This window comes from the organism of the source record quoted next, unplaced genomic scaffold, assembly GCF_019419815.1.
Source record: "Pyrus x bretschneideri cultivar Hongxiangsu unplaced genomic scaffold, Pyrus_bretschneideri_v1 Contig19, whole genome shotgun sequence".
Taxonomy (NCBI): domain Eukaryota; kingdom Viridiplantae; phylum Streptophyta; class Magnoliopsida; order Rosales; family Rosaceae; genus Pyrus; species Pyrus x bretschneideri.
Genome location: NW_025999490.1, coordinates 5,141,430 through 5,283,821, shown reverse-complemented (window position 1 = coordinate 5,283,821; position 142,392 = coordinate 5,141,430). Strand labels below are relative to the sequence as shown.

Sequence of the window (142,392 nt, the reverse complement as noted above, 5' to 3'; positions counted from 1 at the left end):
TTCTCTTCCGCTTCTTTACGTAATGACTGAAAGCCCCTCGCTTTTAACCGCGGGGACGAGAAAATTACCTGGAAGCCCCCTGGTCGGTTATTTTGTGACGTTGCTTCGTCTCCGGGTCCGTATTTCTACGTGTTCAAATTTAGTGGTTGGGATTTTATAAATTTTTTTGTTGCTTTCAAAACCCAAAAAAAATAAAAATAGAGAATTAAATTTTTATTGTGCCCACCACGTTGGGTTGGGGGATGGTTGGTATGAAAATTTTATATTTTGAATGGTTATTCCTTTTTAGTGTAAATACGTATCGGATTTTAGTGTTTGGAGTTTAGGAATAAAAAATTTTGGACTCTTAATTTGTGTAAAAAAGAGATTGAAGTTTCCTACTTGACAACTAGTTAGATTCCTAAAAAACCAGTTTCTTTAGTCCTTTTGGAGGGTCATTGTATTGAAGATAAATTATTCAATCGAGACATGTTACTTATATTTTTTTGTGTCAATCTTCGTTAATCCAATTCTATAATAGTTGTATTTTATAGATTTAGTTCACTAAAAACTCAAAAAAGGTATCTGATTCGCTTTTTGAGATTTTAGGCAGCGGTTTATATTTATGAGATTTTCATAATTATTTATTTTGCATTGTCTCTAAAAAAACTCAAAAAGTTAGATATACAAGAAGTAGCTGGTATTTCAGTTTCACTTTCTATTTCAAATGTTGAAATACGTCGTGTATTTGGATCTCTTGTTGCGTAATGTTTGATAAATTATTTGCTAAGTAAATTTGGAATCAAGGTTGTTAATGGCATGAGATTTAAAAATTCTAACTATTCACAAGGCAGTGCATGTGAGTTTAATAATTCGATATTAAAGATATGAAACTGATGTTTTAATTTTCACTCATTTCAATTCAACTACCATGGATTGGACCCCAATGTGATGAGAAAAGCTTTGGTTTTAGCATGATTGTCACAAAAAATTTTGAAGTCATTTAGAAGGAACCAACCACCCACAAAAACTAACCAATTCCTTAAATTATTACTCACATTTTTTGCAGCAAAAGGAATATTATTTATTGTATATACCAACTGCGGTTTCAGAAGCTTTTGATTGGGATGTTAATTATTAATTCCTTAGATTATTTTGGTCATAGAACCAAATTTGGTACTTCATGAAGTTGTTCTCTTGAGTCAAGAAGTGAGAAAGGTCAGTTCTTTATCTTTCCTTCTTTTTTTTGGCAAAATTCCAAGAAATATTACCCTTATTTTGGGTCTAGTAATTTCTTACGCAACACGCTAACTTGATATGAAAATAATAGCTTCCAGGTTAACTCGTTGATGAATCGGGTTGTTATTGGATCACCCGTTAGAAACCTGTTAATGAGTTGGGTCGTAAGAGTCACCAGTTAAGAACTTGTTAAGATAACGAGTATGACACATATACAACATGAACGAGGCCCATTTGCCAGGTCTAGATATTAGGCATGACAATTTATTGCATGATTCGTTAACCTGACACGAAAATAATAAATTTTAGGTCAACTCGCTAACGGATCGAGTCGTTAGCACGTTACCTATTAAGAACTTGTTAACATAATGGGTTTGACATGAAATAATCCGTTAATATAACGAGTATGACACCAAAACAATACAAACACAACCCATTTACCAGGTCTACCTTATTTGCACCAGTTTCTTATCAAAGAAAGATTTGAAGTGAATTCTTTTAGACAGAATTATACAACTAAATAACCACCTCATGTTTCAATTTGTGTCGTAAATGTAAAAAGAGCCAAGTATTTTCCAAACTAAAACAAAGAGTGGAGAGCAGCATATGTTGAATTCAAGGAGTGGCTCAACGTGTGAAGCACAGTCCCCATGTGTTTAAACTGAGATAAGCTTTTGGTCAAAGAATGATTGGGCAGTGAGTCATCCGACATGCCATACAAAGCGTCATGGCACCCAACTTTGCCACTAGATCTCCAAGAATGTTCGACTTTCTTTCCCACTTGGTTATTATATTTGTTATCTGTATATTCTGAGAACATATAGAATTGTATATTGATCATTGACCACAGAAATAACAACACTATCAGCCACACCACTAACAACCACAAATATGTATAACTAAGGATAAAGACCACATGCACCTCCTACTCCTAGTGAGTAAAAATTAACCACAAAATTAATCCCAACGTCTCACTTGTGTTCCGTAGGTAAACGCAAGGTTATAAAAGGCGCTAGTTGGACGGCTAGGCATTAAATGCTAGTCAGACGATAAACATGATTAAATTCATTACATAAGGTTAAAAATAGGTTTGTATGCTACTTAACAATTTCATTTTTTGAATTGTTCTGTCGGATCAGTGGTTCAAGACCTTTGGTCTATACCCCGACCTGATGAAAAGAAAAGAGATCACTTTTTATGAAAGAATGATTCTGGTTTAGTTCATAAGCCTCTTAAAAGTAGAAGTCACTTCAGTGTGATCCTCAAAGACAGAAAAAAATTGCAGCCAATTTGATAATGATCAAGTGACTTTACTTATTCGGCCAAACCAAGGAATCTCCCATGAAAATACTCCTTTTGGATAACTCCCTCACAGACCCAACTTGCAATTTCTGCAAGCTCACTGACTGCTTTGAAACGTTTTTGAGTTGCTGAGTTTTTTTCCTCATGTTGGCCCCTTTTTCACCTTTTGTACTCTTTTTGTATGCTTCAATGATATCGACACATTACATATTTTCTAACAACAGATGAACGTTGACGAACACCCTTTCTTTATGTTCTCCCGTTTAAGGGAAGAACTAATAAATTAGAACACAAGCACCTCCTGGTAAGTAAAATTAACCACAGAAAATAATTACATTAATTACTAATTGAACAATATTCACACACAAAATTGTTTAAAAAAATTAATAAATTGCATTAGCAGCACCTTCCCATTGATAAAAGAACACAATTGGAATACATCAAATTATGTCAAAAGAGGTCTAAAGTATGCTGCTACTGCTTCACCGTTACACAACTCCTCCAAAGTCCCTAACTTGCAACTTGGGCAAGCTCACAACCCGAGTTGGAATGTTTTCCGGTTAAGACTTTATCCTCATATAATTGATTGCTGGAGGTTGGAGGCTCTGGTTAAACAACTTGTAGGAGTTCCTGGACAATTTCAGATATTCGTGGCCGGAATTCTGGCTCCCTCTGCAAGAAAGATTGGATAGAAGGTGACATTATCGCTTAGCGAAACACTAACCAGTCCTTGAAAATATTCAGCATTGAAGTGTTGCTTATGGAAAATTATACGTTGCTTCTGATGTGAACTGGATACATAACTCTAACACGCACAAAACTTCTTGTGTTCCTGAAGCGTTATCTAGCAAGAACACAAAAAGTTTGTCGGAGGTCAAAGGGAACGAAGAAAACTCACCTGTACGCAAGAGGAAATGATATCGGCAAAACGGGATAAAGACTTCATTGTATATGCTCCATTTAGAGAGGGATCAACCATCCTCGATAATGCATCAATGTCATGAAGCTTTGGAACTGCCCATCTAACCAAATATTGCTCCCCACGAGGCCGTGACCTAGAAATTTAATAACAAGAGGAGAAAACATTGTGAATGATAGCTAAGTTCAGATGCGGCAAACATATTTAACAGCGAAAGATGCGAGAAACAAGCATATTAGTTCTTGATGTAATTGCCAACCTGTCATAGGCCTTCCTCCCTGTAAGGAGCTCTAACATTACAATCCCAAAGCTGTAGACATCACTTTGGTGAGTATAACTTCCTGAGTCAAATTCCGGGGCAGCAGAACCATACGCAGTGAGGAGGTGCCCGGACATCTGAAAGTCAATGAACACAAATCAGCATCAGATTAAGCCAACTCTATATATATCTTAAATTGAAGACTCTTATCTCCGACAGTGAGTTGGCTCCACCCAACAAGTCAGTTTATTACTTGCTAGTATAACTTCAAGGTTTCAAATCTATAGGTATGAGACTTACTGAGGGAGACAATATCAGGGGAGCTAAACTGCAGTCCGAGACATGTACTTCAAGCTCTTCATCAAGGAGAAGATTGGCAGACTTGAAATTATGGTGCACAACAGGTGGTTGACAGGCCTCATGCAAACACCTTTACAAAAAGTAAAAGAGAAGATTAATGACATAGGTGGAAGGCCAGCTCTTTGCACAATTGCACATGTCAAAAATAATAAGGAACGGAGGTTTTTGGTTTTGAGTCATTGCTTTACTTACTCGAGAGCTCTTGCAGCTCCAAGTGCAACGCGGATGCGCATGCTCCATGTGAGCTTGTGATGAATTTCATCATCAGTATGCAGTGCATCATGGAGAGTCCCATCTGTACAATACTCATACACAAGTAGTCGTTGACCATGCTCAGCAGAGTAACCCACTAGTTTCACAATATTAGCATGTTTTGCTTTAGAGATATTAGATATTAAATCAAGAAATTCCTCATCGCTCTGCTGCGTACATGCTGTACTGTCCAGTTTCTTGACCGCCAAAATCTACGAAAGAATCCAAAAGTGGAAGATTAGATGCCAGGGCAGAGACATATGAAATGAGGAAGCCGAACAAAGCTAGCAAGAAACCATCATCATCACTGCAAACGCCAAAGAACAAGCCAACGGTCTAATGTAAGGGAAAAACAAGCCAAACGACCAAATGGCCAGATGGTAGTCCCAGAAGATAAGTTAACGAATAATCAAGGGAATCATACCTTTTGGTCAGGCAGCGTAGCCCTATAAACACTGCCAAGCATGCCTGCTCCAATAAAATTTTCTTCAGAGAAGCTATTGGTATACTGCTGAAGTGATCCAACAGTAAACAATTTTACAGAGCTTAAGTCTGGAGACTTCTTGGGATGCCTGCTTGTAGTTATTCTAGCAGGCCCAGCTGAACTTGCGGTACACTTGTTGGCAAGGAAAAATGGGGGAGGGGGTGGTTGCGGCAAAAATTCATCGTCGTCTGTCATGTCAATTGAATGATCCTTCTTATACATCGAACTTTCTGCAAAACTTTTCGCCTCTATCTTTGTTTCTTTTTGTGGCTTTGGAATTACAAGCACTCTGTTGCTGTCCACTCCATAGTTATCCAGTGGCTTCATAACTGCCTCTTTTGGGACTGTAAAAGAAGTTCAACATGTTACCTTTCTGTTAGAATGTAAAAAGGAACCTATGTTTTAGTAAAATTGATCAATTAAGTTACCTTTCTCCATTTGAACACCTTCCTGAAGTGACGAATCACTGTATTTCTTATTCACTCTAGGGATCTTATATGTACTAATCTCATGCTTCTTTTCTTCCTTGCTCTGTCTCCTCCCTTTGAAACATCTCACTACAAGACACAAAACTAGTACAATAACTACTAGAATCCCCCCAACAGCAATCCAAGTCACTGTCTTAGCGGTCAAAAAATTCCTAGTTCTTGCAGTCCTTAGCATTGCTGGCGAAGAAGGTCCATTAGCCTGTTGCCAAGGATGTTCATAAGAAGTAGGTGCCCTGGCTACGAATGAAGGTGCTGGAGGTAGAGCTGATGGGATAATAGTAGTATTGAAAGGATTTCCATCTTTTCTGCACAGCAGATGTCACCATTAGTAAAAGGAGAAAGAGATGTAAACTATACTGCATTCAGTAAATTATGGGGAAGTTTGCCATAGGAATGAAGAAAAAAACCAACAACATGAACATTGAACACAAACTTACTGAGACAGAAAGTGATGACGATATAATCATGCCAAAATATGACAGTAATTAAGTAATACCATTTTACCAAGATTAAAAGAGTAACTTATTTTAGAGGCCTAAAGGACTACGCGGATATTTAAATCATAACATTTACAATTTACAACGTAATTCAATGCATAAAAAGATGAACCTCACTAAAATAATCTCATAGGTTTGTTAACAATATAAAATGACATAATCTCAGTAAAAATTTTAATCAGGACAAACGAAGGAAGCATGCTAGTGCAAACTAGCATAATTCATGCTGCAAAAAGGTGTATGCCTTGCAATAAGTCCAGCATGAATATCCGTGTGAGTGTCTGCATCAACAAAGTTAAAAGAGAAGCATCCTTGGGTTTACCTGAAATTGGGAATGCCAAGCAACTTTGGAGGTATTGGTCCAGAGAATAAATTGTTTTCAATGTTCCTACATCAGAAAATAACAACAATTTTGAGTTGCTGAAGAGAGCTGCCAATTTGTGAGCTAAAACGAATCCGCTTAAGCTAAACATGCAAATAAAAAGCCACAAGTCGAAGTAATTTACGTCATGAGGTATTTAACAACTTACAGATCCTGCAGAGGAAGATCCTGTAACACATCAAGGGTTCCAACCAGGCTATTGTTCTGTAAATGCCTGCATTCAAGACATACTTACAGTTAGCAGAGATTATGCACGGATAGTCAATATATAACCAGAAATCTAAAAAGCTTAAGTTGTCGGACACCACTATCAAAAAAGCTTAAGTTGACTTGAATGGACCAAAAATGTGTATCAAGCACTACCATAACTCACAATGTGGAAAGAGATGACAAATTCATCAGTGAGGGGCACAGTTGACCACTTAAATTATTGCCAGACAGATCCCTGCACCATGATATATCGTTATAACTGAAACCAACAATCATAAAACAAAGGAAAAGCTGATTGAATCAATGAAAAACTCGTACAATCTATTCAAAATGGTAAGCGGTTGAAAGGCATCTGGTATTTCTCCACTGAGATGGTTATTATCTAACGACCTGACAGGAACACAGAAATATAATCATATTGCAATGAGAACGACACAACATACTAAAGAACAATACAACACCAAGAGAAGCAATATGGTTGAATGAATCTTACAATTCCAACAACTGAGCTGACGATGACAAACCCCCCGGGATGCTTCCAATGAACTGATTATTGGATAGTGAACTAAAGCGGGGGAAGTAAAAGATAGAATTTTGGTAAGGGAAACGTGCACAAAAGGATATATAAACAGCTAAACAATGGAAACAAAAACGAGTTGGGGTGCAGACATACACGTTCCTGACAGTCGGGGGAAAAGATGGAATACTCCCTCCGATATGGTTATTGCCAAAATCTCTGGTCCATAAAATAGAACAAAGTTTCAGGAGATTACACAGAGATGTACTTAAATTTAAACAAGCAAATGCAAGCAGATAACGCCAGACAGTTCGTCCACCCTTTAGGTTGCTGAAAATTGAAAATGCGACTCACATTTCTATGATGGATCCGAAGAGTGCCAAGCTATCACCCAGCTGTCCTCCCAAGTTGGCTTCATTGAGCTTTCTGTTAATCCAAACAAATAGTTCAGAAAATATGGCTTATAAGATTGGTTTGCGCTATTTACGAAAGTGGGAAATCAACCTACAGAGATGTTATGTTTGAGAAGACGCAGGCAACACCTTGCCAGTTATCCCCACACGGGTCTCCTCCAACAAGAAGCCACCCCGGAAGAGGAGGGTAGCCTAATGCTACAAATAAATTATTCATGGCGATAACTGAAACACAAAAACGCACAAAATAATCATTCAGGGCATGAGGTTCGCAAAATCGATTCAAAATCACGGGTAAAGTTCACATTTTTTAAGGATGCGAATGTTAAGTTTTTGCAAGATACAATTTGCGTGCGCATTAAAGAAAATGTTACATTAAAATCCCAAGACTTGAAGAATTAGAAACACCGAAACAGCAAATTATGAGGAAAAAAGGGACTTCAAATTTGTTTACAGAATCTACTCCCAAGCACTTTGCTTTCAGTTGAGCTCAAGTTTTCCCAAGAAACAAACAGAGGACTACTATCAAAGCATATTCTCAAGCATTTTGCTTTCAGTTTACGTAGCTCAAACTCAAACTTTCCCGAGAAACAAACAGATGACTATCAAAGCAGGTAAAATCAGCTCAGAAATTGAGAATCTCGTGCTTACCATCTTGTGGGTCAGTCAGTGCAACCGAAGCTGGCACAGTGACAATCAGCATCAACGCAATCAACAACTGCATGCGGACCTCCCACCGCACACGGACCATGTTAGGCTACTCCAAGAAAAACCCAACTTTTTAATCTTTTTATTTCCTTTATTTTCTCAGGAAACAAACAGAAAACACCTTGAATACAAAAACCCAACTCATAAAAAAGCATACAAATTTCAAAACCCAGCCGAAAAGTTCAAATGTTCAGAAACTCCATCGGCTGAAAATTTGAAGAACTGAACTGGGTTCAGTCCAAATGTGGCTAAAAACTGTACTGAGAAAATAAAAAACGAAGCTTTGATGGGGGTTTGAGAGAAAAAAGAAAGTAGCAGGAGCAGCTGAGGAAGAACAAAAAAGAACTTGTGAGCTGAAAAGTTAAGCTCTGCCTTTTCGAGAAATGCGATAGGATAGGGAGTGCTCTGCATACTTCACATTCATGTATCTTTTTGAAAGAGAGAGATCCGTTTCGAATTCTTTAAAAATTTAAAAACGAAATCGGACCGTTCCTTTTTGGTTTTTGGGTATTTCGGTATTTTGCGGTTACGGACCCGCGCCTGTTCTTTTTTTGCTCAAAACTTGATCTCTAGTTAAACTTGTGCAAAACCAATGTCATTCACTTGTATCTTCGATTTTTCTACCGGAAATATTTTTTTTTCACTACCGTTAAGTGATGATGATTCTCACTACTATCACAATTACATGAGTTTAAATTTTGAGATTTGTGCAGTGGATAGACACAAATTTCAAAATTTAAACACATTTAATAATAATAGGTAAGGTGGTGAATATTATCACAATTTGAAAGTTGTGAGCAAAATGAACTATTTTCTATCATCTTACACAAGTTTGTAGGTTTATAATTTTATAGAAACAAAGAAACTACAAAGGTAAATTGAGCCTAATTCTTTTTGAAAACCTAAATTTGCCCCTGATCAAGATATATTATTTTTTATAGATACAATTCTAATTGTGAGTTTTACCCCTCTAGGCTCTTTCGTAAACTCTAGTATTTAATCTCTCTCACTCTTGTCGACCTCCATGATTTACAATCTCATACTATTTTCGTGCCACTGAAAGTATATATATTTATGTCACATAAGACCTACTACATATACGCTTTGGGTTGAATAAATAAATAAGATAAAGAAAGATGGAAAGAAAAAAACCGTCATGCTTATCCTATTTAGATAGGGCTTTTGACAATATTTGGACCCTAGTAATTCCCAATTTTGACTAATAACTTTTATCTTTTCTTAAAAATAGATTAGTTGGTTGTCTTGTTATTGCAATCTATCTTTTTAAAGACCGAAATACTTACAAAGACAATTTAGCTTTCACTAGCTACTATCATTTTTTTTACCAGTGCCAGGAATTGAATTTAAGATGTATCTTGTGAAATACATACCTAAAATTCGTTTTCAACCATTAAGTCAACCGATAATAGTTATTTAACCAGTAACTTTGTCTCAACAATTTTGGTAATAAAAACACAACACTTTGTGTGGTGGTTATTTTTAGTTTATAATTTATACACATTTGTAGTTGCAATACGAATTTTGGTAAACTTTATCTCAACCAGGCATAACTATGAATTTATGAATGTAATCTTAATCTGTGATGTTTATTTGGTGAGAGAGAACGTATTGGTTTATAATTGATTTGTTATAATATTGCACCAAATCTCAACCATTTGGATACACTCCATGCAAGGACTCATGTGATTCTCACGTCAACTTTCACATGAGATATCGATCACGACGTACGAGACCCATAATCTCCTCTCTCTACACACCAATGCGTGATAAGTGCCATCATTAGTGATCAGACTTATTCTCTAACTTTGTTTTATTTCTTGTCAATGAAACTTGACAAGTGAGGACATGTGATTTGCTACTTATCAATGGATGATGGATGTTGTCCGTGTGGATTGAGGTAATGTCTGGTTTTCATACTCTAAAGCTGACGAATCCAGCAATCTCAACTTTTTAAGAGAGAAAAAGGAGGGGGTGGTTTTGTGTGTGAAATAGGTCAGTGAGATAAAGTTAATGATAGTCTTAGTATTTAAATTGAATAGTCCGAATTTCTGAGTCTATCGGTTTCAGAGTGTAAGATCCAGAGATGATCTCATCCCGATAATGTATGCCCAATTAATTTGAGGGCATAAGAATGTGTTGAATGTGATATCAAACGAGGCAATTGTTTCACCCTCTTGTTCAATTCCTCATGCATTGCTTTAGTATCTTGCTTAGATACAAGCCTACAATGCAAAATCAGCTATTATCAATAAAGTCCAAAATTCTCATCTTTCAAATCTATAAAATTAATGTAATTCTTTTCTTGACAAGGCAATATTTTATTCTCGATATATTAAATGTACAAAAAAAAAATAATTTGAATTAGAGTCAAAGAAGTAGACATGTTGCTGGCATAACCAATGTTTGCTTAATGTAATTTTAGGAAAAAGAAAGACATGTGGGCAGGGAAACCCCTTTACGCTTCTATATGTATTGACTAATGCTTTATCAAATTTCAATCCATGATTTAAGAAACAGCAGGAAACAATCAATCACTGTAATCTTTGAATGGTTGGTGGCTTTATCTAAAAATAAAATAAATATGCATGGCACACTTCTTACTGTAACTTTGCAAACTTTGGTCCACATAATTTAAGCTTCAAGATCACGCTTTGCACACAAATGAGCCAATCATTGAATTCTTCCACATCTTCAAATGTATCTATGCACATACCAATTGTAATTAGCTTGTATGGCACTTAATCAAGTAGCTAGCACTTTGATAAGTCAGATTTCTTTCCCTTAAAGAGTTCAATTATTATCCCTGAGATGAGCAAATAAATAGACACTTACTTGTCTTGAAGCAACTTGTATTTTAGTTGATTGAAATATATAAACAAAAGCAAATAAGGATTGGTTAAGTTGGTAAGGATCGTTTGCTTCACTAGACCAATATTTACGTTTGAGTCTTGTTGCCGGAAATCTCTCTTGGTGAGATGATCTGTAAAAACCAAAAAATGGATTAAGACACTCTCTAGAAGTTCTTTAAAATGCTTGTAGGATGCCTTGGCCCTGGGATTGGGGAGCTTTCTCTCCCCCTAAACTTTTTCAACAAGAAAAGAAAAGAGATAGACAAGCAAAGATGGAGTTGCAAGTCTTAACCTAGAGCATTGTTTTATTATATTTTATATTTATTTAAAGAAGGTTCACACAAAAGATTGAAGGCTAACAATACAAGGAAAAATACGATATGGTAGCTAACAAGACAAACTTAGGGCTCTTTAAGATTGTTTATAGGCAGGCCAAAATCACTTCCAAAAATTTGAACACCCCCCTTTTCTCTCCCCAAGCCACCCACCCGGGAGAGAGAAATGGATGCCACGGACCGCGGTTAGGACAAGAGAAAGATAATACAGATATTTTATATGCATGTATGAATATAGAATCATGTGATTCGACAAACGAACTTTAGAATTTATCCTAAACAACCTTTAAATAACGAAACCACTGTAGCTAGGGACTGAAGGCAATATTGGGGCCTTGTTTATGTTTGTGTATGGTTGCACAACTACGTGATTCGCGCGACAAAATTTACCCTGATTAAACAAACCCTAAAATTGTAAAACTCATTAATCATTCCGACTAGATGTGGGTTGGTGATGTTCTTCCCTAGTTCTTGTTGATCCAAACTCACCCCTAGGCCGAACCAGCCCAATGTTATCACCCCAACAGTTGATTACTATTTGCCATGACAAGCCCAAACATACCAAACAAAAAAGCTTGCAAAGGGTTGCAGCACTTGTTGCTCTCTCTCACTCGAAATATTTCCTTCGCATGCATGGCAAAATAAGCCAGAAACCAATAAACAAAAACACAATTGTTTGCATATAGTTTTTGTCAATATATAATGTGCAATTGTTTTGTTTGGGTGTGGGAGGGACCAGGCTTCTGGTATGCATGCAAGTTGCAACTTCTGGTTCTGTGTTTAGGGTTTAGGTCTTCACTACGGAGTAGAATTATCTTCCTTTTTTTTTTTCTTCCTCTTTCTTTTTTTCTTATTTGAACGGTCACGATTAAATCACGTCAACATCTTAAATTAATTTTTTTATAAAAAAAAAGAAGATAAAATAAAAAATATAAGAGAAGATGATGAAAATGATAGAGAAAAAAAAAAAAAAAAAAACTCAGAAGAGAGAATCTTAGTTCCTTCATTATTTCTGCAGGGAGAGTCGTTGATGGACATGAAGCCACGTTTCCTAAGAATTCTTTGCTTCTTCTTTTATAACACGTTTCTGTCTGTGACTTCTGTCTGTCAATCCATTTGTTACAGTTTTGTTTTTTAACTTTTTAATGCGCCAAATTTTTATCCATCCCCACTGTTTACTGCAGATCTCACATAACTCTTTTGCCAAATGGAGGAGAGAACGATATCAGATCTTTCTATTCTCTCTTTCATGTCTTCCTCCACAGCTTAATCTCATTGGCAATGGCAATCACAGTGCCCATATATTAGTATGTCACATGTCATCTGGTTTATGTGTCATCATGTATTCCATATTGTCAACTTGATTATGTTGATAACATTAATTACATATAAAATTCGTGAATTTATACTTATTCATTGCTGATATCTCAGTAATTGATATAGCAAAAAGATGATACGAAGTGTAAGTGAGTGTACATCCCTCATCAAATAACTAAAAACATTGCTCAATGTAGTTATCAATTTTTCCTTCTTATTGCTAATTTGTTTTGCGTGAAACATTAACAATATGAACATGATGTCTACGTGTTGAATTCAACAACCCACAAACAGTTAAAAAACCATCTCAATATAAAAAATAAGGAATTGCTAGCAGTCCTACTAAACCTGATGGCTACTTGCAGCTGTTTAGAAGTCAAGCCGTCCTATATAACAGAGAGCCGTCCACAAGCACGTAAGTCGCAACACAGTAAGTACTTAGTTGGACCATGATTATTAAACACAACCGTCTAACAACTTCATTGTCCTGACTCAGCGTCCTACCTTGAATCACACACTAGGCGCTACCTGTCCACTCTACACACGTACCATGACCATATCTGGTAATCTTGTAGAGAAAGATAATGAGAGCATTTCTTCAATTTGTTCCACACATATCATAGATTTTAGCCGCTATTTACATGGTATACAGAAAGTTTATAACCCAAATAATTTTTTTTTAGAAATCTTGTATCCATAATGTTCGTGGCCCGTCCCGTCCTCTCTGCTCGTCCTCCCCTCCACTGCACCTACTGCAATTTTGATTATCATACCCGAGACACCTGCCATAAACTTCATGGCTATCCCGTTGGCCATCCCCTCCATGGCCAACCGTGGCGACCACCGCGCGTGCCACTGCTTCCAGTTCTTCCCGCAGCCATGCACCTTCCAGTCCTCCCCGGCAGCCACGGTTTTCTGCTTCCCGGCCCCATAATTTCACCCAGGCCCATCACGTGCAAGGCACCCAGGCCCCCGCCTCCTCTTCTACTCCAGCGACCCACCAAGTGCACGGGGCCCAGCCCACTTTGCATGACTTGCAGCTTGCCATGCCTGACCTCTCTGCCGAGCAGTACTCGTGTTCTAGCTGCTCTACGTGACACCACCACCTCCTCAGGCCAATGCCGTGCTCACTACTGATTTTGCCCAAGGTTTGTTACCTGTCACCTCTCGTCATGGTCAATGGATTCTTGACAGTGGTGCTACGGATCATATTACTTCTTCCGCCTCATGTTTGGTTAATCGTTCTCCTTCACATTTGCCGCCTGTTTCTTTGCCTAGTGGTGCTTCCGCTCCCATTACTTTTACCGGCACTCTTCCTTTAAATTCATCAGTTACTTTGAAGGATGTTTTATGTGTCCCTAATTTCCGAGTGGACCTTTTATCGGTTGGTAAACTTACAGATGGATTATCGTGTTCCATAACCTTCTTTCCTTCTTGGTGTGTTTTGCAGGACTTGGTTTCGAAGGCGATGATTGGTGTGGGTAAGCGACGTGGCGATCTGTATTACCTTGTGGCCCTTACCTCTCTCCCCACCCGTCAACCTCTCTAACTTCATTACCATCCCCTCCTCCCTCTGGCATAGGCGTCTTGGTCACCCCTCCTCCACTCGTTTGCAAGCTTTAGCATCTAGCTCTCTTAATTGTACTTTTGATTCTAGTCATATTTGTGATGTTTGTCCGTTGGCAAAACAAACTCGTCAACCTTTTCTTTTGAGTTCAATTTCATCAACTTTCCCTTTTGCTTTAATTCATTGTGATATTTGGGGCCCGAATCGTCAATCTTCTCTTTCTGGTGCTCATTATTTCTTAACCATTGTGGATGATTTTTCTCGCTTTACGTGGGTCTTCCTCATGAAACATAAATCCGACACTCAACAATTAATTAAGGATTTTTTTGCTTATGTCACTACCCAATTCCGCACTACCATCCAATGCATTCGTACTGACAATGGTGGTGAATTTTTATCTCTTCGTAGTTTTTTCTCTGATCATGGGGTGCTTTTACAAACTTCTTGTGTTTATACCCCCCAACAAAATGGCGTTGTTGAAAGAAAACATCGTCATCTTCTTGAAACCGCTCGCGCCCTTCGTTTTCAATCCCATCTTCCTATCAAGTTTTGGGGGGAATGTGTTCTTACCGCTACTTATCTCATCAATCGTCTCCCTACCCGTCTTCTCCATCATAAATCCCCATTTGAGGTTCTCTTTTCGAAAACCCCATCTTATGATCACTTCCGCGTCTTTTGTTGTCTGGCATATGCCACCTCTGTCACTCCCACCACCAAATTTTCCCCTCGGGCTCATCGTTGCATTTTTCTCGGTTATCCTCATGGACAAAAGGCCTATACCCTTTACGATCTCGACAATCACCGCATTTTCACTAGTCGAGACGTCATCTTTCACGAAACTACTTTCCCTTATGCCGTTTCTCACCCTCCTATCCCATCCTCTTCGCCTACCCTCCCCATCCCACCCCCTCTGGACTTTACATATAACCCACCCCTTCCTGCCCCGACGCCTCACCCTCCTCCACCTTCCTCCCCTTCCACGCCTCCCACAGATTCCCTTGCTGCCCCATTACCCGTTCCTCCCCATGCCCCTTTACCCACGGACATCCCTACCCCCCCCCACTACCTACCACTCCTCCCCTTCCCCGCACCTCTTCCCGTGCCCATAAACCTCCATCTTATTTAAAAGACTACGTTTGCTCGCAGGTGATTCTGCTATCCCACCCATCTTCGACTTCGCAACCCGGTTCTACATAAGGTACGCGATATCCACTTTGTAATTTTCTCTCTTATCACCGTTACTCTCCCAGGCATTTTTCTTACATTAACTCTGTCAGTCGGACTGTGGAGCCTTCCTCCTTTGCCGAGGCTGCCACTGACCCCAATTGGCAACGTGCTATGACTAAGGAGCTTCAAGCTTTACATGCTAATGGTACTTGGACTTTAACTTCCTTGCCCCCTGGCAAAATTCCCATTGGTTGTAAGTGGGTGTACAAACTCAAGCACAATTCCGACGGCTCTATTGACCGCTACAAAGCTCGTTTGGTTGCTAAAGGCTTCACTCAGGCTGAGGTATTGATTATCATGACACTTTTTCTCCTACTGCTAAGATGATTACGGTGCGTTGTCTTCTTGCTCTTGCTGCTAGTCAGTCTTGGTCTCTTCATCAGCTTGATGTTAATAATGCTTTCTTACATGGTGACTTACATGAAGAAATCTATATGTCTCCTCCTCCTGGTCTTCGGCGACAGGGGGAGAATTTTGTGTGTCGCCTTCACAAGTCACTTTATGGTCTTAAGCAGGCTTCTCGCCAATGGTTTGCCAAATTCACTAGTGCCATCATTTCTGCCGGTTTTCAACAATCCAAAGCTGACTATTCATTGTTCACTAAAAAGTCTGGTATTTCTTTCACAGCTTTGCTCATTTATGTGGATGATATTGTGATTACAGGCAATGATACTAGTGCCATTAATTCTCTGAAGTCTTTTCTCCGTGATCATTTTCGGATAAAAGACCTTGGTGATTTAAAATATTTTTTGGGTATTGAGGTTTCTCGTTCCAAACAAGGGATTTATATTTCTCAACGCAAGTATGCATTAGAGATTCTCAAGGACTATGGTTTTTTGGGAGCACGACCCATTGTTTTTCCTATGGATGACACAAAATTATCTGATAAAGGAGAACTTCTCAAGGATCCTGAAAAGTATCGACGATTAGTAGGTCGGTTAATATATCTCACTATCACTCGGCCGGATATCACCTATTATGTGCATGTTCTAAGCCGTTTTATGCACGAGTCAAGGATATCTCATATGGATGCTGCGCTTCGTATTGTTCGTTATTTGAAGGCTACTCCAGGTCAAGGTTTATTATTTCGTTCTGACAACCAGACCAAGTTAACTGCGTTTTGTGATTCTGATTGGGCAGGTTGCCCTATCACTCGCCGTTCGACTACTGGGTATTGTGTATTCTTGGGCGGTTCTTTGATTTCTTGGCGGACGAAACGACAGAAAACAGTTTCGCTCTCTTCAGCAGAGGCGGAATATAGGGCCATGGCAGGTGCTTGTTGCGAGATAGTTTGGCTTCGTTTTTTGTTGAAGGATTTGAACATTCCTTTGGATGGTCCTTCCATTTTATTTTGTGATAATCAAGCAGCGTTACATATAGCTGCCAATCCTGTTTTTCATGAACGAACTCGTCACATTGAGATGGATTGTCACTTTATACGAGATAAGATTGTAGATGGCACAATAGAGACCAAGCATGTGGGTACGGCACAACAGTTGGCAGACTTGTTTACCAAACCTCTTGGGAAAGAAAAGTTTTCGGGTATGTTACGCAAGTTGGGAGTTCTTGACATCCACTCTCCAACTTGAGGGGGAGTGTTAGACAAATAAGGAATATGCTAGCCGTCCTACAGCCGTCAAGCCGTCCTACCTTGTCCTACCTACACACTAGCCGTCCTACAGCCGTCCTACCTTGTCCTACCTACACACTAGGACGGCTACCTTGTCCTATCTACACACTTGTATCATGTATATATATCCTTGTAATCTTGTAGAGAAAGATAATGAGAAAAAAAGCATTCTCTTCCATTTTTTTCACATTCACGTATCAATATATTTTTAGCCTACATACCTTTTTTTACACTCAATAATAATTAATCCAAGAAATCTCATAGCAGAACACCTTACCTATATAACCTGATGGTTAATTGCCTGTTTAAAGAGCAAGAATATGTAAGTTCAGAGACCACTTCAAGCATTGTATAATAAACATGGTAATGAAGTACTAATGTGGACCATGATCTGTATATACGTTAATTCTTCTACACTTCTGTCTCATGATCTCTTTGGGTCCTAATTGAATCTTCAAAGCCGTATAATCATTTACAACTGCGCCTACCCAGTACCCACCATCTTGTTAATCCGGTCCAGCTTAAGAGAAACTTTTCAATATGCTCAAAACATAAGACGGTACGCTATATGTTATTACAAAAGTAAAGAAAAGTTTCTTTTTTAAGTTTCGATCTAATTGTATAATGATATATAACATATACACATAAAAATCTTTAGAACTATAATTGCATGTGGCAGTCTGTCTGGCCAATGGGTCTACAGTCCCCGTCTGATTGGACGTTACACATTTGTCCTTCTTTTCACATTCACATGCACTGGACGCTTGTGAATTTATATATAACAACAATTTTCATGACAGCAATCATAACATGCGGCGCCATCATCCCTTCTTAAAAACACTTTCCATATTAAAATGATTACGTTAAGAACCTGCCTACACTTGCACATTGATTTTTTATTGTTTTTTTTTTTTTTGGTCAATGAAACATTTAGTTGTTAAATCATATGACAAGGATTCAATAGCTACGATCTAGTGCCAAAAATCTCGTCGTACTAAGCAAGCAATTAGCGTGATACATGTGAAAATGTTATATCTTAAGATGTAATTTATCTTGCATGACAAATTCATATTTTATTAACATATTTTATTTTTTATTAATGACATATCATTTAGTGTGTAAATTTAATATTCCTAACATTATCATCGTTATAATGTCATCTTGATCATCGTTAAGAGCTTATTTGAAATTTCTTATGAAAACATTTCTAATAACCAAAACGCTTCTAAATGCTTTCTAATTATTAGAAATGCTTCTAGTTGTGTTTGATTGAATGACTTATGATTCTTATAAGGATTGTGCTATAGGGAATTAGATTCCATCCGGATTCTATTTGTGATGATCCTTCTATCCGTTCATCAAACACCATGTAGTTAGAAATTATTTTGAATTTTTATTCAAAATTAAACACATAAAATACCAAATGTTTTCTGGCTGTACGAGAAACAAATAAGATTTGAGGATCCCTAGGATCCTCATCAGGGACTCAACTTCTCTGCCCTCCCAGTTCCCATACACTCTCATCCCCTCCTATTTTGTGCGGTCACAGTTAAGCCACGTCAACATTTTATATTGATTTTTTTATAGAGATAATAAGACAAAAAACAATAGTGATATAAAATGTTGACGTGGCTTAACCGTGACTGCATAAATAGGAGGGGATGAAAATGTATGAGAACTAGAAGGGCAGAGAAGCCAGGTCCCTCATCAGTGCTTTCGACACATTTCTTACTAATTTATGTCATTCTATTATTTTTTAATTCATTTAATCTGACAATCACATGTAAAAAAAAAATATAAAAAGTGAATAAAAAAGTATGCAAACTACTCTTTTTATAAAAGCTAAATTTCTATCAAAATCACGAGTATCATATTAAATTATGACAGTAGTATATGAAAATGAATTAGACTAAAAAACCTCATGGATCACAAGAAATATATATATATATATATTTTTTTTTTTTTAGGTCAAAAAAAAATATTTTTATAAACAAGTGCAGACTGCAGAGCAGTGGCAGTAGCTACTACGCTAGATTTCCCTTCGTTCCACTTGTTTTCTTTTGCCATGTAAATTTTTTTTTTTTTTTTTTTTACAGTTTTGTCCTCCTCTCCTCATCTGTGTCTACTGCTGTTACAATTTTACAGAAACAGAGAGAGAAAGGCCCTACAAAAATGTCCTGCATTGCATAATAAATACATTTCTTTGACCCTCCAAAGTTCCCATCCTTTCATTATTTTCCTCAAGAAACCCCCCAGCCTTGAGCTGTCTCTCCACTCCCTCTCTCTCTCTCTCTCTCTCTCTCTCTCTCTCTGTGTCTCTCCTGCTTTATATAGCTACCAAATTAAGACCTCCACCCACCATTGTTGCATGCCATGTGACCCCAATTCCAGCAACAGAAACCCCGCAATGCCTTCTCCAATTTAGCATCTGATCACTATCTCGATTGAAAGTTTGTATTTTTTGAGATGGGTTGCTGTTTGAGTACCACAGACGCCGGAAAGTCCTCCGCTTTCGATCCTCAGAAGCACCGCCATTCGTTGGCGGGAACTGAAGAATCAAGATCTGACGCAGCCCTGGAGAGCAGAGCGCCGCCGCCAATAGACGAAGAGACAGTGAAAGAAGTACTTTCGGAGACACCGAAACCCAAACATTCACCGCAGTCTTCGCCGCCGCCGTTATTCAAACACGAGCCAGTACTAGATCGAGATCAAGGAAAAATAGCAGCTTCCGAGGAAGAAGAGCTACCAGTTTTCGTTTCTTTGAAAACTAAAATCGACCCGGAAAGATTGAGCAGAAAGTACCCATTTGCAACAACAATGACGGCGGAGAGGTCTCGGAGTTGTCGGAGATTTGCAGCCTGAGCGAGAGCATGTCGGGCACCACCGTTACCAGAGACGACGACGAAGAGGTTCATCAGAGGTTCGTCAACAGGTCGCCGGTGAAATTACGGCAAAACCGGGACTCTTCAAGTTCAATGGGTCAAAGGAGAGACCGAGTCGTGGGTAAGTCTCCGTCTCGGATAACCGAATCCTCTCCGGGTCGGAGATATGGGCCAAATGGGGCTGGGTCAGTGAGGTTGGTTCGGAGCAGAGAACCAAGCCCGAGTCAGCAGCCAATGTCCAGGCGTGGGTCGAGACCCGAGTCAAACCGTCGCGAACCAGGTGAGAGTTCGGGTCGTAGGTCAAGGTCACCGGCCACGAGGGTTACAGATGGCGGTGGGGTTAATAGGGCCAATGTGGGTCGGAGCCCGTCCGCCAGGAAATCCGGAAAGTATCCTGGTCGAACCACAATTGGCCCAATTGAGAGTTCGAGTTCGAGTTTTGGTCCGATTCGGAGAGTGGCGGAGGAGCCCAAGAACGGGGGTAACTGGCCCGCAAACGAGTCTCTCGACAACCCACATGTTTCCTTGGAGTGCTTTATTTTCTATGAAGTGCTACAAATGAAGCGATATAATGACGATGTTTCAAGTCAATTACAAAGACGGAACTTACAATAGCGGTATTGATGTTGTCAAGTTAGGAAAGGTTCTATTCGGATCCCTTCTACCATATTCATCTAATTCATCCCATCAATCAATCAAGTCCTTTAAAATTTAATTTAACACTTAAATTATTATAATTTTTAATAAAGCTTTTGTTTTTAGTTGTTGGATTAAATTTTAAGGATTTAGATTGATTAATGAGATGGATTTGATGAAGGGATTCGAGAATGATCCTTTTCCGTCAAGTTACTCACCTAAATCCGGACCTCCATCTCCTATGTTGGTTTAGAACATAGAAGCTAGAAACCCTAGTGTACTTTTCTACTTTCATGGATCTTCGGTATATGTAAATAATTGTAATGTTTGAGGGTAATATGGGAATTTGAGGGTTCGATATTGCTGTACTTCAACAATGGAAGTTCCTGGCTGAGGGCAAAAGGAGATTTGATTACCTAACGACGGTGTCACAGATTTGTATGGATACTTGGACGCGTAATCGATGGCTATTTTTAGGGTTTCAGCTGCTACATCTGCATAGTGGTCAGTGCATTATATTTTTCCTTGTACTAGTTTACGTAAGGTCTCAATTCTGCACCAATAATTCAATACGTATGGTCGTTGGGACTATTGATTGATTTCTTTCACCACAAATACTGCCAATTTTCTACGATTCACCTTCCAAGTAAGATTTTCTCCGCTCTAAGTTCTCGTATTTTTGTCTTTATTCTTATTTCAATAGTTACTAGCAGATGAGCACACATTCATAATATGTGAACAACCGTCCACATCCTTTCATGTTCTCCTCAATAACAACCACTTAAGTTCTTTCAAACTATCCAAAAAAAATCATGATTTCACTTATTGTATGAAAAAATGACGGTGTGATAATTTTTCTTAGTAAGTGCATATTTTTTAGCTTATGTAAATATTTTGATATAAAATTATTATTCTGTCATTCTTATGTAAATATTGTGTATCAAAAGTGAGGGCAAAATAAGGAAAAAAAGGAAAAAAAGTTCAAAAGATTCAAATTACTATTTGCCCTCCTCATGTCAACATTATGTATTCAAAAGTGATGGTAAAATTGGAAGAAAATGGGGCAAAAAGTTAACAAGCCATCTTCTCTTAATAGAATAGATAATTATATCACGTCAATATTTTATATTCACATTGATAAAAAAGAATGTGTGTGAGGAGTGGAGGGAAAGGGAGAAGATTTGAAAGAAAGAGAATCCTACTTCCTCTCGATCACAAGATATTGGAATGTCACCGTTGTATTTCAAGCCAATAATATAATGTATAATGTCACCTGAAAAGGTTAAAAGAACAGTTCGTATGTGTACAAAAAAGTAAGTACTTGGCTCTGTGTCCAGTGAATATGCTTGCAAACAATCAAATTTTGTATGTTTGCAAAAACTTATTTCTTCACAATTTTAAAAAGAAAAGTACTTAGATTCCTTAGACCAACTTCAATGGTGGGCTAAAAGCTAAATTACCTCTCAAAATTTCCTCCCAAACCCACTCCAACCCAAGGGGAAATTTTGGGCTAAATGCTAAATGCTAAACTAATGCCAAATTCCCGCCAAAATTTAGCCTAAAAATCGGAGTGGACTCTACCCAATATTTATCGGAATTTAAATTTTTTTAGATTAAAATGTTCATAAAATTAATTTACGATAGTCTACATATTTATTTTTTTTTAAAAATTTAATTTAACGAAAAAAATAGCCTAAGTTCATTCTTTAATAATCCTAGGCTAAAATTTTAGGTTAAAACGATTGGAGCAGAAAAGCTATTTCTGGGCTTGTTTGGGCCCAAAAATAAATTTTTAGAGCCAACAGGGCTAAAAGCTAAATTTTTCGGGCTAAAAAATTTGGCTTTTAGTCCAACCATTGGAGATAGTCATAGACGTACGAAGTTATTTTTATTTTTATTTTATTTTTATAAAAAATCACTAGTTTATAAGTGTGTATGAACTTTTTTTTTTTTATTACTTTAACGAGTTACTTTTGTGTATGTGTCAGACTATAATTTTTAATAAGCAGAAATGACTTGTTCCATTAAAAAACTAAACAACATATATTTAAATGAGCTAATCTCGAATATGAGTCAAACTGTCATTTTCAAGTTAAAATAATGGTAAAAAAACATGTGAAAATTAATCGGCAACATAAAACATGACGAACCTCTCTTATAAGTGTTATCAAGTTGGAGAAATTTTTATTATATTTGGAATACGACCCGGTATATTAAGTAGCATAATACAAGTGGTTGAATTTTTTTCTTAAAACATCTAACCAATTGTATTATGACAGACACTTAATATATGAGACTGTATTTTCAGCACACTAAAAAATCTCTCGTTAGATTGCAGTGTAATTGTGTTAAAGAGTTTTAGAATAATGGAAAGAAATGGTCAATTAGAGAATGTGGTTTCAATAATTTCAAGGAGCCTTGTAATTTGTGGTTTACTTGCTACTTGACCTTGTTAGGCTTGTTTGTACACAAACAACCAGACAAAGCATGAAAATTTGCATCTCATTCTCATTCTCATTCTTTGCCCACTTCTTTTGGGGACATCAAACCCAGTAATTAATAAAAACAATAATTTGCAGTTTATCATCATTCACAACTTTCAAAATTGTTTTTAATTTTTTTTTTTTTTTGGGAACAAAGCTTGGTTGCTTAAAAACAAGCCGGAGTTCCTGCTCTCACTCAATAATAACTCGACAAGTATCCAAGTTGATAGTTCAAATTTTCATTTTTCATTTTTTTAGACACTTGTCGAGTTGTTATTGGGTGAGAGCAAAAACTCCTCTTTGTTTTTAAGCAGCCAAGCTTTTTTTTTTTTTTTTTTTTTTTTTGCAATAGCGATAAATGCATTGTGTGTTGATTTGCAGTGCCCGTAATAGTTCTCAAATTATAAAATGAAAAATATTATAGACGATTGATCAAAAGTGAGCAATTTGGAAATTGGAACTTACTTGGACTATGAGGGAAGGAAAACTCATTTACTTTTTGTAGCCTTTGGGTTGAAGTAGGAGACAATTTGATCATAGAAAGTAGTCATATTCCTAATTGAATAATGCTTGGCTGTTGAAAGAAGAGTAGCAGATTCTCCTGAAAAACCAATTGAAAATGAACACGTGTGTTGAAGTGACGTTGGTTCAAGTTTTGAACTCTTTAATTGTTTACTTATATTTATTCTTTATTTTCTTTATTCCTTTTATTTTAGTAAAGTAAATAAATAACAAAAAGGGAGCTGTGGATTCTTGCACAATACATTTTCATGTATGTTATGGCTTAAGTAGTTTTGTTGAGACGTCTAGGTCAAAAACCTCCAGCAAAAAAACACTTGTTATTTAGTTTTAGTTATTGAAATTTAGCCACATGTCTATTTATGATCGAATACTTATTCATTTTAGCAAGACTTACTAGTTACTACTCTTCTTTCAGGCAGGCAAACACTATTTTTGGACTTTCTTATAACTTTTTTTTTCTGGTGTCCTTTGTCATGCAACTCAAATTTTTAGCCAATCATATCTGTGAAATTGGATAGTCGGACGTTTGAATTACTCGGGTTGAATTATGGTACTTGGTGGCAAGATTCATGGTGATCTTAGATGGGCCTTCAAGCGAAGAAAAATCCAGAATTTGAAAGTTTTTGGGTCAAAATTGGGCATGAAATGTGTTTAAAAGTATCACTAATGGACTATAACATCTTTTTCGGCCCAACTTGTATCCCCTTCAGAAAAAAATTTCTTCTTTTCCAATCATTCAAATTCTAGCCGCACTCAGTTTCTACTTTTACTACAAGAAGTCTGTAAAAAAAAGTTGAAACTTTATCCCAAACCAATTGACTACGGGGAAGATAGCCTAACTTCTTATAACCATATGCAATGATCATTAACTTTTCAACGTGAGACAACTCTGCACATCCTAATACAGCCGCTCATGTGTGGCGAAGCTCAATCTACAAATTATAAGTTATCAGGTGACTTGGAGCATATGTGGCATTCGGCCTTTGGAGGTGGGCTAACCTACTTTGATATCATGAGTAAAATTAAGATTCCATAACAAAATCAATTGGCAATGATGGAAATTCCTCGCAACTTATAAGCTTCTAAAACGTTCCTGACAACTCTCCAATTCTAGAGTTCAAATCTCATTGACGATAGTTGTACTTTTTGAGTGAATCTGACAAGGGTGACTGGATCTAACGGCTCTAAGTGCCGGATTACGACTCAGGTGAAGTGTAAGGAAAAATTAGTTACCATCGGTATATAACAACTGGATGAATATATCTGCTTTTACTCAATAGTCAATACCAATCATAAAATGCTTACACTTTACAGAGAAACTTATGACTTTAAATCAATCTGATGGGCATTAAAATCCATCTCCAAGGATCCAAAGTCACATTTGGAAAATGGCATATACAGAACCAGGTGCTCTTGCCTGAAGAAAAATTGGGCAATTTGGAGTTGTGGTCTTCAAATTCTTCTGCGTCAATAGAATTTGATACGAAAAAAGCCGGGCATTTCGGGTTTGGTTTTGTACTCGTCAACTTGACTTTGCGCTTATGCTCGAGGCGGAGGTTGAGGTGGGGGGTTCGGCAACGAAATGTGTTGATGTTGAGGTAAAAAAACGTGTTCTGGGAGGCGCGGCACGGGGGCTGGGTGTGCAATGAAGGTGGGGATATCGTCTCCAGGCATCAACACTGAAACTCCACTGGCATACACAGTCATCTGCATAAAATCAACAAAATTACAAACTGATGAGAAAGAACTTCGAAAGTATGAAGAAAGAAGTTGGCTGGCAGAGTCATAATTCGACAATGTATCAAACACAAAACTGGTCATTAGACGAGTTAGTCAATAACTTTGGCCCAATTTTTTGGACAGAACGACTCATTTTATAACCCCGGATCCAAAGTTTTCAGGAAGATCGCATACTCGATTATGCTTATCAAGCCTTTTACAGCAAAACAAATCAGTTCCTACATCAGAGACCAAACTCCTGAGCTTGTCTAAGAGTCTCAAGTGGAAAAGTGTTCATCACTCTATCATATAATACCTCGTGAGCAAGAACGTTGTACGCGTACTGATCCAACGCAACAACTGAAGATTAACAAATTAGGGTTAGTTTTCTACTGCTAATTAATGCTGTTATGTTCTGCACAAGCTTAAGGGGACCAATCTAATTATTTAACTTAATTATGTATAACATCATGGGGATACCGTGAACCAAGATACGGATAACCTGGGATAGTGCTATATTACTCTGGCAGCAAATACTTTACATAAATAAACATACAAAAAAACACCCAGACCTCAAACAACATTTTTGAAACCTAATCACATGACCGTGTTCGATGATGCGTTTTTCCAACTTATAAGATAATGCTGCATTGTCACCCTAACAACTAGCATATCCATTTGACCTTTGCTTTAAAAATTATGAATCGGAGGACTATAAGTTTCCGTGAATCAGACTGACTAAAACGTTACCCTTCCCCCTGGTCAGCAAACTGACCAAACAACAATGCCAACAAACTGAAGACAAGTTCAGAACACAATCGACCTATGTTCTTCTTGAAATCCTACCTATTTCGGTTTCATTGAAATATATATATCCTTGCAAATCAGCTGGCAAAATTAAGAGAACCTTATTTTTAGGGAATCCTATGTTTGAACACTGAAACTGGATCAGACAACTGTGCCTTATGCTACTTCAAAGGACACTTGCTGGTTTCTTCGTTTAGTGATGCTAGTTGGATGCACAATTAAAGCTACACACAATACATACACTCCCGTTTTTCTCGTTCTGCGCTCCGCCTCCAGTCTCTTGGGATCTGTTTGATATTTACTTGAATTTAACTTTTTAAACTAAAAAACAATTTTCAAGTTTTATGCATTAAAAACTTGTTTGGTAGGACTATTTTCAAAACCTGAACTCAAGACTAACTTAAAAATATAGTCTATTATCTAAAAACATTAAAAGTGATTTCTTAGAATTTTTAAACTTAAACTCACTTATTTCTTTTCTCTCCCTCCTCCCCTCTCACTCCAAATCTCTCTCTCCTCTTTTTTTTATTACCTTTTTTGTCTATCCTCCAATTTGCCCCCTTCATTTTTTCGATTCTTTCTCTCACTCATCTTCCTCTCTTCTTTCTCCTTACTTCAATCATTTCTTACTTTCTTTTCTACTCTCTCCTCTTTCTCCCCCTCATGTCACCATTTCTTTTTAGATCTCTTTGTCTAGTTTAAGTCGTAAGATTCAAAATTTTTAAATCGCAAACCAATCAAATTTTTGACTCTTAAAGAAAATTGTTTTCAAGAAATGTTTTAAGAAACGATAAAAAATTTCAAATAGGATACCAAACAGACATTTATTCCCCTTTATTTTTTTTTTCAATCGAAAGGTTAGAAAAACAGTGTCACACGAAAAAAATGAGACTACGAAAATTACTAGCTTGACTCCGCCGCGGGGCTCAATCCGTGCTACATCATGAAAGATTGGGAGTTACGGTCCTGAAGGCGAACGCCACGAACGGTGGTGGGACTAAAAGAACTAGTACGTATTGGACAGCCCCAAGTCGCTTTGCTTGGAACCAAACGCCAACCAACCACTCAACACACATCTACTGCGATGGACCCTTAACCACAGACCACTGTATTAAATGCAGCTGCTCTTGACATGTTTAAAAATATCATCGACAATATGGAAGAAGAATATCAAATCAAATACACTATCAGAAACACCGATTGATGGGAGAGAAACTTATCTACACAACCGGGAATGCCATTGTGACGGTATTTCCATTGCAGGTAAGTTATTATCCAATCTATGTGTGAAAACCGTGGTTAATTTGGTAACAGGATAAAAGTAATTTGATGAGTAAAGGGGAAGATAAAAGTTCGCAAATTAAGGCAGTCGATCAGGACAGTGTACCGTCATCACCTGAGTTATAAAACCAATCTCCGTAAATTATAGTACGTTTTGAGAAGCTCAAGGAAATTTTGCAGGAAAAAAAAAAAAAAACAGAGAAATTATGGATTTCTAAAGAGCTAAAACCCCTCAAACCTGTCACAAATTCTATTAGTAACTAATCCCATCAGTGACAAATGCAGAATTATGAAATATCTTAATTATGTCAGAGAGATAATCATCACGTAAACACAACAACCAAAATAACCACCCAAAACTGTCACAAAAAACAATTAGAGAAAGCAAACAAAAGCACTTTCCCTAAAAATCCAACACCATTTCCAAGTTTGCTTCTTCTGTTAAAAAACAAGTAAAAATCACAACTTTTTCCCAGAAATCACACCAAAATGCAATTCAAAACAAAACCCAGAAATCTTTTTGCAATGCGATAAATTAAACAGAAAAAGAATTTGGTTGGTGGGTTGCTTACTTTTGGTGAAGGGTGGCTGAGTTTTCCATTGATACCCATCTGGGCCTCAAGATCTCCGGGACCACGGCGGCCAGACGGCGACAAGTCAGGCGAGGTGGGTCTGAGGAACCTCTCGAAGATGGCCATGACTAAGAACATGGAGATGAGAATGGCAGTGGCTACGAACCCAAAAGACACCGCATTGACAGAGCTGTTGAAGGCAGGGGAAGGAGGAGGAGGAGGAGGACTGCACGGATGGTCTTCTCTCTGCATGTTTAGTGGAGCTCCTATTGGCGGCCATTGAAAGCTATCTTCTTTCACGACAAGCATTCTCATCTTTCACCTCTCTCCCTCTGTATATAATTTAGCTCTCAGATTTCACAGCATTTTAAGTTAGAGAGAGAAACAGAGGGGGGGAAAGAGAGAGGGAGAGAGAGAGAGAGGGGGGAGTTTGTGGCAGCAGTAAAGGGTTTTACACCATTATCAAAGCTTTGGGGAAGTAATTAAACTGGTAAACAGAAAGAGAGAGAGAGAGATGAAGGGATACCTTTACAGAGAAGTGAAAAAACAAAAGAGAAATAATTAGAATGCAATGAAATTTTGGGTGGTTGCTTCCTTCCTTGCACTCGATTTATAAATAAATAAATTAAAGATTAGAAATAAAATTGAAAAATAAAAAGGACAAATTGTCAATAGGTAGCCACTGAATGAGACTTTTCAGTTTTCTCTAACCAATAATGGGGATAAATAGATGGGGCTTTTAGATTAACTTTTGTACCATGGTTTTAAAGTTTTGTACATTTCACAAATTACTCTCTTTTACCAAAAAGGTTGAGGGAGTTTTTCCTGCTCAACCTCTTTCCTCATCATTTTATGATGCATTTTGCATTATATAGAAGTTTTTTGGGTATGACGTCTCGACGTATAGTGGATATTGTATTAATATTGTTGCAATGTACTAATAATAGGTATGTTCTTATATTTTCAAATGTGATAACACATTATTGATAGCATAGAAACAATCTCAACTTCTATTTTGTAGTCGGACGAAGACATGGTTTGAAACGTGTTTGCTTCTTGTTAGTTTCTTCTTAGTTTCAATATGTTTTGTTAGTGGCAATAATATCAACACATGATCAAACCATAGCATCTGTTTCATAATCGGAATATGAGATGGCTCGGAAATTTGCTGCATTTCATTTTTTGTCTATCAAACCAAAATTTATAGGTCCAGTTTCACAATCATGGCCACAATTTATCTCCTTTTGTTGTATATTTTAGAGGCCTCTTTTCTCCTGGAAAGATTGAAGACATACAACATGCATTAATGGAAAAATCTGAGTTCTTTAGCCACAAGATGCAGAGACAGTTTTAGACCCAAAGGAATATCTTTTCCGTGTTTGTTTATATTCAAGAAAAACAGTGATCAATGGCCTGGGCCATGCCAGCTCCAACACACATTTTCTTTCTCGTTTTATTGTTTTCCCTCTAAATACCACTGGTTTTGTGGAATTTATCAACAATGCCACTCTTCCTAATAAAGGTGCAGAGAGTGTGGTGATGCTCAAAGTTAACTTTCTGAAATAAGTGGCTCAAACAGGGGGCATATATGGCATTTGATGTGGTATAATCCAGAGTGCTATTTGAAGTTGTATGGAACCGATGAAGAGGGCAACAATCAGATAGATTATGGTTGGTTATCGATGAGCTTAGAGCTTTCTTACAGTTATTCGTTGATTATATACTTCAAACTCATATCTCATCAACGATCAGAAACTAAAATCGAAAAAGCTATGGAAATGGTTGTTGCTCTTATTGGCAACTTGATCCACACTTGGGGAAGGGAGGGATCCCTAAACAGTGAGGCAAGAGATCTCAGCTTGATTGAGCTTCAAACCCCATCTCAAACCTTCATTAACCTCCTTCACATGCACTTCGTCGAACTACGTTCCTACTATGCAATATGCATGCCTCCCCACAAAACCCTACAACCCCAAATGGTCCCCACAGCAACTCTTTCGTGGCATATTAAGCATCCATCTCACTCCTCAACACGTGGCATGAGCTGGACAACTCTCTCTCCTCTCTTCCTCTCTCTCTTCAGTTTTATCTCTCGTTTCCCCATGACAACATTGACAAGCGACCGACATATCAGCTTCCCATGTCGGGGTTTTCGGGTCCCCAACGAACATGTGGAACATCTAAAAGTCCTCGAGGATTGTTCCCCCACGTCAACGACTCAGATTCAACTTCCGGCGATATAAAATCTGGGCCGTTGATGTATCTGAGATGGTCAAAGTCGCACGGGTAAAAAACTCATCAGCTTCAGAGATTCAGATGTTGCTACAGATTAAAGCCTATCCAGTAGAGGGACTGAGGGAGTCACTGAGGTAAGAAAGCGCGGTACATTCTCTCACGCGTGCAAGCCAAAGGGGTTAGTGTGCGTACCAGCTTGCCCGTGCGGTGGCGTGTCAAAGTGTAGAAATTTGTAAAAGCTCTTCTGAATCTTTGACGGGGACTAGGAAAGATACTCGGAGTGCATAGGAGGGTCGTATGTGGGGTCCATCGTTTTGGAGGGCAGGGTCCTCAGGGTCTGAAGGCAGGGACCACAGGGCCAGGTGTCCTCGTGCATTAGGGTTTACAGGCCGAATTTGGATGCATATGAGCTGCTGCAATGGGACAGTTTCTCAAGTTAATAGCGACTTGTGATGCATATCAAGTTGGTTATGAGAATGATCTACTTACACGAGGCATGCTAATTGTAGCGGCATTTTAAATCAATTACATCGTGATATATTTTGGTGTGTCTGTACTTTTTTTAACATCATAACGGATTATTAATTTAAAATATTTTCACGTTAACATATCCGGTGCAAGTATATTTTACTGCTGTAGGAGTCTGGCCATCAAGGTTGGGGACCATTTGGAGGCAGCAAAGGACCAAAGGAGAGTGAGTGCGGCTCAGGGTGTCTCTGTATGTGGGTGGCTCGTGCAAAGATTTGGGTTTCATGGCTTCACGTGAATGATTAATCTTTTGCTTTCGCTTTCACCGGCTGTGTTTTTGTTTTCCACCTTTCTCTTCTTTTGAGGGTGCCTAAAGCAGGGCACTCCCTTGACCACTTGAAAGCTCAGAATTTTGGGCTGAAAAGGCCTACAGCCCTAACCCGTGAAAAATAATGAGTTTGTCTGACCCAGTCCATTTTTCACCTGTAGGGGAAAAGCGCGCACACACACACAAAAATTAAAATGGATGGTTAGGTGGGTCCCTTTTGAGAACTGTGTATGGCCCACCAGATTGATACAACTAAATTGGGTTCGTTCATATGGGCTTCATGCCAATCATTGCCTAGGAAAATTATTTTTTATCAATGGGTTTGGGGCATGTGGGACATTTGATAGGGCCCAATAAGGGGAGCAACATAATTTCATTTGATGAAGACCTCTCTTCTAAGAATTCCCGTCTATGTACTAACTGGTTAGCCACCGCCCTGATTGATCTCTATGTATTTGAAAAATTAAGAAATGGCGTATAGACATGCTTAGGCATCTGCCTAACTCATCTAGGCATCCGTCTAACACACAGACCCGCCTAAGCACCTGCCTACGTTACGACTCTCACCTATACAAAAATATAGATAATTTTCATTTTGCATTTTATTTTTTCAATAAAATGTAAGAAACTTGTTGAATACTTGAATAAACACTTATTATATGCTTGTCTCCGTGTTCACAATATGTTTTAATACTTTATAATTTATATATCATTTTATTTTGTAATATATGTATCTCAATACAATTATGTATTTTTTAAAGTATAAATAAGTACTTATTTATACAATATATAACAAATTTACTTAAATCTGCCTAGTCCGCATAGGTCTCCACCTAGCCGTCTAGGCCCTCGACCCTTGCCTGTCACCCGACTAATGCTTAGTGTCTTTTAAAACCTTGATGTAGACTTTAATGATAACGCGGTACTCGAATCATATGTGAGTTAGATCAGTTTATATGTCAAATGTATTTATCATATTATATCACAGTAAAGTATCATTCTTTATAGACTATAGTTTAGAATGCCGGATTGTCTTCGAAACTGGTATTTGGATATTGAGGTTTGAGGATGATAATTATATTTTATGAAGAAAGTGGAAGAAATAAAGTTACCTCTTTGTAGATGAAGAGAATAGCTATGGAGACTAATGATTTACTTCTACGTAAAAGTGATCAACCTATATATGTAATGATTCAGGTCACGTTCATTTCTTTTTTCATTTTGGACAAGCGAGAAATGTTAAAGAGACTTTCTCAAAAGTAAGAACTCTTCATTATCTTTTAGGTATAATTTTTTTACCAATATTATAAAATGTTATGCTAAAAAATAATGTAGCGGAAAGTCTATAAAGAATCTCGCTTTAAGAAAGTCTTCTTAACATTTCTCTTAGACATGCACCATCCGATTAGAAACAAGAATTCCCCATACCCTATAACTTATAGGTAGGTTGGTTTTGTTCATTTGTTTTGTCACAACAGCCTTATAATATTTCTCCTTTTTGGCGGCAAACACAATGGTCCTTCCTAGTTCCTAGTAGAAGACATTTCGAGCGAGCATTTCGAAGCTTGTGGATAACAAACCAAATTCCCATGGGATGCCATATTTTGTAAACAATATAGCGTTATTGTTAATAATTAAATTATTATTTAAATGTTAATTAACGTATTTATTTTTTATTGGTAACATATTGCAAGATTTAACCAAATTATATGACTAGAATTATAGGAAACATTTGTATAATTCGTAAACCAGTAATAACTAGTATAGGAAACAGATTTTACAAAGATTTTTCTTCTTCTTATTTTGTCACAAGGTATGCAAAATCATCAGGAGTGCTCTATAAAGTCCACAGCTATGGAGAAAACTTATAGATCAGTCAGCAAAACCTTATACAATAATATTAATAATATAATTTGATCATAATAATAGCATTACTTACTAATAAATTAACTAAGTAATTAAGCAGGTACCAAATATGTTCTTTTTCTTCTTTCTTTCTCTGCAAGTAAAGGGCAACCTTCATGAGAGTTGAACAACACAGCAATGCCCACAGAGCTCTTTCTCTCCGTCTTCCTCCATCGGCTCCATGCTCGTCCATGCGTCGTTGGTTGCAGAAGTATCGAATTTATGAACGATCGACATTGTTCTTGATAATTCCCTCTCCATCCCATACCCTGCCAAGAAGTATAAATCCACTCCAATGGGTGCCATCGTTAGGTAACGCCTTTGGCTCAGTGCCCAGTTTTGATCGTGAGGGCCCAATGCAGTGGGGCATTGCCGGTGGGACCCTTCAACCTCATTCCATATGTTGAGCATGCCGTCGTAGGATTCTATGTGGCCTTTCCATTGCTTGTAGCAATCGCCCGAGCTGAAAAGCCGTCCATCGACGGCCACGATTTGATTAGGTGGTACGTCCAGCTGCCACATCCCCACGACGAGGTCCCACTTCCCTACTCGCGGGTCGTACACCTCGGCGGAGCTGCGCACCATGATGGCCGGCACGTCCGAGTCAACCCTCTCCGCGAAACCCCCAACCACGTAGATCTTGCCCACCCACGTCACCCCAACGCACTTGTACCGCAACGTGCTCATGTCCGGCAGCGGAGTCCACCCGTCGAGGTCCGGATCGTACACCTCGGCGAACGGGATGCCCCTCGCGGACGCTAGCGTGGTCTTTCCACCCGCCACGTAGATCTTGTTATCGGAGACCGTGCACGCGAAGTCGCACCGGGGGATGCCAAGTGGCGCGCACGTGGACCACTGGTTTGACCCGACATTGTAGCGCAAGACCGAGGCGGAGACTTCAATGTCCATGTCGACAAGCTCGCTGGACTCGTCCGACGTGTGAGCTCTCCTCTTGTTACAAACCCTACCGCCAATTATGTATACCGAGTCGCGCAAAGACACCATAGCAAAACCCTTGAGAACGTGATTCTCAGTGAGGCCTGGGATGGAGCTGGCGTGCGTCCACGTGTTGGTCGACGGATCATACCATTCTATCCAATTAGAAATGTTTAGGTTTGGAGCGGGCTCTCTGTAGCAAAACGTGGCACAAACCCTAAAATTGGATAGAGAATTAGGGTTTGGTGAAGAGGGTGGTGGAGTTGAAGGTCTTGGGGAAGATGGGAGAGAACCCATTGGAGTTGCTTGGGAGAAGAATATTCGGGTTTGTAAGTTTGTGTTAGTTTTGAGTTTTGGCAATGGGAAATGTAATATAAGAGATGAATGGAAAATATAGGTTGGGATTGCGGAGAATACCACAAATGTGTGGCTTGAGGACATCGTCTAGAAACTAGGTTTGGTGTGAATAACTAGGGTTTCTTGTATTGAGTCGAATAGGTGTTAAGGTCATATTGTTTTGGCGGGTTATTGTCTCTTGCATTGTCGACTTTGTAAAATAATCAAGTTTTCCGGAGATTTCAAAGAGAAAGTAAGAGGAAATCGGATATCAAAGATTAAAGAAAAATGTGTGGGATTTGAGTCACTCTTGTATCTGATGGTTTTGGGTCTCGTTTTGAATGCGATCAATTGAGTTATATGACAGGGGACAGGGACAATATTTAGCATATCTAATTAACCAATTATCATCTACTTTCTTTGGTTATGACAGGGGACAGGGACAATTTAGAGACGTTCGGAGTTAATTAGAGGGTCAAAACAATGACGATGCGGACAATTTCTTTATTATTACGTAACTTCTATACATTTGTATGGTATAGAAAACTCACACCTATGCTGGAAATTTTGAGGAGAAGAGTAAATGGTGAAGTGGTGATTAGTAATTTTTTTACTTGGTTAGCTTTTCTTCTTCTTTTTCTACAGTTTCTACTATTTGGGAAACCTTACTACTTCATGTTCAACTATATACTCATTGAGGGAGCTCAAAATATCTACAGGAAAAAAATTGACAAATTAGCTCGTACAAAACAACAAAGGGGAAAAGATTAAATTGACTTGTACCAAAGACATGTTTGCATTCCATGGATAATATCTTAACAGAGCTTAATTCTTCAAACAGAAGAGGAATTTAATTATTTATTTGTCGATTTTTTTCAATAAAATTTCTCTCGTTCCGTCGCGGTTTTTTTATTTTTAAATTATATATTTGTTGGGGTTTTGGAGATGGAAAGTGATATGAATTTAACTAAATTCCCCACTCACTAACTTAGTTGATGCTGGACTTAACCATAATCCACGTTAAGTTTTTTCAATATCAGTCCAAATATTGCTCTAATTTTTGAGAAATTTCTTGTTTCTGATAATGGAACTAGCCAGACAGTTCAATGCAACAAAAGAATGTGACCCTTGTAGTGATGATTTATCTACGGGAGGCCAAGTGGTACTTAAATAGAGATGGGTATTTATTTGTAACTTGTAAGTGAGTTGAACAATCCGCTTGAACTGACTGTCGTACATATAAAACTTATAATGTACAAATAAAAATTAAATTTTAATTCAAATTTGAATACTGTTCTGACTAATTAACCTAGTTTACAACTGAACTAAACTACCATAATTGAACAAAGCTCAGATTTGCAAACTAAGTTTAGAAGTGCAGGCGTGGCACTGAGTGGTTGGCCAATCACCAGTTATGCTATGCTGAAATGTTTGGCATGCTAAAGGTTGCTCCAAGTCATTTTTGTCTCCCGTGATCTAAAACACATGGGCTGACCTTTAATCACTAACAGTATCATATAATACAAAAGAAAATCCAACCTATTAGAAAACGGAAGCACAAGCACTGTTTGGACAGAAAGATTGGGAGAAGAGCTTATAGGGCATTAAGCAGCATCCGAAAAAGCACTTAAAAGAAAACGCACTTAAAAAGGCCTCAGTAGGGCAAATCCACATGAGATCCTACAATATGATATTTTTGATACATTGAACATTATCTGGATTATATCTCACCCTTTGCTTTCTCAACAAGCCAACACAGAATCATCTCTTGGATTTGGGTTTGCTTATCAAGAAACTAATTTTCCAATTTAATATGTAAAAGTGCTTAATACCATATTTGTTTTTGCTCCTGGGATCTCATGACTTTATCTCTGCTTTTTATCATGCAGATTTTGAGATAGTAGAAAGTAGTCTTGACATTTTGGGGAAACAAACAGCAACCAAGGCATGTGACCAACTAAATCATTTATGCTGGAGGGTGCAATTTTGTCTAAGAGAATTATCAGTTTTCTATACAAGACGTTTGTCCTTTATTAAAATGTTCGGTTTTTATTAAAGGATGAATTGTCAATATGGTATATAAAGCAAAGGAAATAGAAGGCCAGTATTGAGGAGGGAAGCTAGAAAAGCACATGATCAGATCACCAAGAAATGCACAAAGCAAAACCTCACACTAGAAATAAGTACATGTTAAACAATTTTTTAGCTGACAGATTTGGATGTGAGCTTTGGCATGGATAATTCGGGCTGGCAAACAGCGTTTTCAACCCCCATATACCTAACCCTAAATTGCAAGATGCAACCTTGATCAAGACAAAGTCTCCACTGTCTCGAGGTCCACCACGAAAACTTAACCCTAACCAAGGACCATTGAACGATGGCATCAAAGGGGAACCCGCTAGAAGAAAATGCCATTTGGCAAAACTTGACTCAAAAAATTTCACTTAGCGATAGAAACTTAACTACATTCGAAATGCTACTGTGACAATATCTCCGTTACCTATACATGTTATAACTTTAAGTTGAGATTCTTCTTTTATTCAAATACATCTCACTTCATGTTAGTTCCTCCACTCGAGATGCATGGGTGGGCGTCCGTCCTTCATTCCCATCCTTTATGTTTTGTAAAACGAGACTTCCTCTCTTATTCTCTAATACACAAAACTACTATCAAATACTTAATGTATATTGTCACACAACAGTGTGTAATTGACTTATAATACGGAAACAATGACACCCTTCTTACACAACCGTGTATGATTGACTATAACACCGCAACAATGACACCGGGTTGTAGGAAAGTTATTCTCCCAAATCTAAGAAAAACCAAAACCCTGAACAGAGAAAGCTACGTAAGAAGAATAGCAGAGAAGTGCCAACAGCTGCCAAGGTCTAAGACAAGGTTCGCTCTGTGTGATGGAATGACAGATCATCCGAAATAGGACCTAGTTGGGCGGTGCGCGGTAATTAATAGGCACAGTCACAGACTGAGGAAAGTGCCACGATCAACTGTGGAGAGAGACAAAATGGAATTTAATGAGCATATGGAAGAAAGCAACATGGCTTTGAAGACGAAGACAAAAAAGGACTTCCCGCATTTGCCTTGTATTGGAGACATACCAGTTTTGAGGAAAAGGAAAACTCTGATTTGACTCTTCAATGTAGAGCTTCATTGCCCTTTTTTTCACTTTGGAATTTGGATTTCCCCAATTTTTCATTGTCCGTTATTTTATGATTTTGTGAATCGATATTTAAAAAGAAAGTACATGGGTAAGAGTCCTATATCCAGATTCTCTTTGCAATGGACATGTGATTTGAACTACGATGCATGGACGCAGACACAATAAAGATAAGAATACGATACGATATAATACGGAGATACATCAAAATAACAAGAAGAATTAATGTATGATCACAACGGAGTATACGGAAATACAACACTAACATGAGATACGAGAGGATATTACTGTGTCCATGCATCTTAGGATTTGAACTGTGAGGTTTTTCTTCCTTCTCAAATAAGGGAAGATTAGAATTTTAAGTCCCTTTGTTATCCATAGAAATGTAACAAATGTTTGAATGAGTTTTCAGAAACCTGTAGTTGATTTTTAGTAGGGTTTTCAAGACATTCTTTTTAAAAACATGGGGAAGGAACTGTATTTTTACGCTTGCATAATGATTTTTTTGAAGTGCTAATAATATAATTGTTGTTTTTAACCGAACAAGCCAGCTTTCAATCGAACAACGACACTCTTGATATGCCATCGTGGTATGCTTGTTCAATAATGTGTTGTTGTGTTAGAACGTGAAAATACATGATATCACGTTATTCGTTTGAAACGGTAGCATAGAGTGTAAGTCCTTCTCGTGGTTAGGGCTTCCACAAATTGCTGGGGGCTAGAGGGTTTAAGGTCACGTAAAAATTCCTAATAAAGGAGATAGTCATACGGCTTCAAATAGGGGAAAAAAGTAGAGACCGTGCAAAAACCGTGAAATAATTGATTCGTTATGTGCTACAGCCATATTCTGATAGTGATACGACATTCGGCTCACTGCCCACTGCCCACTGTACCTCCTCCCTTCCTCCCTCCCCTCCCTCTCTCTCTCTCTCTCTCTCTCTCTCGTTTCTCTCTAGCTTAGATGGTGGAATTTGAGCATCCCAATCTAACGTAAATTTCAAGAAAAAAGTATATCAGTCTGTAGGAGGACAGCAGCTTGCAGCTCAAGCGGCACAGCTTACTTTGAAAGACCAAAAAGATTGCATTCACCATCTAACCCTTTCTCCAAAAGCTTGCTTCTCCCCTCCTTTTTATGCCTTTCCAGTTTCCACAAACACATTTTTCTTCAAGAAAATTGCACCCCATCTCTCAAATTCTTCAAAGAAAGTGAAAAAAGCAGTTTGATCCGCTGTTCTTATTGTTCTATGAATATGGGTTTGGTGGGAAGATTGGTGTGGGTGAACGCGTACAGCAGGAAGCAGTGCAGGCGCTTGTTCTGGAGAGTGAGAGCTGCCTTGAGGAAGGCTATCAAGAATTCTGGGAAGCAGCAGCTGAGGACGTTCCAGTATGATCCTTCGAGCTACGCCCTGAATTTCGACGATGGAAGCTGGAAATCAGGGGAGGGAGCAAATGCTGCTTTCAAACATGCAAGAGCTCAGCGTTGTTCGGTTTCAGATTTGGATATCGGCAGTTCTGGGTGGGTTTATGTTCTTTGGGTGATTTCTGAGTGATGGTTTTGGAAGGATAGGGCAGAAGAAAGTAAATTGTTCTTTTTTATAACTTTTTTCGTTGTGTTTATGTTGTGTTCAAAAGCTCCATGTTGTTAAAAAGTACGGTTGTTGTCAAATGATGAATGAATTCAGATTAGGCCAATTGGTCGGAGTAGTGTGTTCTGACGGAAAATACCCACTAATTCTTTATATTTCTCGCTGCACATCTATTTCTTCCTTGTTTATGCTACATCTTAAACAGCCAAAGAATTGGTCCACAATCTCTCAACAACATAAATAAAGAGATGTTATAGACAAGCATTTGTACAATTGTTGAGAATGCCACATAATCGAAAATCAAGAAGAAATGATCACAGAACGCAATGAAACAGCATCCAAGCGGAATGTAGATAGGGTCATTTTTCGCAATAAAGGTACATACATCATTTGTCATCCCATGAGAAAGCCTGGACGGAACCTAATCCTCCATCTCTCCACGCAGGGAGGTCGGAGGTCACCTACACAGTGGGGTCTTCTAGCATGGCAATGGAAAGATTGTTTATCCGAGGATAAGCAGCTTTTTCATCAAGCTGGTTCTGAGCCCATAACAGCATCTTCAATAAGCTTGGAAGCTTTGGATCTGTGACAGGACGACGAAATATACGATAGTGATTAGCCCCTACGGAGATTTGTATTGGATTAGCATAGAATCAATCAAATATATTTGAAGAGATCGAATCAACGTCTCTTCTCAAAGATGCTCATGGGATAATTCCTCTAGATATACATTCAGATGAATATAAACCGATGAACAAATCTGATAGGAATGTTTTTGAAGTGGCTTTCCCAAATTATTTTTGAAATAGCGAATGATCCACAATTTTCCAACCATACAAATACCAGGATCAATGTACTCCACAATAAATTTTTTGTTGATACAGCTTAGGCTTGCTTTTTCTTTTGTGGTTTATCTACTTAACTTTTCTACTCGAAGAAAATGGGTATGGCGATAAAAAATATTCTATGAACCAACCTAGTGAAAAATTATTTTCTTATGGTAAATAATGAAACATGCACAATGATGAGGTGGTGTAAAGTCCAAACATCTTCCCCCCCATCCAACTTCGAGTCATGTTTCTTTCGTAACTGAAAACCGAAACATAAGTAATGGCAGATCTAGAACAAATAAAACTTTAGCAGGCACGCTAACCTTTTTCATGACTCTGGCTGGTAAGGATGGCTGCATTCACCTCACTTGCTGTCTTTAGGCGCTGTGATATGTCCAGAAGCTCTCCAAAGGGACAGTTGTTCACATCTTCAAAAGCTAGCAGTGCAACAGTCCTCTCCAACTCTTCTAAAAAGCTTTGCTGCACATAACAGTATTGATAAGTACTAATAAATCGGAATTTCATAGGACTAGATACTATAAACAACACAGCGAACACAATTCAGTTGGATGGAGGTAAGGAGGATGCCAGAAGATGATAAATATTCAAATTATATACATGATAGTCAACCAAGGAAAAGTTACAACATGCCGAATCTTACATTTTCTTCTCCCCTTGGTGCTAGCTCTTCCTGAGCAAACTCAAGAGCCTCTTCTACTTTTCCATTCCGAATTAGTTCTATCAACCTTTGTTGTTGGAGATGGAAAAATAATTGGGGATTTGTATCCAGAATCTGCAGACAGAATTTTCACAGATCTTTCAAATAATTTTGATAAAGATTCTTCACAAAATAATAACAGGCAGCTCTTGAAAAATAAAAATAAAAATCAAAGGATAAAACTATAAATAATTATTTTGACCCTTTATTAATATTAAACACTTCTGCAATTTAGAATTGCCTTCTCTAAAGTACATTTCAGAACTCCCTTCTCTAAAGTACATCAGAGAACCTCGAGTCCTGGTAACTACGTCGCTTGCATCAGAGGCAGAATGACTCTGCAAGTGACTTGCAGCCTTAACCATGTTAACTGAAATGATACCTCTTAATGTTATGGAAATCACGATGGACAGAGCGACCACAATGCAGGTGAGTCACCATATTTATAGTCTTCGCATACACTACTCAAATTCTAAAGCAGTCACTGGTCTAGGTTTTTGGAGGCAAGCACAACTCGCAAATTTGGTTAAGAGATGCCAGAGTGATGTAGTACAGAAGATTTCTATGATTAGCAATTTAAAATAACATATGAACCTCAATTCCAAAGGGAATTCATATGGCTGTTAACCTTATGTGTAATTTGTACCACACACACGAGTTACAATTATTCACATTGCACTACCAAACTTAATATGTAAGGCCAGACCTTGACATTAGCAAGACCAAATAAAAGAAAGCACAAAGATTCTATCAAATGAAAGAAAAGGCAAACGATTTTCATCAATGGTATCAAAAGTATAGACTCCATGAACGCAACACGAAAGTTTGAGAAATGGCATCCCACCTCAGGGTTTAAGTCATTCACTTTCTCGATTGCATCCTCCACATTACCGCATTGTACTGCCTTCTTGACAGCCATACGGTCCATGATGGTTGTAAGATCAATATCTGCTATCTACCCATAAGGAGAAACACAACAGCATATAGCACAAAACGAATCACACCACCAAGGCATAAATTATAAAAAAATAGGCCATTAAACTATGAAAAAAAGGATACGTTCGGTTCCAGATTCCTTCCGGAATTTCTCAGCAGCATCCACATAACCCTCAGTGACAAGAAAGTTCATCACCAATTTATTCATGTCCTCTTTCCTAATTTTTACGTCCTTGAGCTTCTTCTCCCACTCCTCCCTCGTTATGACTTTCTTCGACCCGGCCTATGCATAAAATACAAATTATATACACATTTAACATGCCAACGGGAATACTTATTGACCTAATTACTACACATTCAACCTCAAATCAACCTCGTAATCGCGTTCTGAAACCTTGAAATTAAGCAGCAAAAACAACGAAATTAGAACCGATAACAAGATTTCAAATTTACCATTGCTTCGATCTCTGCAAGCTGATGAACAATAATCCAGAGCAGGGACATCAGTGCACGGCCTCAAAGCCCATTGTTCAACCCCAGCAACCACTTTCTTCCAAATCGCCCTGCAAAATTACGCACAACGACACAAATCGCAATAAGAACCCTAGACTCGCCAAAAACCCTGTTACTGAAACTGATTGATAATTTTCCCGAGAAAATTTTAATCCAAGACAAGTGTTTGTATGCCGAGAAAATTATACTGAAGTACAAAGGTACCTTTGAAGCGTGGTGGGTAGCTGGGTTTGCGATGATTGCGTCTGTATATGTATATCGGTTCGGATTTTGGGTGTGCGTGTGAGTGAGTGATTGGGATTCCGGCGATCCCTTTCTTCTCGCTGCTCTCCGAACTCTCTCTCCGGGTTTGGTCTCGGGTTCCCTTAATTTGGGTTCACGGAACCGTTGGGTTTCAACATGAGTCGAGTTCGGGCTTTGATTTTGGGTTACATCTTGATCTGCAGACCGGGCCCATGTATGAGGGCTTGAGAGTCAAGAAACCTTGTTCACCGAGAGGATGTCTCGTTTGTTTCAAGTTCGAATCTTTTGCACATATTTTATGTTTGGTATCTTCATAGAAACTCGTAGCCACTCCTTTTTTTTTTTTTTGGAAAAACAATATTATTTACATCAAGAGGGTGAGAGAGTGGACCAAGCCTCATAATGAGCTAGTAATATGTGGTTCAAATTTGTCTTTGACAAGAATCAAACTTAAAATATCTCACTCACAGGTGGAGACGAGTACCACTAGACCGTAATTCTACGTTACAACTCTTAGCCATTTTAAACTACTTTCAAACAGATTTCTCAATAGTTAATTTTGAAAGAAAATTTCATCAACGAAGTGGTCTTGAAACCCTTACTATTATTTGATAGGAATCCTTGTTTTGTGGAATAAATTTAGAACTGCAAGAGGTAAAAGAAGAAAATGAAATTGCAACATTAAGTTATTTCTCTCTTCTCATTTTTGATGATTCGAACTGAGTCCAGAGAAATTTGGCAAAAGCTAAAAACTAAGTTTAGAGAAAAAAGCATACGACTTTAACCAATTTGACGAAACCAGATCCCGACGACCACTTTTTTTTTTTGCTTGTCTTTTCGTTGGCTCATGAGCCCTTTTTCCACAACTAAAGTTTTCACATGTTCGTGGAATTACTAAACATACCGACAATCGCCAGCCAAATAAGACCCCATTCAAAATAATAAAAAAATGAGAAAAATCCAAAAGTAGACGAAAAACAGGTACAACATAGTGGCGCGAAATGGACCGGTTAGGTACAACCGGTACTTCCCCCATTAATTAACAATTCGACTTATACGCAATGGACGGATTTGGCCGGTTGCCAATATACACGAATTACGGGCCCCACTTGTTTTTTTAACTCCCTCTTTGTAAGGGAAAGCAACTTGGAATTTTCCTAGCAACTTTATTAGACACTTTTGCCCTTAAATAATGCCTTTTGTTTTTGATACAGTGCTTATATGTACACATAATTAACGTGTATTACAATTTTAATTACTTAGATATAGTATTGTATTGCAATCATTTTCTTGTTTTATTTTGTTGGCAAAGCACAATTTAAGGGCACCGTTTTTGTCGCTTTAAAAATATCGTCTTATATCTTTATTGCGTAAATTTTTTGTGTGTTTTATAAATTTAAAATGTACAAAATTAGACAACGAGGGTTGGTTGAGTTGGTAATGATTGTTCTCTTCGCTAGACCAAAGGCTAGCTAGGTTCAAGTCCTGCTATCTACACTGCTGACAATTCCTCTTGGTGAGTGATTTGTAAAATTCAAAAAAAGGACTAAAAACCCTCTCTATAAGTCCTCAAAGAGGCTTGTGGTATGCTCTGATCCTAAGATGAGATAACCTCTCCTCCCTAAACTTTTTGTTACCAGATAAATAAATTGATATTCAATTACAACTGTGCACACTAATTTGGTGGTGTTTCTTTTAATTGTAAGTGAAAATTTTCAAATTCAACCTCACGTGCCCGCCAATTTAATTTACGATTGACTTATTATATGATTTAGTCTAAATTTCGTTACAGTATTTTTGTAAATAAAAGAGAAAAAGAAATTGGAAGGGAATTCTTTTCGGATTCCTTCTAGCAAATCTACCAAATCAATCAATTCGGACTTTTGAAATTTGATCAAATAGCTACAAACAGGCTCCTTTAAAAGTTATAATAACTTTAATCGTCAGATCAAATTTCAAGAACCCGAATTAAATGATTGGATGAATTTAATGGAAGAGATCTGGAAAAATCCCTTTCCAAAGAAATTAGGCATAAGAATCTTGCATATAGTACGCGCAACAATTTGGACGCGTGACTGATGCCGTGGCAATATAATCAAACCATCGAGAAAGCGAAGCGAATAATCCAATCAAAATCCATTTTCGTAAAATAAATCAAAATCCCCCCAAATTCCTGGTTCAAGTAGGAAAGCGAAAACCCGGCGAATAATTATACGAACCAAGAAGTTTCCGACGAAATCCCAAAAAAAAAAAAAAAGGAAGGGGAACGAGTCCTTAAACTGCGCACCCCTAAAGTCCCCAAAACCCAATCTAAACCTGCGCCACCGCATTCTTCACGATCCGCGCGAGACTTAGTCGACATAAAGCAAAATAAATAGTTAAATAAATCAAAAGTCGCGTCGCGAACTTTCTCAGACGCCTTCACATCGACAACGATCCAAACGCTGCCTTCTCTCTCTCTCTCCCCCTCTCTCTCCGCGGTCGATTTCTTGGGAATTTCCCGGCGGTTTCGTTGGGAATGCGATTGCAATTGCTCGGATCCAGGTTTTCGTTCGGAATTCCGAGTATAATTTGACTGCTTCTGGTTAGGGATTTTGCGTTGAAGTGCGGACAGGCTAGGGTAAGGGTTAGGGTTGCACAGTATGTTGAAGGCGGAGGACTGCTCGAATTGGAACGAGTTACCGGCCGCCGATGGATTTGCAGGAGAAGAATTCGACGACGACGGCGACGAGATGTGCATAGATGTCGACACGCTCTATCGCCTTCTCGATGAAGAACCCACGGTAATTTTTCGGTATTAGTACTGTATCGGAAAAGGATTGAACTTGTTTGCAATTTGTTGGGAGCTTTGAATTTTTTTTTTTGCGATTTGGCTGCGCTGTGAAAGATATGGCGGTCTGGTGTGGGTTTTGGAATTCCTGTGGAAATGGGCATTTGGTTCCGTTGGGTGCGACTTAAGATTGAGCTTGTGGTCTGTACGTGCATGTGTTTGTGCATGGTGAAGGATTTTGCATGCAATTCTAGTGGAAACACTTAATCTCAGCTGGTTATTACTGAAAAAATCATGGTGTAGTGGATAAGAACGATCAAATTTTGAAGATTTTGTCATTGTAAATTACTAGTAGAAATGGGTTTACTAAGGGGAAGCACCAGAGGGGTTTATGAGCATATTAACGTGTCGTTTTGTTGTTGTAGATAAATTCTCACATTCCTTCTTGTTCTTGTTTGTTGATACATTTAATTAACTAGACCTTGGAGCTTTTCGTTGAGCACTTTTTGTTAACGCCGAGTTTCGATAAGAATTACAGATGTCTTCCTTTTTCATGTTCAACGTTTTGCTCAATTAATTATTGTCTCTAGCCTAATGCTGAACTTTCGAATATTGACAGCAGAGTTGTCCAGAGAATTTGTCATTGGAAAATCGATTGGATGCTGAAGCTGTTTCCGATGCTCAGCTCCTAAGTGGTAAGTATTTTGTTTTGACTTTATAGCTTCTTTTTTATTTTTTATTTTAACGTTTTATTGTTTCTCCCATATATGGCATAGTTTTCTCAGCTCAGTTTTGTAGTAGGATATCGTTATCTTCTAGAATTTGTGGTATTCTGGAACATCTATATTACAAACAACTACATTTGACTACATCTGAATACTTGTTTCTCTGGTGGTGGTTTAGGATCTCAAGCAGTAAAAGAAGAACCGCCTATAGAAACCAATTTAATGGGTCCAGGCTCATGGAATCCCCCATACAGATTGGAAGCTTCTCATTCTGGGGCAGGGGGTCAAGATGGCTCTTTTGATTATGAAGGGAACCATGACGTGAATTTTGATTACAAAGAAATGCAACCATCATCACACACTGGTTCTCCCGGGCATACGTACTCTGCAAGTCTTAAAGACTGGATTTCCTTGATTCCTGCCAACGAGACTTGCTTTACAGAGAGGGTTGCAGTTTCACAGCCATGTAGCACGGCATCTAGTTTTTCTGAAGGCCATGTTAATCACATTTTGGACCACAGAGATCTGAATGTCCTGCAGGGGGAAGTTGATGTGCCAGGGAAAGCTGAATCTGAATGTAAGTTAATATTTCAACTTGTTTATAAACTGGACTAATGAATTGCGTTTTTTCTGGGCTTTTGAAGTTTTGATGTAGATCATTGCATATATGTTTTGTATTGTTTTTAAATTTTGAGGTGGAAGGACTAATTTATGTCTTGTGATGGTTGATTGCAGATGCTTCACAATGCCTTGGTATTGAGAACATGGACTTAAATTCCAGAACCTATTTCAATTTGGGGCAAAATGCCACGGAAACCTTAGGGCTATCTGAAAATAATTCCTGCACTTCTATGGAAATTTCCTCTACCCTCTGTCAAAATTCTAATGTTTTCAGCGACCCTTATACAGCTATGTGTGGCAGGAGCTTAGATAATCCATATTTCACTGATGCCTTAATGGATCATAGTCCGACTAGGTATTATTTTCCGAGTAATGAAGAAATGATGGCTAATGTGAAGGATGAATCAGGGAGTTTCCAACTGATAGTTCATGCTCAACTACCAAGATGAATTTAAATGGCCAGGAGGGGATAACTGGTAAATCTTCTTTTGAGCCTTCAATGATTGATGTTTTAAATGGGAACCAGTGGAATTTTGGATATGGTAATTGTATGTCAGCAATCAGTGGAAATTCTTCTTTCGATGCTGACTCTTTTCCTGCTGACAACAAGGCATCAGTTGAGCCTTTGTGTTCGACCTATACATACATGTCAAGCAAAAAGGAAACGAATGGTTTGAAAAGTGAAAAGATTGATGAGTTTGTTGCACCAAGTAGCGTTATGCGTCAATCTTTTCGAGGCATGGATGAAGCTGTCAGTAGACAGTCTTATAGTGCTGATGATCACTTTTTTGACAAAGACTCAAAGCAGTCTGGTTTTGGTTTATCAACTCAGAATCTTGGTAACTCAGTGGATGATGATGAAGTCATGATTGCTGCATGTAAGAGAGCTTGTCACTCTCAAGATTTTAGGAATGGAAGTTCCACATCCCCTGTTGATGGTCAATCTGTGAATTCAAATGCCTATTTTCCAGGTGCTCAGCCATTCACTTCATTTGAGAATCAGGGTTACATGAAGGACAAAGTAACTCATTCTAAGAGCATGCTTTTTTCGAAAGTCAGCCCTGAATCAATTCATAGTAACTTCTCTGACAAATCCCCTGCAGAGGATGACGTTGACGTATGTATTATTGAAGATAACAGTCATCCTGCACCCTCAAATCGCTCTTCAGTGGTTAGCAATACTAGTTACGCTGCGCCCGTGTATCAGTCTCCAGCACTTGGAAATACTGTTGTTAATTCTCAACAATTGACGCCGAGTGGTCATTACTCAGGAGTGGGAGGCATGAGATTCAAGACACGAGATGAACAATTGATTTTGAGAGCAGCATTGCAGGTTAGCTCTTAGTTTGGAATTTTATTTCCTCACAGTGGTTATCCAGAAATCCTGAAAAATTCCTTTTGCATTATTTTTGTTTTTGTTGTTTAGCTGCCATTTACCCCCTGAACGAGCATGATATTGTCATTCCCTAAATCTCATGCTTCCCACAATGCCTATCAGTTCGTCGGTCTTGTGGCCCTTTTAATTGAATCAGACATTTGCTTTGTTTTATTTTTCTGGTAAATGTAGCCTAAGCTGAATCACTCTTTTTTGCATCCAATATTTGATTTAGCAAGTGGCTATATTATTAGATGGATCACCTTTTTTGTGTCAAATTGTTGATTTATTAAGTTGCTTTTGTATAGATGGATCACTTTTTCTGTGTCAAATTGTTGACTGATCAAGTAGCTTTTATATTATAAAATGGGTCATCAGAATTTATATTTTGATGGCAAGTTTTTGTAATACTTTTCAAAATTCTATCATGTTCCCACATTGTGTCCTGTATATAGTTTTGGTTCTCTGTTTTAGTGAGAAAAATTGAAAGTACTCATGTCCATCACTGAAAGTTGAGATCTGAAACCTTGCTGAGATAAATTTTGTGTGCAGGACCTTTCACAGCCCAAGTCAGAAGCTATTCCACCGGATGGACTTTTAGCAGTTCCTCTGTTACGGCACCAGGTTTTGAATTCTACCCTCTCTTGACTTTAATTCTAGATAAGTATAGTCTGAACAACCTGTAAAAAGGCAAATGTGGGGACTACTGGGAATTTGATAAGTATCTATTTTCTGGTATAGTGATATCAACTAAAATAAATGTGGATACATGTTTATTGCCTTGTTTCTAGGTAAAGAAAAGGGTTATTCTATTGTATTTAAATAGACAAGAAAGAAAGTTTCCAGTTTCACATGTTCTTTTAAATAGTTTGTGGAGGTTTATGATATGGTTCTTGTTACAGAATCAAAATCTTCTAGCTTAAATTAGAAGTTGGATTATTTCAGCTGCCAGTTAAGTGTTTTGGCATGCCATTTTAATGTTTAGGATTTTTTTAAAAGTCATTCGCATCTTGTTATTTGAAATAGTTATTAGTTTGGTTTTTTTCCTTTCCTTCTAAGGAGTCTACTGCACTGTGCCTAGTCTGGTTCTATGTGTGTCTGTGGTGAATGCACTGAAAAGGGTCCATCTAAGTTTAATTCATGTCTTGGGCAGAGAATTGCATTGTCATGGATGGTTCAGAAAGAGACAGCAAGTTTGCACTGTTCTGGAGGAATTCTTGCCGATGATCAGGTCTATATGATTCAGTATTGATTAGCTATCACCACTTCCATCTTTCAAGTACTTGTGTCTAATATTCTTGTGTATATTTGATTTTCATTTTTCAGGGATTGGGAAAGACAATATCGACAATTGCACTTATACTTAAGGAAAGGCCTTCATCTGGAGCTTGTCAAGATGTAAAAGTGCACAAGCTGGAAACTCTGGATTTGGACAATGATGATGATATGCCTTTTGAGATTGGTGGAAAGAAGCAACATGCTGATGCCCATGAAGTTAGTTCAAATGGAACTCCAAACGAGAGCATAAAACCTTTGATACAAGCAAAGGGAAGGCCAGCTGCTGGAACACTTGTTGTTTGTCCCACGAGTGTCCTCCGGCAATGGGCTGAGGAGCTGCAGAACAAAGTAACTGAAAAAGCTAATCTCTCGGTGCTAGTTTACCATGGATGTAACCGGACAAGGGATCCTTTGGAGCTGGCTAAGCATGATGTTGTTCTCACAACATATTCAATTGTCAGCATGGAGGTTCCTAAGCAGCCTCTTGTTGATGATGATGATGAGGAGAAAGGAAAGCGAGATGAGTACGATGGTCCACATTACAGTAAGAAAAGAAAATACCCCCAAAATTCTGCAAATAAAGGCTCAAAAGGTAAAAAAGGATTAGAGAGTGCTGTGCTCGATTCTGTTGCTCGCCCTCTTGCTAAGGTTGCATGGTTTAGGGTTGTCCTGGATGAGGCTCAGAGTATTAAGAATCACAGAACTCAAGTAGCTAGGGCCTGTTGGGGTCTTCGCGCGAAACGTAGGTGGTGCTTATCAGGGACTCCTATCCAGAATGCAATTGATGACCTTTATAGCTACTTCAGATTTCTAAAATATGACCCTTATGCTGTATACAAGTCATTTTGCTCTACAATTAAGGTCCCAATCAATAGGAATCCAACAAAAGGGTACAGAAAACTTCAAGCTGTTCTGAAGACAATTATGTTACGCCGCACTAAAGGTGGGACCAAATATATTATATCCGTTCATTGGTTGTTTCTCCTTGAATAAAAATAATCTTAGGTTGATAATAGTACTTTGCTAGTTTTTTTGGTGCCTTTGGAAAATTCATTGGGTATGTGTTGATTTTAGCCATGACTGAACTATCTCTTACAAGTCATTCTTATTTTCTGGTATATATTACGATTTATTAATCTTAAGTTATGTGGTCGGAAGTGAATTCACAAGGCATTTCCTTTCAGAACTTGCTTTTAAATTGAAACCAAGTTTCATTATTTTCTTTCCACTGAAATTCTTATAGTCGACTTCCATTTTAATCAGTACTGATTGTCTCCATGTAATGGTAATTTCTTGCTGTAGGCACACTTCTTGACGGAGAACCTATTATTACTTTACCACCTAAATCTATAGAATTGAAAAGGGTGGAGTTTTCGAAGGAAGAACGGGATTTCTACTCGAGGCTAGAAGCTGATTCACGTGCTCAGTTTGAAGTATGGTTTAGTGCAAAGCTAATTTTGGTGTTGATATCAGTTTTGCTTTCTTATTTTTCTGACATGCCCTTTTTTCCTCTTGAAAGGAGGCTTTTGGCTTCTTTTTCTTTTCTATTCTTGTTCAGAGCATGAGGTATCCATGTTTAATTCCTTTTGGTCATTTTCTAAAATATGTATTCTTCACGTCAGGAATATGCAGCAGCTGGAACTGTTAAACAAAATTATGTTAACATTTTGTTGATGCTTTTGCGTCTTCGACAAGCTTGTGATCACCCTCTTCTTGTTAGACGGTATGATTCAAATTCTTTATGGAGATCTTCAGTTGAGAAGGCAAAGAAACTTCCTCGTGATAAACAACAATCCCTTCTGAATTGTTTAGAAGCTTCGTTGGCAATATGCAGCATCTGCAATGTAAGTGTATACTTTGAACATTTGTTTTTATTTTTATTTTTTTTTTTTCATATTCGTATTTTAAAATGGTTGGATGGCGTTTTCTGATTTATCAAATTAATATGCGTAGTTGGTATAGCCTCACTGTGTTATTGTGATATACTTTCTTGTGGAGCATACTTTTCTTTTTTAAAGGATCTTCCATGCGGAGCATTTTAAATCTGATACTACTCTTGTATCTTTATAAATGCCATTGAGGTGAAAATTTTGTATAATTATACCTGATGTTTCTTTTACAAAATCTTTATTGTATTTTTTGTGGTGAGTACAGTTAGGAATCTTTTTAATAGAATAAGCTAGGAATGGTAAAAAAAGTCAATATTTGAATAAATTATACAAAACATTAGACCATTCCTTAGGGGAACTGTCCGGCTGACACCCCAGTTTTTATTTTCTTAGGATCCGCCTGAAGATGCTGTTGTTTCCGAATGTGGTCATGTCTTCTGTAGCCAATGCCTTAATGAACATCTTACTGGCGATGACAACCAGTGCCCAAACACAAATTGCAAAGTTCGACTCCATGCTTCTTCAGTGTTTTCAAAAGCCACTTTGAACAGTTCTCTTTCTGACCAGACTAATCCAGAAAGTATTGGTTCTGAAGTTTTTGATGCTGTAGAGACTTTCTATGAGGATCGCTCGTACAACTCTTCCAAGATTAAGGCTGCCCTTGAGGTTCTCTGTGCAATGTGTAAACCACAGGGTTGTATTTCTGGAAATAGTAATTGCATAGAAGACACAGTTGATAGAAATGCCAACTCTTCTGATATTTGTGTGGTTGAACCACCTGAGGACGTTCCTAAGAGACAGAACTTAGATTTGGTGACTAATCCTCAAAATTTGAAGAAGGTAGTTAGAGAAAAAGCAATAGTCTTTTCACAGTGGACGAGGATGCTGGACTTGCTTGAAGATTGTCTTAAAACATCTTCCATTGAGTACAGAAGACTCGATGGAACAATGTCAGTAACAGCTAGGGATAAAGCTGTCAAGGATTTTAACACCCTTCCAGAGGTTTGCGGAAATAATAGGAAATCTTGCATCTTTGATATAATCTTCAAAATAATCTTTTAGTTGGTATTTTCATTTGGCAGCGATGGTTCTGAAGTTTGACCCTGTTTCGTGTAGGTGACAGTCATGATAATGTCTTTGAAAGCAGCTAGTCTTGGTCTAAACATGGTTGCAGCTTGTCATGTTCTTCTTTTGGACCTCTGGTGGAATCCTACCACAGAAGATCAAGCAATTGATAGAGCTCATCGGATTGGGCAGACTCGTCCTGTTACAGTTTTGCGTTTGACCGTTAGAGATACTGTCGAAGATCGTATTTTAGCCCTTCAGGTACTGTCCTTGATTTCTTCTGTAATTTTTCTTCTTGTTTGTAGTGTAATTTTCTTGATCACAACAAAATAGGATTGAATATGATTAAAAAAATACATTGCTTCAGTTCAAGTTTGCACTTCAAAATACTGTAGGGCCATTTTTTGACATATTTCGTTATTAGACTGATAATTTAATTTGTGTACTCTCCTGTACTGCTATTCTGATGCTATGATACACGTGGTTGATTTCCACAGCAAAAGAAGAGAGAGATGGTTGCGTCTGCGTTTGGAGAGGATAAAACGGGTGGTGGACAGACTCGCCTGACGGTAGAGGATCTTAAGTACCTGTTTATGATGTGATTAGAGAGAAGTTCATAGGTCGAGGAGATTTTGGTTTTGCTAACACAAAAAGGTATGTCGATAGGTTTGTTTTGTTTTTTGGCATTGGCAGCAGCAGGATTGATACTCGAAGACTATCTGACAATAGATCTTAAAAGTAGCAGCGTATGGGGCTATCAACTAGAAGATTATGTTAATAGTCTGTATAGAATCACATGATCAATTCTTTTCCCCACAAATTTCATCTAACGATTTCTATTCTTTACCCGTCCTCGTCGTTGCCCATCATATTGTATAGGATGTGGAATAGTAGGTAGTCTAAAGCAATTAAAGCTGGGAAGATTCGTTTCTCGCCGATTTGTAAAGCGTAGAGGGTATTTCCCTTGGTTCATCTTCTGTTAGTTTCTCTGCTTCGTTATGATTTATACAAAAGTTAGGTTTCGTGATCACTCTGTATAATACTGATTTCGTGGTGATACTCTTAGAACTGTGGAGACCCGTGTTGTTGATCTTTTTATTTTTATTTTTTATGACTTGTTGCTGCTTTGCTGCCCTGTTGATTCGTGACAATTCGAGATGAGATGACCGTGACCAGGTTTCGGTCTTTTTTCGTTTTTTGATACAATGTGACAAGAACTCGCCGTTTGAGCGAGCCGAATCTGCGACCTGGAGACCTCGTTTACAAGTCGGTGTGAAATGTAGGTTCTAGAGATACGTAAGTTCGAAAGGGCGGGGAATCGAGTGGATCGAACTCTGAACGTGTAACAATTAGGCATTAATGCAAGAATTTCACGTCATTCATCTCCTTCGCCGCCGCCGCCGCCGCAGCCGCACCGGTGATTCAACCAACCCAAAATATCTCCCCTCACAACGTCCGCATTCTCATCAGTCTCCCCAAAGTGTAAGGCATGCATTATCCCCTCATAAATCTTCAACGTCTTATCCTCGCTCTTCGCCGCCGCATACAACGCCCTGCTCACCTCCGGGTCCGTCCCCACGCCCCACATCCGCGCTGCCGTGCAACACAATAAACGGAAGGCTGACGTCCCACACTCTCGCTCACGTACTGCGTCACTCTCAGCAGTTCCACCACCGCCACCAGCCTCGGCTTTCCCCGGTACCTCGTCGGATTCACATTCGCCACGATCTTCTTCTCCGCCACCTTCACTGACTTCCGCATCAGGTCGGCGGTGGGGACTATCGCCAATTTCGGCAGGTATCCGCCACGAACGTCAGTATCTGCGGAATGGCCACCTGGGTTTTACTTTATCAGAGATTTTGCACATGGGGGGCAAACCGCCCCGCCGCCCATGGACTCGCCGTGTAAAAAACGGCGGAGTCCATGAAATTGGGGGTCCTGCTGTTTGACCAAATTGAAGAACGATAGGCAGTCGTTGACCACGAGGCCAACGTCGGGGACGAAGGCGCGGAGGCCGTCGGAGCCGCCGTGACCCTCGAGGTCGAGACTCGAGAGCGAAGCAGGCGAAGCCGTTTTGGGCGAGGAAGATCGGGGTGGCTTGGAAGGTCGAGCTGATGTCGTTGCCGTAGCCGTGGACCATGAAGATGATGCCACGTGGACGACGGAGGGGGATCCATTGGCGGGTGAGGAGCTTGAGGCCTCTGGGGGAGGTGTAGAAGGATTTGGAGGATTTGATGCCCTGGAGATTGTAGCAGTCTTGCTCTGTGTGGTGCCCCAGTAGTGGGGGAGTCGGGTTGGGGTGGTGGTGGTGAGGATTCCTTGCACCTCCATTGTTGGAAGTGCTTTTGCTCCTCTGCTTTGCTTCAAGAGAAGCCGACGACTGGGTGATGAGACAGAAGGATATGACTTTTCCATTTTTTTTAGGTTGGCTTGATGTTGATTTGCTCGAGTTGTGTTCGAATGGGTTCAGCAGGTTTGTGACTCAAGGATGTTTATTTTTTTTTCATTTTTAATTTACTTTGCTTTTTTTCGAAAATTGCACGAGTAATCTCGACTCTTTTTTGTATATTTTTGTATATTTTGATAATAGGGTAATTATATTATCTTCAACTTTTAGTTTAATTTTGATAATGTGTCACTATCATAGATTTACACATCCAATTTTCATAGACGCTAAATTTTTAGTTTAATTTGTAGTCTTCTTTTAGTTTTCGTGGAGAATTCCAAGTTGTGTAAATCTAGAAATCAGTAACTACAGACTACGAAACGTTTGTCCCCGACACCCAAGACACACCCTTTTGGAAGACCAAGGTTTTTGTGTCATCTCACACCGATAAATTTTTAATTGTGATGGATACACAAGTGGTACATTACGTGTTTTAATAGAAATGGTGGAAAATTTTATTTTTTAAGTTATGAACTTTTTAACACACATATCCCACCATTTGTATATTGACACGTAGTGTATCACCTCCTGTGTAGAGATCATACTGAAAAATCTCTCCACACCTACACCCGAGACATGCTCCTTGCATTAATACCAAATTAATACCAATCGTTACAGCTAGGAACTAATAACTTAGTTTTTCATGGGTCGGCTTCTCCGGCATATATATGATACTGTAACCGAATGATATTTATCTTAATGAATAATTCATGTTGGTTGAATTCGTGTAAGAGTAACAGGGAGCTCGAAAGATTATATTGAACAATGTAAAGTAATCATTATCGTGAAAACAAAAATTAGAAAAGACAAGTAGTGGAGTCAAACTGGAACAGGCAAAAGGGAAGAAGAAAGACAAAAGGCAGCACAGTTCATAGTTATTGGAGGCAGTATATGATAATAGTGGTTCCACTAAGGGCACTGAGGAAGCTTTTAAAATGCGAAAAAGTTAAGATATTACCGATGATATAACGTGGAACAAGTCTCCTGCAGATTCCACATTTTCGGTTATTGATTTTTACCTAATATTTCTGGGTTATCCAAGTGATTTGACTAATGGTCGGAATGTTAGGCGGCTTAATCAGATTTGTTTTGCCTCTAAAAAGTGGAACCATGGTCTTCCAAGAGAACTTTGACACTTCTCCTGTAGTCTAGTAAAATTATTAAAACGGTAGTGATTTTCGCGCTCTTAGTTTCTTGTTTTTATGCATTGATTTTCCTTTAGTTTATTCAATTTTAAGGCTAGAAAAAAAAGGGCTGCATAGGAGAAAAAGAAATGCGAAAATCACTTCCCTCTTGTGGAAAAGCTACAATCTAAAGGATTCACAAGAGGAGTGTGCCAAAATCAGCGTTACCTTTCTGTCTAGGGAAGATTTTCTTCTTACACTGATGCAGATGTGAAGTATAACTGCATGAATACAAGTAAGATGAAAGTAACATAGTGCTTTGTATATAATTATTGGAAGAAGGACAACACAGCAAGCATACAGCACGGCAAGCTGTATGTACAGACAGCACGGCAAGCTGTATGTACAGACAGCACAGCAAGCTGTATGTACAGATAGCACAGCAAGCATACAGCATGGCAAGCATGGGTAAAGGAAAGACAGCAAGGGTGTGCACTCTGGAAAGGAATGTGCATGTGATTGCTGACTCATGGACAGCAGGGAAAGGAATGTGCAATGTGCATGTGTGTTGTTGCATCCGATTACAAGGGTGTAAAGCTTTCAGCTTTCTTTGTACATGGACAGCAGGGAAAGGAATGTGCATGTGCATGTGTGCTGTTGCATCCGATTACAAGTGTGTAGGGTGTAAAGCTTTCAGCTTTTTTTTTTTGTATTGTGTATAAGTATGCCTTCCCATAAGGCTTTCTATGATATGAAATGTATTACAATTCAAATCAGAAAATTCAATATGGTATCAGAGCAGGAAAAATAACCTGCTTCTGCATCTCTTCCAGCTGATCGTATTCCATCTCCGACATGGCGGAAGAGAATTCTTATTCGTTTGGAGATTCCCAGATACCTTCCTCCTCAACCGTGTCTGAGGTGGATGTCAATCCAAATCAAAGATTAAGCTCGGTCTTGTTAAATGAGTTTAATTACTTACCTTGATCGAGAGCAGTGAGTCTTGCCCTAGGTGGAAGGTCCAATCTAGGGTTCATAAATGGAAGCATCGAAGTTCCTGATGTTTCTTCACCAACTTATGAAATCTGGCTTTGCAAGGATCAGCTAGTTATGTCATGGCTCCTAAATTCCATGGAACGTAAACTAGCTGAAATATTCAGTTATTCTGAATCATCATTCAAACTATGGGAGACAGTCAAGGAGATGTATGGCAGCCAGAACAATGCTGCACGTGTGTTTCAATTGAAGAAGAACATTTCCAACATACAACAAGAAGGAAAGCCCTTTGTTCAACTTCTAGGCAGCATGAAGAGCATGTGGAATGAGCTGGAAATGTATCGGCCTCACACAACTGAGGCGTCTTTACTACTGAAAAGGGCAGAAGAAGACAAGATATTCCAACTCTTGTCAAGTCTCGATTCAGGATACGAAGACCTACGAAGCCACATACTCATGAACCCCGAACTACCTTCCTTCACCAGCGTATGTGCAACAATCCAACGTGAAGAAGTACGAAGGAAAGTCATGAACACTGGCACAAAGACCAGTGTAACTGAAGCAAGGGCTTATCTAGCCAACGAAAGAAAATACAAAGTGAAGAATCCACACTTAAAGTGCCAACACTGCAACTATACTAGTCACGTTAAGGAGACATGCTAGATTTTACATCCAGAATTAAAGCCAGAGTTCATGAAGGATAACAAGGGCTCACAAAGACTGAACCGTGCTGTCCTTATTCCAATAGACAGCACGGCAAGCATACAACACGACAAGCTGTATGTACAGACAGCACATCAAGCATACAGCACGGCAAGCATGGGTAAAGGAAAGACAGCAAGGGTGTGCACTCTGGAAAGGAATGTGCATGTGATTGCTGACTCATGGACAGCAGGGAAAGGAATGTGCATGTGCATGTGTGCTGTTGCATCCGATTACAAGGGTGTAAAGCTTTCAGCTTTCTTTGTACATGGACAGCAGGGAAAGGAATGTGCATGTGCATGTGTGTTGTTGCATCCGATTACAAGTGTGTAGGGTGTAAAGCTTTCAGCTTTTTTTTTTGTATTGTGTATAAGTATGCCTTCCCATAAGGCTTTCTATGATATGAAATGTATTACAATTCAAATCAGAAAATTCAATAATAATCTATCAATTCACAGGACAGCTGCATTTTTTGTTCATCTAATTATCAGTTAACGTTTCAGTAAATTGGATGCAACTTGATTGCAGGGCAACATGATCATCATCTCTTATAAAATCTTGCAGTAGATAACTCTCACACCAACCAACTGGAAAAAGTAATGGAAGATCTTGTTCTTTTTATGTAACTCTATAGGTTCGAGTACGTGTTCGAGTACGTATCATAATTCATAATCTGGTCCAATGAAGGACTTCATGCACAGTTATATTACCCTCTAAAAAGAACGCTAAAAGTCTCCCAATGTAAGCTAGCTTTTTGTGGTGTGGAACGAAGTATAGGAGCAACACTAATTGGATGAGTGGATTAAGCCTGCGATTTTCTTCTGGTTCAACCATATATATGTTATACTTTATGATTAAGATATAAAATTTTCAGTATTACATGATTACGACTTCTAATGTACCCCCCTTTCCTCCCTTCAAAATGTATGTTAGCTGCTTCTGGATGAAAATGATGCGGGTAGTCCCCTTAAAAGATTTTAATTGCTTGGTGACATCGTTTTTTTGGTAAGAAAGAGTCGCAATGTGTTAACACGTAAACCAAATGGCGTTGCTTTTTCTTCTTCCAACCAATGAGATTAATTAGATGGTTCCTCTCCAAAAGCAGGTAATTAACATGAGGCAATAAATAGAAGATTATAAATGTCCTCCTGCTAGTAGCAGATTATTGGCCCAAGCACTTGTTATTTTGTTTATTATTTAGTGTTTGATGCATCAGACATATGCGCATATGAAAAATCTTGTTTAATTGTCAGGAAATTTACGTCAAAAAGAGAAGGGAGAAATTATAAGCAAGAGTACATATTGCTAGATCTTAAAACCAATAGTCCCTGTAGATTCACCAAGTCCACGGCACTAATAGCCTAGGCCGGTGTGCATTATCCAAGTCTTCCGAGTAGAAACAAATCTAGTGTTCCTATTCGCATTATCTAGTTACTAGTTTATAATGAAAGTGTCTGGCTGGTTCACCATGGAGGGATCTAGAAAACTCGAGACTATATATATGTTTATCTTACGTTGACAACAACGACAGTAATGGGAATTGTGTTGTCTTCTCAATTCTATATAATATAAAAGTATATGTCGTGCAGGTTTTTCTAGTGCAAAACATCCTCTATATCACTTGCAGACCATAGTGGGTTAAATTTGACCCGGAATTTTTTAATTTGTAAGGTTGATTTCAAACCTGTAGCTGGTTATCGCTAATCAGTGCGCTTTATCTCAACTTTGATCAGATTACCGATGCATATCACTTGCTACGTACCTAACAGGGTTATGGAAAGACAAAAAAAATACACAGCAAGCTTGAACCTTTCAGCATGTGGTGACTCGGTGCTGATCACGAATGGTCAAATGAAATCTACACGTAAAGTATGTGGAGTTTCTGATTTTGGGAAAAGGTGTTTCTTCATTGTGCATATGGTTGGTAGCAAAACTGATGATGAAGTCTGAGCACTGAATGCATATATACAGCGAATGCGGGCATAAATATTACGTGTTCTGATTACTTGAGTATCAAGTTGACTGGTGATTAGTTTAATCCTAATGAGCATGCATAACACAGATTTGCACTTTCCTCTATTTGCATTGATTAAACTTCAGCTCAGTGGCAATGAAAAACACAAAAAGTGAGATGAGGAAAATAGTTTCCTAAAGAAATAGGTGGAGATCTATTGGCCAGTACACATTAAGCTGGGATTAGATGCATGTGGCAAATCCTTTGCCAGAGATGTATTTTCTGGTGCCGAAAGAGATGACGCACCGCTGGGACTGAGAATAATATTGCTTTTAAATAGATTTGTGTTTACACTTTTCACTACTAATCTTCTGTCATAATATCGGATTTGTAGTAAAGATAAACTTCCTGAAACATCTCGAGTCCTACTGAGTGAACATGAAAATTAGCCACTAAGGTTTGTTCTAAAGTATAGATGTTTTACACAAGGATTTAACAAATTAAAGATAAAATTAGATTGCAAATTGAATATTTAAGAGATGATTTCCATCTCAATTTTCAACTAATAAAGTTGGAATCAAGTCATTGTTCAACCCCACTTGCTTAATTGGTTGTTTCTTTCATTCCTTTTCGCCACTTTGCCTTCCCCAGATTCACGAGTCATTACGCACAAGGTTCGCCACAAAGCTCCGTCTTTCTACTTTGTGATGATGAGATTCTTGAGATCAGTTGTTTGCCCTTTTCTATTTTATTTCAGAGAACACCACCAATTTGGAATATATACCACAATGGCTTTTCCACTTTGTGATATAATCATTGACTGGCAAGAACATGATCCATGATCTATCAGATATATATCATATATGCACCAAGAGATCACCACCAGCGCTGTCGACCTGGTTTATCCTTATTCAATCATGAACATGAACATGTGGCGATTATCGGTATTAGACTCTGTAACAGTCGCTTCGGCGTCACAACGATGTACCTTTAGTTAAGGATAATGATTCCCTAGATTTGGTTAGTACTTACCATGGGACTCTAGTGCTACTCCCATCCTGTTTTAATAACTAGTTTTCCACGTAATGCTAGCTAAGCCTAATACCACTGGTTTTTCATAGTACTGCTGATCAGGGCCGGCGTTGAGAATTTGGGGGCCTAGGCGAGCCTTCAAAGTGGGGCCTTAAAATTCTTTAACTTCCGGTTCCTTGTATATTGATTTGTACAAAAAAAAATTTGCTAAATACATAAAAAGTTCTATTTTCAAATCAAATATCATTAAAAATTAATATCAAAAGAAGATAAATATACAAACATTATTTAAACATTACATGATTCACGTTTTTGGACACAAATGTACTAAATGTTTGCAGTCAAGAGTTTAAGATTGAGAGTGAAGAACAATAAAACTTGTTAATTAAGAGAGTAAATAACAATAAAACTTGATTGACGAGTATAATAAATTCAACGCCAATTGTTTCTCTTGTGTTTTTTTTCTTCTAAAATCAACATCACATTATCGAATTGAATATTAAAATAATCCATTGAATAAAAAGTTATTGAAAAGAAAAATATAAATTCAAAGTTTTGATTACCTTAAAGTATAATCTTTAAGACCATATGATAGTTGGTTTAAACATTCAATAGAAATGGAGAGAATGAGAAGTTTGTTTGAACATTCGATAGAAATTGAGAAAATGAGAAGTTGAAAGAAAAAAGATTGCAAAGAGACTTGAGTTTTATAACTTTATATGCATTTGGACAGATGGATTGACAATAAATTTGAAAAACAAGAAAAATCAAGTGACTGAAAAGCAACTTCATGTTTCAAACTCAACACCCCAAAGAAAAATGAAGCCAACATTTCCACTGCACTAACAAATGAAATATGATATTTCTTACTTTTTTTTGTATTTATATGTTAATTACAGGATAGAAATATTTTTTGGAGGCCCTTCCGAAGTGGGGGCCCTAGGCAGGCGTCTACTTGGGCCACCCTCATAGCCGGCCCTGCTGCTGATTGATCTCCCTCTATATCTGCTCTAATCCTATAGATTGATAATTTTATATTAGAAATATACCATTAACTGCAATACCTAATTGACTCTTCGCGGATAAGAAAATGCTAAAAATGTATTGACCTTTAATTTACTGGGTAGTTCTTTCCTTGTGTTCTTGGACTCGTCGTGCTAGTTGCTGTGGAAGAGCTGAATCCTTCCACAATGTAAAGTTATTTGCCAAACAAATTTCAATTATTACATGATATATGCAAATCCAAGATGACTAGTCAAAAGTTAATTACTTGTCAAGTCATCCAATAAAAAACCGATAAAGATTTATTGTTGAGATTCATGAGAATATAAATTAATAACATGCCTTGTATATTTATTATTTTTACCTTCCTTAGTTATTCATTGTATTGGTTATTAGTTTTGAGTTGAATGTCTGAATTTATCTATTAATTAGGTGACCACACAACATCACTGAAGTAAATTCGTCACATCTACGTTTGAAATCGTCGTATTAGGCTTCGGAATTAAATATGTGTATTGTTTTGAACTCATTCACTTACACTATGTTTGGATGAAGAAAATAAACTTGGAATTTTGATAAAAGTCAGAATTTATAAATTGACATGCACCTAATTTCTTTGTTTGGATTCATAAACATAGAAATTTAGAATTTCCGCGTGGAAAAAAACTTGGAGATTGGGACCTCCAATTCCAAGTTCAAATTCCATGTAAATAGGTGTCATTTCTCAATTTCTATGATTGAGAGTTTAAAAATAACAAATTCCATATTCAATTCCATTGTTCTTTTAGGTTAGCCAAACAAGAAAATTTACAAATTCTAGAAAATAAAATCTCGTCATTTCAATTTCCGTCATTTTTAAATTCCTTAGTAATCTTAAATTTCTTCATATTTGGACTGGACTAGCTTTAGGGACTGAGTTGGATTGACTTAGAATAGACTAAGCTAGACTGACTTAGGGCTGGTTTGGTATTGCTGTGCTTTGAAAAAAAAAAACTATTTTTGCTGTGTTGTGAGAATAAACGGCTAGTGAAATAAAGCAGAGTATTTGGTAAACTTTTTTGTAAAAGTGCTTTTGAAAAAAAAAACAGTATTATAGTGTTTGATAAACTTTTGAGTAAAACATATATGAAAAAAACTAATTTTTCAAAGCTGGGTTTTGCAGCTTTGTGTTTTTGGCTTTTTTTCACCCAAAATTGTGAAAAAAAGCTAAAACTCAATGTTTACCAACCATAAAAAAGCTTCCAGTAGCAAATTAGAGCTTAGTGAAATGTTTGTCGCAATATTGGACTAAGAAGTAGGATAATATAAATAAGTGGAAAATTGATTTTTTTTTTTTTTTAACTAAAGAAATCTAATGCCAAAATAATGTTGAATACCACGCCATCAAAAATTGTATCAGTTGATAAAATTTACCCAAATTTGTTGTCATTTTCTAATTCACCTTAAAAAATAAAAAACAATTCCCAACCACATTCCTCATCTCACCGACTGCCTGCCATGGCTATTGCCTTTTCCAAGTGCCCAGCTCATGGATCATTCTAGTTTCAGAAGAATTAATCACAACCCCTCCAAATCTCAAAACCCTCTAAAGCGCTCTCTCTCTCCCTCTCTCTCTCTCTCTCTCTCGCTCGCTCTCTCTCTCTCAACAAAACAATGGTGGAAATCAGTATCCCAATTGAACGTGCAAAGTGGGCTGATATGAATTTGATTAGTACTCAGTTCAATTACTCGATCCAAAACATTGAGCAAAAAGCATCCAACCACCAAACTGAAGATCGAATAAACACAATCATATCCTGACCCAAATCAGCAGAGAAAACACGGACTGGAAATTGAGAGAGGATAGGGAAGAAAACCCCCTGGCCGGCGTCGGCCTGGGCGAGCTTGAAGGTAAATCGAATGCGGCCAGAGCAGGATCTTCCTCGGGGGGTTTCACCACAGTCGGAGCTCTCTGCAGCTGCAATTTGGTTTTTGTTTTGCAGCTGCCGTGGCTGATGATCGAGTTGGCCATCTCTGCAAATTGATGAGCCGAAGATGACGAGGACGTGATATGAGTTGTCAGTCGGAGATAAAGGACGCGAGAAAGAGGACGAGGACGCGAGAGACGTGGTCTTAGCAGTCCCATGGTTTGCGGGAGGACTAGCTAAGACCGTTTAGCGAAGTCGGTAGTCGGCGTAGCTAAGCCCATTACAACTAGTCCCTTCCAATAACAAACATGGAACTTCACTAGTTTTTAATCTAATTCAGTCCAAGTGAGACTTATTACTGGTTTGATACTGAGGTACTTTTATAAAAAATTGGTATCAAAAAATGTTGAGCTCAAAAAAATGTTTGGTAAACACTTAAAAACAACTTATTTTCACAATTTTGAGTGAAAAAAAGCTAAAAAACGTAAAGCAGCAAAAATGAGCTTATTCTCACAGCACAACAAAAATAATTTTTTTTTTCTTTTCAAAACACAACAATACCAAACCAACTTTTAGCGATGTCAAACAAACGCATCCTTTAGATTGTTCATCAGTCATCACTAACCCACACACGAGAATGGACGTACCACTTATCACACTTTCTCCTGCATGAATACCCTAGTACCATGAGCTTACCTAATTAACCCACGTCAGATGCCAACGCCAAATTCGTCAACGAAATAAAAATAATTACATTGCCACGTAAGACTAGTCTTCCAAATCTACTTTCTTTTTCTTTTTTCCTTTTTTTTTCCTTTCAATTTTGTTATCATCCTCGAATGGTTTATTATAAATAGAAACATCTGGATTTGCTTATGTTTCATCTTTGTTTTATGGTAGCTGTCTCTGACTCTCTTGCTAAGCTATAGTTTGTGTTTTGTACTTCCATATATACAACAGTACAATATGAATATTGTATCAAAAGCGACGGCTTTCTTTGTTTTGGCTCTCGTTGCACTGCTGTTTGTGGAGCCTGTTTCGGGTAGAACGAAAAGGGCTAGTACTGAGAAACTGAACAACAACTCATTGGGGACTCAGGACCTTGTGACCAACTTACCCGGCCAGCCTGCTGCAGACTTCAAGCACTACGCTGGCTATGTGACCGTGAACGAAACAAATGGGAGGGCTCTTTTTTACTGGTTTTATGAGGCTGCCTCCAACCCAGACGGAAAGCCTCTTGTGTTGTGGCTTAATGGAGGTGAGCACTGTCAAAACTGTCTATTATATATGATCAGTGCCTTAATCATGGTGATATCTGACTGAAACCACTTAATTAATTTGATTACGCCTGAGGAAAATTTTTATAAATGATCAACTTGTTTCAGGATTTTAAACCTAATCATCTTATATCAGGGGAAATTATTAATCGATCAACTTGCAATTATGTTTTTAGTGTTATAGATAGATTCCATGCTACATATATATATATATATATCCATCTTTTGACTAAGTATATATGCAATTATCTATATTCCAAATACATAATCTTGCATGTGTGGAGGAGGAAGCAAAGTACAGGTTCCTTGATATCTTCATGTTTCCTAATCTTTAGACAGTTCCTCATGCTATATATATATATTAAACATTCTAATTTTGTGTTAATAAAAAATTACATAAAATTTGTATTAGATTATCGGGTGGTTAACTCTCCTATTGTACTTGCTTTAGTGGAGGTCATCCCTTTGTCCTTTCCAACTCATCCAAAGAGTTTTCAATGATTCACAATCCGCATCTACAACTTTTTGCTTCATATGTTATATGCTGAGGTGACAAGATTCTTTATGTTTCAGGTCCTGGGTGCTCTTCTGTGGGATATGGAGCAACCCAAGAGATTGGTCCATTCATAGTGGACACTGATGGAAGTGGAATTAAATCTAATAACTACTCATGGAATAAAGGTATTCGGTACTTTCAAATTAATTTCATTATCAAACAATACGTTACAAGAAACAAAAAGAAGATTATATATCAAGGCATGGTTGCGCCTAAAACTCCGTCCTGCTATGCAATTAGTTGTTCATCTTTCTTTTTCAGTCTCTCTTATCATGTGACTGGAAACAGTTAGGGGGAAAAATCATTGGTTGCTTCCAAGGTTCTGCCTTACTTTATGGAGAATTTTACCATCCAACTGGTTTTATATCTTCTCGTTTTATCTCTCGCATTAAGTGACCTAGTCATATGATGGGAGAAATAGAAAGAAGGGGATATATCAATGATTGTACCTAAGATTCTATAATATGTTTTACGCTTAAACATCTCATTTGCTTTTCTATAACTGTGCCCCCTAAAATTTGCATGCGTATGACGCAGAGGCCAATATGTTATTCTTGGAATCTCCAGTTGGGGTTGGCTTTTCATATTCTAATACAACTAGTGACTATGATAATCTCGGCGATGAGTTTACAGGTCAGTTAATTACTTCAGAAATTGTTTGCTATGTATTTCCCTAGCCAACGGTATTACTATACTTGCAATAATAAACAAGTATTACGGTTTATATTTAATTTCCAAACGTACGAATTTATATATTTTGACCTAATATGAGTCTAATGACTATTAGAAGATTTTAATCTGGTTTTCTGATTTGTTTTTATTTTGTTCCTTGGATTATTTAATTCAGCGAATGACGCGTATAACTTCTTGCATAAGTGGTATCTCAAGTTCCCAACATACAGAACAAGGACCTTCTACATTTCTGGGGAGAGTTATGCAGGTATGTCACTCTCAGTTCCTCACCCTTTTGATCATGTGCTGCAACTGAACTTCCTTTGTATACCCTCATTCTTCTCTCTGTTTTTTTTTTTGGTTAACAGGAAAGTATGTTCCAGAGCTCGCCGAGCTCATATATGACAAGAACAATGATCCTTCCCTTCATATTGATCTCAAGGGTATCCTGGTATGGTCATTTGGGAAACAATAAAAAGGATCCAGCTCCGTTTAGATATCAAATTAAAAAAAAATTAAGTTATTTAAATTTCTTGTGTTTGATGTACAGTTGGGTAATCCTGAAACATCTGATGCTGATGACTGGAGAGGTCTGGTAGATTATGCTTGGAGTCATGCTGTGATATCAGACGAAACTCACAAGATAATACGCGAAAGCTGTGATTTCGACAGAAATGATACTTGGAGTAACAAGGATTGTACTCTTGCTGTGGATGAAGTGCTAAAACAGTACAAGGAGATAGATATTTACAGCCTTTACACCTCGGTCTGCATTGGTGATACGGCAAGCTCAACTGATGGTTCGATGCAGGTCATGATGAAACGCACATCTACGATGGTGAGTAAACATTTATTAAATTTATTTTATAAATCAGGACAGCGATATACAGATAAATTATGTCCTTAATTATACAGCGATACACATATCAACTTGTTTCACTAGAACATGCATACGAATTTTTGGTTCAACATATGTTTTAGGCACATTTAGTTAAAGTTCATGATTTGTTCTTATCAGATGCCAAGGATTATGGGTGGCTACGATCCATGTCTCGATGGATATTCAAAAACCTTTTATAACAGACCAGATGTGCAAAAGGCCCTCCATGTTAGTGATGGTGTCCGGCTCAAGAACTGGACCATCTGCAAGTGATTACCGTTGCCTCCCTCTCATTGTTTTCTGAAAGTAGCAGTTATAATTCATTTTAGCATGTTTTCCAAGGTTATTTATCTCTAAGGTGTGTATATTCAAGAAATACCAACTTGCTGAGAACATGTTCTTCAACTATTTTGGTTGCAGCGAAAAAATATTTGAGGACTGGGCATATTCGAAGCCTTCCGTTCTTCCTATATACAAGAAACTCATTGCAGCAGGACTTAGAATATGGGTGTACAGGTAGATGTTCCCTGCCTTAACATCTTTCATTAGATAACATATGATGAAAACTATAAAACCTGGCTCATGTTTTTCTTTTTCGGATGGCTCAGCGGAGACACAGATGGAAGAGTTCCAGTGCTTTCCACAAGATACAGCTTAAGTGCTCTAGGATTGCCTATTACTAAGGCATGGAGGCCTTGGTACCACGAGAAGCAGGTAATTAGTTAATTAATTAGATAGCCTTAATAATTGAAGTTGGCATAAATAATTAAAATTTAAAACTATGACGATATTTTAACTTTTTTCTTTCGCTATTAATTAAACTTTACCAAATTAAACTGGGATTGTGACATATATTGCAGGTTAGTGGATGGTTTCAAGAATATGAAGGTCTTACATTTGCAACATTTAGAGGAGCTGGGCATGCAGTTCCCTGCTTCAAACCAAGCAACTCACTGGCTTTATTCACGTCTTTTCTCCTCGGCGATCCTCTCCCAACTGCTCGAGTATAACTATAGTAAAGTCAGTAATGCTGATAATTAACCAAGAAAATCCTATATGGATCTGTGTAGGGCTCAAAAAGATTTTTGCTCTTAGTACTATACCAACTATATATTGCTTGGCTACATGTAGTTGAAGACCATAGCCGAAATAGAGAATAAAAAAAATGTTAGTTAACACATCAAGAGGGGTAAACCCTTCAAATATTTCTTATGTAAAAGAAGGCACTACGTCTCAAGAAATTACGAGTATTGAATACAAAACCTCGAATGCAAAATACACCCTTTAAATATCATTCTCATGCCTTGGTACCTAATTTTCCGTAGTACCTGTTGGTGAGTTTGAAAGAACTTATCTTGCAATTACTAGTTTTGTTTGATTGGGCTCAATGGAAATTATGCTACCGTCATGGAATTGTAAGTTTAAATATAGCGGAAACAAAAGAACTCAACATATCCAATTAACCACTAACCTTGTGAAGTCATGTAGAAAATAAAGGTTCTTCAATGGGGCTCGATCTTTCCTGTTTGCCCTTTTTTTTTTTTTGCGAGAGTAGGAACTCTTTATTTACAATGTAAATAGTGGTCTTTGATAAGGATACTTCCTGTCATGTAATCCTTATCAAAGTTATCAATTTTGATAACCCTTGTCACTAATATCCAAATCATCCATATTAGAATGGTTGACACCAATTGCACTGTGACTTCTTTAGGTTATATTTTAGTCTTTATACATTCCTTAATAACCAACAAGTATTGTCATACATAAACTCTTATGATCTCAATCCCTCATGCACGTGCTAAACAAGTATGCAACTCTCATTAAGCTTACAGGAATGGCTCAAGGGTAATTTCATTTTGCATAGTTTCTTTTGATACATGCAATATGGGAGGCAGAGGGAGTTAAACGCAAGACTTCAAGTTCAAGAATAATTAAATGCTCTTAATCACTTGAACTACAAGTCTTTTATGGTTTTTGTACAATTTTAAGCTACACAGTCGGTGCACAAATGAAAGAGCGACCATGGGCCGAGGCATCGATTTATAACATTGATTGTGACTAAGGGAAACGAAAATATCTCCTGGTGAAAGATAATATCGCCTTTTCAATGTTTGAGATGATTGTGATACGCCTATACAGGGTTTTGGTGAAGTTCAACGTACATATAGAAGGATTAATTCCAACAAGAAAAGCTTTATCCACAGACGACTTTCGTGCCCGGTTTTGATATCTATTCCAAAAAAAGGAGGACTAATTATTTGGATCTTTCTTTATAAATATAATTTGTCATCTTTCTTAACTAAGGAAAATGATTACTTACAAAGCTTGTTTAATTAGATAGTAACGGAGATATGATGTCTTCTTATAGCGAAAGTTATTCCATGGATCATGTACAAAATACAAATATCTCATCCTTACAAAATTCTACATAAAAAAAATCGTACTTTTTGTACAATGAATTTGAAGAAATTCAACCCTACATAAGTTGAGAGACACTTCTCACCAAAACAAAAATAAAATAAAATAAAATAAAAAATAAAAAATAAAATAAAAAACCCCACCGTATGTGATCCTATTCAGCTCCATATATTTCACCACCCTTTATCTGTTATGCCCTACAAGAATCTGACGAACTTGAGACCCTATATTGTTCGTTTATTGGACGTACAATCAGGATTTAGGGTGAATAGGCGAATGACACGTACGCTTTGAATTGAAATCAATCACGAAAACGCGATAATTAGGTGGGAGTGCTTTTGAGATAAGCCAATGCCAGGGCGATACATAATGTGCTACAATTCTAGAAAAAATTAGCTAGGATGAAACATTCTATCGTGTAATCAAATGCCAATGTTTGCCATATTGACATTTCAAACCCAAAATCTCATCTTGAAATCAACAGCTGATAGCGACAAAGAATAATCATGCGTCATTTCGTGGAAAATATTGGCCTCGCTAAAGAGATTTTTTAATGTAATCGTTACACGAGATGGTACAATACGTATCTCTATATAAATGGTAGGTTATGTGTGTTAAAAGGTTAATAACTTAAAAATTAAAATTTTCCACCACTTGCATAAAAACACTAACATGTGATGTATCATTCGTGTTCCCGTCACAACTAAAATTTTCTGACCTCACTGATTCTCTCCTAATTTTCCATATCTTAATATATTATTTAATTAGGCTTTGTTTCCTATATAAAAGTTAGATTTGAACCACTTGGCTATCAATAATCACACTGAGTCTTTTTTTGTTTTTTGTTTTTTTCCCATATTATGATTTGTGTCCATATAATATGTTCAGAAATGCTAAGGGACTCTCCACGGTCTCTTAGCAACCTTATATTTTTTGTACAATATTTTATAATGTTGATACGATAATTAATGTTATACTATGAGGTGTCAGAGAATTCATAAAAAATTTCACTTTTGAAATAGTCTGTTTAGCATTTCTCTAATATGTCTTATGAAGTCTCCAAAATTTTTGTGCCAATACTAATTAATTAATTAATTAATTAATCCTATTGATAGATTGGAGAGACTTTTCAGTCTTTCCGCAACACGAAGCATAATTCTTTGTTATTATACAATTAGAAGAAAGTGTATTGTTTTCAAGTGTCTCTTTAATTATATAATGACACGTGGTGTTCCGTCTCGTGTTTCGGACACACTGAAAAATTTATCGATAAATTGTTGTTTTTTTTAAGCATAAACGATTGCATTAAACTTTAGAATCAAATACAACTCGATCGTGGAAGAAAACATCATGAATAGCGTCGAGTCGCACCCCATTACATAATTAAAACTCTTATTGATAAAGTGTTTAAGTTTTATAAAAGTATAACAGCATACAATGATGTGAGTTTACATCAATATTCCAAAAATATATGAAATGATATCCCTTTTGTTTTGGTGAAAAGTATAAAATCATATCTTTTAGTTATAGATGAATTATTCCTTCATGTTAAAAGAGATTTTGGAGACCACTAAAGAAATTAAAAGAAGGCTGTGGTAGCCGATAGCTAACCCTAGCTAGTCAAAAGAAAGAGTATTGAAGACTATAATACTAAAGAAACAAAGAAGCCTCGTGTGTAGTTTGCTGCATGCTAGCTAAGGCGATCTCTAATGCACCGACAAAAGTTAAGAGTCAAAAGTTGGTATCATATTCAACTTTGGTGCTATATGTAAAATCATAGTGATTTGGCTATAACTCTAGAGTTAAAGGTGAAACCCCACCTTTAAAAGATACGAATGTTATATTTTACTTCTAAAAGTAATTAACTCCATATGCATTGAAAATTAAACGTTAAATTGGATTTTATATGCATTTAGAGTCAAAATAACTTTATAATTTTTAACTTTTACCTTTGTAATTAGAGGAAAGGGATCCTCTTTGGATCCCTTCCTCCTAATACACCAAGTCTAGGGATTCGGACCATTGAAATTTAATCCAACAAAGTTATTACAACTTTTAAAGTAGGCTCCTGTTTGAGCCGTTAAATCAAATTTCAATAATATAGATCCTCGAATTTAGTGGATCAGGAGGAAGGTATTCAGAAAGGATCCCTTTCCATAATTAGAGATAACGTCATTACTCTACAGAAGATTTTTTTTTTTAAGTGAAAAAGTATTATAAAAAAACAATGCAAAACAGCCAAAAAGTCTGGCTTTTAATTGAAGGTTTTTGGCTTTCAAGATTCCACTCATCATTACAATTTAGTAGTATTTATTTATTTATTAGTGGCATGTTTTAAGTTTGATTTCCGTAAATAGATATTTCGATACTAAATTATTGTAGTTGCCTCATTATGTGGAGAAATTTTTTATTATCATGAAAACACGGATGGTACATCACATGTTTTTATGTAAATGATGAGAAATTTTATTTTTTATGTTATTATTTTATTTTTAAGTTATTAACTTTTTACCACACATATCCCACCATTTATATAGTGATATGTGATGTATCATCTCGTGTGCCGGTCACACTAAAAAATCTTTCCATTATGTGACTCAACTCAAATCTTTTACCTCTTGATGTAAATATATGTTTTGCTCAAGATCCCTAAAACAAATCGAACTGACTACGGGTTGTTCTGTAAATTTGAAAATTTTCACGGTATATTAATGGAAGTGCACATAAATGTAAACAACATCTCAGATGGGTTTATTCATAATTGAGAAACATCTCATGTGGCTTAAGGAATGGCGATGATGGCTAGAAGTCTCTTACGATAATTGCAGATATGGCACATCAAGGTTTCTACATAGTAATTCACACCTAATACAAATTAGTGTTGGATAAACCATGCATCAAAATAAAAAAATTTCCAATAATATCTACGTATAACAGATTTTACACTGCCTATGTAACAAGTATATATATAAGTTGAGAGTGACACTAAACTAAAAATTAAATTACATGTTTTTCAACAAAATCAAAATAAGATAAAAATATATGAAACGTTACCCGTATATCGTCGCTGGTTAAAATCCAACAATTCTGATTCTGCATCTTAAACCCACCATCCAAAACCAAACTATGAATTCCAGTTCATGCTTGGGAGTTGAAACTGTGGGCGCAAAACCTCATCTCCTAGTGAACCAAGAAGTGCAGGATTAGGGTAGAACGGCGCCGTACCCTGTGGCATCTGATTCAGCATGGAAACAAATGAGTTGTTTTCACTGTTGAGATCAGCTTGAAACCTTTTGCTCGATGAAGTAGTAGTAGCGGCAGCAGCAGACCCTATCGATCCCACGTCGTTCCAAAATGGCGATGAAAGTTGACGTTTCAAGGGTATGCTGGTTTTTGAGCTTGAAGTTGATATGGCTCCAAACTGATCATGATCATGGTCATGATGATGAGAATGAGAGCCTTGTTGATGATCGCTTGACGATAGTATGCCCTCGAAAAAGCTCTCGTGATAATCGCTTTCAAGCAACGCCGTGTAATTTGTAGTTGGCAGCTTTGATGACAGTGGTGGCGGGAACGGCGGCGGTTTTTGAGTTGGCAATATTGATGGGTGGAGAAACATACCCTCTTCCATAGAACTATTAGAGTCCTCGGCCTTGTGAAGAAAATGATCACCCTCCATAGACATCGTAGGCCTTTGCGCATTGTTTTTCTTATAAACCCGGCACAAAACCCAATCATCAAGCTACAACAATAACATGACCAACAATACATTATTTAAAAAAAAAAATTAAATAAATAAACCAATTAATAGATCATACAATCATTAAAAAAAAAAAAAATGAGCGCAAGATATATGTGGCACAGGATGGCCCGAGTGAGTGCTATTCATAGATGAATCCCATACGATACGTTTTAGTTTCGATTATTGACTATGGTGAATCACACGATGACAGTAGAAGAAGGCTGAAATATCTTTGTAGAAGGAAAAAAAAAGTGCTATCCATGGACCGTGTTTGATAACACGATATGCCGTACACTTTCAGTCAATCCGTCTTGTGCTACAGGTATATGTCAAATATATATGTTGTACAAAAAAAACACATACCCTTAGGGAGGCTTTCTTGTTCGCTGCATCAGAAGGCTTAGTGGTACTAAAACTCATATTGGCGGTTGTGGTGTTGTTGATAAGGCGATACTCATGCATAATCCAATTGGTTTTAATCCCTTTTGGGGGCTTCCCTCCATAGAAAACAAGAGCTTTTTTCACACCGACGTTGTGGTTTCCGATTGATGTTAGAATAGGCTTATCGGTCCCGGTTGCCTTCCAATATCCTGAAGTTGCTGCCCTGTTTGGCCGTGCCCCATTCGGGTACTTCCGGTCCCTTGGAGTGAAAAAATACCACTCTTGCTCCCCAAATGTTGCCTTACCTATATCACCAAAACCAAAATCAAAATTTTCCCAAAAATTGAAATATAAACGCGAATTAGGTCAGTTGGACATGGTTGTGTATCTAGTAGACAAAAGCAAAAAACGTACTTGGTAGTTCCCATGGATCAAACTTGTACAAGTCTACCTCTGCGATGATGGTGACCGGAAGCGGGATGGAGGCGGCCTTTTTCTTGAGGTAATGGACCACCAGTTCTTCGTCCGTCGGGTGGAAGCGGAACCCCGGTGGGAGCTGCGGGTGCGGTGAACCCGATGATGAATCTGTGCTCTCCATCAAAACTACTCCCTCTTTACAAATGATTAATTTTTGAGAGAAAAGAAGAATACAAATATGAATTGATGAAGAATTAGAGAGGGTTTGAGGGTTGGCAGTGGGGGCTGGATACTAGGAATGGGAATGGGGTTGAGGGAGTGTGGCGGTTAGGTACTAATATAAAAGACACAAGCGGCACCGGTGATCCGTCGACACGTGGATTTGTTACGCAAGGATTTGGAGACACGTGGAAGGAAATGAGGGGTGGGGACCACGAATATGTAAAGGCGGGTGATGTGAGGGAGAAACGAAATGGGGGAGGGGCATGTTTTGTGGGTCGGAGGTTTGGAACTGCCTGTACGCCTTTCATGTCATGCTTTTCTTGTCGAACGGCCAAACACTCCCTCCAAATAACAGATTTTATGTGTGTGTAAGAGAGAGAGAGAGATAGAGTCAGTCTGCACGTGTGTATGGTGTAGATTCCATTTTCTTAGTTTGTTGATAAACTGAAAACGTAAGAGAAAATTACACCTACCTCTTGCTCTTGTCTTTTACTTTTGTTTACCAGGTGATTGAGTTTAGGGTGGTGTTATCCACAAATTCTTTTTAATTTCGATACACTTTTCTTAATTTTTGATTTTTGGTGGATTGAATAAATTGAAGAGTATCGCATGACGTAAATTAACAGAGTGTGAAAGGTAATGAGTGTGTGGATATCATTATTCTTGAGATTATTGCTTGCCTATGTGATTGATTTTTTTTTTTTTTAACTATTATGAGAGGAAGGAGGAGAGTTTGAAACTATATAATAATTAGGGCGAGATAGAGTTTTGAACCCGAAACACATAAACAAAAACTCAACACTCTATCCACTAGGATATTGGACTAAATGTATCTACGTGATTGACTTGTAATTAACACAGCGACAAACTTTATTCAACCTTCAATGAATTCATAATCACACAGATAATATGTTCACTTATTTGAAATACGACTAGGTATGATAAGTTTAAGAAGAAATATGTATTGAGTGATCAAATTTTCAATCTAAAAAAAACTGATCAATCTCATTTCTTTTTTTATTTATAAGAAACTAACTAATCTAATTTCTTGATCACTAGAACAATGTATCCATTTAACACATAATAACACGGCCTAGCTATAGCTAGAAGATTCAGTTGAATGTTATTTTCTAATTTCCATATAGGTAATTAAAAAGCAATCATCTCTTGGCTCATTTGGTTATATTATTACTTTAATTTCTACATGTCAGCACATGGACGACGTGCATTTCTACTTCGTGGAATCAATATTTAGGCCTAATCATGCAAGCATGGACTTTGACTATATGAACGGTCCATGTTATTTTTTCCTGTCAATTTGCTTTGAATAACCAAACCATCCATCACTATCCACAAATTAGACAAAAAAAATGAGGTCATTTGCTTTGCTTCTGTAGCTTTATATATTTTTGCAGTTTTGCTTCTGCCCATATCGCATTGATCTGTGACTTGGGATGCTTTGTGCATCACAAAATCCAAACTTTGCTGATGAGATGTATTTAAAATTGTTAATAGCCATGTGGCATACATAATATAAGCTCTATCTTAGTGATCGGTGATCAGCCTATGATTGGGGCATGTGGAATTAATTTCATCATTATCTGATGTTTAATTAAAAGCTTATTCAGGGTCAACCATAGAGTTGATATGCACGATGATGATACACTTTCTCAGATGTAGTCAGATAATCCGATTTTTAAATACGTACTAGTGTGTTAATTGGAATGCTTTTTGGAAGAGCTAAAAAATCACTATATTTTTGAATGAGAAACTTAAACCGTTTATAGGCTAAGAAGCGCTTTCTAAAAATATTTATTTAAATATCTAATAAAAATAGTGAAAAACTTAAACCGCTTCATAACATAAGTGCTTCATAAACAGTCATCAACGAAAAATTTACCTTTCGGCTTTGTTTGATTAGGTAATTAACAACAAGTGGGTTGGGCCAGATGTCCGTGACACATCGAGGTTTTTCTTTTCCTAATTAAAATTATAATCATATGGCAGCTGCCCTGCCATTATCATGTGTATTACAACATGGTGTTTTGTGGCTTAAAATCTGCGACCCATCACACTTCATTAGATCATGGTGCAAAATTGTGTAAACATGCACATGAACATATATACTCGAAGGTCAGATAGTATCTAAAACATTATGGCTGCAAGTTCAAACAATTATTAATCATTTTTGGTCCGACTTCAAAGTTCGGATTAACTTAAGGCTTAATGAATAATGTTTCCGGAAAGAAGTCTCCAATTCCAGTTTGTCTTTAGCAAGTCATTTTCACTCAACTTGTCCTTTAAATCGATTAGAAATAGTCACTCACATTTGAATTTGATATTAAAGATATAAAGAATGAATGAAGACGATTTTTAATGTTTTAATGTCAACCTTGATACGAAAATCAATGGTGGATGATATCGAATCTTTAGTCACTAGATGATCAATAGAATGAACTCCTAAACTGATATCTCATGCGGCAGCCATAAAGCTATTATTTTATTATTTTTTATGCATTACCTTTAGCAGGCCTTATGATTGGATCAAAGTGGCTCAAATAAACAACATATTGAGAAATTTCATTTTAGAACGTAATCTTTACTTCTTTCAAAATGCTTTCACATTTCAAATTAATAAGACAGATGATACGAATTGCGCTTATTTTCCAACATATGATATTATTTTTCTTTAAAATTGGGTAAGGTTTGTGGAAGGAGCAATGGAGAAATTCATACAAGCAATCCTATGATTTCTCATTCAATTTATTAAATAAAATATCTTAAGTCAAACCATTCAACTCAACAGATATTTATGTATTTAGTTTATAAGAATTGCAGATATTAGTCCCATATGGTATGGACTATTGAGTCATCTTCATATTTGACTAATTAAGGAGTCAGGACATACATCTTACAACCATGAGGAGCAACATTTGCAGTCAGCCCAGTAAGCATGCTCCTTGAAACAAATGAGTGCTGCAAACAAATGACATTATGGTTTTCTATCAGTGAGGACTAAGATATAGTTCATCTATTTATACGACATTAAAGCATGATACTAGAAAGTCAATTTTTTTTATTGTGTTAGTCATACCGCCCATAAGTCTCTGACTGTAACAGATGTATTTGGCGAGAGTCCAACTTCCTTCCATGTCACAGTTATAGGAGCTAATGACCCGCCTCTATTCCACAACACTACCACCACTCTTTTATTTGATAATGGTCCTGCCCACACCTGCATCAAATTGAAATGCATCACATGCCTTGCAGCACAAGCATGATTAATCAGTAATCTAAAATAAATTGCTGAAGTGAAGGAGAAGGGCAGCATTTGCCACTGCAACGTACTTCTAGGTTATCTTTGGATCGCAGTTTCCCCGCTTGAACTCCGAGTGGATCCTGATTAACATCAATAACCTCTTTATTTCCAAGAATCTGAAGAGTTTCCTTGCTCGCAGATGGGATGTCACATCCGATAAGTAAAGGAGCCTGTTGCAAATATAGATTTGGGATCAGCGATAAATATAGTCAAACCAACGAACTGAAATTTGTATGGAAAGTGTGGAGAGTACATACTTTCATGACTGCCCAAATGCTAAAATGAGATCGGTACTCCTCTACACTCATCCCTCCATTTCCCACTTCCAACATGTCAGGATCTGTTACGATTACATTAAAATTCAAATAACCATCCAAACAATTTTGTTTAACAAAGATAAGAAAACAAGACAGTAAAAAGCATAAAAGTTTACCGTTCCACTTGCCAGGGCCTGCATATGTCTTCCAAATGTTGTTTTGATCTGCAATCGACGTGATGCTGAAATCGTAACATAAATTAGATTAATTCAAAACAAACTAACATAATGTTTCAAGGTTAGAATTCTCTGTCATGTCAGGATTCAGCTTGAGATATTGAAAAAAGAAAGGAACTTTCGATCGAACCTTTCCCAAGTGTCCCTAATGTCTCCCGTAGTTCTCCACACATTGCCATACTGACCAGCCCATTTCGCAGGATCCTCTTGTCCCCTTTAAGAACATATTTCTCTATCAAAGTTTTGTTTGTCAAAGCCAAACAGTTTCTAACTTTCTAGTGATGCAAACAGAGTATTATTTGAAGAAGTATATATAATGATTTCATGAATTACAAGTGACTTGCCATTCGCATATGGAGTACAGGATTGGCCTTCCAGCCTTTCGCAATGCAGAACTCATTATAGGATATCTGATTTGAGGTTTAGAACCATCATTGTAGCAGTTATCGTACTTCAAATAATCGACACCCTACAGCCAAATGCCGTATCAGCTCAAGTTCATCGTCTCTATAAAATTAGTTGTGTTGATGTTTCGTCTAAACTAGAAGACAAAACAAACTACTCATCTTAGCAAACCATACATGTAAACGCAGAAAAGTATCAGACACAAACCCATTCAGCAAAGGTTCTTGCGTCTTGCTCTTCGTGCCCAAGTGAGCCTGGCATTGTGTTGCTGCAAGTATAATAACTAAAAAAAGCGGAAAGATGAGAAATGAGACATCGAGTGCTATTTCAGATAAACAAAATTTTCGGAGATAATTTTTTACCCAGCATCAGAGTATATGCCGAGTTGTAAACCCTTTGCGTGAACATAATCAGCAAGGGCCTTGATTCCAGATGGAAAAGTTGACGATTTTGCAATTAGGTTACCACTACTGTCTCTGTTTCTTTCAGCCCAACAATCATCTGCTTTTTTAGTTCTCATCAATATATAACAAGAAAAAAGCTCATTCAGAACCAAATTAACCAAGCAAATGACGTGAGGATGCTGACCTATATTGACATATTTGTATCCGAGTGCTGCCAAGCCAGTTGAAACAAGAGCATCCGCTGATATATGGTAAAAAAATCAAACAAAATCGCAACGATTAATGCCGAAATACAGAGAGCTTGGATTCCCAATTTGGCTACTAGTAACTACTAGAAACATAGTGTTATGAGATGGCTAGCAAAGACCAGATCATGCATTTGCTTATATCAATGTAACACAACGCAAAATGGTGCATCATGACTGAAGTCGCAAGAAGCGTTGAAGCCTTGAAGGAAATATGGAAGTCTAGCAAAAGTAGTTCAAATTATTTGGGTTTCTTCAGTTATTGTCAATTGGTTATGGGTAAGATGTTCATATTACCAAAGCAAGTACTGCAACTGTACAAATGAAGCATAATCTGAAAGTACTTTACCAGTGGTCTTCACTGTGGCTTCATTTATATTGCATTGGAAGTGATTCCAACTGTTCCAACTGCGTCGAATTTCCAAAAGTTAGCTTACCAAATTGAAAAAAAAGGCAATTCCTTTTCACCTAAAACTTTGAAAACTTGATGTCTTACCCCATTGGAGGTGTAGTAGCAACGCCATTGGCAAGGAGGAACCGACCGTATTCTGCTTGGTGAGTACTATTCTTCAAGTTCAGAGCATCAATCACATTGAAAATACACGAGATAACAAAGAGCAGAACAAAGAGTGAGCTCCTGCGTTTCCAATCCATTGGGATCTCTGATCCAAGAGCTCTAAAGAGAGTGAGGAGGGATTTTGAGTGTGGCGGAAGTTTTTAATGCGAAAGTGGGGGAATACAGACAGATAACGCCATATTTATACAATTAATATGGGGTTGGCTGTACCGACACAACCTACTAAGATTCTTTTAGTAAGAAATTATAATAAGGATGCTACAATTGTATTTTTTAAGTATAAATGGACATATCCTTATATGTTATTAATAAATTTAATTAAAAAAAATAAATATGGGGTTGGATGTACCGACAAAACCTATTTAGATTCTTTTAGTAAGAAATAAGGAAGCTAATTGAAATTTTAAGGTGTAAATGGGCATTTATTTATATGGTATATTAGTAAATTTAATTAAAATTAAAAAAAATATGGGGTTGGCTGTACTGACACAACCTACTTAGATTTTTTTAGTAAGAATAACGTTATAATAAGGATGTTAATTGTATTTTTTTTTAAGTATAAATGGACATTTTTATATGGTATATTAGTAAATTTAATTAAAATTAAAAAAAAATGAGGTTGGCTGTACCGATACAACCAATTTAGACTCTTTTAGTGAGAAATAACGTTATAATAGGGATGCTAATTGTATTTTTTAAGTATAATGCACATTTACTTACATATTATATTAATAAATTCGATTAAAATTAAAAAAAAAAAATCGTCTAGCTAGATTTAGGAGTTCTTTCTTAATTTTCAAATGCTTGTGATTAATTAGGGTTGTGGCCAGCCACATAGTGTCTAGGCAGACAGGGATTTTTAGAATAGTGAAAATACGTTGCAATGTCAGACCTCCCGTCTGCTTGCCCGTCAATTTATCTATTAACTACTAAAGTGGTAGGTACAGAGCAGACACTCACCCCAAACACAAAAATGTAATTTACTAAACCTAGTACAAAAATAATTGTGCAATTGTCCCAATCTTGCAAATGCTTTAGCTGTCATTTTTTTTTTTTTCAAGGAAACAATTGCTTTATTTTAATAAAACTCAATTACACAGGAGAGTCTTGGATGACACCGTTGCATGTAATATTATATTAGTCGGGTCCTCAAATCTAACTATATCATTACCAATTGAAATGGGGGTTAGATGCATATTTTATGTTTTCCTGCTGATATAATTTTGTTGAGTGCAGATTTGAGTCAGACTCGTCGATGAAGACAATGTGTCAATCTCATTAAACCTAAATTCTCATAATCTTCTTTATAACTTAAAAAAATAAATTGTATTTTGTTAAACACGAGTGTACAAAAAGCTAAGTATTGCACATGATGTTAAACATATTGATCATAGCATGACACAAGTGAAAAAAAGTGATATAACTTAGAGAAATGTTGTGAAGACTCTCTCAAAAGTAAGATCCTCTATGAACTTTTTTACCTTATATTTTTGACACACTGTGTTTTATAACGTGAACACGAAGATTGATGTTAAATTGAAAGTTGCAGAAAGTCTATAAAAAGACTCATTTAAAAATATTCCCTTCGTATTTTCTAAAACTTAAGTGAACAGAGCATGATAGCATCACACAGGTCCTCATCAATTCAGATAGCGCATTCAAAGTAACTAGACACGTATTGAGGCTTTGAGGCTACGCAAAGGCACAAAGAAACCAGTGACTTGAAATACAATACAAAATCAAAAAAATGATCAAATGGTCCTAAAAGATCTTGCCTCCACACGAGGTAAAGTGGATGTGCATAACAGAGACTGAATCATGATTTTTTTTTAAAAAAAAATTCTGTTACTTTGTTTCTTCCTTTAAATTGTTTGGAGTTGTTTTAACTTTTAACAATTCTTCAAATGAAGAGGGAAAAAAATGGGAATTATTATCGGATTTTAAAATCATATATTTGCACATTGCGCTCATCCTTCAATTTGTACAAATATTATTTTGAAACAGAATGCTGCCATTTAACCTCAATTTAGAGAGGTGATTTGTAAGGTCGTTAGTAAATTGAGTCAAAATTTTGATGCCTTTCGGTGGAGGCCGATTTTGTCACATCCCGGTCTGGGCGGGACCACTTTCCGGGCCTTGACTTCACCGTAGCACGATATTGTCCGCTTTGGGCCCCTAGCACACCCTCACGGTTTTGTTTCTGGGAACTCACACGAGAATTTCCCAATGGATCACCCATCCTGAGAGTACTCTTACGCGCTCCTCGCTTAACTTCGGAGTTCCCATGGAACCCGAAGCCAGTGAGCTCCCAAAAGGCCTCGCGCTAGGTAGGGATGAGAATATACATTTAAGGATCACTCCCCTGGGCGATGTGGGATGTCTCACAATCCACCCCCCTTAGGAGCCTGACGTCCTCGTCGGCACACACGCGACCAGGGTTAGGCTCTGATACCAATTTGTCACATCTCCCGGGCCCTGACTCCACCGTAGCACGATATTGTCCGCTTTGGGCCCCCAGCACACCCTCACGTTTTTGTTTTTGGGAACTCACACGAGAACTTCCCAATGGGTCACCCATCCTGGGAGTGCTCTCGCGCGCTACTCGCTTAACTTCGGAGTTCCCATGGAACCCGAAGCTAGTGAACTCCCAAAAAGCTTCGCGTTAGGTAGGGATGTGAATATACATTTAAGGATCACTCCCCTAGGCGATGTGGGATGTCACAATCCACCCCCCTTAAGGGCCCGACGCCTCGTCAGCACACACGCGACCATGGTTAGGTTTTGATACCAAATTGTCACATCCCAGCCCGGGAGGACCACTTACCGGGCCCACTCCACCACTGTAGCACGATATTGTCTGCTTTAGGCCCCGACCACGCCCTCACGGTTTTGTTTTTTGGAACTCACACGAGAACTTCCCGATGGGTCATCCATCCTGAGAATGCTCTCGCGCACTACTCTCTTAACTTTGAAGTTCCCATGGAACCCGAAGCCAGTGAGCTCTCAAAAGGCCTCGTTCTAGGTAGGGATAGGAATATACATTTAAAGATCACTCCCTGGGCGATGTGGGATGTCACAGATTTTGCAATTACTGTCTAACTGATACTACATAGTACTACTTGGTGCATTGATTCAAGCTTGTCGTACGATGTTACTGTCTAATTGGAAATGAAATATATGACATACCTATCATGAGATGAATTTTGTGGTTGATGAGTTGGCCGACCTAAGCCTGTCTTATCCATTGAGTTTGATCTATTTTGAACAAGTTACATCTTCTTGTAAGCAGCTATTATTGTCTAACATTAGACCTCGCGATATTATTTTGCAATTTCTCTTTTGTTGGGCTATTAGCCCCTTTGTTTAACAAAAATAAAATAGCATTATTCTTTTGCCTTAGAGCATACGGATCCAGAAATCTGGGCCAACCGAGAAAGAGATCAAAGCGTGGGTTTATGTGTGGTGCGTCAATGAATAAGCTAATGAAGACTGCATAATTTAAATTGAATGATCTGAATTATGAAATCCATCTGCTCTAGAGGTAGAGATCTAGTGATGATCTCATTTCCCTTTTTAGAATAACAATTCGTAGAAAACACATAAATGTGAAGGAGAGGAGACCTTGTCCTTGTGCAAACTGTTTTTCCTTTGTTTAGGCTGGGGGCCTGTAGCACAGTACGTACTTTAGATATTAATTACTATTTAGACCCGATTTTACAATATCGACCCAAGCAATCGAGACCGTTAAATAAGAGGTTCTAGACTGTTAGATTTCATATTTTTCTAGATATTACCAAAAGATAATTGAAATGGCGATGTGGTGTGATCAGATGGGTTTTGAAGAGATAAGAATTGGTAAAGAATGAAAGAATATTCCTTTTGTTTTCCTATTTGATCAAAACAACAATTTGCATGCAAATTGAATGCTTGTCAGATAAGGGAATAAGGAAAATAAAGATGAGAATAAAGAGTCAAATGATGGAGTTACATGCAGACGTGTGGGTCTAGGTCTGAGATGATGCGATTTCATTGGTGAATAAGGCTCCAGGAAAGCTTTGAAGCTTTAATCACGTGGAAGGCTTTATAGTTTTGAAGTTTTCGACGTTATCTTTAAGAAATTGGGAGGCATATGCATTGAATTATCTTGAAGAAAGTGGACAGCGGAACTTGAAATAGAGTTTGAATACAGGATGATGTTCTCTATTGTTGGACTGTTGATTGGACTCTACAAGCACCATCAGGCTGTGTCAAGCAGATATCCAACCTTATAAATACAAGATTTAGTGTATCATTCAAACCCCCTTCCAAATCAACACATAAATTGCCCTGCGCAAAGCTTCTCAACAACCTAAGATTTTATCATTCTCCCCTTTCTTCTCGCCAACACATCTTCAGTTTGGATAAACAACACTGTGAAGGTAACCGGCGACATCTTCAGTTTGGATAAACAACACTGGAACCGTAGAATCAGCTGACCGAGAACCACCTTCAGTTTGAATAAATAGCACTGCTTCGAGACCGACTGAATATTTATCCAAGTCTCGGTCAATAAGGATTTCCGAGTCCTTGTTGGTATAGGTCATCTCATCAGCCTTCTCGGCGAAGTAAAGTGTTACTAAGTTACTACATTCGGCACATTGAAAGCCAAATTTGAAATTGAATTTCACAGAACTAGCAGCCTTGTCTTCAGGCTCTAGTACCCGAAGGTCGAGACGTGTTCCTTCCTTGGCCACAGTCGCAAGATCAAGATGTCAGCAGCGCGCTCAACGCGACATTAGCATATTTTACTCGCCGGCAGAACTCGGACGACAAGTTGGCACGCCCTGCATAATAACCAAAAGAAGTAGTTAGCTCATTAGTTACTTGGTCTGCGCACCACGTAAGCTTAGTAGTTTTTAAGGTTAACAATTACTCTTACTTTAAAACAAAAGGAAATTTCCACAGAAATAGAATACTACATGTGCTTTATAAAAGATTGTACATGTCCTGTACATTTAAAAATCATATATGGTTTGGCCAGACAATGAAAATTGTTGACAAACATCTGAGATAATCTCAATAATTTTCTTTGTCCCGCCAAAGTATATATGATTTTTAAACATCTGAGATCAATTCATCCATCCATCCATATTCATATCCTTCATTTGGCTTCCATAATTTCCATCTCCATCCCAATCTACAATCAATTTTAATCGTGAACTGTTGTTGTCTTCAACTACGATCGGTAAGCTGTTTTCAAATGGAAGATTAAGGTGCTGGTTTCTGGCAATAGTTGGTGGTGGATGTTCGTAATCGTTGTGGAGAGCTATTCCGACGCTTTCAGTAGTGAAGTTGGAAGGAAGCAGTTAGGGTTAGGTTATGTAGTTTTTCTTTTTTAGGCCCAAAACATAGGTTATTATTGAGGTCCATTCTTTTGTTTGTGTGAATGTTGTTGTTACGCCTCTAATTAGGTAATATAGTTGTTTTTTTTTTTTTTTTTTGTTAATAGAGTAACCCTTGACTGAAAAACAAAGAAAAAAAAAAAGGGAAAATTGTTGAGAAGTTTCATTTGCTTGGAAATGGATGGTGACTGACTGGTGGTGCGAGTTGAAGAGGATGAAATTCCGGTGCAGTCAATTCAATTCAAGGTTAATTTTTCCAAACAACACATTTATATATTTATCTTAATTTCTGTAGTAGTGCTGCTCCTCTATGTGGCGGGCGGCGGTGCTGGGTTTCTTTTGCTTGCTAGGTATACTGCTCCGCTGGCCACTGATAGCTTCTTGGTAAATTCCGTGCTATTTCTTCCGCATCTTAGTTTGGATGTCATTTGCCCCACTTTTGTCTTTCTTCAATTCAATAATGCTAAAATGTTATTGCTACCATTAAAATATATGGAAAACTAATCAAAAAAGTTTGAAAACTTTAAGTTTTAACGATAAGGACAAAATAAAAGGTAAAGTGAATAGTATCAGGATTGACTTTTTAGTGTAAAAATATGATTTTTCGTTAAAGTGAACAGTACCGGGATCCTTTCTTTAAAGTTCCTTAAAATATATCCATTGTGACTTTGTACAATAAGTTTAACTGACTAAAAGCAATCTTAATATTAATATATATGTATATAATTATTCGATTAGTCTATGTTAGTGAGAAATATTTCAAAACTCAAGCTGTATATAAAATTAAAATTGATTACCTATATTTCAAAAATCAGATTATACAAATTTGTGCTTATTTTCCAAGAGATTGTATTATTTTTCCTTAAAATGGGGTAAGGTTTCTAAAAAGAGCAATGGAGAAATTCATACAAGCAATCCCATGATTTCCCATTCAATTTATTAAATTAAATATCTTAAGTCAAACCATTCAATCCAATAAATATTTACTTATTTATTTATTAAGGAATCAGACTTGAAGTTTCTTTTGCTTGGAAATGGATGGTGGCTGACTGGTGGTGCAAGTTGAAGAGGATGAAGTTCCCGTGCAGCCAATTCAATTGAAGGTCAATTTTTCCAAACAACTCATTTATATATTTATCTTAATTTCTGTAGTAGTACTGCTCTGCTGGGCCGGGGGTGGCGGTGCTGGGTTTCTTTTGATTGCTGGGTATACTGTTCCGCTGGCCATTGATAGCTTCTTGGTAATCACAGTATAAGTTCTGTCCTATTTCTCTTCGTATCTTCGTTTGGATGTCATTAGCCCAACTTTTTTCTTTCAATTTAATATGCTAAAATGTTATTGCTACTACTAAAATATATCCATAGTGACTTTGTCCAATAAGTTTAACTTACTAAAAGCAATCGTAAGATTAATATGTATGTATATAATTGTTTGATTAGTCTTGCTTCCGTTAATAGTCAATTTAGTGAGAAATATTTCAAAAATCAAACTGTATATAAAATTAAAATTCATTCCCTATATTTCAAAAATCAAATTATACAAATTTGTGTTTATGTTCCATGAGATTATATTATTTTTCCCTAAAATGGGGTAAGGTTTCTAAAAAGAGCTATGTAGAAATTCATTCAAGCAATCCCATGATTTCTCATTCAATTTACAAAATATATCTCAAGTCAAACCATAAAATTCAACAGATATTTATTTATTTAATTGATTAAGTATTTGAAGATATTAGTCCCATATGGTATGGGCGATTGATTGATTCATCTTATACTTCGTATTCCGGACTAATTAAGGAGTCAGGACATACATATTACAACCATGAGAAGCAACATTTGCAGTCAGACTAGTATGCATGTTCCTCGAAATAAATGAGTGCTGCAAACAAATAACGTAAGGGTTTTCTGTCAGTGAGAACTAAGATATAATTCATCTATTTATACGATATTAAAGTATGATAGTAGAAAGAAATTTTTTAATGTGGTAGTTCTACCGTCCATAAGTCTCTAACAATAACAGGTGTATCTGGCGAGAGTCCAATTTCCTCCCATGTCACAGTTATAGGAGCTAATGACCCGCCTCTATTCCACAACACTACCACCACTCTTTTCCCTGATAACGGTCCTGCCCACACCTGCATCAAATTGAAAGTCATCACATGCCTTGCAGCACAAGCATGATTAATCAGTAATCTAAATTGCTGAAGTGGAGGAAAAGGGCAGCATTTGCCATTGCAACATACTTCTAGGTCATCTCTGGATCGCAGTTTCCTCGCTTGAACTCCGAGTGAATCCTGATTAACATCAATAACCTCTTTGTTTCCGAGAATCTGAAGAGTTTCCTTGCTCGCAGATGGGATGTCACATCCGATAAGTAAAGGAGCCTGTTGCAGTCATAGATTTGGGATCATCAGTATATATGGGCAAGTCAAACCAACAAACTGAAATTTATTTAGAAAATGTGGAGAGTACGCACTTTCATGACTGCCCAAATGCTAAAATGAGATTGGTACTCCTCTACACTCATCCCTCCGTTTCCCACTTCCAACATGTCAGGATCTGTTACGATTACATTAAATTTAAAATAATTACCCAACAATTTTTTTTAACAGAGATAAGAAAACAGGACAGTAAACAACATAAAAATTTACCATTCCACTTGCCAGGGCCTGCATATGTAGCCCAAATGTTGTTTTGGTCTGCAATCGACGTGATACTGAAATCATAACATTAATTAGATTAATTCAAAGCAAACTAACAAAATGTTTCAGGGTTAGAATTCTCTGTCATATTAGGATTCAGCTTGACATCTTGAAAGAAGAAAGGAACTTTCGATCGAACCTTTCCCAAGTGTCCTGAATGTCTCCCGTAGTTCTCCAAGCATTCCCATACTGACCAGCCCATTTCGCAGGATCCTCTTGTCCCCTTTAACAACATATTTCTCTTATCAATTTTTTGTTTGTCAAAACCAAACAGTTTTTAACATTCTAGTGATGCAAATAAATGTATTTTGGAAACAAATTTAAAGCGGAATATATACAATGATTTGATGAAGTACAAGTGACTTGCCATTCGCATATGGAGTACAGGATTGGCCTTCCAGTCTTTAGCAATGCAGAACTCATTATAGGATATCTGATTTGAGGTTTAGAACCATCATGGTTGCAGTTATCGTACTTCAAATAATCGACACCCTACAGCCAAATGCCCGTATCAGCTCAAGTTCATCGTCTCTATAAAATTAGTTGTGTTGATGTTTCGTCTAAACTAGAAGACAAAACAAACTACTCATCTTAGCAAACCATACATGTAAACGCAGAAAAGTATCAGACACAAACCCATTCAGCAAAGGTTCTTGCGTCTTGCTCTTCGTGCCCAAGTGAGCCTGGCATTGTGTTGCTGCAAGTATAATAACTAAAAAAGCGGAAAGATGAGAAATGAGACATCAAGTGCTATTTCAGATAAACAAAATTTTCGGAGATAATTTTTACCCAGCATCAGAGTATATGCCGAGTTGTAAACCCTTTGCGTGAACATAATCAGCAAGGGCCTTGATTCCAGAAGGAAAAGTTGACGATTTTGCTATTAGGTTACCACTACTGTCTCTGTTTCTTTCAGCCCAACAATCATCTGCTTTTTTAATTCACGTCAACATATCATACAATATAACAAGCAAAAAGTACATCCAGAACCAAATTAACAAAGGAAATGATGTGAGGATGCTGCTGACCTAGATTGACATAGTTGTATCCAAGTGCTGCCAAGCCAGTCGAAACAAGAGCATCCGCTGATATATAGTCCAAAATTCATACAAGACCGCAAAGGTTAATACCGAAATACTCTTTATAAGAACCTTGGATTCACAATTTGGCTACTGGTAACTACTATAAACATAATATTATAAGATAGCTAGCAAACACCAGACCATGCAGGTCTTATATCAATGTAACACAACACAAAATGGTGCATCATGACTGAATTAGCAAGAAGGAAATATGGAAGTCTAGCTAAAGTAGTTCAACTTTTTTGAGCCTCTTCGGCTATTGTCAATTGGCTATGGTTGGATACTCGTATTAAAATGAGTCAACTGATAAAACATATTAAAAAAGCAAGAAATGGAACTGTACAATATATATACTATTGTGATATTGTGTATGTTGAAGAGAGAAAAATGATCGGAATACAAATAAACAGTAGTCTGAAAGTACTTTACCAATGGTCTTCACTGTGGCTTCACTTATATTGCAGTGGAAGTGATTCCAACTGTTCCAACTGAATCCAATTTCCAAAAGTTAGCTTACCAAATTGAAAAAAAGGCATTTCCTTTTCACCTGAACTTTGAAAATTTGATATCTTACCCCATTGGAGGTGTACGAGCAACGCCATTGGCAATGAGGAACTGACCGTATTCTGCTTGATGGGTATTGTTCTTGAAGTTCAGAGCATCAATCACGTTGAAAATACATGTGACAACAATGAGCTGAACAAAGAGTGCGCTCCTGCCTTTCCAATCCATTGTGGTGTCTGATCCAAGAGCTCTGAAGAGGATCAAGAAATGAGTTTGGGAAGAGTAGGAGTGAGGAGGGAATTTTGAGTGTGGCGGAAGTTTTATTGAGAAAATGGGGTTGGGGGGGTGCCAGTACCGACACAACCTACTAGATTCTCAGTAAGAAACAACATTATAATAAGCATGCTCCACAAATATTCTTTAGGTTTCATACAAAATTTAATCAACAGGTAAATGTTGGGTTACATAACATATTCATGTCTTATCTTTTAAACATTGTAATGCTACACATCAACTTACGACTTCGTTGCAGTATCAAACTTCTGTCTTTTTATCTATTAATTTATTTGTTAATTGTTAAAGTGACAGGCACGGCACACTTTCTCACCAAACACAAAAATAATTATATGATTGTCCTATTTTACAAATGCTTTAGCTGTCATATTTTTTTTTATAAAGGAAACGACAGCTTTATTTTAATAAAACTCAATCACATTATTAGACGGGTCCTCAAATCAAACTAGATCATTACCAATTGAAATGGGGTTAGATGTATATTTTATGTTTGCCTACTCATATAATTTTGTTTTGAGTGCACATGAGTCATACTTATAGACCAAGACAATGTGTCAATCTCATTAAACATAAATTCATATAATCTTTTTCTATAAAAAAATAAATTACGCTTTGTTAAAAATAAACACTAGTGTACAAAAAATTAAAGCGCGAGGAGAAGAATCTATAAAGGCATAAAGAAACTAGTGGCTTGAAATAAAATAAAAAATAAAAAAACTGATCAGATAGTCCTAACAATTACTTTGTTTCTTCCTTTAAATTGTTTGGAGTTGTTTTAACAACTCTCCAAATGAATAGGGGAAAAATGGGAATTCTTATTGGACTATAAAATCGTTATATTGCACATCGCACTCATCCTTCAATTAGTACAAAATTATTATTTTGAAACAGAATGCTACTATTCAACCTCTATTTAGAGAGATGATTCGTTAGGTCGTTAATAAATTGAGTCAAAATAGTGTTAATTTTTTCAAAAATGTTATTAGCACACTAAAAATCTCATTTTACACTTTCTTGTAATTATATCTTTCTTTCTAATTATAGAAAGTTTGGAATACCAAATAAGATTTTTAGAATGTTAATAACAATTTTTTTTTTTTTAATGATGAGATCATCTTCGGATAGACGGGCCCGAAAGTCCGAGCCATGATTTGTAGTGATGAGAATCATGACATCATCTCCGGATAGATGGACCCGGAAGTCCAAGCCATGAGAGAGAGAGGGAGAGAGAGAGATTAGGGTGTAGGTTTGTGTGTGTGCTGGACTATTAAAATGGATGGACGAAGTCCAAGCCATGAGAGAGAGAGAGAGAGAGAGAGAGAGAGAGAGAGAGATTAGGGTGTGGGTTTGCGTGTGTGCTGGACTATTAAAATGGACTAATGAAAACTACAAAATATAAATTAAATAGTTTGGATTTTTGAGTCCGTCTGGAAAGAGAGATCCTGAGTTGATTTCATTTCTTTTCTGGAATAACAGTTCCCAGAAAAAACATAAATGTGAAACGAGGAGACCTTGCCCTTGTGCAGACATTTTTCCTTTGTTTATGCTGGAGGCCCATATCACAATACGTACTTAACATATTAATTTCTCTTTGTTCAAAGCAAATGAAATTTCCACAGAAATAGAATACTACGTGCTTTAAAAAAATAATTTGTAGATGTCTTGTACATTTAAAAATCCTAATTTGGCAGGACAAAAAAAAATTGTTGAGAAGTTTCTTTTGGTTGGAAATGTATGGTGGTTAGAGTTGAAGAGGATGAAATTCCGGTGCAGTCAATTCAAATAGGTGAATTTTTCCAAACAACACAGTTATATATTTATCTTAATTTCTCCAGTAGTTACTGCTCCGTTGGGCGGCGGGCGGCGCTTCTGGGGTTCTTTTGCTTGTTAGGTATACTGCTCCGCTGGCCACTGATAGCTACTTGGTAATCACAGTATAAATTCTGTGCTATTTCTTCCGTATCTTAGTTTGGATGACATCTGCCCAACTTTTGTCTCTCACTGTAATAATGCTAAAATGTTGTTGCTGCCCCTAAAATATATCCATTGTGACTTTGTCCAATAAGATTAACTGACTAAAAGCAATCGTAATATTAATATGTATGTATATAATTGTTTGATTAGTCTTGCTTCGTTAATAGTCCTTAATTTAGCGAGAAATATTTCAAAAATCAAACTGTATATAAAATTAAAATGGGAAATTTTATTTGAACTATCTAACATCTTTCTACACTCAATTTACTATCTTCACCCATATTGTTTTTTTATTAAAGAATTTATATCTCTTTAAACTCAAATTTATTACCTAAACTACCCTGTCAAACCCAATTCAAAATGTAAAATTATCCTTACACTCATTCCCTCTATAAAATAACATCTTTAATTGATTTTTTTTTTTTCAAACAGGCGTCATTTGCCCCTCTATAATTGCATATGCCGTATAGGACTATCTAGCATTTCCATGGCTGCTTTTTTTCTACCACAACCCATCCATGGACTTGGGATCCAATATATCATTCCATAGAATTGAATTTTCCAAGAGAATGTTATGCAAGCTCCAGTTCAATCCTTTTTAAATCAAGCATTTTCATGTACTTTTTAAGAAACTTTGAAGTGACATAGAGCTGGGTGTTTTGCTGCTATGTTAATAAACAAATAAACAAATTGGAGCTATTTCGAATAACAAAGGTGCAAGACATGCCACCCGCTAGTTCATGGTTAAGGTTGAGCAATCTTTATTTGCACCAAGAATCCAGTTTTATGTCTTTGTAGTACTAATCAAAAGTCCTTGCACTGATGTTTTGGGGTGCATACAGATAGTAGAGAAAAACAAATACAATATAATATGGGCAGTGTTATTGGCACTCAAAAAATCTCATTCTACACTCCTCACAAGTGTACTTTTCTTTCCAAATATAGAAAGTTTGGAGTGTGGAATGAGATTTTTGAAGTGCCAATAACATGTCCCTATAATATAAAAAGTATGAAATTTAATCCAATGAAGAAGCAAACAAACAAAATATCCATAAATCGAGTCATACCTTAGCTGGAGGATTAAAAACTTCAAAATCACCATCCATCAATACAAAAGCTTGTTTTTCTCTATCAGAGTTATTAGGGTCTTAGTCGGATAAACAAAAGGTGATGCTATGGTTTAATTATAGTATGTAGGTCTATTGATAAATTTGATTTTTAATAGTAATTTCATTTGTACTTAATAGTAATTATGCAATAGAATAAATTAGACAATTAACATTTAAAATTTAAGTTGATTATAAAAAGAGGTTATTAGATGAGTTTAAATAAAATTTCCCAATTAAAATTCATTACCCACATGGTCTTGAAGATTTGAGTTACTTGACTTTCTTTGTGTTTTCTTGCCGTTTTCAGAGAATTTTCACACGTTTTGGTTGAGTAAATTGAAATAAATTGTTATTGAAAAGACTAGCATCCCACATTTTTATACGCATGTCAAAGTCCAAAAAAGTTATTCTTATCACCTAGTTGTACCATTTTTCTAACAAAAATGGAACCCACATGTGTAGGTAGGTCCTATCTCTATTAGAGAGATGGTACAAATAGATGGTAAGTGTAACATTACCCATTAAAGTCTGGATCTGCATGACTTGTAATCGCACATGAAAAATTCTAAGGAGGCTCTTTTAAAGTGAGACCATTCATGGACACTGTCATCTCACAATTTCACATTAATTTATGTGCTAACATTATAAAATATGCTGTAAAAAACATAAGGTAATAAAGAGTCCATAAAAATTCTCACTTTTAATAATCTCCTTTTAACATTTCTCATTACGCATTTCTTAACTAGCTAGTTGGGAACAAAAAAAGGTAGTTGGAAATCACATAATGTTTTTAGACCATAATTTGTAAATCACATAATGTGGCAATTGATAGTTAGGAGAGATTTTTCAGTGTGTCATATTGCCCGAACACCAAGTGTCATAATATAATTTGTGGGAAACTTGAAAAAAGATTCCAACAAATTGTATTATGACACTTAGTGTACTTGATTGTGGTTTTAGCACACTGAAAATTTTCTCCATGGTTGGTATACCTTGTTTAGTGATTTAGACAACAAATCCAATCATCAAAACGCCACATCATGTGGCATACAAAATATGGTTTAAGTAAATGGTCTCTCTAGCATCATCAACTAATTTATATTATTTGCAAGCCAACAACAACATAGTCAATTTGCAAGAATGATTTTTCTCCTTTTCTTGGTATTATGAGGAGTAAAGTTTAATTTTCCCTTGACCAAGTGTAACTTCTTTTTTCGTTATCCAAAAATGTACCCCTCGTATCATCAAGGTTTTCTAAAAATAAATAAATGCAAGAATGAAAAATTAATATCAAACAAACCACGAGAGCTGTTATTGACACACTTCAGAATGTTCATCATGCACTCTACCATATCTCTTATACTTTTTCTATAAAGGACGAGCTCGTAATGACTGAATTTTTCTTTCATGCATGTGTTCAACAAAACATGAGTGCATGATGGCTTATTTTTAAATAAACAGTCCCATAACCAAAATCTCATGTAAAATGTCATTTCACGAGGATGCATCTCAGTCTCGGATGCAGTACTTCTAACGTTTAATATGCAGTCTGATCTTGGTCCTTTTTATGTCATCTCCCATCAAGATTTCTTTGGATGAAACCGTTTGCTATGCTGATCATAACCAATTTTACTATATATTTGAGTCCAATTTGTTTGCGCACATTGTCTACAAAACCCCTGTTTCTATCAATCCATTTACGATGTTATATTGTCTAAAAAACTCCCATTTCTATCAATTGATTTACAATGTTACTATACTTTGTTTCTTTATCTTCTTTTCCTCTCTCAAACATGTAGAAAAGAGAGGATTGGATCAATGTAGCAAGATGAAAAGGAAATTAACAATTAGGATATAAGGAATTGAACTTCACATTCTTTTTAAGGAAGCACGAATTTGTTACAATTATAGTACATCTTTAATTACAATATATGGATAAAGATGTTTACCATTTATTGTATCATAACCAACGAAGGACAAATCTACAGTGTTAGAAACTTAGAAGATATTCTTTATTAATGATCTCCTATACAAAAGAATCAGTGAATTTGTAATAAAAAAACAAATAAATAAATGTGTGTCTATTTTATAATTTTTAAGTGTTATATTTTTCTTGTGAAATTGTCAAGCAATCAAGTGATTGTGTGTGTCATATTAACATTGATCCTGCACATGGTATTTACGGTCAGTACGCTCCTTCTTCTTCCACCTCCACCAAGTTCTGCAGCACTGCATCAGAAGCTTCTCTTAGGAACTCCGACCAATCCCTAAAACACCCAAAACATCACGAAGTTAGCAAAAATCGATCTTAGTGTTTGATCAAATAAACCTAGTACATCTTTCGATAACAATTATATGCGATTAGGTTTTGCTTTAAAGGGTTTAGGTGTTATGCCGACTTCTTTCTTCTAATTTTTTTGGTGGCTCCAAGAAGGATCAAGTTTATGTCCTCCACTTTTTTATATAATTTTTTTTCTTGCATTCTGAGGGGTATCCCCTAACTAAGTGTAACTTTTTTTTCGTATCAATAAAGTTTTCTCATACGGCTGAGATTTCTCTTAAAAAAACTAGGTATAGAGTCTATAGACAAAGAAAGTTTATATGAAACCCATGCAAGCACGCACTTACAGGCACTTTCCAAGCATTTAGTTAGTACTATATATTATTTATAACTTAATTATATGATCTTATTTAAGAAAAATGGTAATCTAATTATTCCTTAATTATGATATATAAGATATACTTACCCTTTAGAGGAGTCGAAAGTGAGTCCAACCGTGTACTTAGCTTCTTCAAGTGCCCAACTGAACCTTTGTAGCTCAACTGCGGAGCAAGTTCCATTGTCCCTGACCTTAAGATGAGACGGCTTTACATTGCAGAAAACTGGTATCACCCTCTTCTTAGATTCCATGAGCAGAGCCAACTCATGGAGACAAAAGTAAGATTCGCAATAATGAGGTGAAAACACGGCAACCCCCACCTTACATTTGTGGATCGCCGCGTCAATTTTGTCGAACAACTTATCCCCAGGTTTCATGTTCTTGCTGTCCAAGAAAGGATGCAAGTTGAGCCTTGAGAAATGGTAAAAGAGCAACCCAGCCACGGTTCTCTTGGTGTCGATCCCACGGTGATTAATGAACACGTCACATGGCGGGGGTGATTTAACGGTTAGAAATTGGTTGCTTCCCTGGCGGAGGAAATTGCGAACCAAAGCTGGCGAACGCTGCATGGCTCCTTGAAGAAGCTAACCAAAAAATGATGAGATATGAGATATGAGATATGGTTCTTATGTACTTTTCGTTTCGGCTAAGGGTTGTGGTTTTTGTTGTGAATTCCTAAGGGTTATGATTTTGTTTGTGGGTGTGTGAGAGAGCTATATGGACCGACAGGGCGTAGCTTATTTATATAGGTTCGGAGAGGGTTTGATTTGATTTTTGCGGTCCATATTCAAGGCAACAATTCCAAGTTTTAGGATTGGACTCGAGAAATACCTGGTAGTTATTTTGACAAGACACAGAAAATAGGAGTAAGCACGAACGCGAACCTTGAAACCCTTGAAAATCTTGACTATCTAGGCTTACTAGAACAGTATACACCTTCAAACACGTCATTAAATATTTGGTGTTCTGTTTACTGGGTCACTCGATGATATATTTGCATGGTTTTTGTATAAACATTAAAATTTTGCCAATACATATAAAACCGCATGGACAATTTTTGTTTTTAGGAAAATCTTTCACTCTCACACACGGACCCCTTACAAACTTTTGAAACTCTTAGGAGTTTAAGATACTCAAGATTTAATGGAAATAAGATTAGAGATAAAGTAACAATAGCTTGTTATCTAATAGTACATAGAGTTTTTATCAAAAGTGGTCTCTAAAATTGACTCACTCCATCAAAATGGTTTCTGAAATATAAAATCGATAAATGTTGTTCTTGAATATCGATGCCGCAAATCAATCTTGTTCTTTCAGTTATAATTTATTATAATCTTTTATTAGTGTGCTGATATAGTTCATAAGCGATACCCACTTTTCTAAACTATAAAACATATGAAACAGTGAGTTTGTTGCAGAGTTGTCTCTATTACAATAAAATATTATTAATTTGGTAAAATATAATAATAATAAAATGGAACGTGTTTGAAATTCAAAGAATGAGGAACCTATGTGTCTTGTACTCATTGTTAAAAAAAAAAAAAAAAGGAATAAAATGGCCTTAAATTCATGCATATATAGCACGCACCACATTATTATATCTCATACTTTTTAGACGACAAATTCTTATTTCTTGTAAAGCAGCTTGTTGGCACTTTATGAAAATTAAAAGTTCGTCCACAAACTAAACTTTTAAAGCCAGCCACACAGCCAATGTGAATATATAACTTGCTCCTCCATAAAAACGAAATTTTAAGATGTTTATGTCTTTAAAAGTCGGCTTTTTTTTTTTGGCTAAAATAGTCTTTGATTTTGTCTACCGTAAATTATTTTAGTTATTTCAGTGAAAATCTATCAATATTCTAGTTAAATTTTCACGTGAACAACCACGTGATCATATTTTTAAGTGTATTTTTGTTAAACAAACCCCTTCACTTAACAAGTATATTAATAATTTTTCATAGAATGACCAAAATAATTTACGGTAAACAAACTCCATAACCATTTATATCGATTTTCATTATCACTGATTAAAGTAAAGAATAGCAGTTTCAAAGATTTTAACTAAAAAGCCTTAAAAGTAATTCCAAGGGTTCCACACATGCAATAAATTAACATGAATTTAAAGCAAATGAAGCTCCTGGGACATTGACTGTCACTACAGGTAGGAAGGAAATTATTTATGCATGTGACGGCTGGGAACAGCTGGATATTATGCTGGAATCTTTTGGAAACTAATTAAGGTTAGATCAATTAGCATATAATTACGTAGTAAACTCCTCGCGCTCGATGTCAATTACTCAATAATGGATGTGTTATTTGAATTGGCTTCCGATGAAAGTTCAAATTAAAAGTTCACCAATATGAGCTTTGAATGCAGCACCGGCCTTGAGAAATTACATATGCATTTTATACTGTTGGGTTGGTGTCTCCCAGCAGGTTACTTCTAAATCCTTTAACGAAGGATAAGATTTACACTAAGTTCGTGGAACTTACGGGAATCGGATTAATTCGAATTTAAGTATATAAAAAAGAGCACATTGTTCTAACCAACTAACTAAATACAAATACGCACATCCTGAACCCTTTTACTTTATGCTCATTTTCTTCATTCAAAGCCAGTTTAAGAGAGGTGGTCGAGTCGAGACCAAATTCAGAGGTCTTTGGAATTCAGTCCTGTGCGTAAGCAAATACGGCAATTGGTGGAGTGGTCTAATTTCCTGTTTACCAATAACTTTCCTTTTTAAAATATAATGGGCAGGAAAAGAAATACATTTCAAATTAAGTATATACTACTTATTTTCCTACCACAGATATATTAATTATCTTGAATCTCTCTCACTGTCACACGATCAATTCCTGGAAGCCTAACAGACATTAGTTTAGCAATGCATGCAAACAGCTTATGACATTTCCTTATTAGTCACGGAAAAGATCTTGTGAAAATTCAAGAATTGTATTTTTTTCTTTTTAATTGTGAAACAGTTACTCACGATTTTTAATCATCGTTACAAAGTTCTACAAAAGTATTATAAAATTTATTTTCGTGAGGATTTTCGTTTATCGTAAACTTTTTATAATTCATCCTGAACATTTTGAAGATGTTACTTCAAACATATATAACTCTATTATGGCTACATTTACAATCATGTGTAAGTTTTTTTATATAACGTTATTAGACCGAGATGCTATGTAACAGTGAACTCATTTTACTCGAGTAGCATGACAAAGATCTCAAAATAGTTTTTATTATTCTATAATCCCGCCCGCCTTTATGATTGGCACGTGTAAAGCTTCATCACTTCCAGCTGTCTCTGAACTGTTTGCTCTTTCTCTGTCTCTTCCATTTCAACTTGGAACAACTGTGGGAATGTGACATGCACGTTCAACATCACATTCAAACAATATGACATTCTACCGTTTGCAATATACACACTGAAGCTATGCTCTTGCACTTGCAGCTGGGGTCTCTCTCTTCTTCCATTTTCCGCCATGGAAGCTCGCCTCGACTGCGCTTTGTTTCAGCTGACTCCAACTCGAACCAGGTACTTGGAAAATGATCTCCGCACAACCCTTTTCTCCTTCGGCACACCTTCTTTATTTCCCTTTTTTTTTTTATGTTCCTAGATTCTTCTTTGATTTATTCAATCCAACAAGGTCGTGCGGAAATCATTCTCCCTGTCCACTATGCCTGACTTGTAGTTCGACTCTGCTTAGTGATTAATCTCGAATTTCTTTCTAATTTTGTTTCTAAATTAAATGAGTGAAGATGTGACTTGGTGATCTTCTGTGGAGGCAAATCTGAAAAACTAGCATCTGGGTTGTTCCAACCTTTTGTTTCGCACCTCAAATACGTAAAAGATGAGATTTCCAGAGCTGGGTATTCCATTACTCTTCGCCCACCCACCCAAATGGCACCCTGGTTCACCAAATCCACATTTCAAAGGTACTTCTCAAATCTATGACATTTGCCAATGATGCAATTGATAATTTGCTAATTTGGATAAATTTTTTGAATTGTTTCTCTTTAATTTTGTATTTTGGGGCAGATTTGTGCGATTTGTTAGCACCCCAGCAGTTCTGGAGAGGTTTGTCAGTATTGAAAAGGAGATTTTGCAGATTGAGAGTTCAGTTCAACTGGAGGAAGGTATCTCATCAAAATCTTTTGAATTTTTCATTTTTCAATTGTTAGTTTTACGATTTAAGATCAGTCTTTCTGGTGCTGTATTGGCTAAGTTCTGTAGTTTTGTGTTGAATGTATTGTTTCTGTTCTAGTCTACTTTGTGTGGTTGCCGAGACAAAGTGAGTAATATGAGAGAAAATTCGACTCTCGGGATTAATCATCTTGCTTGTTTTCCTGCATTAAAAACCGTTGTGTTTCTCTATAATGTCCTTGCAGTAATGGAAAGAATGTTCTTCGATTTAGATCGAATGAGGACTTGTTTTGTAATTTGATTCCTAATGAAGTTCGGTTTATCAGGAGTTGTCTCTGCTAATCAGAGTACAAGGAAGTCAACTGGTTCTTTGAAGGTATTTTACATATACATTCACAAGTTGTAACATAAGTGAGGCATTTTTTAAGAATTATATATCATTACTTAAGCTAATATTTATTTTTCTTTTCAGAAAAGAGGTGAACTTGAAGAAGCAGGGGATGTAGAAAGCGAAAACTCCAAGTAACTATTTCTTTTGGATGGCTACAATTGTGAATGAAATAGTCTCACTTTCAGTGTCAGTCAGTATCTTTATCATTAATTCTTTCAGTTTTTTGTAATATGACAGGGTTTGCCTTCGACGCCTTCTGGAAACTCGAGTGGCATTGCTTCGGAAACAGCAAGCAATGGCTTATGCGCGTGGCCTTGTTGCTGGTTTTGAGATCTACAATATGGATGATCTCATTTCTTTTTCAGATGCATTTGGAGCTTCACGCTTAAGGTATGAACTCGTAACCAGTAATGTTGATTTCATTACTTTTCACGTCATTTTGGAGAAATAGATATAGTTCATTTTATTTTTCTGTAATGACGAGCTTGCTGGAGTCTCTTAAGATCAAGTACTGGTTATTTGTAGGGAAGCATGCATTAACTTCAAGGAATTATACAAGCAAAAGCACAAAGATGGTTTATGGATACAAGAAGTAGCAGCAGCTGTGGCCTGTTCTTCATCAGATCTGCAATTCACAGGAGCTTCTGAAATTACACTTACAAATGAGTCAGAGGTCACTAATCAAAATGTTATGTTAAATCTTCCCAATGGCGGTGTCCCTACCAGTGAAAAAATTCAAGCGCCAATGCCATTGCCGAATCAGAATCCTCAGTACTTTTATGGTTCACTAGGCCATTCAAACCAATTGCCTCCATATCATGGATATCCTTTCCCTACTATGCAGTCTTTTCCTCCTCATTATCCAAGGAACATGCAATGGCCTCCCAGCATGGATGAAGCAAGCTATGGTCGGGAACTGAATTATCATAGGACTCAGAAGTCATCTTCAAGAAGAAAGAAGAAGAATAAAACACGAACTAAATACTCAGGGGAAGGCAACCAAACTGAGTCCAGTGACTCCACTTCTGTGACTGATTCTGATTCAGAGACACTTCAAGAGAGAAAGCATTCTGATATGGAGAATTCATCCAAAAAGAAGTTCAAGAAGAAATCCTCGCGGAAAGTGGTCATTCAAAACATCAACTACATCACACCCAAGAGGAGGGATGGGAATAAAGACGGAGTTTCTGATGAATCTTTTTCAGATGAGAAGACTGAGAAAGCAGAAGTATTGGACATATCCCATGAGTCACACTCACAAGAAGGAGACGTAGAGAAGAGTCGCTCTATGTTTAATGGATCAAGTAGTGAGGATTTGACTGTTCGGGCTGTAGTCGCCATTGATGTTCAAGATGGACATTTTATAGCGAGGTCTGAAGGTGGTAATTCATTAGCAGAGAGGCCTGCTTTGGGGCTCAATTTCGAGAGAACTCCAAATAAACTAACAGTTTCAGCTGCAGCTGATCCTTTGGTTATGATGGAGAGGAATGGAACACATGACCATGGAGTTGAGTTGGAAGATTTTCGGACTGAAGAAAATTTCAGTTCAGTTATGGAGAGAAAAGATTGTGCAGCTGAGGACATATTACTTTTACAGAGATCGGCAACATCAGAAACTGAAAATAGGTCTGCGTTTTCTGCTTCTGCTGCTGAGTCTACGGTAACCAGGGGTTCAAGGGGAGAAGATTGGTTTGTCGTCAATCATTCAGAAAGTACAGAAGACCAGAAAGCACCAATGAAGCAAACAGTTTTTAATGGTGATTGCATCTTTGCATTGGAGAGAAAAAGCAATATGTGCGTAGATGATTCTTTCTTTATACAGTCTCGATCAGCAGTTGATGATATGTATGAATCTCCATGGAAAACAGAAATAAGCATGGTTAACGATCTGAGTTTAGCTGCCCAGAAGGAAATGGAGTTATAGATATTACACAGACTCGAACATCTGAGCCAGATGACCCTTGCATGATTCTTGAAAGGGATTCCAACTTGGTGTCTGCTGAAATTTCTTGGACTATAGACTATGGAGCAGACATTTCATTTACCGAGGCAAATAGAAGATCTTCCGGTGTTGAGACAACTGATGGCGTGGATAAGAAGCCTGCTTCGAACAGTGTGGACACCAGTGTGAAGAGCAATAAAGTTCCTGGAGCAAAAGAACGCGGTAAAGAAGCAAAGTCTAGCATCGTAAGGAGATCCCTAGTTAACAACAGACCTGATATCAAAAGCAAAAAAGTATTTCCTGCAAGAGGGCCTATAATACAAAAGAGCAAATTTGAGAAGGTAAATAATGAGTATTTATGTAGTGTTTATTTGGCTACCTCTCATTATCTATTTTCTTCATATTTTGATTTGTTTTTTATGAAATCTGATGGGAATGTGCTTGTAAACAGGAAGAAGAAATTCGGCAAAAGATGGAGGAAATGCAGATAGAACGCCAAAAGCGAATTGCTGAGAAAACTGCAGCGGCTGGCTTTTCTCCGGTAGCACCCAAAAGAGCTTCATTAGAAGGCAAAACAGCAAAGGGCTCCTCCATTAAGAGTGACAAGAGTAAACTACAACCTACCAAAAGAACTCTGAATCTGTAAATGGATACAAAGCAGTTGAGCCCATGAGTTCTTCAAACTGCAATATATATTTGTTCAATAGTTATAATCTGTTTGTATAATAGCCCCAGCTATATATTTTCATACAGGTACACCTTAGGCATGACGCCCCTCTACCTTTTGCTTCTCTATTTATTGGATGCTGAGTTTGGCAATTTGGAATATATGAGTTGTTTTGAACTATTAAAAATGTGTCAATTGGCATACGATATACTGATGCACAATGTCTATATATTCTTCTCCACTTATTGAATGGTGTTGCCATCTAAATTGAAGTATTTCTACGTGAGCGTTTTCCTTATTATGTGACTCAAAGAAAATATGCACCTGATTAGACTTTAGAATTTCCCTTGTCCAAGCCGCCCAAGGTTGCACTTGGATTTTTAACCAAATAGGTTGAAGTGTTTATAGCTACACTTCATACAAACTACACGAACAAACTTGGCCCTCTTTATGGTGAAATTACAATCTCATCTTCCTTTGCAGAGGCTACCAGGGACTCTCTGTTTGACCAAGGCAAACGACCTAATATATGAAGGCTTCGTTGCCCAAATTTGGTGAAAAGAGGGGGATAGAAATTTTCCAGGTTCCAACTTTCTAATCGTCAAATGGGGTATCAGGTACGAACGTTGACTAATAACACCATGTTTTTTGGGTTTTTTTTTTGTAGTATTCGCTGTCATGGAGTAACCTTTGTCTATGTAAGCAAGACTTGGTTTTACATTCCTAGCTACTATTTATTTGACTTTTATCTATTCTTATTTTGACCTAGTAGGATGTGTTGAATATTTCAATAATATTTTAATTAAAAACCGTTCTTAAAAAAGTTAAACGAAAAATATATATTTTTACAACTTGTAAAATTAGAAAAAGCTTTAGGTATGACTCATTAACATTGATCATGTGGGGTTACTATTATAATATGGATAATCGACATAGAAGATAAAATTTGGAAATTTAAAACATCACCTCATCTTACACAAGTGAGAAGCTGTATAATTCTATAAATAGCTGCAAGCAATAAAAAATCTAGGACCAGTTCCTGCAATCAAATCATGCATGATTTAGATAACTAAACAGGTAATTATTAATTAATTAAGTAAAACGCCTTATTAAAAATAAAATAGAAAAATGGAAAAAAAAAAAAAAAAGAGGAAACTTTAGGTCTGATACAGCTTCAGCCTACTAGATGATCTTCCTTAATAAAAGGGACTTTGCCTTTCTGTCTTTCCTTGGCTTCTCTTTTCAGAGAAAGTTCAAAGGCTGAAAGAAAAGAAATGGATTTTCCAGTTTCTTGTACAGACTAATTAACACAAAAATTAAGTGCCTCCCACGTAATTGTGTTTTCATCTCATTTTCTTTCTCAAAGAAGTTGAATTTTTTGAACAGTTCTCTTCTTGTTGTTGAACACATTACAATTTTACATTCTGGAGTTGTTTTTTTTCAGAACCACATTAAGCTTTAAGGGTGTGCTGGTCAGTAATGGTTGACACCCAATTGTATGATCATTTAACAATACTATAATCATCACCATCACCATCACCTTTTGCCCAGTCTCAGCGTAGGTTCAATCCATGACTATCGGAAGCTGTTTCGTCGCAAGCCTTCTGAAATTAAGGTACAATTTTGTGTTTCCATGTTAAACATGTCTGATTTACTTGACCCATCATCTTTAAATCTAGCTTCTAATAAAAACTGACCATATATCTACATCTAGGCATGCTAATAATCTATATGAAAGGAAACATGGCAGCATTGTTTCTTGTCTAGATTAAGTTTGTTGCATGCAGCCATAAATCTTTGATTAAGGTTCATAAAATAAATAATCACTGAAAAGGAATCAATTCACAATAAGGTCTAGACTAGAAAATGGTTAACATGAATAGAGTTGTTCTTTCAGGCAATGAAAGACTCCAAGGGGGCCAAGAGTCTGCCTGTGAAACAGAAGAACGCTTCTAGTAGAGGCATGCCAAAAGATAGGTCTTGTGGAGATTCAGCCAACCAGGTTCGGATGACTGAGCTCCGGAAGAAGATCACCATTTTCAGAGACATCATCGACCTACCAGCATGTGATGCTTCTGCAGCAATAACTGAGGTATGTGTCCTTTTTTTTAAATTTTTTTGTAAAATGTTATAGTACTCTTCCCTAATGAAGAATGTAGCTTAAAAGATAGAGCGCAAAATGAATTTTTTGGATTGCTAATAACAATTCTTTTTTTTCCGTTGAAATCTTGTGCTTAAATTTCGGGATTAAAACATAATTTTCCAATTTTTCCAAATTTTTTCTGCTTGCAGATGTTAATGAGGTTGATGGGAGATCTACAGAAGCTTTTCCCTGAAATTGTGCTACATAAACAATTGTCGGAAATAGAGGAAGCATCTATAGAAAAGGTAATTAAGATTGTTTTTTTTTTTTTTTGGAACAAAAAAGGTAATTAAGGATTTAAGATCCATAAGAAATGGCTTAGTACGCATATGTAATTATACTCGAGACCATTAAGCTAATTTTTCAAATTAAACATGTGCATTCAGGTCCTGGCCTCATTCTGCAAGGCATTGAAATCTATTGGAGAGTCTTGGATGACAAGTTATGACAGGTTGGACAAACCGAGATATGATTTCCCATCACTCAAGGAGAATGTCAATCAGGATGAACTCGGTATGCTACAAATTTTTCTCTAGGACTAGTTGAGGCCTTCCATTTGGAAATGGAAGCAACAACCTAACTGTTATTTCCCTTTGTGAAACTTTAAGTTATGGCTGATTCTCTTTACGATTTTGTAGTTGAGACGGTGCTGGAAACGCTCGATTGCTTGATGAAGATGGCACGGAACAAGTTTGATATGATAGATGAGGATGACCAGAAAAGAGAAGATTACAGCCCACGGAATAGCTCATTTGGGAAGTTCTTGAGCGATTTGGAGAGCTACGCCTCAGGTTCCACCTGTCCTTCTCCGATCACTCCATCTTCTGTCCTACCTGAGATTGATGGTTCTCCGAGAGCACAAAAGAAGGCCAACATTGGTTCCAAATCACCATTGCTTTGGACTCTGAGAGTGCAAGCAGTTGGGAAGCTAAATCCGATTGATGTTAAGAACTTGTCTCTTCACTTATCAAAACAAGGAGCTCATGGCACCAACAATGGTCTGGACAAGATTGAAAATTTGTTTGAAGAACCATCAATTGGGATAGAATTAGAGAGAAACCCTCAACAGACAGTTGCAGCAACAGATGAGGAAGTAGTAGCCCCAAATCTTAGTTTGAATGAGAAGTCTAGTGGAAAGGGTATCGACAACACAAGTGATGATGTTGAAACTCCAACCACAGCCTCCGAAACATTGGAAGCAGACACCACAGGAGTATCATTGCTTTCACCCTCACCCACACTTCCACAACCAAAATCAGCGCCTCGACCTCCACCTCCACCTTTACCTTCACCTCCACCAACGCAACAATTTTCACTGCCCAATACAAAAGCAGCAACAAGAATACCAACATCCCCTCCACCACCACCACTACACACTTTGAAGCTAAATGTTGCAACACCACCTCCACCACCACCATCAGTACCCGCCATGCAGCCACAAGTTGCAGCAACTCCCACCACCACCAACATTAACCCCACATAATGTAGCAGCAGTTGGGGGGCCACCACCCCCACGGCCTCAACCAATGGAACCAGGACCAGTATCAGCAAATCTAACCCCTCCACCAACACCAGTGCTACCAAGGTCAACAAAAGTGGTTCCACCCCTACCCCCACCTCCGTCAGGATCATCAAATGGAGATCCAGCACCACCACCTCCACCAGGACCGTCAATTGGCAGTCCTCCACCCCCACCACCTCCACCAGGATCATCAAATGGAGGTCCTCCACCGCCATCACCCATGTTAAAAGGCCCATCAAATGGAGCTGCTCCACCCCCACCCCCTGCACTCGGCACAGGAAGATCCTTGTGCCCCAAGAAAGACATTAAACTGAAGAGATCACCTCAGATGGGCAGTCTCTACCGCCTTCTCAAGAGAAAGGTGGAAGGATCTAGCTTGGATGGCAAGGCATCCAACAGGAGAAAGGGTGGAATTGGTAGCAGCTCTGGTGGAAAACAAGGAATGGCTGATGCTCTAGCAGAGATTACAAAGAGGTATTTACTGTATGGATAAGTAATCTAAGTACTCAAAATAATGCGAAAACCATGCATATAATGTTTCTAATTTTAGTGTCTCAGATCAGCATACTTTCAACAAATTGAAGAAGATATTCAGAAGTATGCAAAGCCTATCACGGAAATGAGAACCACCCTTGGTTCTTTCAAAACAAAAGACATGAATGAGTTGATGCAGTTTCACAAGAAAGTCGAATCCGTCCTTGAACACTTGACTGATGAGTCACAGGTCAATACCATTAATTGTCCGCTTTATTTTTGCTCATTTCCATTCTAATTCTATGATCACTTCATAATCGTGTTTTGCGACATGCCATTTTCTGAATTGCAGGTGCTTTCAAGGTTTGAAGGGTTCCCAACAAAGAAGTTGGAAGCAATAAGGATGGCAGCAGCGCTACACACAAATTTAAATACAATGCTCAATGAACTGCAAAACTGGAAACTAGTGGTTCCATTGGGTCAGCTCCTTGACAAGGCCGAACGCTACTTCGATAAGGTGCACAAATGTTCATTTAATACAATCTTACTTGCTTAATTGTCTTCATTATCGTTTCTTATATAAAAAACTTACTACGTCTTCACTATTGTTTCTTATATATAAAAACTTGCTTAATTGTCTCTTTCCATTTTCCATAACTAACAAAAAAAAGTTTATACACAGATAAAAGGAGAAATAGACACGATGGAACGAACTAAAGACGATGAAGCCAAGAAGTTTCAGAGCCAGAATATCCACTTCGACTTCAATATCCTCATCCGGATCAAAGAAGCCATGGTGGATGTCTCCTCAAGCTGCATGGAGATGGCACTAAAGGTTAGTAATCAGAATTAACTATTCTAAAAAACAAATAACAACGATTTGATAAAGAGAGTTTGACTTTGAAATGTTAAATGGTGCAGGAAAGGAGAGAAGCAAAGGCCGCTGGTAAGACTGGAACAAAAACTGATCAGAAGCAAACAAAGATTTGTGTGAAAATGCTGTGGAAGGCTTTTCAGTTTGCTTTTAGGGTTTACACATTCGCTGGTGGACATGACGATCGGGCTGACATGCTCACAAAAGAACTGGCTAATGAAATCGAGTCTGATGGTCCCCAACACAACTGAAACCCTAATTTCCTTGTAAATAGCACTGTTTTTGCAATACCCAAAAAAAAGATTTTTTTTCTTTTGTTGTGACCCTTGTAAATAATCCGGTCCAAAGAAAATCTTGTAAAAATTAAGGCTTTTTATGTATGAGTATGGTTTTGATTTTGGAATTAATTAGTACCACATCCAGGCAGAAATGAATACAGATCTTGTCTTTGTTGTGTCCTTGTAAATTGTATTTTCTTATATATACATATATGTTTTAGTTGTTACATTAGTTCCATGAGCTCGACCTGTGTCTCGCGATTATATCCGAAAAAGATATTTTTTAATAAATTTAAAGAAAATATAAAATTAATAAATTATTGAATGAGCTATGTTTAGCCGATTTAGCCATTTCAATTGGAAATGATATATAAATAATGAATATGATCTAACACAATTCATAAAAATATTTTCTTACAGGGTTATAATTTTGAATTGAGCTATACTTAGTCACTTTAGTTAGAGAGGCCTAAGAAAAAAGAAACTAATAGAGAAGCTTCCCTCCCCGGTAATATAATGTCATTCTAACTTACTAACCAGTTACCATTTAAGTGCTACAATATATATCATTTTTTTATTGACTCTCAAACAGTTACTACAATGAGAGACACAAAAAAGGAGACAGCAGATCTTGGCCCTATGATAGGATTCTATGTAATTGCTGACTCAGCATATAGAATCAGTGATGTGGATGGGCTAACTAGGACAACAGATGGTTGCTAAGTGAATAAGAGCTCGTTTGGAAATGTTTTTTCAATGATAGAAAGTGCTTTTAGTGAAAATGTTTATGAAACCAATAATCTAAGTAGATAATGGAAAAACACTTTATGTGCTTCCTGCAAGAAGTACATATCTGATGCTTCTTCATAAAGCACTTAAAGTGCTTTTGGAACCCAAAATCAATTTTACCAAAAACGCTTTCAGTCATTTTAAAAGTACTTTCAAACGAGTCTTAAGTCTGTTAGAGAAGGTTGTTAGTAGTTAATTTGCAGGATAAGCTAGGCAGTGACTACATAAAGATTAAGTCTGTAAGAGGAAAGGTTGTTGTAAAAGTTGATATTGTAATGAAATATTACATTGAGTAAGCAGCCGAGTAAGGGTTGTATCACCTTGGTATTCCACCTTGGATTCGATTACGTCACACCGAAAGTGAGTGTGTTGCTGCATGGTTGGGATTTAGGTGTTTATTGGTGGAGCCGAATCGGGTTGATCGTGATGCACTGTTGCAGCAGTGGTAGCAGACTTCTCGAATTTTCTTTCGGTTTGGTTTCTGGTTTTGGGCTCTTGGTTGGGCTCTTTTTGGTTAGCTTGGGAGGTCCATTTTTGCTTTGTGTCTATTTGTATGTGGGTCTTTTCTACGAAAGTTTGTGTTTTTTGTTATAAAATTTAAAGAGTTTTAACAAAAAATTCACAGTATTCTTCATATCAACGAAAAATCATATTTTTATACAAAAAAATCAATCCTGATACTATTCACTCTACCATTTATTTTGTCTTTATCATTAAGACTCAAAGTTTTCAGGTCTTTTCATTAGTTTTCCTTAAAATTTACCTTTCTTTTAAAACAAAAATAATAATAATAAAGCTTTTTATGCTAGTCGCCACCACATATTTAGCTTTATTGTTGTTTTACCCCTACACTTTTTTGGCTTACATGATTGTTATCTTCCTCTTTGCGCAAGATTATGACTCCATTGTCAGTCCTCCATTATCACAAATAACAATAATAGTAAAGTAGTGTACCATCATTAATTCTGGAAAATTATGATTAAACTCCACCATCAATTCTTTATTCAATAAATAAACACACCGAAACACAATAGTGCTTTTATTCACGAGGAACACCAACCATCATCTGCCACGTAAGCAGTAGATGATCACATTACGTACGTTCAGGATTAATTAGCTAGAAAAACATGATTAAGCCAACCCAACAACAACAAGAAGAACCAACAATAACATTAATTAACACTCAGGTAGTATTAATGAGCTCAATGCTAAACCCTCCGATGGTGATGGGCCCCTTCCCAACTTTCGGCACCAAAGTCACCACCACAGTGCTGTCTGTCTCCGCATCCAACTCCTCCAACAAGCTCGTAATGCTCAGCCGCAGGTTCGTCTTAATATTTTTCTTATGCTTATGCGGCACGTGAACAAAACTCCCAGCAAACTCCGACTTGTCTTTCCCGGCCAGCGAGTCCGCGTCATCGTTCACATACACGTCGAACTTCACAGTCTCATTCCCGGCAAACTCAATCCCCGTAATCACCAGCACCTCGTCCTGCGCCTTCTTTTGGGCAGCTGTCCGCTTCGTTGCAGACGGCCTCGTCACCTCGACGCTGATTGTATCCGACAGTGTAGCAGGGAACGTTGCAGTAAGATCAGAAGATGAAACCGCGGCCTTTCTCTTATTCGTCGACTTACGAGCCGTCGGCTTATACTCCAACCACGGGATCGAGACATTCTCGTCGTACACGTACCCGAGTTTTGTAGTGTCGAGCGAGTCCCGAACCTTGACGCGCACGAGATTCTTTTTCTCGTCGTAGAACAAGAACTCCGTGTCCAGCCAGTCGGTCTTTTCTATGTCCGTACCGCCCAACTTATCCTTATATATAGACCACATGCGGTCCACGTTGGAATGGTGGGAGTAAAACAGCGGATCCCTCCCCGAAGAGTAAAAGGCCCCCATGTCCTCCCCGTTTGTCTGGGTTGGGTCGCCAGTCCAAAAGTGAATATTGTTATGGGGAATGCTCTCAATGTTTCCGGCGCCAGGGCTTGGGTCGTCCCCTGCGCTGTAGGGCTCTCCGTAGAAGAGTCTGTGAGAAGTGGCCTTCGACACCATCTGCTGATACATCGTTGTTAAGTTCTCTTTGATTCGTGTCTCGTCGTCGACGTCATCGTCGGTCCCGCTGTAATTCAAGTCCAGGAGCTTCGGGGGCTGATGCGCTGCATTTCTGTACTGGTCGTAGAGGGATGACGACGTATCGGTGAAAATCTCAGGAATGTACATGCCAGCTGGCGCGTCCCAGTTCCAGAAGGGGAGGGCGAAGGTTGGGTCCCCAATGAGCTCGCCCAAGATTTTCTCGTAGAAGTAGAGGTACCAACGATGGAACGGGAAGAAGAGCCAACAGTAGTGAACTTGGATTTCCAAATCCGAATATCCGACTTGTGGGTATGCACCGTCGCAGTAGGAGCAGTGTACCATGGCCTGTTGGGCGTGACTGCGCGGGTCGTCGTCTGGAAGTGCCCGCATCAGCTCGACAGCCTTTTTGTATTTGGCCAAGTATGCAGCGTCGTTTGCAACGTCCTGGGCAGCGGGCCTAGTGCGGAGTGGGCCTGAGTCGGGGAGTTCGAAGTCGATGATGGTCGTGGTGCTAGGTGGGCAACAATCGATGGTGGACCCGTCTGGCTTGTCGGCAGGGCCACACGTGGTCAGGTCTGGAGCGGATACTGGTGCGGCAAAAGCAAATGGGTTTCCTGCCGCACCGTAGAGACCCCCGGCGCCTAAACCTATCAGCATGTTCCTCCTGTCGAGTCTTGCTAGGCCCTGGTCTTGGTTATCATTGTCACCTTTTGTTGCTTTGCAGCGCACTCTGCCCGCAAGGCATTGTTTGGGTTTTCGTTGCAGTGGAGTCTGGGACTTGTTTGGGAATAAAGGAGAGCGGAAGAGGGTAGTTGTGGTGGAGTGCAGGGCGGCCATTGTAGAAGTTGGTGGTAAGGGAGATGAAGCCATGGCTGAATTGGTTTTCCTTTCCACTCTGCAATTAAGAAGGAAAGGGGATTGCGATGTTTTTATAGCGGAAACAGGCGCGACCGCACACTAAAAATGTGTGTATGCAAAATTAATGTTGGGCTAATGCTAGAAATATTAAATTTGTTGATTAAATTTGTAGATTAAATGATATGTTATCAATAATAAATGAACATATTTATTAATATTTAAATAATAATTAATCATTAATTTATAAAAAAATGTTTACAAATTTAGTCTTCCAAGAATTTCAAAGGCTAATGCTAAAGAGATTAAATTTATAGATAAAATTTACAAACTAAATGATTTATCACTAATAGAAATGAACACGTGTAAATTTAATTCATTATTTAATTTCAAAAGTTAAAAAAAGAAAAAGACTTCTGTCACAAAAGTAAGAAAAAAGGTGGTGAACATGCATGAGTGCACTGTTCTTTTATCTCCAAAACCTAGAATATGCAGCGCACCTACTCCATCACCACTCATGGAAAAACACGTTTAACAATTAAATATTATAATGTTATATTTTCTTTCGACCAAGAAAAAAATATTACCTCTTATTTTTTTTTATCACATTATCGTATTAAATATATTAGAACTTAATCACGAGTTAGTGATTTAGTTGTAAATAGCGAATAATGAGATTTTTTTAAAACTAAAAATTGAAGATTTTGAGTTTGAAATTCGCTGCTAGTGTGGAAGTCAGACTTGTAAACATAAAAAGGTTAAAATGCTTCTGTGAATCTTCCTGATTACCAAAAAGAATGAATAACCATAATTTAGCACGAGTTTTTACTTTTTAAAAAAATAAAAAATAAACAAATATTGGAACTTCACATCAATAATTGGATATTGATTCGATCATATCTTTTGCGGGAGGTGGCAATTTTGTACTGGAGAAACAATGTTTATCTGTCACTGTCACGTTTACAAACCATATTTTTAAAGAGTTGTGGATCCCAGCTTGGCTGCTAATTAGAACAGGAGTGCGACTTTGTTCAACTCCGAAAATGGGGTGATGTTCGCTATTTATTACAGTTAAATTAGTTTAATTTAATTGATTTAAGATACAAATTTTAAAATTTAAATTCATTTAACAATAATTAATAAAATCGAGCTTAACTTCTACTTTAGAAAATAAGAGAGCATCACCTTCACTTTAAAAGGTAAAAAAAGTTGCACTTGTAGTGTCGGTGGTTCAAACGTCAGTATTATTATTTTAAAAAGTATACCCTACATCTTAACAAAAGCGTGATTAGTGATGTGATCCTTTCTCTCCTAACCTTGTTGTTTTATCTTCGTTGCTTTGGTTAATGCTAGGGGTGAGTGACGTTTGGTGAGGTATGCTTGTGGGAGGTTTGGTGAGCTTTGATCCGAAATATATCCAGGATTTGGAGTTACTTGTGTGTGTGTGTGTGTGTGTGTGTGTATTTATTTATTTATGTACTTACAATTATTTTTTCAGATGGCTTATCTACTTGTTTTTTTATTTGGCCATCGATCGGATTCTGAAGCAGTCCGGCCAGTGATCAGGGGCAAATCTTGGCAAGGATCAAAGTGGGCACGTGCCTCCTCAAGTTTTGGTCTAAAACAATTAGCCTGAGCAAGAATCAAAAGTCTACTTAAATTATATTCACCTCCTGTCGCTCAAAACAACGTTAAATTATATTACAACTAATAATAATCAACACACCACTACCATTACTAACTTTATCACTCGTTTCTCTTTCAAAACCTCTAGGAGGCGGATATGCATAGCATAAAAATATTTAGTTGTAGAGTTAATTATGGCAGATCACGAAGAAAAATTTCTTCCTTCTATATATCTAATAAATTTGACCTGCCAACCATATACCTATACAATTTATCTATTTGTTCACCATAAAAATATTGATCTTAAAAATACAATTAAAATAACACAAAGGGTGGGGATGAAGCCCAAGTACACAATAAATATATGGGTAACTGGTCAAGTGCTCAACAAAATGCCTCACTTAAATTGAAAAAAAATGGCATGGCATGAAGAGATTTTTCAGTATCACCGTCACATGAGATGATATATCAGTGTTCTTATATAAATGGTGGGTTATGTGTGTTAAAAGGTTAATAACTTAAAAATTAAAATTTTCTATCACTTGCATAAAAATATGTGGTGTACTATCCGTGTTCACGTCATAACTAAAAATTTATCCATTGCCTGTGCTCTTTTTGGAATTCGAAGAGGGTCTGCGTCCACCATTACCATGGATGGACAACGTGACAGGGTTCTAGATACAACCAAATATTAAACAGATACACATTCTATAATTGGAGTAAAATGATAATATCATTTTGCGGGAACTGCAAAATTCCCTTCAAATAAAGGGAGAGAGAAATAGACAACAAACAAAAGAGCAAGTAGAAGGGGTACATATGGATTAAATCGACGGTCTTGATTCCTTTTGCTAATTAGGATTTATCATCATAAAATCATATGTTAGTGCATGAGTGATTTATTGTCACCTCATATTCAAATTAAATTAAACAACTCTAAACTCTAAGATACTATGTCCTGCCTCTAACGCTTAGATAATAAATCACCTTGTGAAATCAAAATAGTAATATAATAAATCAAGTAGTATTACAAAGTCGCACCATCCTAGTATTAATATAAGCAAGCATCATTGATTGTAACGAAGGACCACATGCATCAATTGATCAGCTAATACATTAATAATCACACAACAAAAGTGTATCAATATGCGAGATCTCTCAATTAAAGAAAAGAGATTTTCATTGTTAATAAAGTCAACAGTTTTCGTACCCTATTCATAAAATATATATCCCGGATTTTATATAACAATGTCATTATCCATCAAGCATCCTTTTACTTTTGTTTAACCTATCCTAAGAAGACAGATTGTCTGTTCTACTGTTTGAATGTATTTTTCATATTTTTTTATTTATACGATTACGTTTAAATCTAATAATATAATTTATATTTTTATTATTTTTTATCTTATTAGCTTTATAAAAAGGTTTAATATAAAATATTAACGTGACTTAATCGTGATAGCATAAAATATAGGATGATGAAAAAAGATCAAAGAAGAGGACAGACAATCTGCCTCATGTACATACACTAATACGATGCAAGGAGAAAGAATGGTCAAAAGCCGATGAAGGGCTCACCTTACCCGAGGTATTATTCTTCTCCGTTAAAAATCTCAACCGCACATGGCTTGATTTTTTCAGGATCAAACGCAGATCTGAATGTTCTTTTTCCATGAAGCTCATAAATTAATTTTAATTGTATTTATTTGTTTGCAGAGGGTATTACGGGTCCAGTACACTGAGAGGGTGTCCAGCAAGGAAACACGTGGAGAGAGCACAGGACGACCCCAAGATGCTCGTCGTTACCTCGAAGCCGAGCACGTCATCCGGAGGTAGATTCTCTACCATCCTGTTTGGATGCTTTTCTTATTTTTTTTTATTTTATGCAGTTACAGTTAAATCATATTAATTTTTTATATTAATTTTTTAATAAAAATAATAAGATAAAAAATAATATAAATAAAAAATATTAATAATATTAATATAATTTAACTATGATCGTATAAATAGAAAAGGATGAGAAACGCATCAACCAGGGCAGACAATCTGCCACCCCGTCACCCGCACCCTTACCCTTCCCTCATAGCCGCTAATGTGGGCCTTGTTTTCCAGTCCTGCTGAATAGAGTGACGCCGGGTCGCACGGGAAGCGTGGAGACCCACGTGGGGGGTCCCACGGGACACCAAAAACCCATCAAAATATTAGTAAAATATCCACATAAAACTCTGATGTAATGATGATTGTTGCCTTTTTTATTATTTTTATTTTCTTGGCTTAGTTTTAAATAATTAAGAGTCCGACGCAGCTAGGAACAGGGAGAAAGTAAATATATTCAATTAGAGCGCACAAATACTTTTATTGTGTGCGTGTAAATTAATAAAAAAAAATTCTCTCTCTAACATTTAAAAGGACATTTCAAATTTTTGTAGGCACAATTACTTGACACAAATTAATATGTTTATTCGTTAGAGGGTACATTAGAGATATTTTGGTGTTCAATGGAACTTAAAAAGCACAAGTATGTCTCTGTGCTCAATGAAAATGCAAGGGGCACATATCAATTGTGTTCTTAGCCCCTTTTTTTTGGCGGTGTGCTATCCGCATCCTATTTTACTTCTTACACATATTTTTAATTTTCGGTTTTCGGATCGGATGAATTGACTAAGATCAACAGATAAAAATTATCAAGAAGTGTGTAAGAAGTAAAATAGGATCACACATCCCTTTTTCTTATAGTGGCAGTTGAAAAGATTGCATGTTTGTCATGGCAGTAGCTTATCATGCGCATGGAAACAGAAACTGATGCACCCTGTGAAGGAACAACGAAGAACCCACCCCTACCAAAAGCCACCGTTCGTCAGGACCGTAACTATCAAATTAATTATGAGCAAGATTTGTGAGGATACGATGAAAAAGTTTCATGTAGAGAGAGACTAAATTATGCAAGAGTTTATAAAAAGTTGAACATTTTTTATATTACCAATTAGTTTTATAGTGAAACATCAATTGTTTTCATCGTATTAGAGCAAGTTAGTCCATGTATGAAGTCTGATGGCCACACATACTCTATGTCATCCAATTTGTATTGTTCATATGTTAGACCTGAATATTCGTCACACATGAAGAAGCGTGTAAGAATGTGAGGACAAAGTACCACATCAATGATCGACTAAATCATGCAAGGGCTTATGAAGAGTTAGACTACTCTCTATATTAGCCCACCCGTGAAGTCCAATGAACACACATGTTCCACGTCATTCAATTTATATTGTCCGTGTATTAGGTTTTAAAATTTACCACGTGCGAGAATAGTGTAAGAATATAAGGACAAAGTCTTACATCGATGAGAAATCAAATCATACAAGAACTTATAAAGAATTGAACTTCTCTCTATTTACTAATTAATTTTACAATACAACCTCAAATTTCTTTAAGTTCACCACCTTACTAAAGAGGCCATCCACTTTTGAAACACATGAATAAAAAATATATGGCACGTTTTTCTTCGTCTATGAGGAAATTTACATGAAAAAGAGAGGTTCCAGATTAGCTGACTCTATGCCTCTCTATTTTGATATTATCTTCTATCATTTATTGGTGATAGTAAATTAGTAATAGCTTAAGTCACGTGGAACACAAGTGGTGACTTCCTAAATTAAATTGTATTTTAGCCTTTTTAGTTTTTAGTCCTTAGTATTTTAATATCTAGGGGGTTAGTTTTATGATTGCCTACTTTATAAGGATTAAAGGTTAATTTCAAAGTACTTTTAAAATGATTAAAAGTGTTTTTAGATAAAATATTTTTGGATTTCAAAATTATTTTAAAGTGTTTTTTTTTTTTTAGAATTTACTTGCATTTTTACTAAGCATTAGTTCCAAAATCATTTTCACCAAAAACACTTTTAGCCATTTTAAAAGCACTTCCAACGAGCTCTATAATTCTTTCCAGTTTGATTAGGATTAGATATAGTGTCCCTTTCTATTTTGGATTAGGATTTCTTTACTATAATAAGTTTACCTTCATGCAGTCATTAGGTTTTAGGCTTGGCCATCTCTAACCGAAGGGTTCAGAGGGTCAAAGGGCCGAAAATAGCCCGAAAACCGTCTCCAATCGAGGGGTAGGCCAAAGGGCTTGTGGAATCTGAGATGGCCCCACAGAATCTAAAAGGGCCAAAAGGCTGGAGGGCTGGCTGCCAGAAAAAACATTAATCATGTCGGTTATAACCGACAAGAATGCTTAAAAAAAAAAATTGAATCCAATGGCTAGTTGACGTTAGCTAGTCGTTGCTATCTGGCGGCCCTTTTTTTTTTTTTTTTTAAATTCTCAAAAATTCTAATTTTTTTTCCTATAAATACCTAAACCATTCATTCACCATTGCTCACAAAATTTTCACCATTCCTGCACCATTTCAATTCTCATATTTTCTTTCCTCTTTCAAAAATCTATCCTTCAATTGTTTCAATAATTTTCAAATGGCCTCGTCTGCAATGAAAGGTAGGGCTTGGACCCGAAAAGAAGATGAAGCTCTTTGCAAGGTTTATAGATGGGTGTCGGAAGATAGTGTGAGGGGGAATTGTCAAACAAATGATGATGTTTGGACTCGTGTGTCCAAAAAATACTTAGAGTTTTATGATAACACCGCTCCAGTGAATATTCGAAACCACGAGAGTTGTTCTTCAAGATGGAAGAAACATCTTCAGCCAAGTTTGAACAAATGGCATTAAGCATTGTTAGTAGCTGCAAGTAAACATGAAAGCGGCACTAATTACTACAACGAAGTAAGTGTTTTCACAATTTATATTAAATATTTAATTATATTACATTTAATTTCATAAATTAATTTCCTTTAATTGTTTTCTAGGTACGCCAAGCGGAGGAATTGTATATGAAGAGTAGCTCGAAACCCTTTCAGTTTCATAGTTGTTGGGAAATTTGTAAAGGATGGGTGTTATTTGAAGATCCACCACATAGAGCTCTTACACTGGTGTTCAGAACTGCATCCTCAGCTACATATATGGATGAAGATGAATCTCCAACCATTCAACAAACAAGGGTAGAAAATCCGTCTTCGGGTGAAGATTAACAAACAATGAAGAGTTAATAGAAAAGTTTTGCCTTCCAAAGATTAAAATTCTAGCCCTAAGATGGGATAGATGCCAAAATTCGTAGTAAGACGTCAAGGACGGGTGAGAGACCCCTGGAGCAATTCCAGTTATCCTTTTATTACAGGGAACTTTAATGAAAAGATCCCGGTATTGTTCACTTTAACAAAAAATCACATTTTTACACTAAAAGGTCAATCATGGTACTATTCACTTTACCCTTTATTTTGTCATTTTCGTTAAAACTCAAAGTTTTCAAGTCATTTTCATTAGTTTTCATTTGTTTAGTGTAAAAATGTAGTTTTTCGTTAAGGTGAACAGTACCGGGAGTTTTTCGTTAAAGTTCCCTATATTATATTTATAATTTATATTTTGTGTTTTTGTTACATGTTTGCACGATGTTTATTAGTTAGTTGTACTGTCTTGGGCCAAGGACTAGCTTCACATGTATGTTCACATGCACCATTTACATTCACTTTGGATCCAGAGTTAGGTGCCAGCCTATCCCTAGGTTTGTTGTTTGGACTCGTAAGTGATGCGCGCTGCGCCAACTTCACGTGATTTAGTACTAGAACGTAAAACCTACACTTAGTGTCACATCCTGACCCGAGCCCCCACCACATCCCGGGCTCAACTTCACCGTATCACAATATTGTCCGCTTTGGGCCCCGACCACGCCCTCACGGTTTTGTTTCTAGGAATTCACACAAGAACTTCCCAGTGGGTCACCCTTCATGGGATTGCTCACATACGAACTCACTTAACTTCGAAGTTCCTACAGAACCCGAAGCCAGTGAGCTCCCAAAAAGTCTCGTGCTAGGAAGAGGTGGTCATATACATATAAGACTTACATGATCCCCACCCTTGGAAGATGTGGGATTTTACAATCCACCCCCCTTAGGGGTCTGACGTCCGCGTTGGCACACTTGCACCACACGACATAATGGCTCTGATACCAAATTGTCACATCCCGACCCGGGCTCGATTATACCGTAGCACGATATTGTCCACTTTAGGCCCCGACCACGCCCTCACGGTTTTGTTTCTGGGAACTCACATGAGAACTTCCCAGTGGATCACCCATCCTGCGATTGCTCTCATGTGAACTCGCTTAACTTCGGAGTTCCTACGAAACCCGAAGCCAGTGAGCTCCAAAAAGGTCTCATACTAGAAAAAGATGGGCATATACATATAACGCTTACAGGATCCCCACCCCTGGGCGATGTGGGTTCTTACACCTAGCCTGTTCATGCAACTACTTTCTGTATGAATTATGTGCCTACATAGATAATGAGCAGTGATTTTCATAGAAGTGAAATTTGATGATTTTCATAACTGTGATTTTATGTCAACTATTGGAGTTTTGATGATGAGACAACTTTTATCTTTCTGCACTATGCTCTGAACTTCACGTTTGAATTATTTATTTAAAGTTTAAATTTATCCTCAATTTTACACATTAACCTTATTTTATGGCTTCGTCACCTCTGGGTGTCGGCCAGCACACCACGATTCGGATGGACACGTGGACATTCCAGGTCGTGATGTGTCAGTTTTTGTTTATGCTAAGCTATTAAATTTTAGGAAAACTAATGAAAAAGGCTTGAAAACTTTAAGTTTTAATCAAAATGACAAAAAGGTGTTGTAAGTGAATAGTACCAGTAGTGACTTTTTAGAGTAAAAATGTTTTTTTCCGTTAAAAATGACATTTTAATTTTAGGAAAACTAATGAAAAAGGCTTGAAAACTTTGAGTTTTAATCAAAATGACAAAAAAGTGTTATAAGTGAATAGTATCATAAGTGATTTTTTAGAGTAAAAATGTATTTTTTGTTAAAAGTGAACACTACCGGAAACTTTTTGTTAAAACTCCCTTAAATATTTTTACTCTCCCATAATTTTTTATTCAAATTATGAAATTTTCTTGTTCTCGTTTGGATGTATTGTATAAGTGATTAACACATGTATTTTTCATTTTTTATACAGTGGATGAAAAAAATATATGCGATATTTAAGTTTCATACACCATGAGAAACATTAGTTCTAAACTACAAGTCCAGACTAATTTAAATGTCATACAAACACTACAATTTAATCTTTATTTATAGATTTGTATGATTCGAACCCGTAGCGCAAAAATCAACAACTACCGCACATAAAATGGACACATGAAAAAAAAGCTAAAATGCAAGAAAGTCTTGCTGCTGAAAGAGTAATGTCCAATAATAATATTCCAAAAGCACATAAGGTATTACTAGTTATCTAGAAACTATAAACGAATGTGATAATTCAATAATCAAAACAGGAACCTCATCGAATGATGACAACTTTTGATTGTAAAAATGTAATAATAAAATGTTGTTTGTTGACTGATATAAAATCCAGACGTGTCCTCGTACAAGTAGGTCCTTTTGCTTTTTCACTTAATTAATCAAAATTGCCTTTAGAGTTTTAAAATTTTCAGAAACAAAGGTATCTTTTCGCAGCTCAATCAATAACTTTTGACTCTAGGACCCGAAAGATAATCCAACTGAAAGACTCAAAAACTGTGGAAGTTTGCCCAATCTAGCAAATATGAAATCGCATCTCTACGTGGATAGTTCGAGCAACCGCATGCATATTCATGGTCACAATTCACAAAAGCTTTCACAAGTATCCATGAAAAAGGCTTCACAAATATCCATGAAAAGATTGAAGTGTGCGTCCGCTGTTTAATGGGTTGGAGCCCGACAATTCGAAGGGCTTCTTATAGCAGCTTCCACAGTGAAATAAAATGAAAAGGCAATACCCCATGGTTTTCATTGCCACGGATGACCCTTCATGGCTTTACGTAATGATTAAACACGGTTTACTGTTGAAGGCTGAAAAACCTATGATCATTTATATTGCCAATTAGTTTTATAGTAGAACATCAATTGTTTTCATCGTATTAGAGCAAGTTAGTCCATGTATGAAGTCTGATGGCCACACATGCTCTATGTCATCCAATTTGTATTGTTCATATGTTAGACCTGAATATTCGTCACACATGAAGAAGCGTGTAAGAATGTGAGGACAAAGTACCACATCAATGATCGACTAAATCATGCAAGGGCTTATGATGAGTTAGACTACTCTCTATATTAGCCCACGCGTGAAGTCCAATGAACACACATGTTCCACGTCATTCAATTTGTATTGTCCGTGTATTAGGTTTTAAAATTTACCACGTGCGAGAATAGTGTAAGAATATAAGGACAAAGTCTCACATCGATGAGAAATCAAATCATACAAGAAATTATAAAGAATTGAACTTGTCTCTATTTACTAATTAATTTTACAATACAACCTTAAATTTCTTTAAGTTCACCACCTTACTAAAGAGGCCATCCACTTTTGAAACACATGAATAAAAAATATATGGCACGTTTTTCTTCGTCTATGAGGAAATTTACATGAAAAAGAGAGGTTCCAGATTAGCTGACCCTATGCCTCTCTATTTTGATATTATCTTCTATCATTTATTGGTGATAGTAAATTAGTAATAGCTTAAGTCACGTGGAACACAAGTGGTGACTTCCTAAATTAAATTGTATTTTAGCCTTTTTAGTCTTTAGTCTTTAGTATTTTAATATCTAGGGGGTTAGTTTTATGATTGCCTACTTTAAAAGGATCAAAGGTTAATTTCAAAGTACTTTTAAAATGATTAAAAGTGTTTTTAAATAAAATATTTTTGGATTTCAAAATCATTTTAAAGTGTTTTTTTTTTTTTAAGAATTTACTTGCATTTTTACTAAACATTAGTTCCAAAATCATTTTCACCAAAAACACTTTTAGCCATTTTAAAAGCACTTCCAACGAGCTCTATAATTCTTTCCAGTTTGATTAGGATTAGATATAGTGTCACATTCTATTTTGGATTAGGATTTCTTTACTATAATAAGTTTACCTTCATACGGTCATTAGGTTTTAGGCTTGGCCATCTCTAACCGAAGGGTCCAGAGGGACCAAAGGGCCGAAAATAGCCCGAAAACCGTCTCCAACCGAGGGCTAGGCCAGAGGGCTCGTGGAATCTGAGAGGGCCCCATGGAATCTAAAAGGGCCAAAAGGCTGGAGGGCTAGCTGCCAGAAAAAACATCAATCATGTCGGTTATAACCGACAAGAATGCTTAAAAAAAAAATTTTAATCCAATGGCTAGTTGACGTTAGCTAGCTGTTGCTATCTGGTGGCCCTTTTTTTTTTTTTAAATTCTCAAAAATTCTAATTTTTTTCTATAAATACCTAAACCATTAATTCACCATTGCTCACAAAATTTTCACCATTCCTATACCATTTCAATTCTCATATTTTCTTTCCTCTTTAAAAAATTTATCCTTCAATTGTTTCAATAATTTTCAAATGGCCTCGTTTGCAATGAAAGGTAGGGCTTGGACCCAAAAAGAAGATGAAGCTCTTTGCAAGGTTTATAGATGGGTGTCGGAAGATAGTGTGAGGGGGAATTGTCAAACAAATTATGGTGTTTGGACTCGTGTGTCCAAAAAATACTTAGAGTTCTATGAAGGCACCACTCCAGTGAATATTCGAAACCACGAGAGTTGTTCTTCAAGATGGGAGAAACATCTTCAGCCAAGTTTGAACAAATGGCATTAAGCATTGTTAGCAGCTGCAAGTTGACATGAAAGTGGCACTAATTACTATGACGAAGTAAGTGTTTTCACAATTTATATTAAATATTTAATTATATTACATTTAATTTCATAAATTAATTTCCTTTAATTGTTTTCTAGGTATGTCAAGCGGAGGAATTTTATATGGAGAGTAGCTCGAAACCCTTTCAGTTTCACAGTTGTTGGGAAATTTGTAAAGGGTGGGTGTTATTTGAAGATCCACCACATAGAGCTCTTACACCGGTGTTCGGAACTGCATCCTCAGCTACATATATGGATGAAGATGAATCTCCAACCATTCAACAAACAAGGGTAGAAAATCCGTCTTCTGGTGAAGATTAACAAACAATGAAGAGTTGAATAGAAAAGCTTTGCCTTCCAAAGATTAAAATTCTAGCCCTAAGATGGGATAGATGCCAAAATTCGTAGTAAGAGGTCAAGGACGGGTGAGAGACCCCTGGAGCAATTCCAATTATCCTTTTATTACAGCGAACTTTAACGAAAAGATCCCGGTATTGTTCACTTTAACAAAAAATCACATTTTTACACTAAAAGGTCAATCATGGTACTATTCACTTTACCCTTTATTTTGTCATTTTCGTTAAAACTCAAAGTTTTCAAGTCATTTTCATTAGTTTTCATTTTTTTAGTGTAAAAATATAGTTTTTCGTTAAAGTGAACAGTATCGGGAGTTTTTCATTAAAGTTCCCTATATTATATTTATAATTTATATTTTGTGTTTTTGTTACATGTTTGCACGATGTTTATTAGTTAGTTGTACTGTCTTGGGCCAAGGACTAGCTTCACATGTATGTTCACATGCACCATTTACATTCACTTTAGATCCAGAGTTAGGTGACAGCCTGTCCCTAGGTTTGTTGTTTGGACTCGTATGTGATGCGCGCAGCGCCAACTTCACGTGATTTAGTGCTAGAACGTAAAACCTACACTTAGTGTCACATCCTGACCCGAGCCCCCACCACATCCCGAGCTCGACTTCACCGTAGCACAATATTGTCTGCTTTGGGTCCCGACCACGCCCTCACGGTTTTGTTTCTAGGAACTCACATGAGAACTTCCCAGTGGGTCACCCATCATGGGATTGCTCACATACGAACTCACTTAACTTCGAAGTTCCTACAGAACCCGAAGCCAGTGAGCTCCCAAAAAGCCTCATGCTAGGAAGAAGTGGTCATATACATATAACCCCACCCCTGGGCGATGTGGAATTTTACAATCCACCCTCTTAGGGGCCCGACGTCCACGTTGGCACACTTGCACCACACGACATAATGGCTATGATACCAAATTGTCACATCCTGACCTGGGCTCGACTACACCATAGCACGATATTGTCCACTTTAGGCTCCGACCACGCCCTCACGGTTTTGTTTCTGGGAACTCATATGAGAACTTCCCAATGGATCACCCATCCTGCGATTGCTCTCATGTGAACTCGCTTAACTTCGGAGTTCCTACAGAACCCGAAGCCAGTGAGCTCCAAAAAAGTCTCATACTAGGAAAAGATGGGCATATACATATAATGCTTACAAGATCCCCACCCCTGGGCGATGTTGGATCTTACACCTAGCCTGTTCATCCAACTACTTTCTGTATGAATTGTGTGCCTACATAGATAATGAGCAGTGATTTTCATAGAAGTGAAATTTGATGATTTTCATAACTGTGATTTTATGACAACTATTTGAGTTTTGATGATGAGACAACTTTTATCTTTCTGCACTATGCTCTGAACTTCACGTTTTGTAATAGGGGTTATCACCCAAACATGTTGTGCACTCTGAATTATTTATTTAAAGTTTAAATTTATCCTCAATTTTACACATTAACCTTATTTTATGGTTTCGTCACCTCTATGTGTCGGCCAGCACACCACGATTCGGATGGACACGTGGACATTCCAGGTCGGGATGTGTCAGTTTTTGTTTATGCTAAGCTATTAAATTTTAGGAAAACTAATGAAAAAGGCTTAAAAACTTTAAGTTTTAATCAAAAGGACAAAAAGGTGTTGTAAGTGAACAGTACTATTAGTGACTTTTTAGAGTAAAAATGTTTTTTCCGTTAAAAATGACATTTTAATTTTAGGAAAACTAATGAAAAAGGCTTGAAAACTTTAAGTTTTAATCAAAATGACAAAAAAGTGTTATAAGTGAATAGTAGCATGAGTGATTTTTTAGAGTAAAAATGTATTTTTTGTTAAAAGTGAACACTACCGGAAACTTTTTGTTAAAACTCCCTTAAATTTTTTTACTCTCCCATAATTTTTTATTCAAATTATGAAATTTTCTTGTTCTCGTTTGGATGTATTGTATAAGTGATTAACACATGTATTTTTCATTTTTTATACAGTGGATGAAAAAAATATATGCGATATTTAAGTTTCATACACCATTAGAAACATTAGTTCTAAACTACAAGTCCAGACTAATTTAAATGTCATACAAACACTGCAATTTAATCTTTATTTATAGATTTGTATGATTCGAACCCGTAGCGCAAAAATCAACAACTACCGCACATAAAATGGACACATGAAAAAAAAAGCTAAAATGCAAGAAAGTCTTGCTGCTGAAAGAGTAATGTCCAATAATAATATTCCAAAAGCACATAAGGTATTACTAGTTATCTAGAAACTATAAACGAATGTGATAATTCAATAATCAAAACAGGAACCTCATCGAATGAATGATGACAACTTTTGATTGTAAAAATGTAATAATAAAATGTTGTATGTTGACTGATATAAAATCCAGACGTGTCCTCGTACAAGTAGGTCGTTTTGCTTTTTCACTTAATTAATCAAAATTGCCTTTAGAGTTTTAAAATTTTCAGAAACAAAGGTATCTTTTCGCAGCTCAATCAATAACTTTTGACTCTAGGACCCGAAAGATAATCCAACTGAAAGACTCAAAAACTGTGGAAGTTTGCCCAATCTAACAAATATGAAATCGCATCTCTATGTGGATAGTTCGAGCAATCGCATGCATATTCATGGTCACAATTCACAAAAGCTTTCACAAGTATCCATGAAAAAGGCTTCACAAATATCCATGAAAAGATTGAAGTGTGCGTCCGCTGTTTAATGGGTTGGAGCCCGCCAATTCGAAGGGCTTCTTATAGCCAGCTTCCACTGTGAAATAAAATGAAACGGCAATAGCCCATGGTTTTCATTGCCACGGATGACCCTTCATGGCTTTACGTAATCATTAAACACGGTTTACTGGTGAAGGCTGAAAAACCTATGATCATTTATCCTTGATTTATCAAGCAGGGACGGGGGATATAGCTATTCACTACTGACTATATTGCACATTGTATGAATATAACGTACTGGTCACATGAGAACACACTATTTATTGCTGAAGAAGTAAATATACTTCTTAAGGTGATGCTCCAAAATTTAATATTATTATGGTAGAGATGGAGTTTTAAGTGAGTTGATAAATGTTAGAAGAGATTTGGAAAAATATTACGAGTTCGAATACATTCATCATTCATCAAATAAAATATGAAAATTATTTTTTTTCAAGGGACAATCATATTTTTGGGTTAGTTAGTAAACAAATACTTTATATATATATATGGGTATATACAAAAATATTAGTTATGAAAACATGAAATTAAATTAGTTATTAATTAACTCATGTAGTCATGTTTGTATAAAAGGAAATGTCAAGTGATTATTTCAAAAGCAGAACTGTTCATTAATTTTCTGTCATATCAATTATTGTAAGAATATAATAAAATATTTTATAAAAAAGTATTCTTTGTATTTACTTTTTTTAATCATTTTACACTAGACGCCAACAACAGAAGCAATATTATGTTGTCTTGCCATAAAAATATAAACATGTCGCATTTTGCCAGAAGAATATAATCTTGGTGGTCACCAGCTAAATCATTTACACGTGCCGTGTTTTGAGGACTATTTATTCTTGTGGTGGGTCATGCATTTATCACATGCCATTATATGACATGACACCTCGAAGATGAGTAGAACTGTTTTACATCGTATTTACCTAATTCTCTATTGCTTTTTCAAAACAAAACAAAACATGAAATAAAAAAAATAAAAAAAACAATTGTCCGTTGAATTATACAACATTATCTAATACTATGATGTTTTGAGTTTTTTTATTTTTTTATATATCAAAAGATAGATTTGTTAAATAATATAACCGACAGAATTCGAACTCATGCAGTAGTATAAAGGCAATACTTCTTTTATCACTATGGTAGAAGGCCAGTTGAGTGTGTTAAATGTTTGATTGGGGAAAAACTGGCAAAGTCATTTGATCGATAGCAATTTGTCTTTGTGCGTTAAATTACTCTAGCGCCAAAAGTTTTTTACTTAGCTATGAAAATACACCTTTTATTTTTATTTTTTTTTTCTCCAGAACTATGTAAAAGTAAGGTTCTAAAAGACAGTAGTCGGATGGCAGGCTGAGACCTAACATCTAATTGTTTAAGCTGGTTTAAGTAAATTCACTATATATGTGCTTATGTATTTAAAAAATAAATAATAATAAATATTTTGATTAAATAATTATAAATATGGATATATGTATAGAATTGAAGGGCTTTATACGTTAGTTTTGTAATGTTTTTCAAACCCCTTTAACAGGTGGACCTTATTTTCACATAAATAAAATAATTTAGAGCTTTGTTTTTTATGGATTTAGATCTCATCCGGATTCAAATGATGGGGATCTTAGAATTCCTTGTATTTTAGTCATTCATCGTGCATCGTGCAGTCTGAAATCATTTAATTTTTTTATTATTTAAAATTAAACACAAATAGTATTGACGAAAACTATGAAACTATATTTATTAGGCCTTTAGGATGTTAGGTGGCGCGTTGGCAACAATTAAAAATAGGAAAGGTTTGTCACGTGGGATTGGCGGACAAAGTTCCCCTCTGCATTGTCTTCTTCCTTGGAAAAAAAAGCTATATTCGTCCTCCAGATTAAAAACAGAGTCCGTGCGTCTTTTCTTTCTCAACCATGCTCGAACCTACTGAGCCTCTAGCGCCTGCCTAGGTGCCCTAGTCCCTGCTAGCACTCTTAGGCGCCCGTGTAGCGCCTAGACGGTTGCATAGGTTGATTTAAATAAAATATAAAAAAAAACAGTATAAAAGTTAAAATGAAGGCATTCTTGATGACTAAAATAGAAAGTGACAAGGCAAAAGGACCTAATAATAAGGGCATCTTGTTGGGAAAAAGGTAATCCACCAGTGGCATAAATATGATTGCTTTAATTGTACAAAGAAAGAGTATACATAGAGAGAGAGAGGATCGTGGACACACACTTTTTATACATCTTTTGACACTTAATTGTGATGTCCACTTCATAGTATATTTTAAGGATCCAACCGTTTATCTATTAAGTCTTTTCTCACAAATCATATCTATGAAAAATCATCCAAATCCAAATTCATTTGACCATTGGACTAAATGATTGTCATTTCGTATTTCTTTGCTGAACATATTTGACGATTTTCTTCCTTACAAATTAATGTTTTATGATTTTGAATCTTTTTAGGATCGTGGACACACACTTTTTATACATCTTTTGACACTTAATTGTGACGTCCACTTCATAGTATATTTTAAGGATCCAACTGTTTATCTGTTAAGTCGTTTCTCACAAATCATATCTACGAAAAATCATCCAAATCCAAATTCATTTGACCGTTGGACTAAATGATTGTCATTTCGTATTTCTTTGCTGAACATATTTGACCATTTTCTTCCTTACAAATTAATGTTTTATGATTTTGAATCTTTTTAATTTTTTGTAAGAACATATATGAACGATGAATTGAAGACAGTTCAAATTCTTGAAAATATTACGGAATGAGCCCTATAAAGTGTGTGTCATAAGGTTAGCATCTTGGAACATCCATTTTTTGACACACACTTAGCCGAACCCACACGTGTATCGTCTATCAATCTATTCTCAGTTGGACAAATTATGAAAGATATCAAGTTCTATTCTCAGTTGGACAGATTATGAAAGATATCAAGGTGTTACTCCCATCAAGCACTGAGGCTATTCTTACCATACCGTCAAGCTAACTCTATTGTCCATAGGCTAGCACGTTTTGCCTCTCTTTGAGCTAGGAGTGTGAATGCGCTGAGTCTCCTCCCTTGTTCATTTCTGACTTACTATTAGAATAATGTGTGCTGCCCTTGGGGCTTCTTGTACTTCAAACCATGTAATGACGTTTTCAATCAATTAATCTTTTATAGTTTCCTTAAAAAAAAAAATCTAAAATATTAAGACATTTTTTTATAGTAAAGAAAAATAGACAAACACAATTTTACAAAAAACACCAACCGGCCGTTTGATACACAATTAAATTAGGTTCAAGGTCGAATGGGTTGTAGACAGTAGACACACATCAAGTAAGGAAAATGTGAAAAGAAGAATTAATAGTTTTATAAGGAAATACTTTTTTTAATGTCACTAAATGTTTTTTAATTTCTTATTTACAATTCTTAAACCATTAGATTTCTCATCCAACATTGTTAAAAAATACATGCCAAATTACTTATGCAACAATTAACCAAAAAAAAACCTTATGCAACAAAAACAAATGAGAATTAGAAAATTTCGAAATTTTAATAACAGTAAGGGAGAGTTGATCTTCCTAGTCAGCTAGTAGTATGACCAATAATCGATGAAAAATAATAGGTAGGCATCGAGTCTGCGAATCTAGACCTCTGTTTTGTTTACGAATAGTAAAGATAATGTTATCGTGTAAAGCATGCTGCGTAGAATTTCCCCATCGATGAAGAAATACGTGGTTTGATTGACGTGTTTCAAAGCATGTGTAGGATTTTCTCATCATAAATTCAATAGTTCTGATCTTGATGAAAAGAGAGATTCTTTCGTACAATTATTTTATCATGTGACAAGTTTATATTAGATAAATAAATCACTTTTTAATCACGTGGTAAGTATTGATTCAGAGTAAACGCCACTAAAATTACAAACTGATTGCAAGAGAATATCTATTCTAAAGCTGAATTGTAGGAGTACCCTAAGAAAATCCGTTACTGTATTTCGAAAAAGAAAGAAGAAGAAAAAAGCCCAGGTTCAAATTTGAAAATGTATTTCACACAGAGGGCGCATTTGGTTCTGTCGCCATGTGCATAAGCTGCCATGACAAACACGTGCGCATTCTTTCACCTTCTGTTCTAATCTATTCTATACGATTTGGCTGTCACCATGAATTTTTCAGAAAACTTTATTATTTTAAACTTCATATTATTCATAGCAGATGACAAAAGTTATTAGGTTCACGTGGCTCATGGCTGCAATTTGTCTCATGATTTTTTGACAAAAAAAAAAAAAAAAAAGAACTTTGAGAAAAAAAAATTAGAGCGTCGTCTTCCATAAAAAATAGAACTCTTTTTTTTTATATTAATTTTAGAGTGCGTAAAATCTCAACTTTCTTTATGGTTAAGTTGATTTGTGTATTTGGTTTGAGTATTCTTTCATCGTCTTCACCATCACCTTTTGCCCAATTCAAGTCTTTATTACAAGTCTCGGCGTACGTTCAAGCCATGACTATCGGAAGCTACTACGGTCAATTGTTTCGTCGCAAGCCTTCTGGAATTAAGGTAAAATTTTGTGTTTCCATGTTTAATTTCCTTAAACATGTTTGATTTATGTGACCCATCATCTTTAAATCTAGCTTCTAACAAAAACTGACCATCTACATCTAGGCATGCTAATAATCTGTATAAAAGGAAACATGACAGCATTGTTTCTTGTCTAGATTAAGATTGTTGAATGCAGCCATAAATCTTTGATTAAGGTTCATAAAATAAATAATCACTGAAAAGGAATCGATTCACAATAAGGTCTAGACTAGAAAATGGTTAACATGAATAGAGTTGTTCTTTCAGGCAATGACAGACTCCAAGGGGGGCCAAGAGTCTGCCTGTGAAACAGAAGAATGCTTCTAGGAGAGGCATGCCAAAAGATAGGTCTTGCAGAGATTCAGCCAACGAGGTTCGGATGACTGAGCTCCGGAAGAAGATCACCATCTTTAGAGACATCAGCGACCAACCAGCATGTGATGCTTCTGCTGCAATAACTGAGGTATGTGCCCCTTTTTTATATTTTTTTCCAAAGAGCTTGTATAGGAACTCTAAACATGTTATAGTGTTAACTACATTGCAATGTTTGGGAATTGCAGGAAAAATCAAGAAGAAAGGATGTATAGAAGGATGAACACAGAGATAATAGAGAGAGAGAGAGAGAGAGAGAGAGAGAGAGAGTTTAGAGGGAGAAATATGATTTGTATTAACTGATCAAGTGAAGATTACACACTTTGTTTTTATAAGAGAAATCCTAACTCCTTTAACCAAATACGAACTGTATTTATAACTGTATTACACTTGTACCCTTAATACTCTCCCTCAATCTTAACTGGGGGTAACCCAGTTTGAGATTGAAAGAACATATCTACAATTACTGCTACGAAACCAAAAAATAGAACACAAAGTTGAACAATCTGCAATCTTGCAATCACTTGAAACTTCAAAAGCTGCTTTTGATGGAATCACTTCTCAGTTAGGCATCATACCCATCAACAAAAATCAACAGATCCACCACTTCTCCTCTTTCAATTCTGTATTCTTCCACAAACCATAAGTCCTTCAATTTCCACCATACATTCAATGCTGCAATGCAGCATCTGTTTTCCCTCCTGTATGTCCATAAACCATAAAACAGAACACAATTGCAGCAATGTGAGTATAAAATAGATTGTTGAATCTTGCAATTTGAGACATTTGCTTGATCTTCATAGTTGCAATGATATGGAAAAGCTAGAACACGTCCTGTAACAACTTGCCAAAAAACATAAAAGAGAAATCTCGAAGGAAGTTCAAAATAATTCCAATGGACCAAAGGACCTGCAACCTACCAAAGACCCAACGTATAAATCTTCTGCTAGACTTGCACCAAAATTGGATGAATCTTGACCAAACTATGGATGACCTTACTACAGTTAGTAAGGTTGTTAGTATTTGGTTAAAGTAATCTCTTATAAAAATAGATTGTGTAATCTTCACTTAATCAGTTAATACAAATCATATTTCTCCCTCTAAACTCTTTTTCTCTCTCTATTATCTCTATGTTCATCCTTCTATACATCATTTCTTCTTAATTTTCCCTACAATTTCCAAACATTGCAATGTAGTTAACATGGTATCAGAGCCAGGCTTACGCCATGGATTTTGGTGGTTTCTCTTTGTAGTAGTTTACATTTTTTTTTCTCCTAATTTAGTTTCTCTTCAATTTCCATTAGATTTTCGGTGCTTTCGCGATTGTTCTTGGGTTGATTATTTTGCAATTGTTGGGATCGTGATTGTTGCAATTGTTCTAGTTGATTGTTCTTGTTGGGCTAATCGTTCTTTGGGGAGTTGCATAGCGGTCTTGCCGTCGAGCCGCTCGGTCTTGGCGGTGCAGATAAAAAACTAAGATCCATTGGTTCCAGGACCAGAGTTGGCCATGGTTCGTACGTGGCGGAGTCCAACGGGTATTGGGCAGTTGGTGTCGGTGTCTAAGCATAAGGAATACAGAACTAAAGTTGGTGTTTGACACAAAAAGAAGTTGGTGTCTAAAGGTGTATGTAATCAGCTTGTTGTTTTATGAGTATTTCTCATTTGTTGGTTATCTTAGTTGGAGGAAGAAGATGAAGAAGTCGCCATTGGAGACAACAAAGATGAAATCTTGAAGAATGGAAGTGGGTTGTTTGGATTTCTGGCAAATAAGGTTTCTGCAGGACTAATTCTTGTGAAAGGTCGATGCTTTAAAAGGAAGACAAGATGTGACTGAGAACAGAGTGTGGCAGAAAGTTTAGACCTATGTGCAGTCCAAGTGTTTGATGAAATGCCCAACTCAGAATTTTCATGTGAAGAGAGATGACGCGATGGTATCTTGGGTGCTCTATCAAGATTTTCCTCATGGGCAGCTTCCTGGAAGATCTTATTTTCATTGACATATGCAATTGATGTTGCAGCAAGAGGCCTGGATATTCCTGGTGTTCGAACTGTTGTTCACTACCAGCTTCCACATTCGGTAGAAGTTTATGTTCACAGAAGTGGTAGAACTGATGGAGCTTATGTTGATGGGTGCAGCATTGCACTAATTTCACCAAATGAGACCTCCAAATTTGCTTCTTTGTGCAAATCATTTTATAAGGAAAGTTTTCAACTATTTCCCATGGACAACACATACATGCCTGAGCTCATGAAACGGTTATCTCTTGCACGTCAAATAGACAAGATTATGCGGAAAGATTCCCAGGAGAAATCGAAGAAAAAAAAAATTTGGTTCAAAAGAAATGCAGAATTGATTGAATTGGTTGTGGACCATGATAACAAAGAGGAGGAAATGGTGAAAAGTCATAAGCAAAAGAAAGCCAACACCGCGAGTTTAGAGGGAGAAATATGATTTGTATTAACTGGTTAAGTGAAGATTACACACTCTGTTTTTATAAGAGAAATCCTAATTACTTTAACCAAATACTAACAACCTTACTAACTGTATTTCTAATTGTATTACACTTGTACCCTTAATATATAGTACACTCTTCCCTAATGAAGATTAAAAGATGGAGCGCAAAATGAATTTTTTGTATTACTAATAACATTCCTTTTTTTCCCCGTTGAAATCTTGTACTTAAATTTCAGGATTAAAACACAATTTGTTTAATTTTCCAATTATTTTCTGCTTGCAGATGGTAATAAGGTTGATGGGAGATCTACAGAAGCTTTTCCTGATATTGTGCTGCATAAACAATTATCGGAGATAAAGGAAGCATCTACAGAAAAGGTAATTAAGGATTTAAGATCCATAAGAAATGGCTTAATACGCATATGTAATTATACTCGAGACCATTAAGCTAATTTTTCAAATTAAACATCTACATTCAGGTCATGGCCTCCTGCAAGGCATTGAAATCTATTGGAGAGTCTTGGATGACAAGTTATGACAGGCTGGACAAATCGAGATATGATTTCCCATCACTTAAGGAGAATGTCAATCAGGATGAACTCGGTACGCTACAAATTTTTCTTTAGGACTTGTTGAGGCCTCCCATTTGGAAATGGAAGCAACAGCCTAACTGATTTTGTAGTTGAGGCGGTGCTGGTAACGCTCGATTGCTTGATGAAGAAGCCACGGGACAAGTTTGATATGATGGATGAGGATGACCAGAAAAGAGAAGATTACAGGCCTCGGAATAGCTCATTTGGGAAGTTCTTGAGCGATTTAGAGGGCTACGCCTCAGGTTCCACCTGTCCTTCTCCGATCACTCCATCTTCTGTCTTACCCGAAATTGATGGTTCTCCGAAAACATGAAAGAAGGCCAACATTGGTTCCAAATCACCATTGCTTTGGACTCTGAGAGTGCAAACAGTTGGGAAGCTAAATCCGATTGATGTTAAGAACTTATATCTTCACTTATCAAAACAAGGAGCTCATGGCACCAACAATGGCCTAGACAAGATTGAAAATTTGTTTGAAGAACCACCAATTGGGACAAAATTAGAGAGCAACCCTCAAAAGACAATTGCAGCAACAGATGAGGAAGTAGTAGCCCTAAATCTTAGTTTGGATGAGAAGTCTAGTGGAAAGGGTATCGACAACACAAGTGATGATGTTGAAACTCCAACCACAGCCTCTGAAACATTGGAAGCAGACACCACATGAGCATCATTGCTTTCACCGTCACCTACATTTCCACAACCAAAATCAGCGCATCCACCTGCACCTGCACTAACGCAACAACTTTCACTGCCCAATATAGAAATAGCAACAAGAATACCAACATCCCCTCCACCACCACCACTACACACTTTGAAGCTAAATGTTGCAACACCACCGCTTCCACCACCATCACTACCCGCCATGCGGCCACAAGTATGTTTGGACTTGAAGACTGCAAACTAATATCCATTCCCTTGCTTACTAGTGAAAAACCTAAAAAAGTGGATGGGAGTGAATTGGCTGATGAAGGACTTTACAGAAAAATAGTGGGAAGTTTACTGTATTTAACAGTAATTAGACCTGATCTAATGTATGCTTCAAGTTTGCTATCAAGGTGCATGAATAGTCCTACTAAGAAGCATCTGGGGGTTGCACAAAGGGTACTAAAATATATGCAAGGGACCCTTAACTATGGCATTGAGTATGTGAAGGACAAGTTTGCAATTCTCATTGGATTTTGTGATGCAGATTGGGCAGGAAGTGAAGATAATAGCAAAAGCACCTCTGGTTATGCATTTAGCTTTGGCAGTGGAGCATTTTCTTGGGCATCTGTGAAACAAAACACGGTTGAACTATCAACTGCCAAAGCTGAGTGTGTCACAGCATCTGAGGCAACAACACAGTCCATTTGGTTGAGGTTTGTTCTTGATGATTTTGGGGAGTTGCAAACTGAGGCAACACCTTTGTTCTGTGATAATATGTCAGCTATATCTATGGCTAAGAATCTAGCTTTTCATCAGAGAACTAGACATATAAACAGAAGGTATCATTTCATAAGGGAAACTTTGCAAGAGGGTGTGATTGATTTGCAATTCTGCAGAAATGAAGAACAACTTGTGGACATTTTTAAAAAAGCTTTGCCAAAGGACAAATTTAATCAATTTGAGGCTTGGAGTTAAGTCGTTAAGTAGCTTAGGAGAGGCTGTTGAGAATTAAGCTGCATACTAAGCTTAAATCAAACCTGTAGATGACAATCCTGCATATTGAAAGTGAAGAGGATGAAGAATTCGAAGAGATGAAGAACTTGCCTTTTTTAGAAATAGTCGTTAGCTTTAAACTTGTAACGGCTAGTTTTATTTCCTGTTTTAGAAACCTACACAGCTGTTATTCTTATTTGTTTGGGATGTACTGTGTTATCCGATCCTCCTCCAAGTGGAAGGATCGTAGCCTCCGATGACCTGAATGGCTGGAGATGAGTCCTTGATCCTTGAAAAATAGGATCTAAGCATTTGACTGATTAGAAGAATATAGGCTTGTATTCTCTGAGTTTTTCATATAGAAAAGATACTGAACATTTTCATTTTCTCAGTGTTCTTCCTTCTCTGCATAGATTTTCTGGTTTAAGGTTTCAATCTTTGTTTGTTAATCAACCTAAAACATAAAGCCTGATACCATTTCAACAATTTCGACTTCAATATCTCATCCGGATCAAAGAAGCCGTGGTGGATGTCTCCTCAAGCTGCATGGCGATGGCACTAAAGGTTGGTACTCAGAATTAACTACTTTAAAAAACAAATAACAACGATTTGAAAAGGGAATTTGACCTTGAAATGTTAAATGATGCAGGAAAGGAGAGAAGCAAAGGCCGCAGGTAAGACTGGAACAAAAACTGTTAAGAAGCAAACAAAGATTTGTGTGAAAATGCTGTGGAAGGCCAGTTTGCCTTTAGGTTTACACATTCGCTGGTGGACATGATCTGGCTGACATGCTCACAAAAGAACTGGCTAATGAAATCGAGTCCGATGGTCCCCAACACAACTGAAACCCTAATTTCCTTGTAAATAGCACTGTTTTTGAAATACCAAAAAAAAAAAAAAGATTTTTTTTCTTTTGTTGTGACCCTTGTATATAATCCGGTCCAAAGAAAATCTTGCAAAAACTAAGGCCTTGTATGTACGAGTATGGTTTTGATTTTGGAATTAATTAGTACCACATCCAGGCAGAAATGAATACAAATCTTGTCTTTGTTGTGTCCTTGTAAATTGTATTTTCTTATATATCCATATATGTTTTAGTTGTTACATTAGTTCCATGAGCTCGACATGTATCTCAGTATCTCTCGATTTTATCCGAAAAAGATATTTTTATTTTAATATGTTATAAGTTGTAGTACTTTAATTAAATTAATTAATAAATTTAAAGAAAACATAAAATTAATAAATAATTGAGGGAGTTATGTTTAATAAATTTAAAGATATTTTTATTTTAGTATGGTTATGTTTAGTCATTTCGGTTGGAAATGATATATGAATAATGAATATAATTTGTCACTGTTTATAAAAATTAATTTCTTATAGGGTTATAATTTTGAACTGAGCTATCTTTAGCCACTTCAGTTAGAGATGGTTTAAGAAAAAAGAAACTAACAGATAAGCTTCCCTCCCTGGTAAATAATTCATGTTAAATATAATGTCATTCTAACTTACTAACCAGTTACCATTTAAGTGATACAATATATATATATATATATATATATTGTTGAAAAGTCTCGGACACAGTCTCAATGTCTGTTATGTTGAAAAGTCTCAGACACAGTCTCAATGTCTTTGGCAATGAATGCCCACAAAGCTAAAGTCATCTGCATGGGCAAAGTTTTCAATGCCCATGCTGAATGAAAGTGTCAGAGGTACGTTTTAAATTTCAAGATGCATTAATTGCATCAGTTCGAGTTGCTCTATAAATAGAGCACTCCGCATGTAACAGAATATAGATGAAGAAGAAAAACAAGAGAGAAATATCAATAACATCATATATTCCTCTGCCTTTTATTATTTGTCTGTGCTATAGTTTTTGTGTGGCATTTTACATCTACCTTGCACCTACCACTTAAAAGGTTATCTCTCAAACTTTAACCCTTTTATAACACGTTATCAGCACGAGTCTCTAAATATATTTATTCTCTCATCTCTCTTCGCCGAACGAACGAAAGAAAAAAAAATGTTTCCTTTAAGGTTTTTACTGTTCATCTTCTTCCTCTGCCTCAACTGCGCCGTGTACCCTCGCGACGAGTTGTTTGCTCCATGCCTGCTCATAGTTCTCCAACTAACGGTTACATACATCTTTGATTACTTGTTTGGTGTAGAGATTGATTACTAACCTAGTATTTATTTGTGTTAATTCTACTGCAATCCAAGATGGTGCGATACAATCGCCCATCTTGAACTGCAAATTTAATCTTACTGCGATCCAAGACGGTGCGGTATCATCGCCTATCTTGGACTGCAGATTTAATTTTACTGCAATTTTTAGGTGGAGCGGTATAATCGCACACCCTACCCTGCATATTTGAATTTACCTGCTGTTTAATTTCATTGCAATTTTTATGTGGTGCGGTATAATCGCCCACGCTGCTCTGCATATTTAAATTTCCTGTTACTTGAGTGGTGCGGAATAATCGCCCATTCTATATTACATTATTTCAATGAGAATAGTGCGGTACAATCGCCCTCCTCATTCACCCTGAAAATCTCGAGCCAGAAGTTTCGAGTGCTTATCATTTTGGCCTGAAGATCAAAATGAAAAATTTGTAAGAACCAGAAGTTCTAACATCATATTCCTCCAGGAATACATATTATTGCAAGTTCTTACACATCTCATTTTCTTTCAGAAAAGAAAATGGCGAACTTGGCGAAGCTTGAATTTGCTGCCCTGGATATTACCGGGAAGAATTACCTGACTTGGGTACTGGATACCAAGATCCATCTGGAAGCAGGGAATCTTGGAGATACCATCAGGGAAGAGAGCAACTCATCCTCTCAAGATCGGGCAAAGGCCATGATTTTCATTCGCCGCCATCTTGATGAGGCGCTAAAGAGCGAGTACTTAACGGTTGAAGATCCGTTAGCTCTCTGGAATGCCTTGAGAAGCAGATACAATCACCAGACAACGGTGATTCTTCCAAGGGCCCGCTATGAGTGGACTCATCTGAGGATTCAAGACTTCAAGTCAGTGGCAGAATACAATTCTGCATTGTTCAGAATTACCTCTCAGATGAAGCTCTGTGGGGATATTATTACTGAGGAGCATATGCTGGAAAAGACTCTCAGCACATTTCATGCCTCTAACGTGCTCCTACAGCAGCAGTATAGAGCGCGAGGCTACACTGAGTACAACCAGCTGATATCTGTGCTCTTAGTAGCTGAACAGAATGATGAGCTCCTGATGAAAAACCATCATTCCCGACCTACTGGATCTGCACCATTCCCAGAAGTGAATGCTGCTTCCCTCGGAGTGAACGCCACATCCTCTGGTGGTGATAATCATAAACGAGGACGTGGTCACAAGCGAGGTCGATGGAATAGGAAAGGCAAGAACCATGGAGTTCAGTTTCATAACCAGGTTCCCAGGAATAATTCAGGCCCGAGCTTCAAAAATGTGAATCGCCACAAAGGCAAAGCTCATATGAACAATGCTCCTAGAAACTCTGAAGGAGCCTGCCATAGGTGTGGTGGCAATGGGCATTGGGCGCGTACTTGTCGTACCCCAAAACATCTAGTGGATCTGTATCAAGCCTCCCTCAAGGAGAAGGGTGTCGAGACTAACTTTCTCGACGAGGCTAGACCAATGGATATACCTGATCCAGTGTTTGACTTATCAGGGCAGTTGAACACAACTCATCTAGATGTTTCAGACTATATTGTAGAAAGGGGAAATGAAGTATATCGGTCCGATTGAATCATTAATGTACTTTTATTATGCTGAACTTGTAGTATTTCAGATTAAATAAAAAAAAGTGGCATGTAAATTTTCTTGTTATAACTTGCTTTTAATTCTGATTCTCTTACTCAGAGAGCATGGATAAAAACTGTGATTATTCTCAGAACATGAGAAATGGCGGAGATATTTGTCTTGCAGACAGTGCAACCACACATACAATACTTCGTGATCGAAAGTATTTCTCAAGCTTAATACCTACAAGAGTAGGGGTAACAACAATATCAGGACCTTCAGATGTAATTCAAGGTTCAGGGCAAGCCCAGATTATGTTACCAAATGGAACAATATTGTCCATACATAATGCATTGTATGCTACTCGATCTACTCGAAATTTGTTGAGTTTCAAAGACATACGTCTAAATGGATACCACATTGAAACAAAAAGTGCAGAAAATGTGGAGTATCTATGCATTACCTCCAATGATACCCAGAAGCGTATATTGGAGAAGTTGCGTGGTATGTCGAGTGGATTATATTATACATACATAAGGACAATTGAATCACATACTGTCATGAACCAGAAGTTCATTGATTCAAAGGTTTACATGCTTTGGCATGACCGTCTGGGTCATCCAGGATCTACCATGATGCGTAGGATCATTACCAACTCTAATGGACATCCATTAGTGAGCAGACACATTGCTGCCTCAAATGATAACCCTTGCAAAGCTTGTTCTCAAGGGAAGTTGGTAATTAGACCATCACAACTAAAGGTTGATGCTGAATCCCCATCATTTCTGCAAAGAATTCAAGGAGATATTTGTGGGCCTATTCAACCATCATGTGGACCATTTCGATATTTTATGGTTTTGGTTGATGCATCTACCCGATGGTCACATGTTTGTCTCTTGTCTACTCGGAATGTAGCCTTTGCGAGACTTCTTGCTTAAATAATTAAGTTACGAGCACAGTTCCCAGATTATCCCATTAAGTTAATCCGACTTGATAATGCTGGTGAATTTACGTCTCAAACCTTTGATGATTATTGCATGACATTGGGCATTGATGTTGAACACCCTGTTCCTCATGTCCATACTCAAAATGGTTTAGCAGAAGCATTGATCAAGCGGCTTCAGTTAATAGCTCGCACTCTGCTCATGAAAACCAAATTGCCAGTCTCTGCATGGGGACATGCCATCTTACATGCTGCATCATTGGTTCGATTGAGACCTATAGCCAACCATCAATACTCTTCAGTACAACTCGTGTTTGGACATCAGCCAAACATTTCTCATTTACGAGTTTTTGGTTGTGCTGTTTATGTGCCTATTGCACCGCCGCAACGCACTAAAATGGGACCTCAGCGTAGACTGGGAATTTACGTGGGTTTTGATTCACCATCTATCATTAGATATTTGGAACCCTTGACAGGTGATATGTTTACAGCTCGTTTTGCTGATTGTCACTTTGATGAGACAATTTTCCCGTTGTTAGGGGGAGAAAAGACCGTTCCAGAAGAACGGAAAGAGCTGACATGAGTTGTTCCCATCTTGTCTCATTTTGATCCTCGCAACATTCAATGTGAAAATGAAGTGAGAAGGATCGTTCATCTTCAAAGCATTGCCAATCAAATGCCAGATGCATTTAATGATGCTATGAAAGTGACAAAATCAAATATACCAGCTGCAAATGCACCTGCAAGAATTGATGTCCCTGTTGGACAAAATAAAGTGGCAGCAAATGATTCATCTGGTGCACGCCTGAAGCGTGGTAGACCCCCAGGTTCAAAAGATTCAGCTCCTCGAAAGAGAAAGTCGATGGCACAACTGAATCCAAATGAAGTCATTCAGGAAGAGAAAATGAATGATACATCCACAATTCATAATTCTGGACTTCCAGAAAAAGAAAATGTCCTTGATGAGACATATGTCCTTGAAGAGACAGAAATACATGAAAGCAAAGAAATCTCCATAAATTATGCATGTACAAATGAATTGTGGGATCGGAATGAAATAATCATTGATGATATGTTTGCATTTGCAGTAGCCACTGAAATCATCTTAAGTGATGATATTGAGCCCCGCTCTGTTGATGAATGCAAACAGAGACAGGATTGGCCTAAGTGGAAAGATGCAATCCAGGCAGAATTAAATTCCTTGGAAAAGCGGAATGTTTTTGGACCAGTAGTCCAAACCCCGCCTAGCGTAAACCCCGTGGGTTACAAATGGGTATTCACAAGGAAACGCAATGAGAAAAACAAGATCGCAAGATACAAAGCACGACTCGTTGCACAAGGTTTTTCTCAAAGACCTGGAATTGATTATGAGGAGACATACTCTCCTGTAATGGACGCAATTACGTTCCGTTACTTAATAAGTTTAGTGGTTTCAGAAAGACTTGACATGCGACTTATGGATGTCATCACTGCGTATCTATATGGAGAATTAGATACTAACATCTATATGAAAGTCCTAGAAGGACTTAAGTTGCCTGAAACAAGTAATAAACCACGAGGTATGCTCTCGATCAAATTAAGGCGATCATTGTATGGTCTGAAACAATCTGGACGAATGTGGTATAATCGTCTTAGTGAGTATTTGATCAAAGAAGGGTATATCAACAATGTTATTTGTCCTTGTGTGTTCATTAAGAAATCCAATTCTGGATTCGCTATAGTGGCTGTATATGTTGATGATATGAATCTAGTTGGGACTCCTGAAGAGCTCAATAAAACTGCTGAATATCTGAAAAGCGAATTTGAAATGAAAGACCTTGGAAAAACAAAATATTGTCTCGGCCTGCAGATCGAGCATTGTGCTAGTGGAATTTTGGTCCACCAATCAGCTTACATTGAAAAAATTCTGAAGCGATTTGGTATGGACAAGGCTTATCCACTAAGCACGCCAATGGTCGTTCGTTCTTTGGACATTAAGAAAGATCCATTTCGTCCAAAAGAAGATGATGAGCTGGTCCTTGGTCCAGAAGTACCATATCTAAGTGCAGTAGGTGCTTTGTTGTATTTAGCACAATGTACTAGACCAGATATAGCTTTTTCAGTTAATTTGTTAGCAAGGTATAGCTCTGCTCCAACAATTCGTCATTGGAAGGGTATCAAAGATATATTGCGATACCTTCGTGGGACAACAGACATGGGTCTCTTCTACTCAAAGAACTCCACAGATGACCAGGTCCTTGTTGGATATGCAGATGCTGGCTTCCTCTCTGATCCGCATAAAGCCCGCTCACAAACTGGATATGTGTTTAAGAATGGAGATACAGCAATCTCATGGCGCTCAACCAAGCAAACATTAGTTGCTACATCTTCAAATCATTCAGAAATACTTGCTTTACATGAAGCAAGTCGTGAATGTTCTTGGTTAAGATCAATGATCCATCATATCCGGAATTCATGTGGTCTAACTTCGAAGACAGACAATCCAACTGTCATCCATGAAGATAATGCAGCCTGTGTTGCCCAAATGAAGGAAGGATTCATCAAGGGCGATAAGACTAAACACATATCTCCAAAGTTTTTCAGTGCTCATGAGCTTCAGAAGGCTAAAGTTATTGAAGTCAGACAAATCCGTTCAAATGAAAATCTGGCAGACTTGTTCACCAAATCTCTACCAAAGTGCACATTTCAGAAGTTAGTGCAAGGCATCGGATTACGTCGACTTACCAAACAGCTAAATTTGGAGAATGTGGAATCAGGGGGAGA

At 37.1% G+C, this 142,392-nt stretch overlaps 14 protein-coding genes, 1 long non-coding RNA gene and 2 pseudogenes across 19 annotated transcripts in view; 6 read left to right on the top strand and 11 right to left on the bottom strand.

Annotated features, from left to right (window-relative positions):
- LOC103967026 (katanin p80 WD40 repeat-containing subunit B1 homolog KTN80.1) overlaps positions 1-24 on the bottom strand; it is a 7,570-nt gene extending 7,546 nt beyond the window's left edge. Inside the window, exon 1 of the mRNA XM_048582637.1 lies at positions 1-24. This exon is cut by the window's left edge and continues 271 nt beyond it. The gene's annotated coding sequence lies outside the window, so the exon portion shown is untranslated.
- A 2,810-nt stretch (positions 25-2,834) lies between these two features.
- LOC103966910 (protein STRUBBELIG-RECEPTOR FAMILY 3) lies at positions 2,835-8,439 on the bottom strand. The gene is made up of 16 exons (XM_048582546.1): positions 7,953-8,439; positions 7,397-7,526; positions 7,243-7,314; positions 7,045-7,107; positions 6,865-6,936; positions 6,690-6,761; positions 6,535-6,606; positions 6,310-6,375; positions 6,102-6,167; positions 5,223-5,587; positions 4,735-5,138; positions 4,251-4,522; positions 3,999-4,128; positions 3,699-3,835; positions 3,419-3,575; positions 2,835-3,192 (listed from the first exon to the last, which is right to left on the bottom strand). Exons 1-16 carry the CDS (start codon positions 8,050-8,052, stop codon positions 3,130-3,132), a joined length of 2,241 nt encoding a protein of 746 aa, XP_048438503.1. The 5' UTR covers positions 8,053-8,439; the 3' UTR covers positions 2,835-3,129.
- A 16,289-nt stretch (positions 8,440-24,728) lies between these two features.
- On the bottom strand, positions 24,729-28,625 carry LOC103967233. Of its 2 annotated transcripts, XM_048582547.1 has the most exons (3): positions 27,858-28,625; positions 25,514-25,557; positions 25,048-25,185 (listed from the first exon to the last, which is right to left on the bottom strand). In XM_048582547.1, the coding sequence occupies exons 1-3, from the start codon at positions 28,170-28,172 to the stop codon at positions 25,182-25,184; spliced, it is 363 nt and encodes a 120-aa protein (XP_048438504.1). In that variant the 5' UTR covers positions 28,173-28,625; the 3' UTR covers positions 25,048-25,181. The 2 variants fall into 2 exon arrangements, with proteins under 2 accessions (XP_009378811.1, XP_048438504.1); XM_009380536.3 differs by lacking the exon at positions 25,514-25,557 and having other exon boundaries at positions 24,729-25,185; positions 27,858-28,576.
- A 4,153-nt stretch (positions 28,626-32,778) lies between these two features.
- On the bottom strand, positions 32,779-34,360 carry LOC125476492 (kelch-like protein 8). The gene has a single exon (XM_048582689.1). It carries the CDS (start codon positions 34,168-34,170, stop codon positions 32,908-32,910), a length of 1,263 nt encoding a protein of 420 aa, XP_048438646.1. The 5' UTR covers positions 34,171-34,360; the 3' UTR covers positions 32,779-32,907.
- A 4,707-nt stretch (positions 34,361-39,067) lies between these two features.
- Positions 39,068-42,216, bottom strand: LOC103967621 (protein GID8 homolog). 2 transcript variants are annotated; one of them, XM_009381061.3, is made up of 7 exons: positions 42,032-42,216; positions 41,768-41,877; positions 41,438-41,597; positions 41,223-41,326; positions 40,322-40,453; positions 39,984-40,140; positions 39,068-39,413 (listed from the first exon to the last, which is right to left on the bottom strand). In XM_009381061.3, the coding sequence occupies exons 2-7, from the start codon at positions 41,816-41,818 to the stop codon at positions 39,292-39,294; spliced, it is 726 nt and encodes a 241-aa protein (XP_009379336.1). In that variant the 5' UTR covers positions 41,819-41,877; positions 42,032-42,216; the 3' UTR covers positions 39,068-39,291. The 2 variants fall into 2 exon arrangements, with proteins under 2 accessions (XP_009379336.1, XP_009379196.1); XM_009380921.3 differs by having other exon boundaries at positions 41,223-41,329; positions 42,032-42,210.
- A 2,012-nt stretch (positions 42,217-44,228) lies between these two features.
- Positions 44,229-52,823, top strand: LOC103968086 (helicase-like transcription factor CHR28). Its single transcript, XM_048582355.1, is given in 13 exon segments — positions 44,229-44,853; positions 45,460-45,535; positions 45,744-46,142; positions 46,301-46,594; positions 46,597-47,519; positions 48,114-48,185; positions 48,715-48,792; positions 48,888-49,782; positions 50,142-50,272; positions 50,462-50,683; positions 51,122-51,730; positions 51,845-52,054; positions 52,291-52,823. Coding segments are annotated over 13 exon segments (4,155 nt in total). The 5' UTR covers positions 44,229-44,712; the 3' UTR covers positions 52,396-52,823.
- LOC125476361 lies at positions 52,634-54,937 on the bottom strand (annotated as a pseudogene).
- An 8,902-nt stretch (positions 54,938-63,839) lies between these two features.
- Positions 63,840-67,635, top strand: LOC103967901 (serine carboxypeptidase-like 31). Its single transcript, XM_009381263.3, has 10 exons — positions 63,840-64,214; positions 64,807-64,914; positions 65,327-65,422; positions 65,637-65,729; positions 65,830-65,912; positions 66,012-66,299; positions 66,480-66,610; positions 66,762-66,857; positions 66,950-67,055; positions 67,202-67,635. The coding sequence occupies exons 1-10, from the start codon at positions 63,923-63,925 to the stop codon at positions 67,349-67,351; spliced, it is 1,443 nt and encodes a 480-aa protein (XP_009379538.1). The 5' UTR covers positions 63,840-63,922; the 3' UTR covers positions 67,352-67,635.
- Positions 67,636-71,652: 4,017 nt separating this feature from the next.
- Positions 71,653-73,769, bottom strand: LOC103967817 (NAC transcription factor 25). The gene is made up of 3 exons (XM_009381159.3): positions 73,297-73,769; positions 72,865-73,187; positions 71,653-72,501 (listed from the first exon to the last, which is right to left on the bottom strand). The coding sequence occupies exons 1-3, from the start codon at positions 73,478-73,480 to the stop codon at positions 71,884-71,886; spliced, it is 1,125 nt and encodes a 374-aa protein (XP_009379434.2). The 5' UTR covers positions 73,481-73,769; the 3' UTR covers positions 71,653-71,883.
- A 2,485-nt stretch (positions 73,770-76,254) lies between these two features.
- LOC125467819 (alpha-galactosidase-like) lies at positions 76,255-79,130 on the bottom strand. The gene is made up of 12 exons (XM_009335439.2): positions 78,884-79,130; positions 78,737-78,795; positions 78,327-78,383; positions 78,101-78,239; positions 77,946-78,021; positions 77,678-77,802; positions 77,464-77,547; positions 77,274-77,338; positions 77,098-77,180; positions 76,870-77,010; positions 76,616-76,756; positions 76,255-76,497 (listed from the first exon to the last, which is right to left on the bottom strand). The coding sequence occupies exons 1-12, from the start codon at positions 79,039-79,041 to the stop codon at positions 76,411-76,413; spliced, it is 1,215 nt and encodes a 404-aa protein (XP_009333714.1). The 5' UTR covers positions 79,042-79,130; the 3' UTR covers positions 76,255-76,410.
- A 4,483-nt stretch (positions 79,131-83,613) lies between these two features.
- On the top strand, positions 83,614-85,612 carry LOC103926782. Of its 2 annotated transcripts, none has more exons than XR_007257649.1 (2): positions 83,614-84,591; positions 85,349-85,612. It is a non-coding gene; the product is annotated as an uncharacterized LOC103926782 (long non-coding RNA). The 2 variants fall into 2 exon arrangements; XR_664126.2 differs by having other exon boundaries at positions 83,614-84,729.
- Positions 85,613-85,946: 334 nt separating this feature from the next.
- Positions 85,947-89,006, bottom strand: LOC125467820 (alpha-galactosidase-like). 2 transcript variants are annotated; one of them, XM_048582353.1, is made up of 12 exons: positions 88,704-89,005; positions 88,559-88,617; positions 88,076-88,132; positions 87,837-87,975; positions 87,684-87,759; positions 87,415-87,539; positions 87,187-87,270; positions 86,997-87,061; positions 86,822-86,904; positions 86,589-86,729; positions 86,340-86,480; positions 85,947-86,224 (listed from the first exon to the last, which is right to left on the bottom strand). In XM_048582353.1, exons 1-12 carry the CDS (start codon positions 88,859-88,861, stop codon positions 86,138-86,140), a joined length of 1,215 nt encoding a protein of 404 aa, XP_048438310.1. In that variant the 5' UTR covers positions 88,862-89,005; the 3' UTR covers positions 85,947-86,137. The 2 variants fall into 2 exon arrangements, with proteins under 2 accessions (XP_048438310.1, XP_048438309.1); XM_048582352.1 differs by having other exon boundaries at positions 86,340-86,729; positions 88,704-89,006.
- Positions 89,007-94,097: 5,091 nt separating this feature from the next.
- LOC125476407 (TIR-only protein-like) lies at positions 94,098-95,361 on the bottom strand. Its single transcript, XM_048582551.1, has 2 exons — positions 94,758-95,361; positions 94,098-94,277 (listed from the first exon to the last, which is right to left on the bottom strand). The coding sequence occupies exons 1-2, from the start codon at positions 95,237-95,239 to the stop codon at positions 94,196-94,198; spliced, it is 564 nt and encodes a 187-aa protein (XP_048438508.1). The 5' UTR covers positions 95,240-95,361; the 3' UTR covers positions 94,098-94,195.
- A 2,692-nt stretch (positions 95,362-98,053) lies between these two features.
- On the top strand, positions 98,054-102,069 carry LOC103927051 (COP1-interacting protein 7). Its single transcript, XM_009335981.3, is given in 9 exon segments — positions 98,054-98,215; positions 98,440-98,616; positions 98,720-98,817; positions 99,151-99,200; positions 99,297-99,346; positions 99,453-99,605; positions 99,741-101,122; positions 101,125-101,498; positions 101,609-102,069. Coding segments are annotated over 9 exon segments (2,532 nt in total). The 5' UTR covers positions 98,054-98,162; the 3' UTR covers positions 101,804-102,069.
- Positions 102,070-103,303: 1,234 nt separating this feature from the next.
- On the top strand, positions 103,304-107,297 carry LOC125467989 (uncharacterized protein At4g04980-like). Its single transcript, XM_048582636.1, is given in 11 exon segments — positions 103,304-103,320; positions 103,376-103,439; positions 103,722-103,916; positions 104,117-104,212; positions 104,354-104,480; positions 104,606-105,419; positions 105,421-105,963; positions 106,048-106,213; positions 106,316-106,480; positions 106,646-106,798; positions 106,885-107,297. Coding segments are annotated over 11 exon segments (2,544 nt in total). The 3' UTR covers positions 107,089-107,297.
- A 1,580-nt stretch (positions 107,298-108,877) lies between these two features.
- Positions 108,878-110,898, bottom strand: LOC103944270 (polyphenol oxidase latent form, chloroplastic-like). The gene has a single exon (XM_009354696.3). It carries the CDS (start codon positions 110,846-110,848, stop codon positions 109,088-109,090), a length of 1,761 nt encoding a protein of 586 aa, XP_009352971.3. The 5' UTR covers positions 110,849-110,898; the 3' UTR covers positions 108,878-109,087.
- Positions 110,899-129,308: 18,410 nt separating this feature from the next.
- LOC103926844 lies at positions 129,309-134,201 on the top strand (annotated as a pseudogene).
- The last annotated feature ends 8,191 nt before the right edge of the window (positions 134,202-142,392 follow it).

Excerpts from the sequence above, each read along its gene's own strand:
- LOC125476492 (XM_048582689.1), bottom strand. The coding sequence starts at position 34,170 with ATGTCCTCAAGCCACACATTTGTGGTATTCTCCGCAATCCCAACCTAT.
- LOC125467819 (XM_009335439.2), bottom strand. The coding sequence starts at position 79,041 with ATGGATTGGAAACGCAGGAGCTCACTCTTTGTTCTGCTCTTTGTTATC. Across the intron at positions 78,796-78,883 it reads GCTACTACACCTCCAATGGG|TTGGAACAGTTGGAATCACT; the intron begins GTAAGACATCAA and ends AATTCGACGCAG. Across the intron at positions 77,181-77,273 it reads AGGCCCTGGCAAGTGGAACG|ATCCTGACATGTTGGAAGTG; the intron begins GTAAACTTTTAT and ends TAATCGTAACAG.
- LOC125476407 (XM_048582551.1), bottom strand. The coding sequence starts at position 95,239 with ATGCAGCGTTCGCCAGCTTTGGTTCGCAATTTCCTCCGCCAGGGAAGC. Across the intron at positions 94,278-94,757 it reads ACTTTCGACTCCTCTAAAGG|GGATTGGTCGGAGTTCCTAA; the intron begins GTAAGTATATCT and ends TGGGTGTTTTAG.
- LOC103967901 (XM_009381263.3), top strand. The coding sequence starts at position 63,923 with ATGAATATTGTATCAAAAGCGACGGCTTTCTTTGTTTTGGCTCTCGTT. Across the intron at positions 65,423-65,636 it reads TCTCGGCGATGAGTTTACAG|CGAATGACGCGTATAACTTC; the intron begins GTCAGTTAATTA and ends TATTTAATTCAG. Across the intron at positions 66,858-66,949 it reads CTTAGAATATGGGTGTACAG|CGGAGACACAGATGGAAGAG; the intron begins GTAGATGTTCCC and ends CGGATGGCTCAG.
- LOC103967817 (XM_009381159.3), bottom strand. The coding sequence starts at position 73,480 with ATGGAGAGCACAGATTCATCATCGGGTTCACCGCACCCGCAGCTCCCA. Across the intron at positions 73,188-73,296 it reads TGATCCATGGGAACTACCAA|GTAAGGCAACATTTGGGGAG; the intron begins GTACGTTTTTTG and ends TTGGTGATATAG. Across the intron at positions 72,502-72,864 it reads ACAAGAAAGCCTCCCTAAGG|CTTGATGATTGGGTTTTGTG; the intron begins GTATGTGTTTTT and ends TTATTGTTGTAG.
- LOC125467820 (XM_048582352.1), bottom strand. The coding sequence starts at position 88,861 with ATGGATTGGAAAGGCAGGAGCGCACTCTTTGTTCAGCTCATTGTTGTC. Across the intron at positions 88,618-88,703 it reads GCTCGTACACCTCCAATGGG|TTGGAACAGTTGGAATCACT; the intron begins GTAAGATATCAA and ends AATTGGATTCAG. Across the intron at positions 87,976-88,075 it reads ATACAACTATGTCAATCTAG|ATGATTGTTGGGCTGAAAGA; the intron begins GTCAGCAGCATC and ends TTAAAAAAGCAG.
- LOC103944270 (XM_009354696.3), bottom strand. The coding sequence starts at position 110,848 with ATGGCTTCATCTCCCTTACCACCAACTTCTACAATGGCCGCCCTGCAC.
- LOC103966910 (XM_048582546.1), bottom strand. The coding sequence starts at position 8,052 with ATGGTCCGTGTGCGGTGGGAGGTCCGCATGCAGTTGTTGATTGCGTTG. Across the intron at positions 6,607-6,689 it reads CTTACCATTTTGAATAGATT|GGATCTGTCTGGCAATAATT; the intron begins GTACGAGTTTTT and ends ATCATGGTGCAG. Across the intron at positions 3,193-3,418 it reads TCATTTCCTCTTGCGTACAG|AGGGAGCCAGAATTCCGGCC; the intron begins GTGAGTTTTCTT and ends TCTTTCTTGCAG.
- LOC103967621 (XM_009380921.3), bottom strand. The coding sequence starts at position 41,818 with ATGTCCCTGCTCTGGATTATTGTTCATCAGCTTGCAGAGATCGAAGCA. Across the intron at positions 41,330-41,437 it reads GAAGGAATCTGGAACCGAAC|CAGATATTGATCTTACAACC; the intron begins GTATCCTTTTTT and ends ATGGGTAGATAG. Across the intron at positions 40,454-41,222 it reads TGAATGACTTAAACCCTGAG|ATTCTGGATACAAATCCCCA; the intron begins GTGGGATGCCAT and ends TTCTGTCTGCAG.
- LOC103967233 (XM_009380536.3), bottom strand. The coding sequence starts at position 28,172 with ATGAGAATGCTTGTCGTGAAAGAAGATAGCTTTCAATGGCCGCCAATA. Across the intron at positions 25,186-27,857 it reads TCAGCCACCCTTCACCAAAA|ATGACTGTGTATGCCAGTGG; the intron begins GTAAGCAACCCA and ends GATTTTATGCAG.